This window comes from Elaeis guineensis, chromosome 16 (assembly GCF_000442705.2).
Source record: "Elaeis guineensis isolate ETL-2024a chromosome 16, EG11, whole genome shotgun sequence".
Lineage (NCBI taxonomy): Eukaryota > Viridiplantae > Streptophyta > Magnoliopsida > Arecales > Arecaceae > Elaeis > Elaeis guineensis.
Window position 1 is genome coordinate 7,788,307 of NC_026008.2, and position 144,179 is coordinate 7,932,485.

Below are 144,179 nucleotides of genomic sequence, written 5' to 3' on the forward strand. Positions count from 1 at the left end.
TCGAGATCTATGAATCGAAAGACCTCGGTCCAGGTCTGATCTGGTTGGGTACCAGATCTTGGAATTTTTAGAGGTGGTTTCAAAGGCGTTCTTCATCTGGAACGAAAGGCTGACGAAGAAGACAACAACCAGACAGATTTCGTCAAGGGCCTTGGATCGTGTCCAGAAGTCTCCAGATCTGTTCGTTGCTGGTTCTACTGCACCCAAAGTCTGTGGGAAGAGCCGGGATCATACTCTAACAGTTGGTATCAGAGCCACAGTGGTGAGGAAGCGGTTCCAAGCATGAAAAGTTGAAGATCCCAAGTGTTGAAAATTTTCAGCAAGGTACCATCAAGGTATATTCTACACTTCTTGATTTTATATTGCTTGTTTGGTTTGGATCTAGTCATGGGCAGTAATATGAAGGTCGAGTTCGAGAAGTTTGATGGCAAGGAGAATTTTTTCATGTGGAAAATTCGGGTGGAGGATTTTCTGGTGCAAGCAGATCTGGATCAGGCTTTGGATGAGAAGCCTGAGGGAATGACAGATAGACAGTGGGCATCGTTAGAGAAGAAAGCATGCTCGGTGATCAGAGGATGTTTGGCGGATGCGGCGTTGTATTCGGTGCTGGAAGAAAAGACCCCGAAGGGCCTTTGGTCGAAGTTGCACGCCATATATATGGGAAAGAATATGTGCAACAAGCTGATGCTGAAGAAGAGGTTGTACAGTCTTCGGATGCAGGAGGGATCTGATGTGATTGGCCACATTCAGAGGTTTAACCAGTTGTGCACGGAGTTGATGAATATCGGGGTGAAGCTGGATGAGGAGGATAAGTCCCTGTTGCTTTTGTGTTCACTACCAGGATCGTATGACTCTTTGGTGACTACACTGCTCTATGGCAAGGAGACTCTGGAATATGAGGACATGGTCTCGGTGCTGAGGTCTAATGAGCAGAGAAAAAAGTTGACCAGAGATCGGACTCCCCAGGAGGGTTTGGCAGTAGGGGAGAGGACGGTAGAGGCAGAGGCAGAAGCGAGTCCAGAGGGCGGTCCAAGTCCAGGAAGGGAAAGAAGGAGATGAAATGCTTCAAGTGCAATGAGTTCGGGCACTTCAAGCGAGAATGTCCACTATGGAAGAGCAAGAAGGGAGAAAGAAGTGGCTCAGAATTAGTGAGTGCAGCTGCTGGGCAGCAGGTGGAGGATGATCTACTTGTGGTATCAGATGGTCACAGGCATTACACAGAGGAGTGGACACTAGACTTTGCGTGCTCACATCACTACACACGACACAGGTCTTGGTTTGCGACATACACTAAGACAGATGGGGGATCAGTGACTCTAGGCGACAATCATCCTTGCAAGGTGGCTGGGATAGGGACAGTCAGGGTGAGGATGTTTGATGGGATTGTGAGGACATTGATAAATGTAAAGCACATCCCGGAGCTAGAAAAGAATCTGGTGTCACTAGGCTACTTGGAGCGCAGTGGATACAACTTCAGCAGTAGGGCTAGAAGCGGAGTACTAAACATCTCCAATGGAGCTATGGTGGTGATGAGAGGCAGGAGGTTGGACAATAACCTCTATCGCATGGAGGGATCTGTGGTGACCGGAGAGTCTGATGCAGCAGCTGCAGCATAGGACCAGGAGGAGACTTACAGGATGTGGCACTATTGCCTAGGCCACATGGGTGACAGGGGGGCTGAGGGAGTTGAGCAGGAGAGGACTCATCTCTGATCTGGAGGATGGTGCTACAGGGGAGATCTGTGAGTCTTGTCAGATGGAAAAGCAGAGGAGAGTTCAGTTCACCATCAGTACAGCCCGCAGTGCAGCCCCTCTGGAGTTAGTACACATGGATGTGTGGGGACCAGCCCCAGTTTTAGCTAAGAATGGGGCCAGATACTTCATGACCCTGATTGATGATTTCTCAAGGAAGCTCTGGATTTACTTCATGAGAGAGAAGTCAGAGGTCTTCACCAAGTTCAAGATCTGGAGAGCGGAGGTGGAGAAGGAGCAGGGGAGAAGCGTGAAGTGTCTGAGGTCAGACAATGGCGGGAAGTACACCAGCAGAGAGTTCCAGGACTACTGTGAGGAGTGTGGGATCAGGAGACACTTCTCAGTTAAGGAAACTCCACAGCAGAATGGGGTGGCCGAAAGGATGAACAGAACACTTTTGAAAAAGGCACGGTGCATGAGGCCGCAAGCAGGGCTTCCAAAAAAGTTTTGGGTTGACACAGTTGACGCAGCCGGTTACTTGGTCAATCGGTCACCTCACACCAGGTTGGATGGCAGGCTTCCAGAGGAGGTGTGGTCTGGGAGGACAGTTGGGCTGGGCCATCTACGGGTATTTGGGTGCATGGCCTATGTGCACATTGGAGCTGGTGAGCAGAGCAAGCTAGACGCCAGATCATGCAAGACAGTGTTTCTAGGCTATCCGCGAGGAGTCAAGGGATACAGGCTGTGGGATCCCTTGGAAAAGAAGGTCATCATTAGTCGAGATGTGACTTTTAATGAGGAGTCAGTCCTATGGAGGTGAGCAGGCTGGAGGAGCAGCAGGAGCAGGAGGAGGTCCAGCAGGACGCTGCTGGACAGCTTACCTCTTTTATTTTACCTCTTGCAGGTACTACGGGAGGACAGGACATTCAGGTGGAGAACCTACCTAAAGTGTCTCCACAGGTGGAGAGGACTCAGACGGATGATCGAGGCGGAGAGGTCCAACAGGAGCGAGCTGGACCGAGGACTGATATCGGTGTTGCCCTACACAAGCCCAAGAGGACCATCAGGCAACCGGACCGATATGGCTTCGAGGAGATGCTGTCATATGCCCTGATGACAGCGAATGGAGACCATATATGTATCAGGAGGCTATTGAGAGCCAAGACAGAGAGCGGTGGGTCCAGGCGATGTCCGAGGAGATGCAGTTTCTCCACCAGAACCAGACGTGGCGATTGGTGCAGTTGCCACAGGGGAAGAGGCCCATTGGCTGCAAATGGGTCTCAGTCGCAAGAACAGAGTGAAGTTGGTTGAGGCCTTGGGACACCAAGGTGGAGATTGTTATGATCCAGGTGGTGTGCCCAAGGCCCAGGGGACCAAGGCTAAGGCCAAGGTCCATTATTCATGAGGGCTTCATGGAGGATCTAGGGCTAGTTGGGCCCTAAGTTGAAAGGCTGTGGGCCTTTCGGGTTCTTGAGGTCTAGGTTATGTGGGCCTCAAGGGACCAACTCTTTATGGGCCAGGTCTGGGCCCAGGAGAGGTGAGATTAGATCGAGTCATGGGTGTACATGGGCTTGGGTTAACCTAATCTCCCATAGAGTTGGTCAAGGGAGTTTTGGGTTTGGGTCACTTGACCCGATGTTTATATATACATGTACTTGTATAGGTTTAATGAAGCCAAGAAAATAGACAACTCTTTCTCTCAAATCTCTCTCTTTCTTTTTCCTCTCTCTCCAGCAATCTTCCATGCACCAGGAGCAAGAAACCCTAGGGTTTCTTGCCGCCAGTCCATAAAAGGAAAGAAAGGAAGGGAGGCGCTAGCCCCTTCCCCCATTGCAGCCGCCAGCCATTTCTTCTCTCCCCTCTCTTGCAGGCACCCAAACACTAGGTCCAGGACCTGAAATCTCTTGAGAAGAGGTTGGTACAAGTCCCTCTCAGATCTGGAGTTGATCTGAGGTCGTTTGAGGCATGGGTGAGATCTCTATCAACAGATCTACAAAAAGACTGCAACAGGACAGATCTGCGAGGTCTGTCTCCATCTATCTTCTTTTCCATCTAGAATATCCCGATTCGAGATCTATGAATCGGAGGATCTTGATCCAGGTCTGATCTGGTTGGGTACCAGATCTTGAAATTTTTAGAGGTGGTTTCAAAGGCGTTCTTCATCTGGAACGAAAGGCTGACGAAGAAGACAACAACCAGGCTGATTTCATCAAGGGCCTTGGATCGTGTCCAGAAGTCTCCAGATCTGTTCGTTGCTGGTTTCGCTGCATCCAAGGTCGGTGGGAGGAGCCGATCGTGCTCCAATAGTGCGCTGGTATTTAGTGGACCTTGCCAGTGGGGTTTGTGTGCTGGTGTTTGTGGACCCTGCCAGTGGGGGTTGTGCACTGGTATTCAGTGAACCCCGCCAATGGAGGTTAAACGTTGGTCATAGTCGAGGCTGTTGAGTTACTAGTATTTTAATTCGAATCGGATTTATGATTATATTATAATATTTGAAAAGATTGGATTTGCATTGAATCAGCATGAAATACATTTTTATGTTTATTTATAGTATTGTTCTTGAAAATTATATAAATATCTGAAATATCTAGTTGAGATATTTGTTACTTACTGGGCTGTCTAGCTCTTTTCTTTTCTTTTTATTTTTCAGATTCAGATAATTAATTGCGAGCATGAAAATTAATATTGGGACAAAGCTTTTAGAGGCGAGATTTAGCATTGTCAATTTTATTGAACTTAGATCTATTATTTTATTTTTAGTGAAACTTTATTGGATGTAAGATATTTGATTTAATTACTTAAATTAAAGTTGAATCATAATTATTTAAATTTATTCCACTGTGATCATTGATATCGTGATGAGATGTCTTGCATGCTTATGGAGAAAGTTCTTCATAAGTATGCGGCGGTTGCTGCACCTCCTGCTCGCGATCTCGGGCTGGGGGCGTGATATATGTATTACTTGATTATGTAGTGCATACTGATGAATATTATATTTCAAAAACTATATATTAATTTATTTAAATATTTGCATTAGATTATGACTAATTTGCTAAGTAGGTATCATCTAGCCATATATTGTATCGATAAATTTCATATTTTAAAAATTATATATTGATTACTTTAAAGATATAACGTGTATCACCTGATGATATACTATGTATTGATTAAAAATGAAAAGGTATATTCAGGAAGAAAAAAATATCATATTTTTTAAAATTATAAATTAATAATTTTATTAATTAAAAAAAAATTAATGAGAAATATTCAATTAAGTTTAACCTTAAAAGTAGCTGTCCACTTAAGTTTTAAGTAAAAAATCTTTCCCATTTGAAGCATAACTTAAAAATAACTATCCAAATGAGATGTAATGACGTAATTGTTCTTGTAGCTACAAAGCAATACTATACTATTATAAAATAATATTGTACTATTATAAAATAATACTGCATTATAATAAAAATAATATTATATTATTATAAAGTAATACTATACTATTATAAAGTTATATGATATTATTATAAAACAATACTGCATTGTTGTAAAGTAATATTATAATAAAAAAATATTACATTATAATAATGTAATACTAATTTATTGTAAAAAATATTATATTAATATAATATAATAAAATAATATTATATTATAATAAAAAAATTATATTAAAGAAATACTGCATCAACATAGAACTTGGGATTTTTCTCTGGTTCGTTATTAAAAAAGGATTTTTGATTTTTAGATTTTTATTTTAAGATAGTTATTAAGAAGAAGCCTGGCAAATTCCGAAGCCTCCAAATGAATTTTGTTCATTTCTTTCTTCGCCCTTGCACACTTCTCCCTCCTCGACTCTACTAGAGCTCGCATGTAAACCACGGCCCCTCAAAAAAAAGAAAAACCGAATCACCAAACAAACTCGAAAAATTTCTCTTCCACAAATCCCCGCCCCCCAGCCAACCACCGTGGAAAAACGCTGGATATCAATCTGGTGGGGAGGAGAGGTTCATGGATTACCCCCTCCATGGCTCTCGCCGCATTCCTCTACCCCCACCGCATCGCCCCCCTCCTTCCTCCCTTCCCCTATCCCCGGCGTCGCCGCCGGGTTCTCTTCCCGCTGGCCGTGGTGAGGGCGACGGCGGAGGTGAGGCAGCGCGAGGCAGTGAGGGAGGCTCGCAATGGGGCCGCGGTGGTGTGGTTCAAGCGTGATCTCCGCACTGACGACCACCCGGGCCTCGTTGCTGCCGTGTCCCAGCACCAGACTGTTGTGCCGCTTTACGTGTTCGATCGCCGGATTTTATCCAGTTAGTTCCTGCTGTCCCTTTGTCGTCCTTCTAGATTCTCAACCTTGATTGCATTCTTTTTTTATTTTATTTTATTTATAGCAATGCACTGAATGAGTATGGTCACTGAGATATTCAAAAACTCCATGTTTGGTTTTGTTTGCTTTTTAATGCTTTTGACTGAAATGGTAAGTTAGTGAGAACACAACAGGTATGCATGTATTGGGTATGAACGGAAGATTGGTTTTTTCCTTGACATTAGACATTGTATGTATTGGAGTTGGGATATTTTTATTTGATCAGCTTGTGGTTTTCTTTGAGTAAAGCTCACAAATGAACTGACTCGTAGACAAATGTCCTAGGGACCCATTATCAGTAAAGCTAGTGTGCCACCGGTATGCAGGTTTATTTCATATGGTGTCGCATATATTTTATTATAGAAATACATCATATGCAGCAGAACTGGCAGGTGGATATACGATCCAGAGTTCTAGGGTTGTAGGTATAGATGTAGAAGGTGAGCGTGCTACTTTATAAATGTCAGGATTCTTTAATATATGTAAAGGATGTACTTTGTAATTTTTTGTATGCCAGAGATTTTTTTAATCTTTTTCATTTTAAGTATTCCTTAGTTTTCATTTTCTTTTTCTTCAGCACAACCTTAGTTACCCTGTGTTCTAAATCAATAGCAAATTGCAAACTGATACAAAACGAGCAATTGAAAATGTTTGAAAGAACAGAACAAGTAATTTAAGAATTATTTGTGAATGTTTACGTAATTGATTTCTACACAACATTTTGAAGTCATAGTCCATGGGAATCTCTTGAGATATTTCTTACTTCTGATTTCTGGTAATTTAACATATTCAAACTCTCACTGGTAAATATGATAAAAATTGAAACATATTTTGATATTGCAATATTGTAGTTAAAGAGAAAAGGATATTTGGTCCTATCCAAAGTAGTTACAACACATTCTGAAAGTGAAAATTAAAATTCGTGGATTTGAATCAACAAAAAAAACTAACTTCCTTGACTAGGACCTCTTTTTATAGTCAACTTTTTGGACCTGGCAAACTACCACCCAGTTTTTCCTTTTGTATGCATCACAACCTGTAGACTTGTTTAGATCATGTTATTTGACAGTTTTCATGCAATCATCCTTGCCTCCACATTGAGTTTGGGAGACATGTCAACCTTCAATCTCTCTGTTGCATATATTCTTTTCTTTGTTTTGGTAATGATATAGTTTTGCATTTGAAGTTAAATCAACCTTTTTTTTCCTGGAATGATGGGGTAGTTCATTAGATCCATTCTAGTGTATCATATTATGCATTTCTTTGATTCGATATACAGCATTCATGTCATTTACTCTTTTCTCATCAGGGAATGGTCTACTTATGAGTTATGACACATGATACTCTTTGCAACTTCTATTGTGGAATCCTTCACTGCATTCTTTGCTGTATCCTTGTGCAATACCTGGATTTTGATTTCTTGCTCTAGTTCTTGCATCTCTTCTTGTATAGGTGTCTTGGTTCTAAGTTACCTGTGGTACATAAGCAATGAAACTACACATCTCCTCTCCGTATCTGTTGCAATCATTGGACAAATGAAATATAAAAGGCAATTGGCATCAAGAATTGCAGGCTCAAGACAAGTTCATCATTATGTTTGCTTGTAAGTACGGCGATGAAAGACCTCTTTGAGTGTGGCTTGCTTATGCGTAGGTGGAAATGATGGGGTATGAGATCATTGAGATGTAGGATGTTGCTCACTTTTGCTGCTTGCTACCTTATCTCAGAAAACAAGGTAGAAGGGAATGGTTTTTTGGATACAAAAGTTTCCTGTGCTTGCACTAGGATTTGGAGAATGAGGTTTGCTGCTAGGCAAGGGTTATGGGAATTCTAAGATTAAAGCAGAAAGTGCAATATTGGCTCAAGATTGAATTTTAGACAGTAGTACACATTTTTCTAGATTAAAGAGAAGATTAGAAGAAGAAAGGGAACCAAAAAGAAAGGATATATAAGAGAAGAGAGAAGAAAAAAGAAGGCACTTGAGAGAGAGAGAGAGCAAAATCTGGCAAAAGAAAATACATTCTTTCTCAGCTACATACTCATACAAATCTGTACTACCCTTTCATCCTGCCTAAAATGATAACTTAATTGCCAAGTTGCCAAATAACTTAAATAACTAGTAACTTGAGGTTTATATGACTTGCAAGCCAAGAAATTTGATGGCCAAGTAACTTAGAGGCAATTAGATTAAGTGGACAAGTAACTTGAAGTCCAACAACTTAAAAACCAAATAACCTAGGACCAAGACTCTAAAACAATGATAGACTTAATGTATGATTGAATCTGGACCATTCATTCTTCAAGGGCTGATACTGACTTGACAAAAACTCCACACATCGGGATAAAAGACTAATATACCTTTTCATACTATCGATCAAGTGATCAGGTTCCTTCATTGCTTTTGAGCCCTTTATCTAAGGTTCACCATCTTGATATGAGACCTCATACTGGTGCCATGCTGGTACAGCATTGGTATGCCTAGTACTGGGGTTAGTTTGGCATATCAAGACTTGATATGCCCCTGTACCGAGTCTCAAATTGGTACTAGCGTGGTATGGTATGCTTGATATCAGGATGTAGGCACCGGTATAGTGAACCATGCCTCTATTGTTGCATCATATGGGTGCTGATAGTATTCTTGGTTTCTGTATGTTTTTTTCCTGTTTTCTTGCAAATCATCCATTTTTAGATGTAGGTATTACTAGTAGCCAATAATTTTTCTAGAAGGCTTATTTCGTCTAATCTGTTGCACAAGTTGGACGATGTCATGTTGACCAATTGTATAATTAAGATGCTTATTAATTTGACTGAAGAAAACTTTATCGTGTTCGGTAGATCACTTATCATCACTGACAATATAATTTTATGTCAACCTTATTCTATTCTTGTTTAATTTATAGAAATTTTTGGTATGCAGATTTTTCAGATGAGATGCTAAAGCTGCTTCTCCTTGCTCTGGAAGATCTTAAACAATTACTGAAGGATCAAGGATCTGATCTGCTTGTTGCTTTTGGAAGTGCAGAAGATGTCATACGGAAACTTGTGAATGAGGTTGCTACCCAAGGCTTATTGTGATTTTATATCTGAAAATGTAAATACATGTCAGATGGCTTTTGGCTTTTCTGTGCATGTGCAGAACATTTATTCAAACCACATAGTTGAACTCATGGTATCAAAGTGTAACAGGTCAAAGCTAGCTACATATTTGCAGAAGAGGAGGTAGAATATAATTCTCGTAGTGTGATGTCTCTTGTTAAATCATCTGTGTCTTCTGTATCATTTGCATGGGGAAGCCCTGAGTTTGTGTTTTGGAGAACTCCATTTTATAATGTTGAGGTATACGTCGCCATGGTTTTACAGTTGCTTCAATCTAAGAAAATATTTGAGAATATAATGTTTCCATTGTCTATATTTTCAGAATCTGGAGGAACTACCTGCATCATATCGTGACTTTCTCCAGCTGCAGTTATCTCAAACCATTCCAGTTGCAGCCCCAACCTTACCTGTATTGGAAATGGAAGTGGACAGAGGTATGCTTTTAAGTTCCTGAGATTTAAGTTATCTTGCTGATTTTGTTTAAAAAATTAATTCATTGTTGATCCATTTTTTAAATATCTTATATCTGTGAGTACATGCATTCTTGTATAATACATGTTTCTTATGATTGTTTTATTCTTCAGGTGCACTACCCACGTTTGACGACATAAAAATGTACCTGCTGGGGGAACCTTGCCAATCAGATAATTGCTGGACTTCTCTTAAGAAAGTATCAGCTGAAACCATTTTAAGAAAGGAGGGCATCAGTCAAGCTGTGATGAAATCTGATCCTAGCGAAAGCCTTAAAAGTAATGAAGGGAAGAATATAATCTCATCAACATTAAACAATGTCAAAAGCACAAAGATTGCAAAATCTGTGTTTGCATCAGGAGAAGGAACTCAAGTGGGAGGTGGAACAAACAATGCATTGAATGCTTTAGCTGCTTATTTGAGATATCTGGAGGGCACTGCACGGGATGATTGGCAAGAGTATGCTGGTTAATAGTATTGTAATTTAATTAGTTTATTTTGGCAAAAATTTGTTAGTTTATTTTAGAGAGAGCTAGGTTCTTTTCTTTAATTCACTCAGTTTGGAAATTGATATTAGGTTTACCTGGTGCTTAATATAATCTTTTAGGAAGTTTGTCAGAACTTGGAAGATCTCTGTCAGCATGATGTTCGTACTTCTTTACCCTTTCTTTTATTGAAAAAACTGAGTACTTTATATTTGGAACCTTAACAGGGCCTTAGAATTTGTTTCTTAATAAGTCTGCCTATGCTCTTAGAAGATCATGATTGGTAAGGGACCACTTAATGGAAAACTAATACTTGCTGTAGGCCTTTGCTATGCATTGGTAAGCAGTATTGAGACTCAATAGTTTCTTGAATAACTTTCGTTGGTAAACATGTATATATTTTTTTAATTTGAATATTGTTACCCACCAAATGTATTTCTATAAAAATTAGCATATGGTTGATAATTCAGTTTCTTGTTCAAAACGTCATTATTTAGATTAAGTTATAAACCTCATCTAGTGAACTTAGTTTTTTGCTTGCTTTATAAATTGTCTTGTGCTTGTTCTTATTGGAGGTTAAATCTCAGGCTATTTTAACCATCTTAAATCTAAGGTTTTCTTAGTTCTCCCTCTTTACTTTAACTAGCCTTTAAATGCATGCTAGCTTTGTTGCATCTTCTATTCTTATGGCTTCCAAACATGCCATCTCAATCATTGCTCTGTCTTGATCCCTGAATTATGAAGTTCTTATGCTTCCTATCATGCACATATTTTTTGCTTTCTACTAGTTTTCTTGTGCATCAATTTGGTATATTTGTTCTTGCCAGTCTAGCGAACCTGGGACCATTTCATTTCCAAATCTTTATGCTACATACATCGTTCGCTGAACCGTCCCGAACCGGATAGTTTAGGCCATGCGAACCGTACCAGTAGGAAGCCAATTTGGTTTCGGCATACAAAACGGCATAGCGGCCCTCTCAGAGAGAGGGAGAAGAAAGAGAGAGAGAGGGGAGAGAAGGAGAGGGCCTCTGACAGCCCTTGGAGACTGGCGGAGGCCATCCGAGCCTGTGCTGAGGGGCATGACGGTGGCTGAGGTCGGAGGAGGGCCTTCGCCCTCCTCCAGTGCGAAACAGGGGTTCACTCCTGTTTTGCATTTTTTTTGGGTTTTATCGCATGAAGCTGGCAACTGAAATGAAAAAAAATAAAATAGGTGAAGTCGGCAACTAGGTTGCTGACTTCACGCGGTAAAACTCCAAAAAAATGCGAAATAAGGGTGAACCCTTGTTTCACATTCAAGGAGGGCGGAGGCCCTCCTTCGGCCTCAACTACCCTCACGCCCCTTGGTGCGGCTTGGATGGCCTCTGGCGGCTGCGGAGGCACTCTCTTCCTTTCCCTATCGTTCTCTTCCCCCTCTCTCATTGCTCTTTCTTCTCCCTCTCCCCTTCTCTGCCTTGTCAGTCGGTCCGGCATGGATCGATATGGACTCGTGCCGAATCGTACCATCGGCTGGCCGATATGGCATCCTGTTCCGGCTCGATGGTCTTTGACTACATATAATTAGAGGTGTAATGAGTTGGGCTTGATTGAGTATGGTCTCATCAATCTTGGCTTGATATATTTTTTTAAGCTTAAAATGTTATCAAGTTTGCCTCATTTATTATATGCTTGTGCCTAATTTTGAGCCAAGTGGAAAATGAGTCTAATTTGAGTAGATTGATGCTCTTAATCCAAGCCGAACTTGGATCGAGCTCAGTTCATTTAGACCATTAAAACCGATGACTGGTCTGTGGAATCGGTACCGGGATCCATGTCGACCGGTGGTAGGAGTTGGTATAGGTTCATACCGTACTGAACTGGATTGGTGCAAACCGACACAAAAGCAAAGAAAGGAATCAGAGAGGAGGAGAAAAGAGAAAGAGGGGAGGGTGGTCGGAGGAGACGTTGGTGGTGGCCCCAGACGGACAGTGGACACACTTGGAGGACTACCAAGGCCTCCGCTTGCTCCAAATTGCATCCGAGAGAGAGATAGAGAGGGGGGATGGAAAGAAAAGGAGAGAGGAAAAGCTGGTGGAGAGGCTGTTAGAGAGCCTCCGATTGGCTACCGTGGCCGTCGGACAGCGGAATCGCGGCCCGCAGCTTTGCAAAAATGAAACAGGGGCGATAGCCCTTGTTTCATGGGATTTTTTTTATAAAAAATCTTAACCATAGTGAAGCCGGCAAACCCATTATTGGCTTCGCTATTGGGTTTGTTGGCTTTATTGTTTTTCGTCGTTTTAGAAAAAAAAGATGATGAATCGGCCCGGTCCCCCTTGTTATGCGGCCGCACTCCATCCGCATCTTTTTCACTGCCCAGTGGCTATGGCGGCCATCTGACGCCCTCCAGTGGCCTCTCTGTCAATTGTGCCTCCCTCTGATGCCCTTGCTTCCCTCTCTTTATATCTCTCTCGATTAAATGTCCTATCAGGCGACGTGGAGCTGTGGAGACGTCTACAACCCTTCAGTGGCCGCGACGGGCCACCACTGGCCCTCTGACAGCATCGTCCCCTTTTTCCCTCCCCTCTCTCTCTTCTTCTCTTTCCCTCTTTCTTGTCTGGTGTTGTAATTCGGAAGGTTGAACCATACTGGTTTGCGGCCGGTACGGTGCGGAACATCCTGAACCACCCAATTCAGGACGGTTCAGCGAATGCTGGATGACTCATTTAATTGTCATATGTTCACAAAACTGTCACATCATGAACTACAATGATCTAGTTAAACCATCATGTTGTTTAAATATGCCATTATATTAAAACTCGATGTTGAATCTTTTTCTATGGTTGGTTATTAATGTGTGTCTATAACTATATATATCATCATTTTGCTATATTAGATATAATTTTACAACATATATTTCTTTCGTATATATTATAATTTAAATACATATTTCTGAGCCATATTGAGCTAAGCCTGATTGAGTGGTGGTTTGCTCAAGCTTGGCTTAAATTCAATCTCAATCCTAAAAGCTGAGATCAAGCATTGCTTGTTGAGATTGAGCTCAAAATGAAACACACACTAGCTACTTGCAAGTGGCTTGAAACAACTGTCAATCATGCATATTATGTTATCGGCCTTAAGGGCATCTCCACAACTGTTTATTGCATGCAATTAATTTTCCCTAAATTATTGCAATAAGAAGATTCCTTTAATTAATGTCCTTCCAAAAAAAAAATGATATATTACTAGAAATGGTTCTTTCGTATATCTCATCATTTTTTCATATTTTGTATAATAATACATCCTTGATCTTATCTTATTGGCTCCTTAGGAACTTCTTTAAGACTGCCTCATTTCTTCGTCCTTGGTATTTTCATCCTTCATGTTTAATTTTTAAGATTTATATTCATACTTTCAGAATTATTGATAAACATGACTCTTTATGTGAAGAATGCTACGAAAGTTTATGAAAGAAAGCTTCCAACTTCTGACTTCCATCTTCAATACTAATGTGGTGAATTGTATCAACCATTGTTCTGCATAAGTCTTTGATTATTGGAGTGTATTTTGTCTTTTATCCATTTTCAGTTACATTTAAGGACTAAAAATTCTGATGGTAATTAGGAGTCAATATTAGATTAATGCTCTTGTAAATGAGGAGTTTAAATATTGGTTGGTTAGAAATGAGTCTTCTTCTTTGGAAACTAGAATTTAATGTTACTATTATTATTGTTATGAGAGGGACGAGGGCTAAGGAGTTCTAGGTTAATTAGGGTCTTGTTAAATGTATGCCTTAGAAGTCAATTAGGTCGATACATTAATTCTTTCTAGAATATAATTTTGTATTTGATCAAATTAATTAGAGTAGTTAATTCCATTCATATAGTGTATGTTCATATAATGTATGTGTCCATGAATCGTCCAGAGAATTAATAAGTTGATGACACATATTCTCAAGAATTGAAAATTTGAGGCATGTGTCATTGATAGTTAAATCTCAAATTGCTCCTGATTGAAGGGTCATCATGGGGACAGTGATTGATCTGGCAAGATTGGTGCATGGTTTGCTTCCCTTAGAATAGACGAGTCTTGAGTCTACATTGTGGGAACACTGGAGCAAGAGTGTAGGTGGTTGTTAGAGAACAACGGTACTGAGCGTGACCAACACGAGAAGTCACTTGGATGTCTACTCACTCGTCAGTGACTTTCTCGATGCTGTAGTGGTGTGACTAGTTCTTAGACCTACGGTGCCTTGATTGTTCACAATGAGGTTGTTGTAGTTTGACTGCACCATAACTCGATCTCCTAGCCATACGGAGCCTTAAGGTGTATGTTGGCTGTAGTAGGTTTATTGTAGGAATAGGATGTGTACCTAGATGGGATCTATCGACCTTAGTAGTAAAGGAGTAGTCCTATGTGATTTATGAGATTGAGTTCGAAAGATCTTGATCAGGGTAGTGTGAACGATGGAAAAGAGTTTCCATTAGGTTTCACAAATGAACTCAAATCGAATAAATCTTACATAGGACAGACGATGGGATTTGATGAGGTTTTATAACCTCCATCTTGTCGGGACTCACGATAGAAGAACTGAATCACACAGTAACTACACCTGGAGATTCATCCTTCTGTTCTGCTGGGTTATCACTACATGCTGTTAGACGTCACTGATGGATTGTGAGACCAACAAAAATTATTTTGATGGTCAATAATTCTCGATTGGTGAGTTGGAATCGTTCGATTCCATTGAAAAGAGTTTCTATGATATTTTGATGGAGATCAAAATATGTCTCATTACCAGACAGAATAGAACTTATGAGGTCACACATAAAAGAGATCTTAATTGATAAAAAAGAGTCCTACTGGATTGGGACTCTAGAGACCCACAGGACTGGGACTCCATCGAATTGCAAAAGGAGTCAATTACCAATTTGATTGATTAAACTTAAATATAAAAGTTGCATTGAGAACTTGCTAAGAGTTATAGGACTAAATTGCAATTGTTGCATATTATTTGATTTAATCAAATATTAGGATTGGATCCTAATTAGATTAAATCAGATTTAATTTGATTAGCTTTGATTTGAGTTTGACTCAAATTAAGTTTCATAAGTCTAATAAGATTATACCTAATGAATACTTGATCCCAAGCTATTTAAATTAGGTTTGACCTAATCATTAGCCATATTTGATTTGGATAAGGTCTTAGTCAATTTAAATCAAATTTAATTTGATTAGATATGATTTTAATTTGACTTGGATTGGGTTTCATTAGTCTAATGGGATTGGACTTAACCTAATCTAAATTGGACGCCACGTGCTCTTTGGATTTCAACTTGACCTTGATCCAATCAAACTAGAAGAACACCCCTTAAGTCCCAATGCCCCCTAAGAAAGAGTGACGCCCCATATGTTTTCACGTTGATTTTCTTTTTGGCGTGGAAAAAAAATTAAAGGTGGCGCCTAGTTTTTAGGAGGTGTGGGCGGCTACAAGGGAGAGAGTCCTAATCCACTACAACTCTCGTCTTAACAAATCCTAACTACCTTGAAAGTTTAAATAGGGGATATTGTGGGCGCCTCCTTTGAAGATGAGATCACATCTAAGGATGCCCTAAAGGATGAAGTTGGCGTGGAGAAGTAAGGAAGGATGGCTAAGGCTCTTTGGCGTGGATTCTTCTACGAGAGGAAAAAGATGGGACGCCCCTCTCATGATCCTTTTTTCTAACAATCAAGTTGTTGGTTGTTGAAGGTAATTCTTTCTCTCTTCCTTGTCCAAAAGTTGGACAAGAAAAGAAGAAGAAAGAGATTTGATCTCTTATCTTCTTTAGTGGGTTTTTGATTTTCTCTTGAGAAAAAAAAATGAAAAAAGAAATTAGATGTGATCTGATTTCATTATCCTCCTATTGATCTAATTGATTCTTTTGAGAAGAGAATCGAAAGATCAATCCAATTCGACAATCCAGGGAGCGATCTCTGCAAGGGAGTTAGCATCCCGGTGAGATCGAGTCCTGATCAAATTAGCCTCGATGGATATCCATAGAGATCAGACGCATGTGCGGCTCTGTAGGAATCTCATCAGATTATTACGGACCATCGGATTGTGGTGTAGATCTACCCATGCAAAGGTAAATGTCTAAATCTGATTTTATTTTTCAACAACTTAATTTTAGCATGTGAACGTTTCTGACATGTGTAGATTAGATTTATATTTTATGCATGTTAGATTTAAAATTGTTTAAATCTAGGTTAGTTTCAATTTTCGTTGGATTTATGATTTTTAAAAGTTAAAAATCTGCATGTTTTGATCTCTGCATGCATATCCTGGAAGTCGAATTTTTTTCAAATGGTATTAGAGCCACGGTTTTGTTTTACATGTATGTTATTAAGATCTAAAAATCAGATCTTTATATTTAATAAATTAGATTAGATCTAATTTAAAATATACATGAGATGTATTAGATCTAGATTATATATGTGATGTATATGCATATTGTTGGATTTTCCATGTCGGAGCATGCATGTATATTTCAAAATTTTTTTTCCTAAACAATGCAGCGGAATAGAAGATTAAAATATTTTTTAACTTACATCATGCATGCATAAAACATAAAACATCAGGATCTACTTCATATGCTGAAATTGAATATGTAATCGAATCATATATCTGTTTCGCAAATTCTTTTTTCAAATCTGGATCTAGAAGAGAATAGGTTCTCTCTTAGCCGCGCAAGCGTCCGACCTCTACGGGTATCCACTCAGGATCAGTCTGGAACAATCATTTTTGGTATTGATTTTTCTTCTCTAAGAAAAATCAGCCTGCAAATCTGAATGAAGCCTGGATTGCAATCAACTTTTTGATCCTTTCCTTGATCTTCTTCTTCTCTTGCTTTTCTTCCTTAGATTATGAAGCAATCAGAGACTAGAAACTAGCAAGCAAAGGGGGACGCCCAAACACCTTTGGGCGTGGAAGATGGAGAACGCCCAATGTTGGGCGTTGGCTCTTCAAGGGAGAAGAGAGAGGGGGCGTGGGCACTTCTATAGAGACGTGGGGCTGCTGGTTCAATTGCCTAGAAGCCTTAGGGAAGGCCCCTTTAAATAGGCATAAGGTTTGAATCCTATTCAAAACCAAATAACCACTTGATACAACTCCTATTTGCATTGGGAATTCTTATTTCTTTAGTTATTTGACTTTTTTTAGGAGATGTTTTATGCACTAACTATTGGAGTCTATGCACCCACAAATATACACGCCATATGGCACCCATGGGACGTCCCATGCTGGTTCCACACGCCCTCTAATGGATGGGCACGCCCAACTCGATCAAATCAAGTGGCGCCCAATCAAAACTATCAAGAAAATTAATCAAGGGCTTGAACCCTTAATTCATTTGATCCAAAATCCTAGGCACCCAACAATTGGAGCCCAATGAATCTAATTTATTTAAGTTATTAACAAGTAATTAAATTTGAATTAATCTTATTAAATAAGAAATTCAAACGTAAAGAGAAAATTGGGTCCAACCATGTGCTAGCAAGATTACCCTGAACCCAATAGGATTTCTCTAAACCCAATTGAGACTTCAAAAACCTAATTGCTTATTCCAGGTCTAATCCCTTTGTTGTGTGACCCCATAGGTTCAATTCTATCTGGTAGTGAGATATAGTATCATTGAAACTCTTTTCAATGGGTCGAAATAATTGCACTCTAACTGATCAAGGATTGTCGATCTTGAGCAATCATAGTGAGCTCTCACAATCTACCAGTGACACCTAGCAGTATGTAGTGGCAACCTAGTAGAACCGAAAAGAATCTCAAGGTGTAGTTCACGTGTGATTCAGTCCTTCTATCGTGAGTCTCAACTAGATGGTAGGTCATGGATAAATCTTCAAACCTCATCATTAGTCGTATGATAGATTCGATCAGCTCAAAAGTCCAATTGTGATCCTTATGGAAACTCTTTTTCATCAATCACACTGCTGTGGCCACAGACTCTCGGACTTAGTCTCTCAAATCCCGTAGGACTTAGTATCTTAATTTCAGTATGTGAATGTTCCTGGCATGTGTAGATTAAATCTATAGTTTATGCACGTTAGATTTAAAATTGTTTAAATCTAGGTCAGTTTCAATTTCCACTGCGTTCATGATTTTTAGAAGTTAAAAATCTGCATGTTCTGATCTCTGCATGCATATCCCAGAAGTCAGACATCCTTCAGGTCTGTGATAGGGTGAGAGTCATAGCATCATTAGAAATAAGTTTTAAAGAAGAGGTATTTGAAATTTTTATTTACATTGCTTTATGGAGATGGAGAGCTATGATCCTATGAGGCCTGACTCATTTGTTGGCCTAGCACTGCATGGGCCTAGTTCATGAATCATGAAGGATGAGGCCCGACCCCTTTTGGCCCGGCTTGATGCTAGAGAATGTCTTGGAGTGCTTGCTCCCAAAATTTGATAGGAAGAGCCCTTCTACTCAAAGGAGGCAGATTTTACCTCCTCGATCACCAATGGGGCTAGGAAACCTTAGCTTCTGTTGGCTATAAGACTCCCACTACCCCTAGTGAGGCTGCATCCTAAGCTTCCTCTCTTCTCCTTATTTTTCTCTCTTCTCGGGTTTTTGCTACTGTCCGCAACCATCATTGTCAAGGTCTACAATCTCGATGCTGAAACCGTATTGGTACATTTTTAGTTTGGTGTGATGTGGGTTGGTATGGTATGGTACATACCTTGCATCGAGACAACTTTCAATCCATTTTCCTAACTTTTTATCACCGTTGTTAAATTAGATAGCATATTATGTTAACATATAAATCATTATGAATATTCCCTGTATAATCTTATTTAGGATATATGTTAAATCTGTATAATCCTAAACAGGATATATATTAAATCTGTATAATCCTAAATAGGAAATATATCAAATCCTGTTTAGGAAATATATCATTAGAAGATCAATAGGTTCATTGTACCTAGATCTTTATTGCTTTATATATAAAGCCTCTTGTAACATGAAAGATAAACAGTTATTTTTATCTTTACCTATCTCTCTCTCTCTCTCCCCTCTCTTCCTAGTGTTTCTAATAAAGGTTCTCTCTAGATCCTATCTTCTACATGGTATCAGAGCCAAAGGAGGAGAAACCCTAGCCGCCATCCTTTGTCCTGCAGCAGTCCTCACTGCCATCCAGTCTCTATCTGGTCGGCCCTTTTGTCTTCTCTGTCCACTGCAACGGTCCTTACTGTCGTCCAGTTTCTGTTCGATCGGCCCTCTTTGTCTTCTTTGTCCGCTACAGCAGTCCTCATCGCTGTTCTTCTTATCCAGATTTTCTTGCCCTTGATTGGATTTCTTTTCAATCCAAAATCTGTCCAATAGTTTCTACTTCGGACGTTACTGCCACATCCACCACACCCATCTTCAGCGTGAATACATCTGTCCTCATCGGATCTGCTATGATCGCTGCTGACAAGTTGAATGGTAAAAATTATTCATTGTGGGCTGCATCTATGGAGTTATGGTGCAAAGGTCTGGGCGTTTCTGACCATCTTACATCCTCTATTGATCAGATCCCTGTTGCTAATTGAGACTAGTGGGAAAGAGTCGATGCTCAGATTCTTGATTTGATTTGGCAGCCATTGACTTTGGCTTGCTCTCTATCTTTAGATTGATCCGTACATGTTATGGTACCTAGGTTCACATCCAAGAATTATACTCGAGCAATTTTACACACTTGTACAATGTGATTGGTTTTCTTTTTCATCTCCGACAGGAAGATTCTGATATGCAGTCTTATCTGGGGCGCTATCAGTCACTCGCTACTGAGTTACATGAGCTATTACCTTTTTCTCTTGATATTCGGGTCTAGCAGGTTCAGTGGGATCGTCTGATTACTATCTTATGTCTCTATGGAATTCGTTCAGAGTTAGAGGGTGTTCGCATCTAGATTCTTTGTTTAGATCTTATACCTCTTATGTAGATTTTTACTCATGTTTACTCTAGACATCCATAGGGGTAAACCGTTCTAATGCAGCTTTATCCTCCGTCACTCCACCTTGTCCACTTTGTCCTCAGGAGATTCAGGTTTTAGAGGTGGCGAGGTGGTCGTCGAGACCGTGGTGGTAGAGGTGGTCGTGGTGGTGGTCGTCCGTGGTGCACCCACTGTAATCGTTATGGGCACACTTGGGACATTTGTTACACTTTTCATGGATTTCCACAGCAGACTGCACATAATGTGCAGACTCAGTCAGCAGAGGATAACTCAACAATGTTTGCCCTGGCTTCTGACAATGTCACGATCTTTGGAGAGGAGTATACATAGTTTCTTCAGTTCTAGACATCACAGCAAGCTTTCTCATCCATCACTGCTCTAGCATAATATGGTAATCTGACTACTGACAATGTCACGATCTTTGGAGAGGAGTATACATCGTTTCTTCAGTTTTAGACATCACAGCAAGCTTTCTCATCCATCACTGCTCTAGTATAATATGGTAATCCGACTACTGACAATGTCACAATCTTTGGAGGGAGTATACATGGTTTTTTCAGTTCTAGACATCACAGCAAGTTTTCTCATCCATCACTGCTCTAGCATAATATGGTAATCCGACTATCTGTCTTAGTCACTCATCAGGTAACCTTGTTTCTTGGATTTTTGATTCTGGTGCCTCTGATCACATGTCTAGACATAAACATTGTTTTGTCCATATTATTGAGTCACAAACTTTATCACATGTTACTTTGGCTAATGGGTCCACTACTTTAGTTCGGGGTAGGAGAAGTGTTTCCCTTCATCCTAATTTGCCCTTATTTTTCTGTTCTATATATTTTTGATTTTTTTGTTATTTAATATCCATTAGCCAATTAACTAAACAATTGCATTGCTCAGTTATCTTTTCTTTTGATTCTGTGGTGGTGCAGGACTTGAAGACAGGAAGGATGATTGGTTTCGATTTTGAGTCTCGTGGTTTGTATCGGCTATCTGAACCATCGTGTGTGCAGTTGCTGCTACGCCTTTTCAAATTTACAGTCGGTTACGTCATCCTCATCTTCAGAATCTCCAAAAGATGGTGTCTAATGTATCTGGTGTCCGTAAGTTAAATTGTGAGTCGTGTCAGTTAGGAAAGCAGAGTCGTAGTATTTTTCCTAGTCGGTCAAATAAACATGCTTCAAGATCCTTTAGTCTTGTTCATTTTGATATTTGAGGACCTAGTAAACTTATTTTTTCGATGAAATTTAACTATTTTGTCACTTTTATTGATAATTATTCTTGCATGACTTGGATGTATTTATTACGTAATTGTTCTGAACTATTTTCAGTTTTACTGCATTTTATGTTGAAATTAAAAATCGGTTTTATACATCCATTAAAATTCTTCGAAGTGATAATGCACATGAGTACTTATCTACTAATTTTCAAAACTTTATGACTACTCATGGGATTCTTCATCAGACATCTTTCGCTTATATGTCTCAACAAAATGGGGTAGTAGAGCGCAAGAATCATCATCTTGTTGACACAACACAGATACTTCTCATATATATGTGTGTCTATTTATTTTTGGGATGTCACTATTCTTACTGTATGTTATCTCATAAATCGTATGCTCTCATCCGTGTTGCATGATCAAATTTTTATTTCGATTTTATTTCCTAGGGACTCCTTGTATGTCTTACCTCCTAGAGTATTTGGGTGTACTTGTTTTGTCCATCAGTCTGATCCTATTCATGATAAGTTGTCTCTGAGATCCATAAAATGTGTTTTTTTTGGATATTCTCGGTCCCAAAAGGGATATAAGTGCTACTCTCATGTTCTTCGTCGTGCCTTTATATCGTCTGATGTTATGTTCTTGGAGTCCATTTTTTATTTTTCTCATGGCTCTAAGTCTATTGTCCCTTATGAGGAGTTTGTATCTATTGGATTGCCTGTATCTGTTCTCACTAGTGACACATCCTCGTCACCTGTGCCCATTCTTTTATTTCCTTCTAGATTTGATCGGCCGAATTTTCAGACATATCAGCGTCGTGCACCACCTGAGATCCTTTCTACTGAGCCCACGGATTCAACACCAGCACCAATTGCTTCTCTTCCAAATAGTCCTACTACACCAGCTCCTTCTGACATGGATGTTTCTATTGCTCTACGCAAAGGTACTTGAACAAAACATCCTATTGATCGTTTTGTTAGTTATCTATCCTTGTCTCTCAGATATTCTGTCTTTATTTCCTCACTTGCTTCAGTCTCTATTCCTCGTACCATTACAGAGGCACTTGCTCATTCCGGCTGGAAGCAGGCGATGGATGATGAGATGTCTGCACTGCGTGCTTTGGATATTTAGGATCTTGTTCCACTTCTTTCAGATAAGTCCATTGTTGGTTGTCACTGGGTTTACACTGTTAAGTTTTCTCTTGATGGGTAGGTTGACAGATTGAAGGCTCGGCTAGTTGTAAAGGGTTCACTCAGGTATTTGGTCAAGATTATTTTGATACATTCTCACCTGTGGCTAAACTCATCTGTTCGTCACTTCGTCTTCTCCTGAGTTTAGCTACTATCCTTTGCTGGCCTCTTCATTAGCTAGATATTAAGAATGCATTTCTGCATGATGATCTTCATGAGGAGATTTATATGGAGCAGCCTCCTGGGTATGTTGCTCAGGAGGAGTATGTATGTCGGTCGAAGAAGTCATTATATGGCCTAAAGCAGTCTCCTTAAGCCTGATTTGAGAAGTTCAGCCTTGTTATTCTTTAGTTCAGTCTTTTCAGAAGTATTTCTGATTATTCGATTTTCTATAGGCATTCGGAGTCAAGCAAGTACATTTTTTTGATTGTCTATGTAGTTGACATTGTTATTACTGACGATGATAGTGATGGCATTACTGTTTTGAAGGATTATTTACATCAGCAATTTCAAACTAAAGATCTGGGAGAGTTACGATACTTTCTTGGTATTGAGATTGCTCGATCTCGTAAGGATATAGTTATGAATCAGAGGAAGTATATCCTTGACATATTGGAGGAGATAGGTATGTTAGGGTCTCATCTTGTTGATACTCCTATGGACCTTAATATACATCTTGTTCCTAATCAGGGAGAGCCTTTGTCAGATCCTGAAAGATATCAGAGATTAGTCGGAAAACTGAATTATCTTACAGCCACCAAGCCAAATATATCTATTGTTGTTAGTGTCGCCAACTAGTTTCTTGACTCTCCTATTGTTTGTCATTGGGAGGCTGTTGTTCACATTCTTAGATATCTAAATAGTGCATCAGGCAAAGGGTTATTTTACCAGGATCGTGGTTATAGCCAGGTAGTTGGCTATACATATGTAGATTGGGCAGGATGTCCTTCAGATAGACAATCTGCCTTTGGGTATTGTGTCTTTTTTGGTGGTAATCTAATCTCATGGAAGAGTAAGAAGCAGGGAGTTGTTGCTCGTTCCAGTGTTGAGGCGGAATATCGTACTATGGCTTTAACCACATGTGAGTTGGTATGGTTAAAGTCTCTTTTAGGGGAGCTTGGGGTTATTTAGCCTGAGTCTATGAAGTTATTTTGTGATAACTAGGTTGCTCTTCATATTGCCTCGAATCCTGTGTTTCATGAGCGTACAAAGCACATTGAGATAGATTGTCATTTTGTTCCAAAAACGCTACAATTTGATATTATTTTTACGAACTTTGTGAGCTCTAACGATCAGCTAGCTGATATGTTTACTAAGTCATGGAGGGAACCGAGGATGAATTATATTTGTAACATGCTGGGGCTTCATAATATTTACGTTTTAGCTTAAGGGGGAGTGTTAAATTAGATAGCATATTATGTTAACATATAAATCATTGTAAATATTCCCTGTATGATCCTATTTAGGATATATATCAAATCTGTATAATTCTAAATAGGATATATATCAAATTTATATAATCTTAAATGGAAAATATATCAAATCCTGTTTAAGAAATATATCATTAGAAGATCAATAGGTTTATTGTACCTAGACCTTCATTGCTCTATATATAGAGCCTCTTGCAACATGAAAGATAAATGATCATTTTTATCTTTACCTCTTTCTCTCTCTCCTCTCTTCCTAATGTTTCTAACAAGGGTTCTCTCTGGATCCGATCTTGTAGAACCGTATTGCTTGAATTAGGTATTATGGGTTGGTACAAGTCAGTACATACCCTATTCATCGCGGTACATCTCAGTACACCTCTATATGGGTCGGTATGAGTGGCGAAGGTAAGGTATTAGCATCTCACTATTTTCTCTCTCTTCCTATTCCTGTTGAGAAGAGCCATTGCCAGCCTAGGTTCTAGCAAAGGATCTTGGAAATCAACTCGAAGTCACCTCCCTTTTTTGGCTATCCACTCGCCTTATCCTTCAATTTGTTGATGAATATGGCCATGCTGAATCTTTGACCAAGGCCTCTTGGACTCCAAGTGGTCAACTGGTGGATTGTCGGTCCCCAACGAATGAGTTTCGAAACGACGTTGCAAGTTCGACCTTTCTTTTAGCCTTTTTGCATTTTTTTTCTTCCTTTTCTGCCATCAGTTTGTCACCCGCATCACCCTAGTCCTTGATGAACACTATTGGAACTCTATTGTCATCAATGCTTATTGATTTATCTATACCCTATTCGAATTCTTCGTCCGTAATTTGATCAGTTGGATTAAAATGATTGGGCCAATCTAGGCTGATGGTTACCTTTGCTTAGAGTAAAGTTGTCTAGATAAGATGTCCAATAATGAGATACTTCGATATGGTTTTTAAATTGAGGATCATAGAAAGGAATTTTTGGAAATATTTTGAATTATCAAAGTACTTGTGAGATAAGCAATGCTTCACTTTTTCTGGATTATCTACAAATTATAAGATTATTATATTAATAAATTCTAAATATTATTATTGTATGATGCATGAATTTGATGAATGGTGTTTTATTATTTAATCTGCTTTATTTTGGAATATTATGATGATGCATCATCGAAAGTATTGATCTTAAGGTTTGCAGAATCAGTATCGAGATCTGTGCCAATCGGTTGGTGGTACGAGTCAGTATGGATCCGTGCTAGATCGGACCGGTGCAAATTGAAATAGAACGAAGAAAGGAAACAGAGAGGAAAAGAGAGAGGAGAGGAGGGTGGCCGGAGGAGACGCTGGTGGTGGCTATAGGCGAGCTGCGGATGCGCTTGGAGGGCCACCAAGGCCTCTGCTTCCTCTACCAAATCGTGGTCGAGAGAGAGAGATAGAGAGGGAAGGAAAAGAAAAGAAGAGAGAGGAAGCTGGTGGAGAGGTCGTCGGAGGGCCTCCGACCGGCTGCTGTGGTCATCAGATGGTGAAATCATGGTATGCGGCTCCACGAGCGTGAAACAGGGGCAATTGTCCCTATTTTATGAGTTTTTTTTTAAAACCTCCGACCACAATGAAGCTGGCAAATCCATTGCCGGCTTCATTATTCATCATCATTTTAAAAAAAATACGATGAGCAGAGGTGGTTGCCCTTGCTTCGTGGTTGCGGCTCCGTCCGCACCTTTTTTGCCATCCGATGGCCATAGCAGCCACTTGGCGCCCTCCGACGGCCTCTTCACCGGCTGCTCCTCCCTCCGTTACTCTTGCTTCCTCTCTCTCTCGATTAAATGTCCTATTGGGCAACACGAAGCTGCGAAGGCCTCCGTGCCTTTTGGCGGTGCGTCCCTTTTTTCCCTTCCCTCCTCTCTCTCTTTCTCTCTCTCTCTCTCGTTCGGTGTTTTGATTGGGAAGGCTAAACCATCTCAATTTGCGGTCGGTACGGCTCGGAATGTTCTAACTGTCTGATTCGGGATTGTTAGGCAAACCATGATTGATCTTATTTGATTGATTTTGATACTATATGATTACATATATTTTTGTTAAATTGAGATATGAAACTGCATGATTATTTTAAACTCTCAGCCTAACTATGTTAAGGACCTGCCAATAGGGGCTAATACATGGGTAGTTGATTAGTCCTGAACGGTTTTTGCCGTAAGAAGATGTACAGCATATATCATAAGCAGATAAACGGTTCTAAAGAACTTTGTTGCAAGATGATGCGCAGCATGCTGAAAGAAGATGCGCGGTATCATGACCTTATCTTGAATTTTGAGGAAGAACTGAATTTAGCATGCATACTGTTTTGATAATACTGCATATCTGGATTTAGATTTGAACTGATGAATTAAATATACTTTTTTCTATAAATGATTATTTAATTTATGGTCTAATTTGAAGGATGTCGGACATCACTGAACATGCATGCAGAAATCAGAATGTACAGATTTTTAACTTCTAAAAATATGAATATTGTGGAATAAAATTTGATCTAGATTAAACACGTTAATCTATCTAATATGCATGAAGTAGATCTAATCTACATGTAACAGGATCGATCACATGCTTTCAAGATGCTGAAAATAAAAATCAGATTTAAATAAAATCATAAATCTGGAGATTCAATCTCTATACCTTTGCGTGGGTCGATGATCTCTACTGCTGATGATCGTGGTAATCCGATGAGGTTTCTGCAGAGCCGCACATGCATCCGGCCTCTACGGATATCTACACGAAGTTCTTGATCCGATCAGAAGCCTGCATCTTCATCGGGGTGCTGGCTCTTTTACAGAAGACACCTGACAGTTGATTCTGATTTCTCCTTCGGATCTCGAAGACTCTCTTAGATCTTGAAGAAGACTTAGAGGAAGATTATGTGGAAGAAAAAAACAAGGAGAACCCTTTCTCTATCTTTTTTTTTTCTTTTCCTTTAAACCCAATGCCTTAGAGGATGAAACCTTAGATGTATCACGCCCAAGAGGAGACCCTCTCCTTTATTTCATGCACACTATGGAGACCCACGCCCTCTTAAATATTTTTCATGGTGAAACTGATTTCTCACAGTGAAAACATTCATCTTCTGTAGCACAAAAGAATAGGGTCTTTTTGGTTGGCGTCCAGGAGAATTTGGATAAGATCAAATCTCATCCTGATAAGAAATTAAATCAACATCAAATTTCAAACCTTTTCTTATCTTCCATTGGCATTGAGAAGGGGCGACAAATAACCATAGGCGTGCGCTATTCTTCATGCAAAAATAGATTTTTGCATGAAGGATTTATGGCTTTCTTAAGGGCGTGCGCAAGGGGTGGCGCTAAGGGAGAAGTCCAATCTAGTTTGGACTCTTGGTTGATCCAGTTAGGTCCTTATCCAAATCCAATTTGGTTAGACCCAAATAGATGAGTGAACCTAATCCAATTAGGATTCTAATCCAATTAGGAAGTAATTGAACTTAAGTTCTGATCAAATTAGAAATTAATCTCCCTTGCATTGAGTTATCTCATAACTCAATTAGGCTTGATCTCATCAAACCCAAATCAAGTCGAGTCGAATTCAATTTAATTAGATTTGATCTAAACCTCATTGCTCAATTATATTGAGCCAATTAGCAATCCAATTGCTAATTAATCCTCCTATAATTCACTAACTCTTAGCGAATTACTTTATTGCAACTCTTGCAATGGATTAATCATCAATCATATTGACAATTAGACCTAATAGCGATCCATAATCGTCAATCAACTATCTGATCGGATAAAGATCTCTTTTGTGTATGACCTCATAGGTTCTATTCTGTCCGATAGTGAGATATACTGTGATCTCCATTACAATATCATTGAAATTTCTTTCGATGGGTTGCAACGATTCCAACACTACCCATCAAGGGTCATTGATCATTAAGATGACACTCGACGAGTCTCACGATTTATCAGTGACACCTAGCGGTATATAATGGCAATCCAGCATAACGGAATATTAAATCTCTAGGTGTAGTTATCGTGCAGTTTGGTTTTTCTGTCGTGAGTCCCGATAAGATGCAGGTCAAGGATCATTCGAGTCCATGTGAAATTTTATGGAAACTCCTTTCCATCATTCACCTACCATGGCTATGGATTTTAGAACTCAATCTCATGAACTGGATAGCACCTCTCCCTATCTACCAAGGTCGATATATCCCATCTTGGTGTGCACCCTACTCCCACAATGGCTCTACTGTAGCCAACATGCACCTCAAGTTTTTGAATGGTTAGGTAACCAAGTGTTGGTGCAGTCAAACTACAGCAACCCCACTATGAGTAGCCGAGGCACCGCAGGTTAAAGAACTATCTACACTACTGCAACTTTGAGCAAGTCACCAATGAGTGGGTAGCCATTCTAGTTATCAGTAGGAATATATTTAGCAATCAGCAGGAATCTAAATATAGCAAAATCTAAGAATACCTTATCAACAAGGATCTAAATATAGCAATCAGTAGGAATATATTTAGCAATCAGCAGGAATCTAAATATAGGCTGTATTACTATCTTTGGGACTGTAGTATATTATTGATTACCCTATTTTATATAGCTGTTTGTATAGACTGTATTATTCTTTTTACTCTATTGAAGATCTATATAAAGAGGCTCCCTGATCCCAAGGGGGACAGTATTTTTTGGCATCCCAAACCTTCTCCCTATTCTTGTGTTCTTGTCATGGTATCAGAGCAAAGGGCTTTTGAAACTACTGCCCTTATCTAGAGGGCTTTCTGGAGTCCGCTGCCCTCATTCAAGGGTTCTTCTGCAGCATCTTGAGATCGCGGGAATCTGAGGTGTGGTATTTTTTTCTAAGAAATTTCTTTCAGGTTCGTTGACTATTCCTGTTTTGATCTCTCTAGCTTTTGAAATCTCTGTTCCTGATGGATACCAATGCCAAAACTGCTGCAATTCCTGTGTGTTTTCATGGGAAAAACTATTTTTTGTGGGAGTTTCATTTAAGATGTTTCATTATGGGTCAAGAACTTTTGGGGTTTTGTTGATGGAAGTGAAGGCCAGCCCAAGGAAGATAAAGGAAATGAAAAAGAAGGGAAACAATGGAGGAAAAACAATGCAAAAGTGATGAGTTGGATTGTGAGTTCTGTTGAACCTCAAATTGGAATAAATTTGCGGGCACACACCACTGTTGCAAGCATGTGGAGTTTTTTGAAGTTATATCATCAACACAATGATTCTAGGAAATACAATCTTGGGATTGAGATTGGTGAATATACTCAGGGAACAAAGACTATTCAGGAATATTATTCTGGTTTTATGAACTTGTGGTTGGGATACAACTCTATCATATATGAAACTGTTCTTACAGAAGCTTTGGTGACGATTCAAACTTTGCAAGCCAAAAATATGAGAGATCATTTCCTCATGAAGTTAAGATCTGATTTTGAGACTGTTAGCGGGAATTTGATGAATCGAAATGCTTTCAGGAGGTTCTTCGTGAAGAACAACGGCTTCTTTGAATTGCCGATAATTCTAAGGCTGCAAACAATTCAGATCTTGCCTTTCTTTCTAGGGAGCAACCTAGAACTAAAGATACCCAACAGTTACAATGCTATTCATGCCAAAAATATGGACACATTGCTCGGGATTGTAAGGAGAAATTCTGCAGGTATTGTAGGAAGGGAGGCCACATCTTGACTGAATGTAGGCGGAGACCTCAGAACAAAGGAGGGAAGGCATACCACACCACACCACGGTTGGTTTAGCTGAAGAATCTTTTTCTCTTGCCACACCTGCTGGTAATCACTCAATCACTACTGAATCAATTCAAGCTATGATTCAATCTGCCTTGTCTGCCATGGGAATTTTAGGTAAAAATACTTAGGTCCTGGTTTTTAGATTCTGGAGCCTCCAATCATATTACATCCTCTTCACAAATGTTTTCTTCAATATCTCCTTACTATGGTCAATCTAAAGTTCACATTGCTGATGGAAAAAGTCAGCCTATTATGGGAATGGGTAGAATTCAATCCAAAAACTTTAATGTTTCTGATGTTTATCTTGTTCTACAATTGTCCACTAACCTACTTTCAGTTGGATAGCTTGTAGACAATCATTGCAATGTAACCTTCTCTCCTTTTGGCTGCATTATTCAGGACCTGAACTTAGGGACAGTGATCGGGAAAAGGAGCAGGCATGGGCGTCTCTTCATTGTGGATCACATATTCCCGCAACCCTCTGGTTTGTCTGCATCTCATGAAGTTGTGTCCAATAAATGGCTACTTTGGCATCGTAGATTAGGACATCCACATTCAAATAAATTGTTGTTAATGTTCAAGAAAGGTTTGATTCATAATAAATCTGAAATTCCAAAGCAATTTCCTTGTTTTAGTTGTTGCCAAGGGAAAAGCAAAACTCTTCTATTTTCTTTAAGCAATCCTGTATCACAATCATCTTTTGAACTTATACATTCTGATGTCTGGGGTTTGGCACCCATTATATCCTCTTCTGGTTTTAAATATTTTGTCACATTCATCAATGACTTTAGTAGGCTCACTTGGATCTATTTCTTGCATGCAAAATCTGATGTGTTGTTTTGTTTCAAAGCCTTTGTGTCGATGGTTGAAACTCATTTTGACAAACGTATAAAGACCCTACGATCAGATTCAGGGGGAGAGTATATATCAAATCAGTTTCAATTATTTCTTCAAGACAAAGGAATAACCTCTCAACAATCTTGCCCCTATACTCAGCAGAATGGTCTTGCTGAGAGAAAACATAGACACATCCTTGATGTCGCTTGCACCCTGCTTCTTGATGCTATAGTACCTCCAACGTTTTGGGATGAGGCTGTGAGGACTGTTTGTTTTTTGATCAATCATCAGATCTCGAAAAAATTAGAGAATGTCAGTCCCTATTTTAAACTTTTTAAAGAACAATCAAATTACAGAAGTCTTCATCCCTTTGGTTGTCTTTGTTTTATTCACCTTCCTCCACTTGAACGTCATAAAATTTCTGCTCAAGCTGCTCGCTGTGTATTCTTAGGTTATGCAGTGAATCAAAAGGGATTTCGATGTTATGATCCTCACAGTCAACGCATTCGAGTGTCCCGGAATGTCGTATTCTTTGATAAACATTTCTTTTATTCCCACCACCTGTCATTATCTTCCCAAGCCTTTTCCTCCATTGTACATTTATTTGACACAACTCATGAGGCAGATTCCTCCTGCGGTGTAGGTCCAAAGTACCGCATTTAACTCCTATGGAGTAGGTCCATAGTGCCAAGTTTCGGAACAATCCATATCAATTGCCAACGTACAACTCCTATGTAGCAGGGTCCAAGATGTAGGTAGACTGAGAGTTCAGTATGAATACACAAGCTTAATTCAAACAATCTTTGCTATAACATATATAAATTGCAATATATATAAAATTTTGAATTAGTACATAAAATTTATAAAGTGACTAATCACCAAATTTTCGATAATTCATATGCAACATAATTCTTCAAATTAATATTTTCATATTTGCTAACATAAAGTCCAAAGATTCATATGAGTATTTTCAAAATTCTATTAATTAGAAATTATTCTAATAATCATATAATCATCAATTTGCAAAATACAATGAATGCTTGATACTTGAAATACTTTTTAAGTTATGTTTCAAATTGGAAGGATTTTTTACTTAAAACTTAAGTGGGCAGCTACTTTTAAGTTTAAACTTAATTGGGTATTTCTCATTAGTTTCCTTTTAACTAACGGAACCATTAATTCTATAAGGGATACACCCACTAAACCAGTTATTCCTAATGTCACAGGTGTTGGTCAAGCTGAACCTCTTAACCTTGCTGTTGATCTTGATTTTGATCCTGATCCTGAACCTACATCGGTCTCTGAATTTCCTTCACTTCCCAATATTAGGAGATCTACTCACCCCACTCGCCTACTTGACCGCTATGGAGATCCACTCACCCCACTCGCCCACCTGACCGCTATGGCTTTCTATCCACTTCTACATAAACATCCTTTCTTTCCACCTTGTCCACAATTCCCATCCCCATTACATACTCTCCGATTGTGAAGCGTGAGTGTTGGCAACAGGCTATGGCAGAGGAGTTAGATGCTTTGGTCAAAACCAACATGTGGGATCTCATTTTCTATCCTTCGGGCATCAAGCCTATAGGATGTAAATGGATTTGCACTGTCAAAATGAAATCCGATGGATTCTTGGAGCGCTACAAGGCTTGATTGGACGCCTTGGAGAATCGTCAAGAATATGGCATTGATTATCAAGATACTTTTGCCCCAGTGGCTAAAATGACAACTGTTCGAACTCTTATTGCATTGGCTGCATCAAAATCTTGGCCTATGTTTCAAATGGATGTCAAGAATGCTTTCTTGAATGGAGATCTACATGAGGAAGATTTTATGAAACCACCAGGATTGCCTTTGCCATCACAAGACTTGATTTGTCGATTGAGGAGATCACTCTATGGGCTTAAACAAGCATCACGAGCATGGTTTACTAAGCTGCAACATACTATTCAGAAGGTGGGATTCAGCAGAGCAGGCAAGATTCATCCCTTTTCTTGCTAAGGTCCCCCCATGGTCTTACTCTTATTGTAGTGTATGTTGATATATTGATCTCAGGTGATGATAATCTTGGAATACAGTACATCAAAGATACGCTGCATCGGTCATTTCAGATGAAAGACCTTGGCTATTTTAATTACTTTTTAGGTGTTGAAGCCCATCGCACCGAAAAGGGCATATATTTGACTCAACAAAAATATCTGCATGATCTAATATCTCTTGTTCAACTTCAGAACAGTCCCACAGTTGCCACATCTATAGAAGTAAATCCCAAACTTCAGAGTGATGATTGCAATCTACTTGATGATCCTGCCTATTATTGCAAACTTGTTGGAAGCCTCATTTATCTTAGTTTTACTTGCCCAGACATTGCCTATGCTGTGAATACTATGAGTCAATTTATGACTGCTCCTAGGCATACACATTTTGCTGCTGTTCATCGTATTCTCTGCTACCTCAAGGGTACTCCTAATCGAGGACTGTTCTTTTCTTCTGGGACCTCTCTGTCCTTGTCTGCATATGCTGATGCCGATTGGGGGCTTGCCCCAACACTAGGAGGTCTATTATTGGTTGGTGTGTCTTTTTAGGACAGTGCTTGATTTCATGGAAATGCAAGAAGCAAAGGTCATCCATTGAAGCTGAATATCGCGCAATGTCTGCTGCATGTTCTGAAGTCAGCTGGTTGAGAGGATTGCTCTTGGAATGGGTTTCCCTTGCAATGAACCCACTCCCCTACATGTTGATAATACTAGTGCCATTCGCATTGCTGAGAATCTAGTCTTACATGAGCACACAAAACATATTGAAAGTGATTGTTACTATATTCGCGATGTTCTTGAGAGGAAAATTATTACTCTTCTCTACTTGCCCTCCAAAGATTAGATTACTGATATTTTCATGAAGGCTCTCTCCTTTGATCGACATAAGTTTATTAGTAGCAAATTAATGCTGCAAGACTCCCCAGCATCAATTTGAGGGGGAGTATCAATAGAAATATATTTAGCAATCAGAAGGAATCTAAATATAACAAAATTCAAGAATACCTTATCAATAGGGATCTAAATATAGCAATCAGTAGGAATATATTTAGCAATCAGTAGGAATCTAAATATAGACTGTATTTGTATAGGTTGTATTACTATCTTTGGAGCTGTAATATATTATTGATTACCCTATTTTGTATAGCTATTTGTATAGGCTGTATTACCGTTTTTACTCTATTGAAGATCTATATAAAGAAGCTCTCTGATCCCAAGGGGGACTGGATATTTTTTGGCATCCCAAACCTTCTCCCTATTCTTGTGTTCTTGTCACTAGTGACTTCTCGTGTTGGTCACGCTCAGTACCCTTGATCTCTAATAAGGACCTGCACTCTCACTCTAGTATCCCTACACTGTCGACTCAAGACTTATCTCCTACGAAGGAAAGCGATCCATGCACCGATCTATCCGAATCAATCACCATCCTCGTGACGATCTATCGATCGGGAGTCTTTAGGAATTAATCACTAATGACACGTGCCTCAAATTCTCAACTCTTGAGAATACGTATTATTATCCGTTAATTCTTTAGACGATTTATGCACACAATTTAAACACAACATGAATGAAAAATAATCCAAATTTTATTTATTTCAAAAATTTCAATTATAAAATTATGCCCTTAGAATGTGTACATGTGTCAGTCAATCTGGCTTCTAGGGCATACATCTAACATGATTAATTTAGTTGAAGTGCTTATTGCTTACTGAGTTGTCTAGCTCATTGTTCTAAATCTTATTATTTTTATAGATCTTAAAACTAAGATAGCATGGAAATATATTTTGGGAGTGATCAGAAGTAGAACTTTGAGATTTTTATTTTAGATTGGAAATTTTACTGAAGTTTGATGTAAAATCTTTTGAACGGCATTGGATTTTGTGAGATATTAAAATTTAGATTTTAGTTAGTTGAATTTTGGATTTAATTTATTGATTAATTATTCCGCTTTTTGTTTTGTGATATCGTGATGAGATGTTTTGCCTGCTTGTGGGAAGAGTTTCCTATGAGTATGCAGTAGTTAATGGAATCCTTGGCTCACGGTCTCAGAGTAGGGGCATGATGATGTGTATAGCCTTGAGCATGCTCCATGGTTAAATAGTCTCTTCTTTAGAGGTTTTCCTATCTGTTTATAGATGCAACCTTTTGGGTGGGTTTTTGCTTTCAAAGACGAAGAAAAAAGTGTGGTGCACCAGCCAATTGTAGTGTATTTATCAAATAAAATAAATAATTAAAAACTTTATTCATTGGCTGATGATATCCATCTGCGATTCTCATTTGCATCATGTGAAAAACACATTGAAAATATAATTGGTCAGTGAGTATCCTTTTTTTCTTCTGATCAAGTTAAATGTTAAAAATTCTAGTTTAATTGCAGATTTAGTTGAGAGACTCTTTATTATTGTGACATCCCAAAAATTCATAGTTTGGAAGTCTTTTCTATGAGTTCTATGGAGATTTGAATTTTATAATAACGGAATATATTCTTAAGGAAGCTCCCTCTCCTGCCCCCAAAAAAATAAAGCCAAAAAACAAAAGGGAGAAAACCCAACCCCTCTCCTCCTGCTTCCCTCCCTATCTCTTTTATCCTTTTTCTTTGTTCATCCCTCTTGTACCTTTTTCTGCTCTTCTTTTCTGTTTTCTTCTATTTCTAGACCTTCTACTAAATGGGCATCTGCAGCATCTTATTTTCTTGCTTCCTTCTCATTCTTCGGCATTGATACAAAAACAATAATACATGAAGCCATCTAATGGGATCTCAAAATGGTGACCTTTTTGACAACTTATTTTGAATCGTATTATTATTTATACCTGAATCTGTCTCCGCTGTTCATTTATCTAGTAAATATGGAATTCAGTGTGATCGGTCTGTGCATAGCATTTATAGAATTTTGAATAGGCTTGACCCAAAGACCTCATTGGAAACAATATAAACTTAGGCTTGTGGCTGGCATCCATGCCTGCAACTTTCCAAAGTGAAGGTAAGACTAGTGTTTGGACACAAGGCATTTCTAGTTTTTTTGTTTAATGTAAACTTTGTTCTTTCCATGTAACACTAGACCAAGGTTTGCCATATTATACTGAACCGGACGGTATAGAACTCACTGTACCGAATCAGATCGTATGGGTCGTACCAGGCTGTACTGGTTCAATACCGGTGTCGGGTATAGGGGACATACTGACACTCGGTATGCTAGACCAGCCCCGTACGAGCATAGTAGTAGGTTGGCGTCAGTACGGGGCTTGGTGTCGAGACAGCAAACCTTGCACTTGACACTTCTATGATGTACCTCTCATCCTAAATGAGTGTGTGACTTGCAATAAATTTTAAACTAAAATAAATTTGAAATGTGTTTCCTGCATGAAGCCCTTGGAGGCTTGCCTTAGCATGCTGGATTGCCAAGCTTTTCCATTATACATAGTGGTAGATGAATGCTGTGCCCTCAAGGGTATATTAGGAAAAAAGATGTGCAACTTCAAATGTAGTAGGCACCTGAAAGCATGCCGAACCATATAGTTGCTTTGGTACTAAGAGCTTAATGGTCTTCAATATTTTGTTGATAGTATCAGTGATTTTAGCAACTCTATCATGCAACTATAAAATGTTGAAGTTGATGGATGATGTTGCAGCAGTCAACGAAGACCTATAAAGGCATCCTAAGGCTGGTTCTAATGCTCAAGCCTTGATTTGGAATGTGTTGGTTGATGGGGGGTTCTCTTGGGACCTTGACAGGGTCAGTTAATCATTATGGAATCTTAATGTTATGTTTCTCAGTAGTGCTATAATGCTGGTTCAGTTTTGTTAACATTTTCTTGAGTTTTTAGTCGGGTATTTTCTAATTTTCTACATTTTCTGCACAGGGGCTGTCATATGGCTTATGAGTTGTACGTTAGGCCTATTTATGTTTTGGGGCTTTATGGTCTTTAGCTGTGTTTTATTAGTGAAAATTATAGATTCCTTATTTGGAGTCCAAGTCCTAGTAGTAGGAGTCTTATCTCATTATTAAAGTAAAAAATTTCAGAGATTTCTCCTAAGCAATAATGCTTTCTTGCAGAGTTGTGTGATGCAACCCTAACCCTAGGTGTGATGCCTATGGGATTCTAAATGTGATGCCTAGAATATCTGTCTTATGGAAAAGGATTTTTTTTTTCATATCTGCAACTTCATGAATATAGTTCTTTAAATAGACTAAAATGGAATAGCTACTATGGTAGCTTTACAATTGTATCCACACACATATGGAAGCTATACAATTGTGTCTAACAATAGGATAAATTTGATCTTGGAATCTATAATAATCACTACCATAATAACTATGATATTTACGATCATAATAGTCATGATATTCTGATCATAATAGCCATGATATCTGATCTTGGAATCCTTGAGGTCATACTTACCATAGTAGTTATGATCAGGATAACTCATTATGATATTCACTCATCTTCCAACACTCTCTCTCAAGTTGGCGCGTAGATGTCAAGTAAGTCCAACTTGCCAATGAGAAAATTGAAAAGATGAGAGGACAGCCCTTTGGTAAGTAATTTGGCCGCTTGTTGCGAAGTGAAAATAAATGGCATGCAAATAACTCTAGCTTCAAGCTTCTTCTTGATACAGTGCTGGTCAACCTCCACATGTTTGGTGCGGTCATGATGAACTAGATTATGGGTAATACTGATTGCAGCCTTATTATCATAGTACAACTTCATAGAAAAATTTACGGGAAGATGTAGTTCACCTAGAATTCGCTGCAGCCAAAGTAACTCACAAACATCATTTGCCATGGCTCTATATTCGGCTTCTGCACTACTAGATACCACATTCTGCTTCTTGCTCCTTCAAGTAATTAGATTCCTCCAAACATAAGTACAGTAGCCAGTGGTGGATTTTCGGTCGTTGAAGAACTTGCCCAATCAGCATTCGTAGAAGCCTCTATATTCTGATAATATTTCTAGAAAAACAAATTCTTTCCAAGGGAACTCTTCAAGTACCGCAAGATCCTATAAACCGCATCAAGATGTGCTTTTCAAGGAGAATGCATAAACTGACTTACTCTACTTATAGCAAATGCAATGTCAGGTCTTGTGTGAAATAAGTAAATCAGCTTCCCCACTAGTCTCTGATATCTTGAAGTGTCAACCACTTCGTCTTTTTCCCTGTCCCCCAATTTGACATTAGAGTCAATGGGAGTATCTGCAGGTCTGCACCCACTCATTCCAGTTTCTTTGAGGAGATCAAGAATATACTTCCTCTGATTCACAATTAACCCCTTCTAAGACTGAGCAATTTTCAGTCCAAAAAAATATTTGACCGGTCCCAAGTCTTTGATTTCAAACTCCTTAGCCAAGCTACTCTTCAATCGTTCTATCTCAGCAACATCACCAGTTAGGATGATATCATCCACAGACACAATGAGAACAGTAATCTTCTTGCTCTCTCCATGCTTATAGAACATAGTATGGTCTAATTGTGCTTGGCAATATCCCTGATTCTTCATCGATCTAGTGAATTTGTCGAACCAGGCACTTGGAGATTGTTTAAGGCCATATAAAGATTTCTTGAGTCTACAAACTCGAGACCCAAACTCTGTAGCAAAGTCAAGAGGTGCAGCCATATAAACTTCCTCTTCCAAATCCCCATTCAAGAATGCATTTTTAATTTCCAGTTACTGTAATGGCCAATCGAGGTTAATAGCTAATGCGAACAACGCCCTAATAGTGTTTAGTTTGGTCACTGGTGCAAAGGTCTTCATGTAGTCAATACCATAGGTTTGTGTAAACCCCTTTGCCACTAATCTCGTCTTGTATCTTTCAAGAGAGCCATCAGATTTGTATTTAATAGTGAACACCCACTTACAACCCACTATCTTCTTCCCTTTAGAAAGATCCACTACTTCCCAAGTCTTGTTCTTCTCAAGTGCCCGCATTTCTTCTAACACGGCTTTCTTCCACTTTGGAATTCGTAGAGCATCTTTCACAGTTGTTGAAATCTCTATAAGAGAAAGGTGACAGGAAAAAAGCTAAAAAAGATGGTGATAGATTAGGATAGGACACATATTTGGATATTGGGTATTTAGTATATGTTCTAATACCCTTACGAACAGTAATGGGAAGATTTAATTCATTGGGTACAATTGGGAAATTGGAATGGAATCAGAATTGGAATTAGAATTACCTGAAGAATCTTGGTCCAGCTCTGGTTCAGACTCATGACTATAAAGAGAAGTCTCGGACTCCTTTCCTTGAAGAACATCCATTCTAGAGTAGATTTTTCCAAAGCGCCTGTCCATGTTTACTTCTCTTTCATTCTGATCATGAATTTGTGGTGGGACCGTAGGTGAACCTTTAAGTTCTTCATTATTTAAAATATTTGAAGGGTTTTTATCAATGTTTTTACAGAATTTTCACTTTTAGCATCATTTTGCTCGTTTGGATTTTCATTTTCAGCAACAATTTCATTCTCGGATGCAAGTATAGGGAATCCACATGATGGGGTACGAAGAAAAAAATGAATTCATATTCAAATATCCTAGAATTTCTCACATCTTTCTCTCTCTCCCCCTCGAAGATGAGAGTTAAAATATGGAGTTTGTTCAAAAAAGGAGACATCCATTGTTATATATATATATATATATATTTGAAATGGGGTCATAGCACTTATATCCTTTTTGAGTAGGTGCATATCCCACAAATACACACTTAAGGGCCCTCGAATTAAGTTTCCCATGATTTTGATCATTATTATGGCATAAACCGTGCAACCAAATAGTCGAATAAGCAGACCTGAGGGTATTCGAGAGTTAGAAATTTTTTTTTGTGAAAATATGCAAGGGAGTTTTAAAATTCAAAATCTTTGAGGGCATGTGATTAATGAGATACGTGGCTGTAAGAATTGTTTCACCCCAAAGATAGTTAGGAACATTAGTTGCAAAAAGAAAGGCTCTAGCAATTTTCTAAAGGTGTTCATTTTTTCTTTCCGCAATCCAATTTTATTGTGGGGTATTAGTACAAGAACCTTGATGAACAATACCCTTTTTTCAGAAAAATTATCCTAAAGTTGAATTAAAAAATTCCCTACCATTGTCACTTTGAAAAATCTGAATTTTTTTGTTAAATTAGATATGAACCATAGAATAAAAATTTTTAAAAATTTTAGCAACTTCAGATTTTTTTTCTTTAATAGGTACACCCAACCAATTCTACTATGGTCATCAATGAAAGGCACAAACCATTTTTTTTTTCTGAAACTGTAGGAATTCTTGAGGGTCCCCACACGTCACTGTGAACTAATGAAAAATGTTGTGTTGGCCTATATGGTTGTGAGCGAAAAACAACCCTATGTAATTTTGTCAAAGTACAAATTTCACATTTAAATAAAGATGGATCTTTATTCAAAAATAAATTTGGATACCAATGTTTTAAATAGTGAAAACTCGGATGGCCTAATCTATAGCACCATAACATTATTTCATGATTAGTAGAAAAAGAAACAGACTCTAAACAGGTACCCTGAATCAGTCTACCAGATCGTGATCCATCTTCAAGGAAATAAAGTCCTCTTTCTTTAGCAATACCAATCGTCCTTCCCATTGTCAGATCCTGAAATTCACAGTGAAAATGGTGAAAATTAGCTCGACAATTCAGATCATAATGAAGTTTACTGATGGATAATAAATTATAGGATAATTTAGGAATATGAAGGACATTATGGAGGGTCATTGTAGGTGAGACCATGATCGAACCCTTTTCGGTAATTGCCGAAAAAGATCCATCAGCAACCTTGATTTTTTGATTGCTTGCACAGGGACTATAAGATGAAAATAACTGAGAGCAACTAGTCATATGATCTGTTGCTCCAGAGTCAATAATCCAAGAATTTTGAACATGAAGAGAGGTATTGAATGACACAACTAAGTTACCTTGGTGGGCTAGAGAACAAAGAGTGGTGGAGAATTATGAAGATTTAAACAACCGATAGAGTTGCTCCAATTGTTCCTTCGTGAAGTTGGCCGAGTCAGATTCGACTGATTGCTCCTGAGTATTATTAGTGGTGGTTTGAAGAGCTCTCCCATTGAGCTTCTTCTTCTGGTTAGGAGGCTTGCCGTGAAGGTGCTAGCAAGTCTTTCGAGTATGTCCTGGATTCCTGTAATGGTCACATCATGGCCGTTTTTTCTTTTCTCCTTCTGCCTCCAGTTTTTGGATTGCAAGGGCTGAACTTTCAGGTTCAGGATTAACACGAGATGAGGATGAATGAAGCATAACCTTCCTTCTGCTCTCTTCTAATCGGATCTCAGAGAACACTTTCCTAATAGCGGGCAGTGGCTTTTGACTCAAGATTCTACCTTTTGCCTCATCAAATTTCTAGTTCATACCAGCCAAGAACATATACACCCTATCAGCATGTTCATCCTTTTTGTGTCTTGCACATTCCTTAGGATCCTTTAACTCAACTGTACGATATAGGTCCAACTCCTGCCACAGTGTTACCATCTCATTGTAGTAGGTGGTAACATCTCGATCTCCTTGTATCGATCGTCATAACTTGGATTTTAACTCAAAGATTTGAAAATAATTTTTTCGATCAGAATATGTCTTCTTAACGGTATCCCAGATTTCCACTGTTGAGAGAAATAGATAAGTCTTTGCAATGGTCGGCTCTATGGAATTGAGGAGCCATGCCATAACCACTGCGTTTTCTATCGTCCAAGTTTGAAAATTGGGATTAGTTTCAGCGGGCTCTTTGACACTATCCATCAGATATCCAAATTTGGCCCGACCTTTTACGGCCAACTTGACCGATTGCGACCATTCCAAGTAATTTGTATTATTCAGTTTTATGTGAATGATAAGTAGAAGAGTAGATTCAGCGGAATATCTGCCCCGAGAGGTGTGCCGGTGACAGTATTACTTCTCTTTGCTATGGCTCCGGATGAGGAGTCTTCTTTGTCTCTGATTGATCTCGTCATCACTGTTTTCACCATCTTAGATCAAGAAACATTGCTGAACCAAGATCTGATTGCAACAGAAAACAGATCGAAGATGATCAGTAGCAGAGTAGGAATCGATATAGGCTGGACAGCGGTTGGCCGGCGGCATGGGAGCCTCTTTCAAGGCTTGTCGGCGGCAGCAGGACCTGTAACAGGTCTGAACGGCGGCAGCAGAGGGTTTTCTAACCCTGGTTGGTGGTGGCTGGTGATGTTCCAGCCTTGGCCGGTGGCTATGGTGGAGCACGGCTAGGGTTGGCCAGCTCTGATACCATATGGAAAAAGATTTTTTTTCATATCTTCAACTTCATGAATACAGTTCTTTAAATAGACTAAAATGGAATAGCTACTATGGTAGCTTTACAATTATATCCATACACATATGGAAGCTATAAAATTGTATCTAACAATAGGATAAATTTGATCTTGGAATCTATAATACTCACTACCATAATAGCTATGATATTTACGACCATAATGACTATGATATTCTGACCATAATAGCCATAATATCTGATCTTGAAATCTTTGAGGTCATGCTTACCATGGTAGTCATGATCATGACAACTCGTTATGATATTCACTCATCTTCCAACATGTCTCTTTTCTTCTTCTTTTTCTTTAACTACAACACCCCAAAACCTCAAAATTCAGATCTGATTCAATCCCCACTAAACCCTACCAACCAAAAGCAACAAAGCCCATAGCCACCCATCCATCAATTAGCCTTCAAATTCACAAAACAAGCAAATTGTGTATTCCCTTTTTCCTAATTCTAGCTCGCTTAAAATCCTCAAAACTACTTTTCACCTCTATTTTGAACCCAGACCACTCCCCATCAATATAGCAACATAAACCATAGCTTCTTGTGCAATTTCCCTACCCGTTCTGCTCAAAACAGCCCATTAAGCAACCCTGAATTTTCCCTAATCAAGGCTGTCCTATGTATACTCTTGTCCAGAAGATGGATGTGTTATCATGTTTACTATTATGCAATCAAAACATATCAGGAGTTTGTCATTTTAGTTTAATTTTTAATGACCAAAAGGAGAAATTATAATACACTGAGTAAAATATCTTTTGTAATTGGTGTCAAAGATGCTATTCACTCTAATTCTCTTGAATTGATGCAAAACAAAGTATTGGGCAGATAATCTTCATGTATGATGGAAAGGCAAGTTAAGACACAATCTGGGCATTCACATTGTAGCAGCAGAGCTATACATGTCACCTTTCTTTAAATGGACTCATAGATTGGTGTCTGATAGATGCAAACTTCTTTTGTCTTGTGTCAAACCCAATCATCATGTCAATTTTTTTTTTGTTTTATTTTGTAATTTGGTTCATGTTATTTACAGTATTCTTATACAGCATTATAGCATTATTCGTTGTTTTTGAGAGGTACTGAACAATCTGATTTATGATATGATTGTCCAACTTGAGTGGGTCACAGATATGTCAATATTGCAATGCTTGGTATCATTCAGCAGGCAGATTATTTCGTGGAAGCAATGCTTCTTTTTGGTGTTCAGAAACCTGAAAAATGCTTTTGCCTGATTGTTGAACAGGTTACATGAGAAGTTACGAAAGGCTGAATGCAGAAAAGGAGCTTCATTTGGTGCTCTGTTCGGTTCTGCTCTTTACCTTGGAACCATATCCAGGAGGAGAGTTTACTATGAAGCTATAAAATATGAGAGAGAACGCAATGCAGGCTATGTATCGCCATTTGGATACTCAACACCTACTGTTGCAGCTGCAGTTGATGCTGTTCATTCAATGGAGGTACGGCTCAAAAGAATGAATTGAGTTGGAAGTTATGTGCACTAAATTGTTTAGTATTGTTGAACACTTTTTAAAGTTTGTTGTCTTGGTTTTCATCATCCTTTCTTGCATGCATCTCAAAGTGCACCTGATGTGTGACAGTGGTATTGGCTCTTGGCTTTGAAATGCCAAAAATGCAATGAAGGAATATATCCCATACGCATTTGGAGTTGGAATGGCTATTTAATTCAGGTATTTGTGGTATTTCTTCATCTACTTTTAGCTTTACTTTTCCTGCTTTATTTCCTTTGATGTTGACCATGCACCAGGTATCGTTAGAATCAAGGTTGGCTGTACCAGTACGGGTTCCCTGGTGGTATAGTATGGTATGATTCCGTGCCACACTGTTTTGGGGCATACCGATGAAGGGAGATCTGAAGAGAGTGGGGGGCGGGGCAGAGTCGGGGAGAGGGAAACTTGAATTGAAGTTGGCTTCAACTTTGGTTCAAGTTGGCAAAATAAAAAAAGAGGCCCTTGTTTTGAAACAAAATAGGGATAACTATTTTCGATGATACCTTTCGGGCCTCCCACCTCTTGGCCTCTCTCTCTCTCTCTTTGCCTCCCTCCCCCCCTCCCCTCTCTCTTTCGCTCTCTCCCTCCCTCCCCCCCTCCTCCCCCCTTCTCTTTCCTGATTTATCGAGCCATGGCCGGAATCATGCTGGTCCACCCTTTGTACAGTTAGGTACACCTTGAACCTAGCAGTACAGTGAATGCTGGTCAGAAGTTTTACAATCATATAAATTAAGAATTGTAGGCTTATATTTGAGGATAATAATGTAAGACAAAGGATGAATATTCATGTTATGCAAATATAGGAAGCTGTTTTCAGGTCCTATTTTCCTTTTTTTGAAACAAAAAAATTCTGAATACATGTTTTACAAAGTGAGCCATGTGGAGAAGTCATCAAGACATTAATTCTTATCCATTTCGTTAAAACGATCCAGTGAGCAGATTTTTGCATTATCAAACTAGTCTGCATTATGAATTCCTTGATATCCTGCAGGAGGATATCCTAAAAAAAGTTCATGATTGATAAAATAGCTTGAGTGTAATTCACACTGTTTCTGTTATATGATATCGATTGGCCCATGCCAGTAAAATGGTCTTAGGTCTGACATGGCATATAAGCTGATACAAAACTGGCTTGGGATTGCATAGTGAGTTTCTGGGATAGGTTGAGTTTTGAAAAAGCTTTATTATTCCTGTAGATTGGCTTCCCACAGTGTTGGGTAGATGCAGCTGTAGATTCTCTGGGCAAATGTTGACATATCTGAGTGCAGCTTAAACATGACCAGTGGACCTGTATTGCATAGGTTTTGCTGCCGGCTTGCTATTTTTTTGCAGGATATTGAATGTGTAGGCACTTAGGTTTTATCTATATGTAGCAACTTTCTTTGGAAACCAAATCTTCAAAATTGTAAATGTTAAAGCTTTCTTATTTCTGCTCAATGTACATACACTTTTTGCAAGACAAATGTTTATATATTTGTCTGTATATTTTTATTTGGTCCTTGAATACGAGGCCTCATGCCAGTGTTGTACCTCTAAATCTGATCCTTTATGCATGCAACATAACCCCTTTTTTTTGGCTTATAATGTGATACCTCCCAACAATGTTCAGCACCACATCTGCATCCTCCTGAATATAGCATTGCCCAAACCATCATTAGTTGGTCTTACGATACGCCCATGCTTGTGTCTTCTCCTACACCTTCTGCATGTAACATAGTGCAAACCATTGCTATTTGGTCACCTTTACTCCTCCTAACCTGTCTGATCAAGGTTATCCTCCAGCCTTTTATCAGAATGATCACATTAGCAAAAGATGCTAAGTTGTCCTTCCACTAAAAAAAAAAAAGAAGATGCTAGGATTGAAAGATACAGATTATTGCTTAAAAAAAGGTTTATTTGGCTGGTCTAAATTTATCTGAAGCCTAGGCACACCTGGTTGTCGAGGCTATCCAAAAAATATTGAAATACTATCCTATTGTTAAATGCTAGTGCCTACCATTGTTTAAGTTGGGACACACCACTGCTTAAAAAAAAGTTTTATTTGGCTGGTCTACATGTTTCTGAAGCCTAGGCACCTGGTTACTATTGTCAAGGCTACCAAAAAAAATATTTAAATACTATCCTATTGTTAAACACTAGAGCCTACCATTGTTTAAGTTGGAACATATCACTGATTCAGCATTTTTGAATCACAATTTAGGAAATTGATCTAGAAATATTGGGATCTTCTCCATAAAATGCTTCATGCAAGGGATCTTTTATTTTAGGAAGCTGTTAATATTTAAGATCCAATTTATCTCACCATATATGTACATATGTGCATCTTTATATATATAGTGCAATACATGTTTCTGCGACCTTGAACAATTACTCTCCATGGCTTGGAACAGATCAATCTTGGTGCATGAAGGCTCTATTATTTCTCATATTGGTCTTGGACTCTGAGTTAAGCTTCGAGAATTTTGCCTTTGTAATTTCTATTGCCTTAGATTTTGCACAACTATGTCACTTGAGAAATTCTCACTCTCCCTCCATGCATGGAAAATTGTTTGTCATATTTTTCCCTTCTTATTCATCTTTTCTTTCTTCTTTAAAGTAGAAGTCAAATGCGGCATGAATGGTGTAGGAAGAGAAGAAAAGGGAATATGGATATATTAGGTAGAGGTATCACTAGTAAGATGGGTTGGCTGAAAAAAGGTTGAGTAAAAGATTCAACAAGTTCAAATGGTCTTGACTGGGAGGCAATGGAATTAGTTCAATAGGTCTTCTAGGCTTACAACTGGTAACTACCTGCAGCATGACATGGGATAACTTATTGAGATGTCATAGGCAAACTTAGCCACGGAGAGGATCTGATTGAGATGCTGTAAGCAAACTTAGCATGCTCACCAACTAAACACATGGGCAAAATGCCTAGGTCTGTCCCCAGGTTTGCCCCTTCCAAGATGTCAAATTATTGGGAACGTAACTAGGTAGTGACCTCTTTTATGGGTTCACAGATGAATCAAGTTCGATCTGATGGTTATGTTTGATATGGGTTTCTGTTGGGCTTGATGTATGTATTCAATAATGTTAATATGTTTATTATGTTATAACTATTTTGCTATTATGTATTAAGTAATAATTACTTGTCATAGTTGTTAATAATATTGCTAGTCTATTGGAAAAATATTACTATTGTAGTTTCTATTTTATTATTTTTAATATATTGTATTTATTTTTAATTAGCAAAATACTAAAAATAATGCCTGAGTGGGCCGCATATCGCATATCCACTACGTGCTTCCTTTGCCTTCTGCGTACTGAAGCTCCTTTCAGAAGATAGACCTCAAGTAACTTATACAGTGGCCAAGTAATTTAATGACTAATACTTAAAAAATTAAACAAATATGGACTCGCTATCTGAAGAAATTTATAGATAGTTTTGATGCTCATAGCTATTTGTTGAGGGCTTCTATCATCATGCTGGAAATTGTGCCTCATGATATAGCAATTTACCTCTAATACCAAATCGATGCAGGACCATTAAGGGGATGGCTTATAGTGATCTAGATTGGCCTAAGAGTGAAAGAAATCAAGGAAACAAACAGCAGAGAAAGATTAGAGAAGAAAGCACTATAGAGGGAGTAGGATAGAGTTTGAGGGAGGGAGGCAACAGAGAGGGGTAGGAGGCCAAACCTTGCCAAAGAAAACCTCTTTCTTATATTAAACTCACATACAAATTATGACTTAAGACTATTCTTTTAGTTTTCTATATCCTGTATGTATAGCTTACCCTGATTTAAGGATTAAGTAACCAAGTAAACAAAAAATAACTTTGGGAGTTGGGACCAAATTACTTACAAGTCAAGAAGTTGATAGCTAAGTAACTTGAAAGAATATGTTACTTAGTGGCTATGTAACCTAATGGTTGATTCTCTATTTAAAGACTGAATAAATACAGACTCATTACTTGAAACAATTTGGACCATCAGATAGTTTTGGTGCCTGAATATTCTCCATTGAAACTCCAGGCAATTATGCCATGCGATCCAAACCCTTGACTTCATCATCCCCTTCTGTTTAGGGTCTATTTGGATGTCTAGGCCCAAAATCCTTTGGGATTTGTGGGTTGGGCCAAGACAACCAGCTAAATTAGGCTGGGCTAGGCCTATATTTGTAAGAACCCGAAGAACTTGTGGGGTGGGCTGGCCCGAATCCTATAGGATAAAAAAAAAGACCTCACTAAGGGCTGGAATCCCATGGGATTTTGGGCCCAATTATCCAAACGGGTCCTTAGTATTAACTATTAAAGCTACTGTGCTAGAAAGTGGGGGAGCGGAATTATCTGCCCTTAATTGTTTATCACTTTCTTTTAGGTAAGGGACTGCTTGGCTTGGGAGCTAAACACCTTAATGACATGTCTAAGGTACTCTTCCAACTCTAGTGCCAACAGGAGGCCTGGCTAACATTATCCACAGGAGGAATCATTTCTTGCTTAATATTAGGCTGCAATCCATTATGGAACCGAGAAATTGTGGTGTAGGACAGCCTTGATTTGGGAAAATTCAAGGGTGTTTAATGGGTTGTTTCAGGCTAGAAAATGTAGGGAATTTGTGTAAGAAGCTAGGATTTATATTGGTATATGGATGGAAAGTGATGTGGGGTGAAAAAGATGAAGTTTTGAGGGTTGAGCTAGAAAAAGAAAACAATGGAAATAAAAAATTTGTTTGTTTTGTGAATCTGAAGGCTGATTGATGGATGGGCGACCACAGATTTGTTGCTTTTGGTTGCTTGGGTTTAGTGGGGATGGAATTAGATCTGAATTTGAGATTTTTGGGGGCTGTAATTAGAAAAAAAGAAGACGAAAATAGACACATCTTGTAGGAATCGCACATAGAATCCTATAGGCATCAGACCTAGGGTTAGAATTGCATCCCACAACTCTAAAAAAAAGCATGATTGCTTTGGAAAAATCTCTGAAATTTTTGATTTCCTTCATAATAAGACATTGCAACCCCATTTATAGAGTTCTAATACCCTTACTCCTATTAGGATTCAGATTCTAAATTACAAATCCATAATTTTTACTAATTAGGCCCCTCTAAAGACCATAAATTAAGCCTCCAAATATAAATAGACCCAAAATACGGCCCATGAGCCCTATGACAGTCCATAAAAATACTCTTGACCGAGGTTCTCAAAATCATGGTACACCCCGTATCGAGCTGTACCGACGGAGAACTGGGATGGTTCTAACATCGAAATCGGTTCTCGGACGGATGGAGAAGAAAGAGAGGGAGATAGAGAGAGGGGGGAGGGAGATAGAGAGAGGGGAGAGGGAGAAAGGGCCTGCGGTGGCCGCTGGAGGCCATCTGACGTCTTGCCGACGTTGGTATGAATGGATGGAGGGAAGGAGAGAGTGGGAGGTCCTTATCGGGCCTCCGAAGGCCGAGGCCTCCAGATGGACGGCGCCTCCACTGCGAGGTCTTCGGTGGTTGGCGAGCCCACGACGACGGGTTGATGGCAGCCGAGATGGAGGAGGGCCTCCGTGGCTCCGCCCCTTCATTTTTGAAACAGGGGTTCGCCCCTGTTTCGGTTTTTTTTTTGATTTTAAAGTATGAAGTCGCCAACCAAGTGCCGACTCCTCGAAGTTTTATTTTTTTAAATTTGATTTGAAGTCGGCAAATCATTTGCCGAATTCATCAGATTTTTCTTTAAAACACTGAAGTTGGCAACATTGTTGCCGACTTCGCACGTTAAACCTCAAAAATAAAAATCAAAACAGGGGTGAACCCTTGTTTCGAAGTGGCGGTGCTCCGCGGCCCTCGAGCGCCCTTCGCTCCCTCTGCCCTGCCTCATCGGCCATCGGAGAGCTCTCCGACGACATCTCTTCCTCTCCCTCTCCCCCCTTCTCTCCCTCTTCCTCTCCTCCTCCGTCTCTCTTCATCTCTTTCTTCTCCCTCTCCCTTCTCTGGCCTGTCGGTTTGTGTCGATACGGTCCGGTACGGACCCATACCGAGTTGTCCCGCCGGCCGATCGGCACAGGCTCCGGTACCGAGTCCGCAAATCTTGCTCCTAACTCTAAAAATTTAAGAAAGGGTTCATAAAAAGGAACGAGCATTATAGTACCATTGAAAAACATAAAGTTAAGATTCTATGACTAGTTGACCCTAAGTAAGGTCTTGAGAAGGCTCCACGTCATCCAACACATTCCAAATCAAGGCTTAAGCATTAGAACCAGCCTTAGGATGCCTTTTATAGGTCTTCAATGGCTGCCACCATTGTCCTCCATCACATTGCCAGCTTGGGGTTTTTGTGGATGTCACATCATATAATAAGCTTGTCAAACTTGTTGTTACAAACTTGTTTGTATAGTCAAAATCTGACTCACTCCCTGATGCGATGTGAGCAATGCAATATAGATCTCTAGAGAGTTAGGAGTTGTTATTCATTTAGTCTTCTTAAATTTTACTCTCAGTACCAAGGTTCGCGGATTCGATATTGGAATCTGTGTCGGTCTACTGGAAGTACAGGTTGGTATAGATCCATGCCGGACCAACCGACGCGAACCAACACAAAGCCAAGGAAACGAACCTAAAGGAGGAAGAGAGAGAGAGAGACAGATAGAGGAGGAAGAAAGAAAATGAGGGGGGGAAGCCATTGGAGAAGCCACCGGACGGCCTTTGGCTGGCCGTTGTAGCCGCCAGATGGTGCACTCGACACCTGTGGTGCCGTGGATGTGAAGCAGGGACGAAATCCAGATTACAGTGGAGTCGATAATAGGTTTACTGGCTTCATTTAAGTGAAGCCGGTAAACTCTTTGTCAACTTTACTATTTGCTTAAAAATGAAGCCGATAAATCTTTTGCCGACTTTACTGTTTTTATTTTTTTAAAAAAATCTTAAAAAAATGAAGCCGACAAACAGATTGCTGTCTTCACTATTTATCGATGTTTTCAAAAAAATACGATGAAGGAACAGGGGTGGTCATCCTTGTTTTACAGTCGTGGCTTCGATTGTGTTTTGCACCGCCCGATGGCCATGGCAGCCGTCCGGCACCCTGTGGCAACCTCTCTATCGATTGCGCGACCCTTTGATACCATTGCTCCCCCTCTCTCTTTCTCTCTTGTTTAAAAGTTCTATCAGTCGACATCGAGCCGCGGAGGCTTCCACGGCCCTCTGGCGTCCGTAGCAGGCCACCGCCGGCCTCCGAAGGTATCGTGATCTCTCTCCCTCTCCTCCGCCTCCGCGGCCCTCTGGCGTCCGTAGCGGGCCACCGCCGGTCTCCGAAGGCATCGTGATCTCTCTCCCTCCCCTCCTCTCTCTTTCTCTCTTTCCCTCTCCCTCGGGTGTACCATTTTTCTCGGTCGAACCATCCCGATTCCCCACTGATCCGGCTCGGTATGGGGTGTACCAGCTGGTTCGGTCCGGTATGGAATTCTATGCTTAGTACTCTACAAGATCCTGGTCACGTGCTGCATTTGCCTCTTAATTTCAAACCAACACAATTTAGCTTGCCCTGCTAACTTTGTCTTGGCAGAAGCACGCATCTATGGAGTCATGCCATATCACTTAATACCGGTCCATATCAAACGCATCTAGTCATGGTCTCATGGAAAACCTTGATTTCAAGTTTCCCACCATATTTTTCTAGAAATGGTGTTGCCTGAACCCATTTGATCATATGGTACACCATCCACCTTTCTGTCAACATAAACTTGCTGGTCTTCATGATATTATTATGGCTCCTTGTGGGTGATGTAATGTATGTGCATCACCTTCATGATGTTCATGCTAAATAACTTTTTGCACATGGAACTCATGAGCTCCTTTTCCCTTCACATTTTGCTCGCCTGATAGAACTCATGAGCTTCATTTCCCTTCACATTTAGGGCTCTAATGTGAGTTTGTTGTCTTAGGTGAACCAATGACATGGGTTTCTTGATCCCTTGATGTGGCCACAAGGCCTGCAATCAGTTTAGCTAATTGATCGTAGGTCATTGTTCCTTATGGGCTGTCTAGTCTCCATCAGGTGCGGGCAAACAAGCCATGTGGGACATGGCCCCACATGACCAGAAATGAACTGAACTCACGTTTTGACTCAAAAATTTTGATGTAGGACAGTAAATAGGGTTTCTAAAGGTTCTAATGTTTGTGGTTTAGGGGCTACAAATGGTTAGGGCAACAGTTATGATTATGGCTTGGAAACAAATATGTCACGCCCTTGACCCTGGGATACATATCGGGAATGTGAGCAGCCGCCGCATATTTACAGGAAACTGTCCCTATACGTATGCAAGGCATCCACCTATTAATGAATCAATACAACTTGCAGGTTATATCATTCACATATAAGAGACAGTAGATATCAAAGTGCCCAACCTATTGATCCATATGTTCATATATATATATATATATATTGCCACACTACCAAATATACTAATCTAGAATTCTTCTTCTGACTTTTACAATTCAAGACTTTAGTAGATAAGTTAAAAACACAACTCCAAAAAACACCACAATATACTTAAGCAAACCAATTTTACTAACTACGAAAGCGGCCTTGCCTCTCACTAATCCCCAAAAAGGCCGGTCCAACTAATCTTTGAACTCTAGATCTGAAACAATAAAGGAAGATTATGAGCTTCCTAGCTCATTAAGTAACAAATACATTTATAAACTGGTTAAAACCATGTTAACATGCAACTCAAAATGCATCAATTTGATTAGTATCAACTTTATGTAATTAATAATATTCAAGATGCAGTCTTATGCCAACTTTTCTATAACATGGAAATCAATAAATATTAAGGGGTAGTATATATATCCAATTGCATAATACTAAGGCATGGATACCATTTCTTTTAGCTCTACAGCCCTTATTGCGGCACCATGATTACCCTAGTGGCGAGAGATCTTAGGTCCATGCTTTCCTCCATGGTGAGGATCTTAAGTCCACGCTTTTCCTCATAGTAGGGATCTCAAGTTCACACTTTCTAATTTGATGGGGATCTCAAGTCCGGACATCAAACACAGTAGGACTGAGAGTCAGATGATACATATATATCAATAACTATATATAATTTATATATTTCTTTTTTTTTCGATACAACTTTAATATAGCTTCGATACAGCTTGATACAACTCTGGTATAGCTATGATACAGTTATGATATATGCATTTCAACAGGCAATAATTACTATTTATCAAGTCTGATTTGATCATAGCATGTAACATCATTAGTTCCAACTTATAACATTCAAATCACTCATCAATCATTCATGATTATAGAGATTCTCTGCAAAATTCCATTCATGACCCAATCTGAATGCAATTAAAGCCATTTGTATCATGTCAAAGAGATGATATAAATGTCTATTTAATTTTGATTAATTATAAAATGTAAATGTTACTTACCTCGCAGATACCAACAACCGACAATCTAAATGCACCTCTAGCATTCCTCAGGACTTAATAATTCAACATCGCATGCATGTATCAAATCAGTAGCATATCAATATTCTTAAAATTAATTTCTAAAATCCTTAAGAATTCTAACATTCTTCCTAAAATTTTAAAAAATTCTAAATTCTATTTTTACACCACTATTACTATAACAAGGAAACTACCAACCTTGTTTGGCTTCCTAACACCAAGGGAAATAAGGGCACGGCTCAAAGAAATCAAAGGAAATGGTAAAGGTGTTAGAGGGAGAGAGAGAGAAACATTCTCCTTTTTCTTCTTTTCTTTCCTCTTGCTGTTTCTTTTTCCTTCTTTTCTCTTTTTTTTTCCTTTTCCCAACCCACACACGGACACACTCGCACACGGAAAGAGGGGGAACAGACACGGAGGGTCTCTCCTCTTTGTCTTTCATTCTCTTTTTCTTTCTTTTTTTCCTTGACAAGAGAGGGAAAACCAGAACCAAGAGGAGAGAAGAAGAAGAAGAGAAGAAGAAGAAGAGAGGGAGGAGGAGAAGAAGAATAAGGGAGAAGAGGCGCATGGAAGAGATGGAGAGGATGTTGGAAAGGGGAAGAACCCAAGGAAGAGGGTGTGAGGGGGAGACGAGGGAGGCGATGATGGATTTGGGAGGTGCCAGGAGGATGAGAGGAGCACAGTGAGCGGGAGAGGCAGAGAAAGAGGTGGTAGGGGGTTTGGGCTTAGGAAAAAATCAGGAAAACATGGGAAATCTCCCCCCTATTCTTGGTTTTAAGGGCCAATAGGGCACCGTCTAAGGGGCGAACGTTGCTGGGGCTTGGGTTTGGGCCTGGATGGGCCTAGGTCATCACATTCTCCGCCCCTTAATTAAATTTCGTCCTCGAAATTAAAATACTTGGGTTCTCAAATGGATATGGATACTTTTGCTTTACTTTTTTCTTTGATTCCCAAGTGGCCTCTTGCATTGAATGATTGCTCCACCGCACCTTAATATATGGGATAACACATCTTTGCAACACTTGATCTTTTCGGTCCACTATTGGCAAAGGATACTCTTTATAGCTTAAATCCTCTTTGAGCTGTAACGGTTCATATTCTATAATATGACTGTGATCTGATATGTATTTCCTTAACATAGAAATATAGAAGACATAGTGCTCCTGTAAGTAGAGGAGGCAAAGCAAGCCTATAAGCCACTGCACCACTCTTACCAATACTTCAAATGGACCAACATATCTAAGGCTCAACTTATCCCAAATTTCAAATCTTACAATTTTCTTTCGCAGGCGATACCTTTAGAAATACATGATCACCAATTTGGAATTCCAATTTTCGCCTCCTATCTGCATAACTCTTCTATCTACTCTGAGCTGTACGAAGATGCTCTCTGATTAAGTGAATCTTTTCTCCTGTTTGCTGTACCAGTCAGGTCATAATCTTTTCTTACCCACATCATGCCATCATATCGGGGATCTACATTTCCTTCCATATAATGCTTCATAAAGTGCTATTTGTATACTAGACTGATAATTGTTATTATAGACAAATTCTACTAAAAGTTGATGTTCTTCCCAAGAGCCTTTAAGATCAATGACACAAGCTCTTAACATATCTTCTAATATCTGAATAATTTTTTCTGACTGTCCATCTGTCTGGGGGTGGAAAGCAGTACTAAAAGTCAATTTAGTTGCCAGGGCTTTAGGCAAACTTTCAGAATTGAGATATAAATATAGTATCTCTATCAAATACAATAGTCACAGGGATATCATGTAGTCTCACAATTTCCTTAATAGAAAGATTAGCAAGCTTTTCAGGAGTGTGACCAACGCTGTATGCCAAGAAATGAGCTGATTTGGTTAATTTATCAACAATTATCCACATTGCATCAATACTATTAGGAGTTTGCGGTAGACCAGTCACAAAATCCATAGTGATATGCTCTCATTTTTATTCAAGAATTGGTAATGACTGTAGTAATCCTCGGATTTCTAATGCTCAGCTTTTACTAACTGATATGTCAGACGTTGGGCAACAAACTGCACAACTCTTTTCATATTATTCCACCAAAAAATTCTTTTCAAATCCCTATACATTTTGGTGCTACCAGGGTGTACAGTATAGCTAGTATTACGAGCCTCTTCTAGGATTTCCCTCTTCAACTCTAGAGCATTAGGTACACATTCTGTTTTTAAATCTCAAGGATCCATCCTCATGAACTTGAAATTCTGGTTGTATCATGGAATTCACCTGTTCTTTAATTTTCTGTAACTTTGAGTCACCATCCTGAGCAGCTTTAATTCTTTCAATCAGATTAGGCTATACTTTGAAATATGCTATCTGTGCTCCATGTTCATGCCCCTGTACTTCAATATCAGATTTCCTTAGATCCACCAGAATATGCTTTTGAGTAGTAATCAATGCTGCCAAATTATCGACGGATTTCTGCTTAATGCATTAGCTACTACATTGGCTTTTCTTGGATGATAATTAATGGATAAGTCATAGTCCTTTATTAATTCCAACCATCTCCTCTGCCACATGTTTAGTTTTTTTTTTGAGTAAAGATATATTTCAGGCTTTTATGATTAGTGAATATTTCACAATGCTCACCACATAAATAGTGCCTCTAAATTTTAAGTACAAAAATTATCGCTGCTAACTACAAGTCATGTGTAGGATAATTTTGTTCATAAGGTCTTAGTTGCCTAGAAGCATATGCTATAACCCTTTCATGCTCCATTAAAACACATCCTAAACCCTTCTTAGAAGCATCGCTGTATATTATGAAACCTCCACTTTCAGAAGGTATAGTGAGAATAGGGGCTGATATCAGTCTTCTTTTTAATTCTTCAAAATTTCTTTCACTCTTCAGACCCTTCAAACTTGACTCCCTTCTAAGTCAAACGGATCCGAGGTATCTCAATTTTAGAAAATCCTTCTACCAATCTTTGATAATGTCCAGCCAGACCCAGAAAACTACGGATTTTGGACACACTGGTTGGCCTGTTCCAGCTCACAATAGCATCTATCTTTTTTAGAATCCATAGAAATACCTTTCTTAGATATTATATGCCCAAGGAATGCGATTCTATCCAGCCAAAACTCACATTTTTTAAACTCGACAAAAAACTTCTTTTCTTTTAAGATTTGAAGGATACATCTTAGATGCTCTTCATGTTCTTCCTTACTCTTAGAATAAATCAAAATGTCATCAACAAATGCCATCACAAACTGATCCAAGAAAGGCTTAAATATTCTGTTCATCAAGTCCATGAATGCAGTTGGGACATTAGTTAATTCGAATGGCATCACCAAAAATTCGTAATATCCATATCGGGTTTGAAAGGCAGTTTTAGGCACATGCTCTGCTTTGATCTTTAATTGATAATATCCTGATCTGAGGTCAATTTTGGAAAACATAGGCTCCTCGCAGCTATCAAACAAATCATTAATCTTGGATAGGGGGTACTATTTTTAACAGTCACCTTATTCAATTCCTTGTAATCAATAAAATGTCGTAGGCTCCCATCCTTCTTTTTCACAAATAGAATTGGAGCTCCCCAAGGTGATATGCTAGGTCTCATAAAATCTTTACTAATAATTCTTGAAGCTGTTCTTTTAATTCATTCAATTCTGTTGGACCATTCAGTACGGAGCTTTAGAAATTGGCTCTATACTAGAAACTAGGTCAATGGAGAATTCGATCTCCCTATCTGATGGTAATCTTGGCAAGTCCTGTGGAAACACATCAGGAAGCCAATGCACAATGGGGATATCTTCCAATTTTTGTTCATCTATTTGCATATCCCTTACATTAGCCAGATATCCTATATAACCCCTCTTTAACATTTGGCTAGCTTGTAAGGCTGATACTATTTGTGGAGGGGTAGTTCTTGTACTTCCCACAAAAACTGAACTCCGACTGATCAGGGATATGGAAATTCACGATCTTTTTATTACAATCAATTGAGGCATAATAGGTAGCTAACCAATTCATTCCTAAATCACATCAAAGCCCCTCATGTCTAGCACTATCAAATCTACCACCAACTCCTTACCTCTTATTTTAACGACACAAGACTCGAAGATATAACCAGTGACTAATACATCTCCCACTAGGGTTTTAACATATACTATTGTCTCTAAAGGTTCAAACAATATACCATGTTTTGCAACAAATGCAGTGGATATGAAGGAATGAATGGCATCAGAATCAAACAAAGCATATGCATGTGTTGAGTACAAGAATAGTACTTGCCACCATTGTGTTAGAAGCTTGGGCATCTTGCTGAGTAATGGCATATACTCGCCCCTGAATTTGAGGTCTTTGACTTTCCACTTTACTCTGTCTAGTAATACTAGCTGATGCTTGAGCTGGCCGAACAACTGAATGTGTCGAAGCAGTTTGACTCTCAGCTGGTATGGGATATGTTGCTATCCTGTGACCCTTTTGGTGACATCTAAAACAAGCACCAACATTCAAAGGACAATCCCTACTAAGGTGATTCCTTCCACACCGAGAACAACGAATTGAACTTGCTTGAGGTTGTCTAACCACTTCCTGTTGAATTGATTGCTTTGATTGCCATATTGAACTTTGCCCACTCTGTCTCATGGCTGATTTAAACCTCTTCCGCTGACCCTCTCTTTCCTTTTATTTTTGCTCAATTTCTCTTTCTACAATTCATGCAGTATTCACCATGTCTGTATAGGTGGTCAACTGCAAGGGTGCTATTGCTTTCCTGATTTCTGCTCTGAAACCCATCTGAAATTTTTGAACTTTAATCCCCTCATCTTCTATCAGTTTAGGTGTAAACATAGCAAGTTCATTAAATTTAGCTTTATACTGTGCCACAGTCATGCCTTTCTATTTTAAAGAGATAAATTCATGCTCTTTTGGGGGCTCTAATGCTGGAAGGAAAATATTTGTCATAAAAAGCTTTACAGAATTTATCCCAAGTGAAAAGCTCTACCTCAGAAGCATGCTTGGTTTATACCATCCTCTACCAATCCGAGGCCTCACCTTGAAGCATATAAGAGGCATAGATTATTTTATTCTCTGAATGTTTTGTAACAGTAAAAGCTTTTTTCATTTCCTATTTACATTGGGACAATAACAAAATTTAACTATAAGGGTATGAATGATCATAATTTAGTGCTAGCACCTACTATAGATAAAAATATTTCTAAATATCAGATAACAACCCCACCTACACTCAATGTGTGTCAAATCCTAGGACCAATGTATCCTACAAATCTAAATCTATGCCTGATACCACTTTAACTGTCATGTCCTCGACTCTGGGTAAAATATCGAGAACATGAGCAGCCACCGCATACTTACAGGGAACCGTTCCTATATGCATGCAAGGCATCCATCTGTCAATAAATCAATATAATCTATAGTTTATATCATTCATATACAGGAGATAGCAGATATCAGAGTGTCCAACCTATTAATCCATATGTTCATATATATATATATATATATATATGTATGTATGTATATATATTGCCACACTACCAAACATTTTAACCTGGAATTCTTCTTCTGATTTAAGACTTTAGTAAATGAGTTAAATATACAATTCCCAAAAACACCATAATATACATATACTTAAGTAAATCAATTTTACTAACTACGAAAATGGCCTTGCCTCTCACTAGTCCCCAAAAATGCCGGTCCAACTAACCTCTGAACCCTAGATCTGAAATAATAAAAGAAGATTATGAGCTTTGTTGCTCAGTAAGTAACAAACACATTTATAAATTGGTTAAAATCATGTTAACATGCAACTCAAATGCATCATATAGTATGTGATATCAATCTGATCAGTATCAACATTATGTAATTAATGATATTCAAGATGCAGTTTTATGCTAATTTTTCTATGACATGGAAATCAGTAAATAATATGAAGGTCTAGTGTATATATCCAATTGCATAATACTACACTTAAGCATGGGTATCCATTTCTTTTAGCTCTACAGCCTTTACTATGGCATCATGATTATCTCCATGGTGAGAGATCTCAGGTCCACACTTTCTCCCATGGTAGGGATCGCAAGTCCACGCTTTCTCTTGTGGTGGGGATCTCAAGTCCATGATTTCCACTGTGGTGGGGATCTCAAGTCTGGATATCAAATACAATAGGCCTGAGAGTCAGATGATACATATATATCAATAACTATATATAATTTATATATTTCTTATCTTTTTGATATAAGTTTAATTCTGCTTTGATATAGCTTGATACAACTCTGGTATAGCTATGATTAGCTATGATATATGTATTTCAACAGGCAATAATCATAATTTATCAAGTCTGATCTGATCGTAGCATATAACATCATTAATTCCAGCTTATAACATTCACATTACCAATCAATCATTCATGATTATGGAGATTCTATGCAAAATCCCGTGCATGACCAAATTTGAATGCTATTAAAGCCATTTGTATCATGTCAAAGAGATGATATAAATGTCTATTTAATTTTGATTAATTATATAATGTAAATGTTATTTACCTTGTAGGTGCCAACAATCGACAATCTAAACACACCCCTGGGGTTCCTCAGGACCTAATAATTCAACATCGCATGCATGTACCAAATCAGTAGCACATCAATATTCTTAAAATTAATTTCTAAAATCCCTAAGAATTCTAACATTCTTTCTCAAATTCTTAAAAATTCTAAATTCTATTTTTACACCACTATTACTATAACAGGGAAACTACAACCTTGTCCAGCTTCCTAACACCAAGCGAAACAAGGGCACAACTCAAAGAAATCAAAGGAAATGTTAAAGGTGTTAGAGGAAAAGAGAGAGGAGAAAAAGAGAGAGAGAGAGAGATTCCCCTTTTTTTTTCCTTTTCTTTTCTCTTGCTGTTTCTTTTTCCTTTCTTTTCTCTTTTTTTTCCTTTTCCCAACCCACTCGCACACACATACACACTCGCACATGGAAAGGGGGAAAGAGATAGAGGGTCTCTCCTCTCTGTCTTTCGTTCTCTTTTTCTTTCTTTTTTTTTCTTGCTTGACAAGAGGGGAAACTGGACGCAGGGAAAGGAGAGCAGAAGAAGAAGAGGGGGAGGAGGAGAAGAAGAAGAAGAGCAAGGGAGAAGAAGCGCGTGGAAGAGAGGGAGAGGACATCGGAAAGGGGAAGAACCCAAGGAAGAGGGTGTGAGGGGGAGATGAGGGAGGCAACGGCATACTAGTGAGGTGTCGAGAGGGTGCCCAGAGGATGAGAGGAGCATGTCATTGTCTTCATGGATTCTATTTCGGACTTCATGGCTTCAAGTTACTTATCAGAGTTGGATCTCTGCATTGTATCCATATAGGTGATCGGATTTTCATTTTCATCTAGTTCAACAGGATCACTATCCCGGATCAAGAAATTGTAGTATCTATCCTGATGATTCGGTGCTCTACTAGATCTCCTTAAAGGTGCCTCTACAATCGGCTCCAGATTTGATTTTCTAATCAAATCCGGTTCTGTATGTCAACTTGGTTGTATCGGTTTTTCTACCTGTCGAACTTCATCAAGCTCAACCTTAGTGGCATTAATTTTTTCATAAGAATTTTTTTTTCTAAAAAGACTGTCCTATTACTTACAAACACCTTTTGTTCATTAGTATGGTAGAAGTAATATCCCCTTGATTCTTTGGGGTACCCTACAAATAAATATTTATCGGATCTTGGTCCAAGCTTATCGGTCTGTAAATATTTGACATAAGCCAGACAACCTCAAATTCTAAGGTGAGAGTGTGTCGGCCTACATCCAGTCTATATCTCATATGGAGTTTTTACGACAGACTTGCTCGGAACATTGTTCAGCACATAACAAGTAGTTTTAAGAGCATATCTCCAGAAAAAATTGACAGACTTGCAAAAATCATCATGAATCGAACTGTCTATTGTGGTGTCTCAGGAGGGGTCAATTATGAGAGAATCCCATTCTCTTCTAGATATGTCAAAAATTCATTGGAAAGGTACTCATCTCGATCTGATCGAAGGATTTTGATACACTTTTCAGTTTGTTTTTCTACTTTATTATGGAATTATTTGAACATTTCAAATGATTCAGACTTATGTTTCATAAGATAGACGTACCCATACCTAGATAGATCGTCAGTGAAAGTAATGAAGTAATTATACCCTCCTCTGGCACTCATGTTCATGGGTTCACATACATTAGTATGTACCAGACTTAGAACATCATTGGCCCATTCATCCTTTCCAATAAAAAGTGACATGATCATCTTTTCAAGAAGACATGATTCACAGGTCGGTAGTGATTCACAATCATTGATATCGAGGATTTCTTTTTTGGTTAATTTGTTTATCCTATTCTTGTTTATATGACCGAACCAATAATGCCAAAGGTAGGCATCGGTGATATTATCTAATTTAGGGCATTTGTTTGATGTGTACATTACACTAATAAGCTGTGATAAAATATAAATGCCATTTCTCAATTGTCGACGTATTATTGTAGTACCATTTATAATGATATCATAAAAATCATCTTTTATTAAAAATTCAAATCCATTCTTGGCCAAAAAGCCTATAGAAATTATATTTAAAAGGAAGGATGGACAATAATGACAATCATCTAGAATGATAAGTTCAGATTCGAATACAAGCTAGACAATTCATAAAGCTAGAACTGGAACAAGATTTTCATCTCCAGCATTCAGGAATCTCTCGTCTGTCTCGAACTTTCTACTAATCTGAAGTCTCGGTAACGAATTACAAATGTTAATCGGACTTCCAGTATCCAATGCCCAAGTAGTAGTATCACATACAGAGAAAGGTGTTATCATATAATTACCTTGACCAACAATCATTTGCTCATTCCTTTTTTTAGGCCTGTTGGGGTCAAGGGAAGTAAGATATTCAGGACAATTTCTCTTCCAATGATCCGGCTTCTTGCAAAAGAAACACTCTGCCTGACTTTGGTCTGCCTTGGACTTCTTGGTCAGTTTGGGCTCACCAGCCCTTGCAAGATTCTTCTGCACCTTCTTTCCTCTCTTAGAGGATCGATGCCCTGCTGTGAGGACTTGCTTACCACATGAACCAGCTCCTTGTGGAGCTGATTGTCCTTCTCAAATATCTGTAGTAAACTTAGCAAACCATGGTAGTTCACTGCAGGCTTGGTCATTCTGTAATGACCAAGAAGGGCAGGTAGGATTTGGAGAGCGAGTTCAGAATAGCATCCTTGGCTAACTGTTCATACAACGAAAGGCCAAGTTTGTTAAGGTGTTTGATCTGCTCAATCATGTACAATATATGATCTAGATCGATGCCCCTTTCGCATCTGAACATTAAACACTGCATAGGAGGTTTTGTGTCTGCATAGGAGGTTTTGTGTCTCTCAATATCGTCAGGGATGCCGAAAGACTCGTTCAACATTTGAAGCATCTCCTCAGGTTGTGCATCCTCGAATTTATGACTAAACTCGTCGTGCATCGCTGCCTTCATTATGCAATGCACCACCGTTCGGTCATTGAGACACTTCTGATAAGTATCTCTAATCGCACGACATGCGTTAGATGCGGGTTCTTCAGGTGCAAGGTCCGTAAGGACAAATAGAATCTTTTCATGCTCCAAAACAATTTTTAACCTCCGATACCAACTATTGAAGTTGGATCTCATAAGTTTGTCACTGTCTAACAGTGAGTGGAGTGACAATGTATTAGCCATTACTGAAAAAGAAAATAAAAGATAATTTAGTAAATGAATCATTTAATCCCAAAGACTTGGACTTTAGTCTAAAGGTTCCTCCTACTATTTTGTACGAATTGATAGCCTCTACCTTTAATTCGAAGAATTATCTTAATCTCTTAGCAGGTACTAGAATCTACACAGATTGCATACGGGCCCGAAGAAGGCTCGGCCAACCCATATGCATCTATGAGTAGGTTCTTAACCACTTGTTTTTTCAAATAATTTCTAGTAAAATTTTGCCCTAGGCTCCTCTTCAACAGGCGTATGGCGCCTCCACTGAAAGTTCTGGTTAGGTCCAACTATTAATATGAACATACTTAGTGCATCTAACTAACGAATGATTAGTCCGAGTAAAGCTCAGCCAACCTGACCATCCATTGGAAAGTCACAACAGAGTCATCATATTATGTATGATAATTTCAAAATCTAGATAAACACCAAGCATATGGCTCTTTTAATGTTTATTTAGACTATTGGACCTATTACCATCCACCTTAATGGGAGGCAATAAACTTGTTATCCTCATAACATTGCCATTTTAAGAACCTAATAATTTAGAGGGTTCGTTATATGTGAATCTCAATTTATTACGTAAGATCCTCCCACTGACTTCCCCAAGTTATTTAAGAAGACAAACGTATTAAGGTTACACCTTAATTAGTCAGTCCATTCACATGACTGACTAACCTAGATAGCATGGGTGAACTCAAATCACTAAGCGATCTAATCAAAATCAGATTGACCACATTGGTCAGGTAAGTGGAGATCAGCGGGAGGGTCCTCGTTTCTTTCCCTGGACACCGACGTAATTGGCCAGGAAAGAAAATAGTTCCAATTAAAAATCTCTTTCAACCACTTGCCTTAGACACCAATTGATTTATCAGTTTTGATTTGGTCAGTCTAAGGACTCAGGTTTGACCACTGAGCTAACAATTAGGTCCATTTGGTCTAATCAAAGATATGGATTTGACCAACTATCACTATTGTGTTTGATCTAATCTTAATCAATTTTTGGTTAGATTTGATCAATTGCTTAATTTAGTCCATTATACATTTGATTTTAAACCCTAGGTCTAACCTAGTCAAATGATCGGATTCAAGTTAGCCCATTCCCAAAACATCATGTTTTATACAGTGACATTAGATTTTAAAATTCTTAATTTTAGATCACTTAATTTCAGATCTTAATTCTTAATAAGTGCATTATGAATATGGATTTGGTTAAGATATTGAAACAATTTCAGATATAAAACTATTTTACAAATTATTTCATGCAAATTTTTTGTCCACAAAAATGAGTCGACTCACCCTGGATTGAGTCAACTCATCACGGTGAGTCGACTCGACTCTGAGACAGAGTTGACTTACTCGTGACGAACAGAAAACAATTTTCTGTCTGCAAAACTGAGTCGGCTCATTTGAAAACTTAGCCGATTCATCAGTCTCGAATCGACTCGAACAAAATCGAGGTGACTCGCTAGGGTCTCGAGTCGGCTCGAACCAAATTCGAGTCGACTTGGCAGGCGTGCCAGCAATAGAAAATTCACAGTATCAGATCATATGAGCCTTCTTTTCGCAGTTCTTTCTCTTAATCCATGCAGGCACCCCTTCCACCATAGTTTTTTATGGCAGGACGGTCTTTACCATGATTTTGAGTACTAGGCTACTCAAAAATAAACTGTACTACACATAACATATATGCATGTAAATAAAATCAGATCTGAAATAGAATTGCATGAAACTACGATAAATAAAATCATAAAATACTCTTAGATCTAATCTAAACATATTTATGATTTTAGATTTCATCATAATGATTAAAACAGTTTTAAAAACTCCTTTTCAAAATAGATTAGCACGTACTAGGACAATCTTTATACTATAAGAGGCAAACCTTACAGCAGGACAACCTTATAACAGTGCGTGCGATCTTTTAATCATCGATTTATGATCTAAACTATCAGATCAGATCTATATATATAAAAATAGATTTCAGATTCATGCATTCATGTTCATATCAACAACCATGCTCTGATACCACTGTAAGTTTGGCTAGGTAGTTTCATGTATGTATTTCAAAAATTTTGAACAAAACGCAACGGAATAGATCTAGATTAAACACTTTAAGCTAGCATGCATTAGATCTGATCTAAAAGCTACCTCAGCAAGGATCTTATGGCACTACATAAAATGTATGATCTGAAATCAAAAACATAGATCGTATCTATGATGCAGATCATATCTACTATGAAATTGAGATCAGATCTCAATACCTGAGTGCAGATCGATGTTCACTATAGCTGATCACCGTGGATTTGCCGGTTCTTCTAGTCGCACGATGTCCGGTCTTTATAGGTATCCACACGAAGCTCCTGATCCGATCGGAGGTTCGACGATCGACGATCTCTCCAGGATGCTAGCTTTCTTGCGGACATCTGCTCCTGATGGCTGATTGATCTCTTTCTTCAGATCCCTCGGACTCTTCCAAGAGAACTTTGGAGGAGATGAGGTGGAGGTAGAAGATGAAGAGGAGAAACCCTATTTCTCTTTCTTTTTCTCTCTTCCAAACCCATATGCCTATGAAAGAACCCACGCCTAAGAGTCTCACGCCCTAACCTTTCTCACGGTGGAAATCTAATCTTTTTCACGGTGAAGCATTGGTTTTTGCGCACAAAAGAGACCCCATCTTATGGTGGGCGACAAAGGATTAGATAAGGATTAGGTTTGAGTTCAAATTCCAATCCAATTTGAATTTAAATTCAAACCAACCCTATCCCAACCAATAAGAGGGCGACAAGGGGCCTTAGGCGTGGAGAAAACTCACACAAAACTCCCTTTTGTGTGATGAAACATTGGCGTGGAGAAGGGATGAGGCACAAGGATAAAGTTCAATCTAGTTTTGATTCAATTTGGTCTTATCCAAATCCAATTTGGTTAGACCCAAATAGACAAGAGTGAACTTAATCCAATTCGCTCCTAATCTCCTCAATTAAATCCTAATCCAATTAGAAATTGATTGAGCCCAAGTCCTGATCAAATCAGGAATTAATCTCCCTTAGCGATTAGGTTATCTTATAACCTAATCAGACCAAATCTAATCGAATTCAATTCAATTAGACTTGATCCGAACCTCATTGCTCAATCAAATTGAGTCAATTAGCAATTTAATTGCTAATTAGTCCTCCTATAATTCACTAATCATTATCAAATTATTTTATTGCAACTCTTGCATAAAGTTAATCATCAATCACATTGACAATTATACCCTTTAACGATTCATAGTCGTTAATCAGTCATCTGATTAGATAGAAATGTCTATTGTGTGTGATCCCATAGGTTCAAACACTAAGTCGGTAGTATAGAAACTAATTCCTATATTAATTGAAGTGACCATCTAGTAATGATATCTGACGTCCGGATAGATTGAATTATTGTAAAGCAACATTCAAGAACCTTAGCATATGGTTATCGTATAATTCATCTCTTTGACCCTCAATGCTCAGGATGACCTCAGAGTTTAAACTGTTAGCTCTTAATCAGTTCATCCGTATTGTATTTCAACCTTACAAATCCTGTGACTCATCATAAAGATCACCCTAGTCAACAAGGTTTTACTCAATTGAAACACATCGAACATCATCTCCAAAAATCTAGAGCGGCCAATTCCATTTTGACTCACACAGATTTCGCAAGTATTTGATTGTATCCAAAAACCTTCCATTATTTTATTAGAAATACAGGTAGTTCGGCACCAAAGCACAGTGAGTTGCTTGCAAGTTACCATGGTGATCTCAGGTCGGAGGGATACTTATATCCATATCCTTTGCGAGCTACTCTTGATAGCAGAGTGCTCTGCACTTGGATCAAGTTCAGTGCAAATGTACTCCTACATTTCACCTACATGCCGTACCAATGTCTCCACATTTCTTGGTTACGAGGACAACCAACTCATATAGCACACAACGACCTATACTTGATAAACGTTATCGTCCTATTAATAACGTATTATTTGGTCGCGAACAAGGTTTAAGAACTATTCGATAAATTCTCCTTTATCGATTGAAAATAGTTCTAAGGACTTCATCATCATCAAAAAAGTTCTATAAGGAAGATGCAAATTACGATGAACTGCCAAATAACTTTTATTAATATAATTCATATACAATATCATTTACCAAGAGCACAATCATCTACATTTAGACAATTGGCTTTAGGACACAATTCTCAATAGGAGGTTAGTGTTTGCTATGGAAACATATGGGTTCAAATCTAAACATCACTTTTGATTGAATTTAATTTTCCCATCTTGAAAAACTATTTTTGCCAATAACTTTTTGTATGTCATCATTAAAATTACAATAAATATTTTTATTGTTTCAATGAATTATTTTTGTAAATAAACTTCTGTTTACTATTTGGATGAATCATTAAGTTATTTTGTGATCTCTAAAATTATTTGTATTTGAGTGAATTTGATTTTTTTTCATTTTCATAATTTTTTGCCATCTCGAGAAAGTATTTATGCCAATAGCTTTCTGCATGTCATCACTAAAGTTGTAATGAAATATTTTGTATCTGAGTTGTTTCTATCTAAAATTATTTTTTTACTATATGGATGAATTATTAAAATTATTTTTATAATCATTATTTCTTTTGGATGAATTTTTAAAATGGTGATGATAGCAATTGTTGTACAGTTAAAGTATTACTTGTTAAATCATGTATATTATTTGATAATCTCATGAATCTGATAATATTAGTAAAGCTCGCATAATTCATAAAAGATATATCATTAAAATTACTTTTGTGGGTTACATGAATGTACTAATTTTTGAACAAAAAATACCAATACATACATAATAATTTAAGGATATATAATTTTTTTTTGTGCAGAAAAATATTTATGTATATTTATATATATTGTGAGGATATAAATATATAATATTTATTATTTTTTTGGGGTGTTTACAAATAATATTGCATATGGTATTCAAACTTGTGTGCACGGTCCTTCCCTTTTACTATTGTAGCAAGGAAGAAGATGTGCCCAGAGGAGACAAAAATTACTTAAGTATTTGGGCGAAATAAGTATTTTAAAAAGGGGACCTTTTCAGCATCTAGGTACAAGACTGGGATGCTGCCCTTTACCATGTGTCTGTACGGCACAGTACAGGATGCACCGGTTGGGTATCAGTGTGGAGATAGACTAGTACCACTTCTAGTGCTAGTGTTTAAAACCTTGTTGTTGAATCTAAAGATTAAAATAAAACAACCAACAACTTAAAATCCAATGTGCTAGAATTAGGAGATACTTAACTCGCCAATTAAAGGCTGAGATAAAGCATTTATATAGTTGTTTAATGGCTGGAAATAATTTACAGGTAAAATGAACATGTAGATACCTAAAATTAATAATATCTGCAACACATGACAATCTAACGAAGAAACCTTCTACAAGCAATGAACTATGAGCGATCTCAGCCAGAACAAATGCTATCAAATAATTGATTGATGATTAAGCTCTTGGATGATGTCTTCTTTTTGCATAAATTCGAAATCTGCCACTAGATCTGCATCAACATTTCCATTTTGTTGTGGTCTCCAATGATTTGGGCACTAGATTCCTTGCTAGTGCAAGATACATGTCTCATTAATTATTTAAGGCAATCTAAATTTGTTTTTGTTAAACCTTGTAAACATTGTGGACCAATTTCCTATCACCTTAAGCTTTTGGGATGCATTGATTAGTTAATATGGGATCAGAGCCAAGTTTGTTGGAGGTCCCGAGTTTGAACTTTGAAGCTTCTCTAGGTCTATTATTTATTTGTTTAAACTGGTTATTATCTTAACTCATTTCGGACATTGTTTGCGCTCATTTATTCCTCCATGTGTGTGGTCCGGGATGCATGAGGGGTTGGGGTGTTAAGCCTAATATGCATTGTTGACCCTATCAGCTTAAGCTGTTGGGGTCAATCAATTAGTTAACAAGGATAATTCATTTCTAGGCAGCTGCTTGGTTGTCTGGTTTCTTATAGTTGGCTTATTCAAGACCTAAAATGGATGACTTTGTGAAATTGCTTGCTCAGTTGCTTTTCATAAAACATAATTTTGGAAGTTCTAACATATCATAGAATCTGAGAAGTTGGTTTTGCTGAGAAACAGATATCACCCAGTTTCTCTTATTACATGTTTTATGCAAAATCAGGCTTTATGATTATCAGCTTTTGTACAACTTGAAGCTTAACTGCAAAATACAATGGTCTATAGATGTCTTAATCTTGATACTAAGAAAAGAAACTTCCAAAACGATCACAGTGATGTTTGTCTCTATTTGCTTCCATGTCATGCTACTTACCTTCCTTGGCCTTGCATGGCCAAGGAGTAACTTCAACTTCTGCTTTTTGTTTCTCAAATCTTTTGCTTTGCAAAGTATGGTGAATATTAGCAATTTCTGTCAAGGATTATTAGACTTACCACACTTATACATCAATTTACATTCTTGTTCTACTGCTTGTATCATATTTTTATGCAAATTCCTTGATTTATTTTCAGTATACAGCTGTTGGGCATGAAGGTCCTGCAGTTCTTTTTGTTCATGGTTTTGGAGCTTTTCTGGAGCATTTCCGTGACAATATATCTAGCATTGCTGATGGTGGACGTCGGGTTTGGGCAATCACACTTCTAGGTTTTGGCAAGTCAGAAAAACCAAATATCTTATACACCAAACTTATGTGGGCAGAATTATTGAGAGATTTTATCATTGATGTTGTGGGTGAACCAGTGCATCTTGTTGGCAACTCGATTGGTGGTATTTCCTAATTCATGATAACAAATGAAACTGTTTTTGAATAGACAGCGTCTTCCTCCAACTTAATGTTGACAGTGTTCTTCATTTTAACTTGTTAATCCTTACCGCCATTTGCTTTCAGGCTATTTTGTATCTATTGTGGCTGGTTTATGGCCTGCCCTTGCAAGGTCTTTGGTTCTTCTGAACACTGCTGGTTCAATTGTTCCAAGCTATTCCTCCATTCCATTAGTTGAAGTAAGGCCATTCAAGCTCTATATCAGCTCTCTATTTGTATTGTTGGTTCACTTATTTAAATGCATCATGTATCATACTCATGTTGGTTAGCTTTTAGCATGGTATATATCATATCATGGTGGCTACAAAATAAGAAAATACTAGGGAAATTTATATTTTTCATAGTATAGAACATTGCGTTGTGACAAATAATGAAATTTGGTATCTCAATTAAGTTTCAAAAACATGCTCGTGTTGATGAGTGTGACATAGATAGACATAAATGCATGATGGCAACATGGTTGGTCACAAATTAATCTAAATAATTTAAGCAAAATGTTACCCTATAACTAACTTATGTAGCTAATAATATCCCAAGGTCACAAGATGGAAAAAGATATAAAAGGTCCATCTTAAATGTTCCTCATGCTCCACTTTGCTTTTAGAGTAAATCAAAATATCATCAATGAATATTACAACAAATCGATCTAGAGAAGACTTGAATTCCCTATTTAGTAAATCCATAAAAGCTATTGGAGCATTTGTAAATCTAAACAGCATCACTAAGAATTAACGAGTTCGGAAGGCAGTCTTAGGTATATTCTCTGCTTTGATTTTCAACTGATGGTACCCCAATTGAAGGTAAATCTTGGAAACAATCTGAGCACCTTATAGTTGATCAAACAAATCTTCTATTTGATATAAAGGATATTTATCAAAGAAGGCTGAACCGGTACCGGCCGGCAAATTGGTCACCATTCAATACAGTACGGTATCGGTTCGTTACCATACCGAGTGTCAGTATGCATGGCGTGTCGGTATGCATGGCGTGCCAATCAAACGGGCATCGGCATGCCCAATTTCTTTTGTTTGGTTTTTTATTTTGACTTCTAAGATATCTAATTATTTTTTTATATTTCTTAAATGATTTTAAGTCCAAATTATTATTTTTTGATTTATTTGATATTTGTATCACTTTGATACACCTACGATTAAGTATGTGACATGGATCTGAACCTAACATAATATTATATTAGAGGGAAACAATCTTAAAGAACTAGATATTACTGAATCTTAAAATACTTAAATCAATTAAAAAATATAAAAAATAAATAATCAATACATATTGAGATTTAGAATCTCATCAAGATTGATGTCATTCATAAATATCTGGATCATTTACATAATGTAGTGGAATATAAATCCATCCTTCTAACTATGCAGCACTATAATCCTCTACGCTCATCCCTCTAGGTATGCGTGCTGGATTGTAACTTGTCTCAGATCTATTGTTGAAACTCTGATTTTGAGAGATCCTCGGGCTGATATTACGATTGCGGAGGAGTCCATCCGAATATACCAGCAACAAAATCTGATCTATAAGATACTTCGGACTGCATAGGATAGTAGCTGTTGGAAGATGATGCCTGGGATGCACATATCCATATCTGTATGGATCATAAGCTGCTTGTGGTTGTGGATAAGAGGATCCAGAATATGATATAGAACCTGATACGTCCATGGATCCAACTCCACGTGCGAGGTCATTTGCAGTTGCATGATATCCTGAATGACCTCGAGGGGCACGTCGTCTATATGGAATCATATCCTTGCAAGCTCTACTAGCTCATGCCCTATGGTCTCTATTCTGTGGTGTGCATAAATTGGGACTCACCAGTGAATCGAAGATTACCTTGTAGTTGTGTCTTATAAACAATGATCTCTAGTCCTTCGCTCCCTCTATGACTACTAGATCCATGACTCTTAAGAGAACTACCATCACCGCTCTGCTTAATCTCTAAATTTGAGTGAACTGGATCAATTGACTGCTCCACCCTCTCCATTGGGGTTGGCACTGACTTTCCTTTTCCTATCTCTACGTTGAAGAGTTGTCATGCCTTATGAGGAAGTCTTCTGTGGCTGATCAGCTAGAAGCTTGCGTGGAATATTACTGGTTGTCCATTGCTCGGCATCCAACCTAACCTCGCAAGTTATGAAACTGATTGGTTGTGGAGGTGATCCTGGCTCATCAAGCTCTGGCTCCTACCACTGACCCACAATCCATCTGATCATCGGATCCTTATCATCAACAAAATCATTCACAGTTGGATCCAAGTATTTTTCAACTCAACTTCCTTTTGAATGCATTTTAGTCCAACTTCAGATTGTAGTAAACATATACAAGATCGTTGAGGCATTTTTGTATCAGACGGTTTTCTACTTGCTATGGATAAAGGTGAAGGTCGACCAATTGTACTCACAACCACTCGAGGAGACCATCTAGGAGAGGATTCGGATGGCAAGTCACTTTACAATAGGTGTTACCAATCCGAAATGGACCCATCATTCGACTCCAAAAACATTAAGATTGAATAAAATTAAAAATAAACTTGTATCATAGTGGACTTATTAGTAGCTACATATATCAATTAAGAATTGTCATTCATATATAATCTATTTGGACTTAACCTTTTTTTTTTACTTGTGACCACCATATTTATTACAAAGCTATCAGTATCCTCAAATATTTTTGTTAGTAAAAAATATATTTGTTGTAATATGTTGTCCGTTGAAGATACAACTAAGTTAGCAAAAGGGAAAAGCCATTCAACCTAGCTTCTTGTGTGCATATAGCCGTGATTTCTAGATCGAGTTCCATCTTGTCTATCACATCTCATAGGGCCGTCAGAAGCTCATCATCCATGCCTATCCCAGGTATCGTGTATTGGAATCTCGGGTTCAAATAGTAAGCTGTAGATAAATTTTAAAATTGATTAAGAATATTTGTACAAATACTAGAGCAATTAAATTTTTAGAGCATTCTTGATTTGTTGCTTACCTGCTAGATGCAAGTCTTTATCCATCTGATAGTCCCACCAATGCTCAATGATTCGAATATAGTAATGAGCATGTTTCGAATCTGCTGACCTAATTTGATCCTTTGCCCTCTCCATCATATGATACAAGAAGCCCATCTGGGGGTACCTTTTGCTGTCCACTACCCGAAGTACTTCATATAAAGGTTTGATAGTCTTAATTATATTCTCAGTCCGTTGCCAAAATGTCTATCTCGTTATTAAATTCTCTATATTGCTCCCCTTAGTACTTGCTCTGGCATATCTACTCTTTTGTCACTCAGGACTGTCAAACATCTGACATAGCTGTACTTTCTTGTCAATCAGGCTATCAAGTGTTATATAATTCATGGCGAACTGTTTGACACTTGGTCTCAATATATCTCCCTATATACCGCTTCATCAATGATAGGACCTATGTGCGATTGTAAATGAATCTAGTAATCGTCTGTGCCGAGTCCACTATCTTCTGTATCCTAGTAAGCTTTCCAATATCCATCAACATCAGGTCGATATAATGTGTAGCACATGGTGTTCAAAATATTTGTAGTCGCTGCTGCATCAAGATCTCCCCTATGGCCTTATATTGTGGCCCATTATCGGTGATAACTTGCATGACATTCTGCTCTCCGACATGATTGATTACCTACATCAATCTGAGGATATATATAGTATTATGTACTTTATTTGAAGCATCAATGAACTTTTGAAAAAATATTTTTTCATCATAATATGTCAAAAAGTTGATGATGCTCCATTTAGTGGGATCAGTCCAATCATCACACATCACCGTAAGTCCATACATCGGCCAATTACTATGATATGATGCAATTCACTTTTGTAGTTCCTTATTGTTGTCAAGAAGCTCACCATCAATGTCCTTGGGTCTTGGAGGATTTACACCTAGATCGGCAACCTGTATAGATGCAATGGTAGAGCGATAATATGTATTCCCTGCCGCATATGCTTGGGTGTGGCTAAAGTAAAATCAGGATCCAATAGCTCGCCACATATCCTTTTTCTTGTCTTTCTTCAACATAGTATCAACCCTCTATTGCTTGGAATTCCTGCTGGGAATGCGTATGGATCTAAGTCATGAATAGTGGCTCAAGTTGGAATTTCTGTAGGGGGTTTCTTTTTGTTTCCAAAAGCTCCCAACATAGAAACAATATAGCTCGTGCCTCTACTAATGGGCTCTCTAATTGAGGAGGTCCTTCTAAATTCTGACTCCACTGTAGTGCTCGCAGAGCCTGACCCCGACTTATAAACTGACGGTCTAAATTAAGTCTTATGCATGACCAACTCCTCAAGCCGCCACTGATCTTCCAAGCTCACATCAATGGTAGTCTGAATCTGTGCCTCATTGTCAAATGGGAAAAAGATGAAGCTTATACATCTATTGCATTGTTTACAAATATATATAATACATCGAGATCCATACAAAATCTCATGATTGTGGGAAACAAATAAAGAAAAGATATAATTCCATGATTGCGGAAAACAAATAAAGAAAAAATTTAAATGACAAAATCCAGGATAGTAGAGTTGATGGAGAAATTGATATATTTCTTATGGTGAAATTGTCATGCTTTCCAAATATATCTTTCCAAATATAATAATATTCCAACACTCCCCCTCAAGTTGGAGTGTAAATATTATGGAGCCCCAGATTGTTACAAATATAATCAATCCTCGGACCTCTCAATGACTTAGTAAACATATCAGCTAGTGATCATTAGAGCTCACAAAAGTCGTAGAAATAATATCAGACTGTAGCTTTTCTCGAACAAAATGACAATCTATCTAAATATTCTTCGTACGCTCATGAAACACATGGTTCGAGATAATATGAAGAGTAGTCTGGTTATCATAGAACAACTTTATTGGCTCAAACTGAATAACCCCAAGCTTCCCTGAGAGAGACTTTAACCATACCAGCTCACATATGGTTAAAGCCATAGCACGATATTTCGCCTCAGCACTGGAATGAGCAACAACTCCCTACTTGCTCTTCCATGAGATAAGATTACCACCAAGAAAGACAATACCCAGAGGTAGATCGTCTATCTGAGGGAGATCCTACCCAATCTGCATCTGTATAGCCAACTATCTGGCTATGATCATGATCTTGGTAAAATAATCCTTTGTCTGGTGCACTCTTTAGATATCTAAAAATGTGAACAATAGCCTCCCAACGACAAATAGTAGGAGAGTTGAGAAACTGGCTGGCGACACTAAAAGATATATCTGTCCTGGTGACTGTAAGATAATTCAGTTTTCCGACTAATCTCCAATATCTTTCAGGATTTGACAAAGGCTCTTCCTGATCAGGAACAAGTCGTACATTAGGATCCATGGGAGTATCAATAGGATGAGATCCTAACATGTCTCCTCTAACATATCAAGGACATACTTTCTCTAATTCACAACTATACTTTGACGAGACTGAGCAATCTCAATACCAAGAAAGTATTGTAACTCTTTTAGATTTTTTGTCTGAAATTGCTGATGTAAATAACCCTTCAGAGTAGTAATGCCATCACTATCATCACCAGTAATAACAATGTCATCTACATAGACAATCAAAAGAATGTGCTTGCCTGACTCCGAATGCTTATAGAAAATAAAATGATCAAAAGTACTTCTGAGAAGGCCAAACTAAAGAATAACAGAGCTGAACTTCTCAAACCAGGCTCGGAGAGACTGCTTCAGGCCATATAATGACTGCTTCAACCGATATACATAATCCTCCTGGGCAACATACCCAGGAGGTTACTCCATATAAACCTCCTCGTGAAGATCACTATGCAGAAATGCATTTTTAATATCCAGCTGATGAAAAGGCCAATAAAGATAGTAGCTAAACTCAGGAGAAGGCGAATAGATGTGAGTTTAGTCACAGGTGAGAACGTATCAAGATAATCTTGATCAAACACCTGAGTGAAACCCTTTGCAACCAGTCGAGCTTTCAATTTGTCAACCTGCCCATCAGAACACTTAATAGTATAAACTTAGCGACAACCAATAATGGACTTACCTGGAGGAAATGGCATAAGATCCCAAGCAAGGTCTGCTGTATCGGTACCGGTGCTCGTACCGGTATCTGATCGATACCGTACCTTATCGACACGGTACGCTCCGGTGTACCGGTTCGGTACCGATACAAATATTTTTTTATTTTGTTTCATTTTTTTGATCTTCAAATTATTAATTCATAATTATAACCTCAAAATTACATTATATTGCACATTATTGACATATTTGGATTCAATTTTTGAGTTCGATATCGGTACAGAGAATCTTGATCCAAAATGCTAAGTATATATTTATTTACATTATATTACAACTCTATCATCTTAAAATTAAAAAAAATATATAAATGTGCATTAAAATGTATGTAAACTTTTAAGATACAAAGCATAAAAAATGATATACTAACCTCAAGATCTGCTCTACATTTAATATCTCGTTGAGTGTCTGTGACACTCATAGATATCTAGATCATTGGCATGATCTGGAGGAACATCAGTCCATCTCTCTAATCAAGAAGCAATGTGCTTCTGAATATTCATCCCATAAGGCATCCTCTGGATTGTAAGACATCTCAGATCTCTCACTCATACTCTAGCTCTGAGAAACATCCTTGGGATGATGATATGGTTGTGAAGGAGTTCATACAAATATGTCGGTAGCAAAATTCGATCCGTAAGATGCTCTAGACTGCATAGGGTAGTAACTACTAGAAGACGATGCCTCAGATGCACCATATCCATATGGATCATAAGGTGGCTGCGGATAATAGGATCTATAATGCGAGGATGATCCAGATACATCCATGGATCTTACTCCACGTGCAAGATCGTGTGCTGGACGACCTCTAAGAGCCCGTCGTCTATATGAAATTGGCTCCTCACGATCTCTGCCGACTCGTCCACCATGGTCTCTATCTTGTGTGGCATGTGTAAATTGGGACTCATCGGTGAATCGAATATCACCCTGCGGCTGTGTATCATAAACAGTGGTCTCCTATCCTCCAGTTCCACCCTGATCATTAGATCCATGACTACTAGTATCATCATTACTCTCCCTGATCTCCAAATTTGAGCCAGATAGCTCCTGTACTCTCGAGAGTGGTGCACGTGCAACTGTCTTTTCTTTTCCCCTCTTGTGCCCCTCTGTGACTGAGTTTCTTGTGATTGGGAGGATGGATGTCTTGTTGCTGACTGCCGACCTCGTCTAAACATTTGTTGCTCAAACCTCTGCAAGGATGTATCGGATATGGAGTCATGTGATGAATGAGTCCTCTGTGTCCCCTCAGGTTGTGGCTGATCAGCTGGAATCTTATGTGGAATATTTTTTTCTGTCTATTGCCCTGGATCTACCATGATCTCCCTAGCTACCACACTGGCTGGTCGTGGAGGAGACCTCAGCTCATCAAGCTCTGGCTCTTGTTGTTGACCTGCAAGCCATCCGATGATCGGATCGTCGTCTTCGTCAGCATAATCATCTAGTGTCAAATCAGTTCAGTTGTACTTCCTTTTGAATACATTTTAGCCTCAACCTCAGATTATAGTGAACATATACAAGATCATTGAGGCACTTTTGTGTCAGATAATTTCTCTATTTGCTGTGGATAAGGACGAAAGTCGATCAATTACGCTCACAACTACTAGCAGAGATCGTTTGGAAAAGAATGCGGACAGCCACACCTCTCAAATATTTTGCGGACATTTCAAAATGAATCCACCATTTAATTGCAAAAGCAAAATTACATATCAAATTTCATGATATTATTATGTATTTGATGTTAATCTATGTTGCTCATTATTGATATGTAATTTATCTGGATTCATCTGCTTTTTGCTTACGACAGCTGATAGGACTCTAAAGCTGTCTGATCCCTCTCTAAATAGTTGTCTGTAAAAAAGTATATTTATTAAATATATAAATATATCGTTGAGTACAGATCGAATTCAGTTGGATAATCACATCTATTTTAAACTAGCATACCTCTTGCAGACACAAAGATGCGATTTCTAGATCAGGCACCATCTTATATATTACATTAGAAGAGCCGCAAGAAGCTTGTTATCCATATCTATCCCAGGAATAATATACTGGAATCTCGGATTTAAATAGTAACCTACAGATAAATTTTATAATTGATTAAGTTACTTTTACAAGTATAAGAAAAAAATATTTTAAAGTATTTTTGAATCCGTGCTTACTGGCTAGATGCAAATCTTTATCCATTTGATAGTCCCAATGATGCTCAATGATGTTAATGAATTCTTGAGCATGCTTTGGATCATTCTCATTGATCTATTTTTTTTGCCCTCTCCATCATGAATATAAGAAGCCTATCTAGGGGTATCTTTTACTATTCATGGTGCGAAGCAGTGTATAATGGCTTAATAGCCTTCATTATCTTTTCAACTTGCTGTCAGAATGGCTGACTCGTCACCAATTTCTCCACATGACTTTCATCAATGCCGGCCGTCGCATATCTGCTCTCCTACTACTCGGCATGACAAACATCTGACGTAAGGCTGCTTTCTTCTGAAGAAGACTATTAAGTGCTGTGTAGTTGGTAGCAAATCGTGTGATACTCGGTCTTAAGATCTCCCCCCAATATACGTCTGCATCAATGAAAGGACCCATGTGTGATTGTAGATGAATCTAGTAATAGTCGGGGCAATCTCTACTACTTGCTGCACCCTACGAATCTTTTCAATATCTATCAATATAAGATCAATGCAATGTGCAGCACATGGGGTCCAGTATATCTGCGGTCGCTGCTCCATCAGCAATTCTCCAGCAGCTTTATATTGTGGCCCATTATCTGTGATGACTTGCACGACATACTGCTCACCCACTGAATCAATCATCTCCTCCATCAGACCAAGGATAAATGCAGCATCGTGCATCTTATCTGAAGCATCAATTGATTTGTGAAAAAATATTTTTTCATCACAGTATGTCAAAAAATTAATGATGCTCCGTCTAGTAGGATCGATCCAACTATAACACATACTGTCAGTCCATATGTAGGATATTTATTCTTGTAAGAAGCAATCCATCTCTGTAGATCCTCTTTGTTACTGTTAAGAAGCTGACCATAAATGTCCTTAGATCCTGGTGGATCTACACCTTGGCCGACAGTCTCTATGGCTGAAATGACAGATCGATAATAAGGATTGCTTGCTGCATTTGCTGGAATATGGTTGAAATGAAATCATGATCTAATAGCTCGTCACATATCCTTCTTATCCTTTTTCAGCATAATGTCAATCCTTTACTGCTTTGAATCCTTGTTGGGAAAAGCATGTGGATCCAAATCATGGATGGTGGCTCCTGCTGGAATATCTCTGGATGACCTCCTACTGCCAAAAGCTCTCAATAAAGATGACATGTGTTTACTCCATCTACCATCGAGCTCTTTGACTGAGGTAGTCCTGAACTCGGATTCTCTCCTACCGATCATTGATCCAGATCCCGATTCATAGCATGATGGTCCAAATCGCTCTCTATACCTAGTCATCTCCTCCTGTCGGTACTGATCATCCAAGCTTGCCTGAATGACAGTCTCAATCTGTGTCTCATCATTTGGAGCGGAAGCTTTTGACTCTCTAGAGTGATAAGAAGGTGGCTCTGCAGCTCGACGGTCCACTTCCGTCCTCTTCTGCTTTACTCTTTTCTTCACTGCTTTCGAATCAGCTTAGTGCTTTTTCATCAACTGTTGGACCTCCTATAGGCATTTCCGACACATGGATACATTAGGATAACCACCAGTAAGGTGCTGCTTCAACCTAGTCACCCCTCCTCTCTTAAACTGTTGCACCATTTGTATTTTCAATAAGTCGAGCTGAGAGCATCTCGCGATGATCCCAACCAATGTCACACTTTGAATCTTTCTTCTTACTCATTTTTGAAAGTATAACAAAACACGATAGTTTAATAATTATTAAAAAATATTATATATAAATTCAAAAAGAATTCAATAATAATTTTAGAACTCATAAATTCAAAAAAATATGTTATATACTTCAAATAATATTTTTGAATTAACTATAATATAATATTAATTTTATATATTCTTATTTATTAATTTTTTTATTATTAAAATAATTATAAAAATATTTTTCAATTTCAAAAATTTTAAAAAAAATTTGAGGTTAGATTTAAGTAGCTTGAATCATTCTAAACATGATTCTGAAACTCTGATTTATATTTTTTTAATTATTTTTTATGAATAAATATATATTAAAAAAAATATATAATTAATGAAAATCAATGAATGTCATGCTCTAAATCTTTTTTCTTATTCATTTCTGTAAGTACAACAAAATATGGCAGTTTAATAATTATTAAAAAATATTATATATAAATTTAAAAAATTTTAATAATAATTTTAAAACATAAATTCAAAAAAATATATTATATGCTTCAAATAATATTTTTTAATTAACTAAAATATAATACTAATTTTACATATTTTTTATTTGATAATATTTTTTATTATTTAAATAATTATAAAAATATTTTTTAATTTTAAAAATTTCAAAAAAAATCTGAGGTTAGATTCAAGTAGCTTAAATCATTCTAAACATGATTCTGAAATTTTAATTTTTTATTTTTTTGAATTTATTTTTTTAATAATTTTTTATAAATAAATATATATATTTAAAAAATATATAATTAATAAAAATAAAAAATTTTAGTGTCACCATGTAAATCTTTTAAAAATCTATCACATATGATTAAATCATACTAAAATCATAAAATTTTGGCACGATTTTCTCTTATTTTCTTCTTTGTTCTTATCTTTTTTAGCCACAAAAATGTAAAAAATAAAATATTTACTAAAAGAATAATACATTATCTTTCGATCAAAAATTAGTGTCTCTTCGAATCAATGCTGCAATTTGATAGAATTTTTTTTTTTTTCTAATTTTTTCCGCGTGTCGTCGAATGCATGAGAGCTCGGGAGTTCTCTGAGAGAGCTCTCGGATTTCTCTTAGAGAAAGATCTGGGCTGTCACTAAATGATAGGCTAGACCCCACTACATCCCCCCACACCCCCCCACGTGGGTATTGTCGGTACGGTTAGGTTTAATGCCGAACTGAACCGAACCAAGCCATACAGCTCGAAATCGGGCGGTATGACCCCAAACCATGTCGAACCGTCTGATTCGGTACGGTTCGGATTTTTTTATAGAAAAAAGGGCCGAACCGGATTGGCAGGCTGCTGGTTCGGTTCGGTACGCTTCGTATCGGGCGGTTCGGCTTGATATGGCATTCTCGATCCTAAGTATCTAAAGCATGCAGTGCGGACATCTCATCATCCATCGCTTGCTTTCAGTCGGAATGAGCAAGTGCCTTTGTAATAGTACGAGGAATAGCGATCGAAGCAAGCGAGAAAATGAAAGCAGAATATCTTGGAGATAAAGATAGATAACTAACAAAACGATCAATGGGATATTTTGTTCAATTACTTTTGCGTAGAGCAATAGGAACATCCAGGTTAGAAGGAGCTGGTATAGTAGGACTATCTAGCAGAGAAGCGACTAGTGCCGGTGTTGAATCCGTGGGCTCAACAGAAGGGATCCCAGGTGGTGCATGATGCTGATATGTCTGAAAATTTGGTCGATCAAATCTAGATGGAAATAGAGGAGGAATTGGCATAGGTGAAGAAGATGTGCCACCAAAGGGAAGAGATACAGGCAACCCAATAAATACAGACTCCTTATAAGAGATGATAGACTTAGACCCAGGAGAAAAATAAGGAATGGACACAAAGAATGTGATGTTAGACGATATAAAGACACAATGAAGAATAGGAGAGTAGCACCTATATCCCTTTTGTTATTGAGAATATCCGAGAAAGTCACATTTTAAGGATCTTGGGAATAATTTATCATGACTAGGACCAGACTGATGGACAAAACAGGTGCACCTAAAGACTAGGAGGTAAGAAATATAGGGAGTCCCTAGAAAATAAAATCGAAAAGGAAATTTGATCTTGCAACACAGATGAGGGCATACAATTTATGGGATAACATGCAATAAGGACAGCGACATCCCAAAAATGAGCAGGCACATGTATATGTATGAGAAGTGTTCATGCTGTGTCAACAAGATGACGATTCTTGCGCTCTGCTATCCCATTTTGTTGAGGTGTATAAGTGCAAGATGTTTGATGAAGAATCCCATCAGTAATAAAGGTTTGAAAATTAATAGATAAGTACTCACGGGCATTATCACTTCGAAGAATTTTAATGGATGTATGAAACTGATTTTTAATTTCAGCATAAAATGCAGTAAAAACTAAAAAAATTCAGAATAATTCTGTAATAAATACACTCAAGTCATACGAGAATAATCATCAATAAAAATAACAAAATAGTTAAATTTCATAGAAATAATTTTATTGGATCCCCAGATATCAGAATGAACAAGACTAAAGGGTGCTGATGCACGTTTATTTGACCGACTAGGAAAAGGACTATGACTCTGCTTTCCTAATTGATACGACTTATAATTTAACTCATGGACACCAGACATACTGGACACCATCTTTTGGAGATTCTGGAGATGAGGATGACCCAACCGACTGTGAATTTGAAGAGGCATAGCAGCAACTGTACACACTGGTGGTCCAGACATCGGATACAAACTACGGGACTCAAAATCGGGACCAATCATCCTCCTTATCTTCAGGTCCTGCACCACCACATAATTAGAAGAAAAGGTAATTGAGCAATGCAATTGTTTAGTTAATTAGCTAATCGATTAACAAGAAAATCAAGAATGTATAAAACCCAAGACAAGGGCAAATTAGGATGAAGGGAAACAATTTCTCTGCCCCTAACTGGAGTAATGGACTCATTAGCCAGAGAACATGTGGTAAGATTTGACTTAATGATATGGGCAAAACTATGTTTGTGCCCAGACATATGATCAGAGGCACCAGCATCAAAAATCCAAAGAACAAGATTACTTGATGAGTGACTAAGGCAGTTGCATTATCATGTCGTGCTAGAGCAGTGATGGATGAGGAAGCTTGCTGTGATGTTTGGAACTGAAGAAATCGTGTATACTCCTCTCCAGAGATTGTAACACTATCAGAAGTCAGGGCAGACACTGTCGAGTTGTCCTCTGCTGAATGAATCTGCACATTATGTGCAGTCCGCTATGGAAATCCATGAAGAGTGTAACATGTATTCCGAGTGTGCCTATGACGATTACAGTGGGTGCACCAGGGACAACCACCACCACGACCACCTTTACCACTACAGCCTCGACGACCACCTCATCCATCTTTAAAACCTAATTCTCCTGAGGACTGAGTGGACAAAGCGGAGTAATCGGAGGATAAAGCTGCATCAGGACGGTTTATCCCTATGGATGTCCGGAGTAAACATTAGTAAACATCTACAGGAGAGGGTATATGATCTGAACTAAGGATCTGGGTGCGAACACCCTCTAACTCTGGACGAATCCCATGGAGACATAAAACAGTAATCAGACGATCCCACTGAACTTGCTAGACTCGAATATCAGGAGAAAATGGTAATAGCTCATGTAATTCAGTGGCAAGTGACTAATGGTGCCCCAGATAAGATTGCATATTAGAATCTCCTTGTCGGAGATGAAAAAGAGAACCAATCACATCGTACAAGTGTGTAAAATTGCTTGAGTACAATTCTCGAGTGCAGATCCAGGTACCAAACATGTACGGATCGGTCTGAAGATAGAAATTAGGTCAGAGTTAATGGTTTGCCAAATCAAATCAAGAATCTGAGCATCGACTCTTTCTCACTGGTCTCGACTAGCAACAGGGATATGATCAATAGAAGATGTAAGATGCTCAGAAACGCTCTGACCTTTACACCATAATTCCACAGATGCAGCCCACGACAAATAATTTTTATCATTCAACTTGTCAGTAGTGATCATAGTAGATCCGGGGAGGACAGGTGTATTCACCCTGAAGATGGATGTGGCTGTAACGTCCGAAGTAGAAGCCATTAGACAATGATTTTGGATTGAAAAGAGATCTAATCAAGGGCAGCAGGAAAATCTGGACAAGAAGAACAGCGGCTATTGCTGCTTAGAACAGATTTTTGCAAAGAAAACAAGATCTGAACAGACTGGAAGGGCCCGTGGGATTGAGACTGGCCGGTGGTAGCTGCAACTGGACACTAGGGCAGTGGTGGCGACAAGCCTCTGCTGATCTATTGGACATGTGATAGAGGAATCGGCGACCTTTTAATCTGTTGCTTGCGACTAGAAAGATAGTAGCGGATAGAAAAGATTAGAAATTTGTGGCTGTTGATCTGAACAAATAGCAGCGTTGAGCAGAAAAGAGCAGGATAAGGACTACTGCAGTGGACAGAGAAGACAAAAGGGCTAACTAAACAAAGGATGGCAGCGAGGATTGCTGCAGGACAAAGGATGGCGGCTAGAGTTTCTCCTCCTTTGGCTCTAATACCCTGTCAAATGGGAAAAAGATGAAGCTTATACACCTATTGCATCGTTTACAAATATATATATAATATACCAAGATCTACACAAAATCTTGTGATTGTGGGAAATGAATAAAGAAAGAATACAATCCCATGATTGCGGGAAACAAATAAAGATTAAATTCAAATGATACAAAATCAAGGAAAGTGGAGTTGATGGAGCAATTGATTTATTTTCTATGAAGGAATTGTCATACTTTCCAAATATATCTTTCCATATATAATAATATTCCAACACTTATCATCTGGGACAGATGTTTCGTCTGACTTCCTAGAGTGATAGGAAGGTGGCTGCGCAGCTCAGTGGTCTATCTCTGCCTTCTTTGAAGTCCTCTCCTTCATTGCTTTGTAATCAGTGAAGTACTTCATTAGTTGACGGACCTCTTGTGGGCACTTTTGACATAGCTATATCGGGATAATCGATAGTCAAGTGTTGCTTCAATCTAATTACCTCTCCTTAAACTCTGTGTTGCATCGATTGCATCTATCCGTGGTCCTAACCAACATCATGCTCCGACTCTTTCTTTTTTCTTGATAGATTCATTTTTGAGAGTTGAACAATCATAGCAGTTCAATAATTATGTAAAAATAGTAAAATTTCATTCTCTTGATTTTTTTAATTAATTTAATTTTTAATTATTTTTAACAAAAAATATTTAAAAAATAAAAAATTATGAAAAAAATTTGGCCTTCGATTCATGTAGAATCTTACTACGGATGCGGCATATATTTTTCTAAGATGGTGGGTATACATAAGGCAATTTTTCCTAAATAATGCTAATTTAAAAAAAATTACGAAAATAATGCTCTATACAAAATATTTATCAAAATACTGTCCAAAATAAAGTCATTCTATCATAGAACGACTTTATGTGCTGACTCATCACAACTCACGTCATGTGGTGGAGTCAGCAACGTAGAGTTGTCCTACAAAAGAGTGACTCTGTAAGTCGCCCTATGATAGAGCAACTTTGAGTAATCATCGAACTTGCACCGAGAGACCACTAGACTCTCCAACCACCAAGAGGGAGGTTGGGGGGAGGGGTGCGGGGAGGGGCGGTGGGGATCAAGAGGATCGAGAGGGAGAGGGGCAGGGTGTTTGTTTTTTTTTTCTAAGTGACGGAGAGAGGGGAGAGAGTGGAGATTTATTTTCTTTTTTCAGTCTCCCTCTCCTAAACACCCCAACCCTCTCCCTCTCGGCCCTCTCAGTCCCTGCCGCCCCTCCCTGCGGCCTCCCAACCTCTCTCTTGGTTGGAGAGTCTAGTGGTCTCTCGATGCAAGTCCAGTGGTTACTCAAAGTCGCTTTATAATAAGGCGATTCTATAAGTCGCCCTACCATAGGACGACTTATAGAGTCGTTCTTTTGTAGGACGACTCTACATTGCTGACTCCATCCACATGGCGTGAGTGGTGGTGAGTTAGCACATAAAGTCGTCCTATGATAGGATGACTTTATTTTGGACAATATTTTGGTAAATATTTTGTAAAGAGCATTATTTTTATTTTTTTTTAAATTAGCATTATTTAGGTAAAATTGTCTGTACATGAAATGCTACTTATTTTTTAATTTCATTGAATATTAGGCCAAGTCCACTATGCATAGGATGCATCAAAACTTTGATAAAAGGACATCAAATTTATGTCGAAAGTAGCTTAAAAGTCCCTAAACAATATTTTAATTTAACAGTTAATTTATGAATTTTATTTTTTAATATTTCTTATTCCAAAAATATATTTTAAATTTAAATAATTGTATATTTAACGAAAATTAATAATTTTGGATCATTGTGTAAATCATCTATAGATCTATAGCATATGATGAAATTATACCAAAATCAAAAATTTTAGCTTGATTTCTCTTTTTTTTCAATTTTCATGGATTTTAAAGTTATTTTTTTAAAAAAAGAGGGAGGAAGAGGAGAAATGGAAGATAAGATTACATACTTCTAATTGATGAGTTCTTGTTTTGCTTGTCGTTTGCATTGTAGAAGGGGAAGGAAAATGAGTTTTGACGAAGAGGAACCCAGGATGCTATTGTCCTTAGGATGCTATTGTCCTTTTCTTATGTTACTTTGATTTCAGTTCTATGTTTATTAGCTTATAATCACTTTCTCTATTGTTAATGGTTCAGTTCTTTATTATTAGTATTGTTTAAAATTATGATTTTGCACTTTAGTTTGCCTCATCCTCCTCAACATTTCCTTCTTTGCCACATTCATCTGATATTGGATGCCACTTTTTTGATGTAGAACTCTGAGTCATGCAACATAGCCAATATTCATTTGTTTTTTTTATTGCTTATTAATATCAAAATACCATATCATGAACAATTTTGCTGTATACAAAATTTGCCTTCCAGTTTTTTTTTTTACTGAGCAAAGATATGGAAAATGAATTCCTTTTAGGGTTTATTTTAATCAAATTTAGTTTGATTGTATCTCCATCTTTAGTAATATCAGAATATGTTTCTTACACTTATCCTTTCTAATACTTATACACTTGTAGGTTCAGCATTGAGTTCTTGTATATCTCATCAACCAATTTAGTGCGGGGTGCTAGTTTAACATTTTATAAGCATTTGATTATTACTCATGTTTGGTCACATTGGAAGGTGTAAGATGATTATGTTTGGAGGTGGAATAATTTACCTAATGGCTAGTTCCGCTTTGCTGATGCAGCACGGCACAGTTCGTGATGTTACTTCTTTATTCTGCCAGTTTTATTCTTCTTTTAGTCTTCAGATTATCCATTAATTTGGTAGTTCCATGTCTCCATCTTGCTTGCAATCGGGATATAACCTTGAACCTAGAGCATCAACATAGTCAGTTCAGAAAAAATGTTCCTTTTCAGCTCTTCACTTATTCTTTCTTGAAAGATTAGGATTCAGGACAACTTTTCAAGTTTTGTCATTCCAATTAATAAAACCTAAGCATTGAATATAATTGGAGAATCATCTGAAAGAATTTTTTCCCCCTAACAAGGTGATGATGAAATGGAGTGGAGGTTGGGCCAATGGAATGAAAAGAGAGTGATTCAGGCTTAAAAGGACAAGTCCTTGTGCTATTTGTTTCGGTTTTCAGTATAATTACAGCCTTAGATTTTTGGGCTGACAACTTGAGATTCAGGAGTTTTAGAATAAATTATATGGGTACCGTGAAATGTATCTTTGACGTATTACATGCATCAAGTGACATGATTTCTTTTTTCCTTAATGTTTAGTCATGAGCCTGATATTAAAGTCTGGATTTTGATTACTTAAATCAGTGACTAAATTTAGTTCTTTTAGAATATTTTTAGGATTTTAAAAGGACCTATTGCTGTGAGACTCTAATCGAGTGCTGATGTGGTTGGAGAGTGCTTTACTTAAATAATTTAAAAAAAAAAATTATTTACAAAAATAATCTAATTTTTAACTTATTTATCAAAGTGATGCAAATCCTATAAAACGCTATTTTGAATGGCGTTTTATGATGTCCACGTCACCACCCCTTTTCCACCCTTTTTCCACGTGGACGACAAAAAAAAAAAAAAATCGTCATTTGAAATGGCGTTTTCAAAAATACCATTTCAAGTGACGAGTTTAATTATTAATTTCCCAAAAAAAGAGAAAAAATAGAAAAAAATAGAAATTATAATTTTAAATTTAAAAAAATAAAAATTATAATTTTGATTCAAATAAAAATCATCATTTCAAATTATTATTTCCATTTCAAATTATCTTTTTAAAAAATATCTGAAAAAAAATAGTATAAAAAAAATAAAAAATACCATAAAAAAGAATTGAAAAAAATAAAAATTATAATTTTAAATTTTAAGAAAATAAAAATTTTAATTTTAATTCAAATAAAAATCATAATTTCAAATACAATCCCCTTTTCAAATTAATTTTTAAAAAAAACCATAAAAGAAGAAAAAAATGAGAAAAAATAAAAATTATAATTTTAAATTTAAAAAATAAAAATTTTAATTTTAATTCAAATAAAAAACATCATTTCAAATTACTTTTTCCATTTCAAATTAATTTTTTTAAAAAAATATCTCAAAAAAATATCTTAAAAAATAAAAAAATAAAAAATATCATAAAAAAATGAAAAAAAATGGGCAAAAAATAAAAATTATAATTTTGTTTTTAAGAAATTAAAAATTTTAATTTTAATTCAAATAAAAAACATCATTTCAAATTACTTTCCCCATTTCAAATTAATTTTTTTAAAAAAGAGATTTTTTTTTAATTTGAATTAAAATTAAAAATTTTAATTTCTTAAAATTAAAATTAAAATTTTTATTTTTTTTCCATTTTTTCTCATTTTTTTCTTTTTTATGGTATTTTTTATTTTTTAAATTTTTTAAGATATTTTTTGAGATATTTTTTTAAAAAAATTAATTTGAAATGGAGAAAGTAATTTGAAATGATGTTTTTTATTTGAATTAAAATTAAAATTTTTATTTTTTCTCATTTTCTTCTCATTTTTTTCTTCTTTTATGGTATTTATTTTAAAAAATTAATTTGAAAAGGGGATTGTAATTTGAAATTATGATTTTTATTTGAATTAAAATTAAAATTTTTATTTTTTTAAAATTTAAAATTATAATTTTTATTTTTTTCAATTCTTTTTTACGGTATTTTTTATTTTTTTACACTAATTTTTTTCAGGTATTTTTTTAAAAAGATAATTTGAAATGGAGATACTAATTTGAAATGACAATTTTTATTTGAATCAAAATTATAATTTTTATTTTTTTAAAAATTTAAAATTACAATTTTTATTTTTTTTATTTTTTTCATTTTTTCTCTCTTTTTGGGGAATTAATAATTAAACTTGCCATTTCAAATGGCATTATCGAAAACGCCATTTCAAATAGCTTTTTCGAAAACGCCATTTGAAATGACGATTTTATTTATTTATTTATTTTTTTCGTCGTCCACGTAGAAAAAGGGTGGAAAAGGGGTGGTGACGTGAACATCATGAAACGCCATTTTGAATGGCGTTTTATAGGGTTTGCATCACTTTGATAAATAAGTTAAAAATTAGATTATTTTTGTAAATAATTTTTTTTTAAAAATTATTTAGGTAAAGCACTCTGTGGTTGGAGCTGGATGCCATTTGGGGATCCGAGATGTCGGAGAGAATTTGCAACGGAAGTCCACACTCACGGAGGGTTTTTCGATGGACCCTCTGATGGCTAAGTTAGTCGGAGCAGTGATGTCAAAGGTGCGCCAAAAGGTGCTCAGGCGAGGCACCAGAAAGGTTCATCAGCCCTTGATGCTTCAGGGGATACCCCTTCACTCAGGCGCATGCCTTTGGCGCCTTTTAGGATTTTTTTCGGTGAGGCGAGGTGCTTGCCTTTGGCGCCTCAGTGAACTCTACGATTATTTTTTTTTTAATGGTTGAATTGTAAAAAATCCTAAAAGGCCACCCATTTAACTCCTTAGCTAGGGCAGAAAATAGATTGGATATCACCATATCCATATCCGTATTTGTTTTATCTGATGAATACAAATATGGATATGGATATTATTCGGATGCAAAATTTTATATCCATATTTGTTTTAAACGAATATGGATACAATTCGAATACTGAAAGTATGGATATAATTATGGATATTACTTAGACAATTAAAGTTTATGACTATAAAATCAAAGATATTACTAAATAAATAATAAATTAAATTAATAATATATTTATATGATTTTATAATTTTTTTAAAATTAATAATTATTATATTAAATTATATAGGATTATATGTAGATAAGGATATTCGAATACGGATCGGTTAGTTGTCTATCTATATCCATATCCATTTTTCTTTAACGGATATAGATACAGATACGGATATTAATTGGATCCTCAAATTTCTGTCCATATCCGGATTGATTCGGATACGAAATGGATCTGGACGGATAATATCCATACTACTTTCACCCCTATTCTTAGCTCTATTACTAACAGGAGATAAAGTGGTCAATTAGTATGGAATTAGTTTTGATTTTAGTGACTTAGGATTTTGTAAACAAAAGAAAATTGAAAGGAAAGGGAGACTGTTAGGGACCAAAGGAGATTGTTGAAGAAAGGGAGGCAGAAGGGGATCACTTTAGAGCTGTTTATGTTTTCTATTTTATTTATGAGTCTGCATTGATGAACTTTAGAGCTTATTATATTTTTTGTTTTATTTATGAATTTAGAGCTGCCTATGACTTGTTATCATATACTTTATCTTGAACTAGTTGAGCATTTTACTGTTTTATATACATTTTATGCTTAAATTGTTAATTATATAGTAATTCATGTTACAATAGTTATCTTTGTATGTTATTTATTTATATATCATGTTTTTTATTTTTTTTTCAATTTTAGTGCCTTCACTCGGACGAGCGCTTTTCTAGCACCTCTCGCCTCAAGGCGCCAGACCACCCAAGCGCCTTAAGGGCGCCAGAGCCCCCAAACGCCTTAAGGGCACCTTAAGTCGGAGCTCAAGAATAGTTGAAAAAATGAAAAGAGCAGAGAGAGAGAAGCAGCTTTCTCTTTTGGAAGTTCTCCCTTATTAGTTGTTCCTTACCTAAGGATCCCCTTCATACCTCTTTTATAAGAAGGTGGAGCTATAGGCTGTTAGCCGGAATCTGTGGCTTATTAAGTCTGATTCTTTAGGCTATAGAGCCACATTCTGACAGTTCGTTGGGGAGGAGAATCCACCCACGAATCTTTAGATCAAGGTTGTTAGTCATGGATGTCATCTGCGGGTTTTACCTGTGTGACTAATTGGGTTGGTGGTCTGAAATGGGCAGAGGGTTGAGGTCTTGGGCCTATGTCTAGCATGATTTTGCTGAGTCGCCCCGGATGTGCCCCAAGGAGATGGGTTGTTCCGATCGGCAAGTTATCTTCATAGCACTTGCCCCCCACTTTCGAGTTCGAAGTAGCTTTATGACTTTGGATGAAGGAAGTAGTCGATCTGGCTGTTGGTTGCCAATCCGGTTCCCCTTAGAAAGTATCCATTTCGTTATAGATGGTGTCGCTTGATGGTCCATGCTGTCATTATGAGGGAAAGGAGTCTAGGGGTCGCAGAGTAACACCTTGGAAAGAAGAGGTCCAGAGATCATCCTGAATTTGCCGAGCCCCACCACGTATTAGATATTGATAAGACTTGAAGCATGTTTCGATTGAAAGAGTAATGCCCCATAAGCTAATCAAAATTTATATTTTGATGGGTTATTTTTTTAATCTTCCTGACTCATGTAATTGACATTTTAAAGATTAATAAAAGGCATTTATGTTTCATCATATGTTGCATCTTATATTTGTTAAGATTATAATGAACTCCATAGTTTAGGACAATGATTTTAGGGCTATGATAAGATCATGCCTGTGAGACCTAAAACCCTAAAACCCTAATTTAGAATATTCCCAATTGCTGGATCATTGAGTCGAGGATCACTATTTCTGGTAAGACTAGCACATTCTATATATACTCGATGGAGAGGGTGATTGATCTCACAATCACTTGTGTGAGACACTAATACTTCATTAGAGAATGAATTCACTGAATTGATCCGACTTGAGAACATCTTATAGAGTCTTAATTATCTATCAGAAGATGTTTCTTTTAGTGGGAGTTGTACAAGTAATCCTCTGACCTAAGACTGTCATAAAATCTTATATGCATGAATCCATGTTTTGGTTCATACTCATTCATAACTTAGTCATATACGGGGTGTTCTAGACATGGTGGATTGTGTATGGAGGTTGTAAGTAGGTCAACATGGAATCGATCACTCCTGGTAAGAGGAGATCGCATCCTACTTACTCTAATCAAGTGATGATTCAAGGAGACTTTGATCAAAGCAGAATAAAAATTAGAAAGAGTTTCTAATGTTTCATTAATCGAATCTTATTATAAGATTGAGAGAGATATGAATATGAAATTGGATTTGACAAGATTCCATGTCCATAGTCATATTTGGGATGCAGTATGATCGTAGGATTCAATTGCACGGTAACTTGCCATTGAAGGATATTTTTGATATTTTCATCAAATTTTTATATCTTTTGGATAGACATGATACATTGCTAGATATCAATCTTGTCTTTTAAATTTGATCGAATTAAAAAATTTAATTCGATCACCAATTAGAAAATATTCTAATTGTTGAAATCGGATTAGCTCGATTGGATCTAAATCGGTTAGATTGGATTCTAATCAAATCAGGTCAACTTGCACTTGAACCTACTGCTGGCTAGATATGGAACCCAATGGATCACACACAAAGAGAATTGATCAAGGATCTAATTGGATTAGATTATGTTTGTAGGATGAACATGCTAGTATATGTTACAAACCCTAGCTCTCATGTTCGAATCGGATTCGAAATTGATTCCTGATTGGGCTAATTAAATCCAATTAACTCAAACTTCTTTTGGGTCTGAATTGGGTTGACCCTTGGCTGGTTGAGCCAAGAGGTTTAGCACCAAATATTTGGCTTCCCATGTGCTAGAGAGTCTCTCTTGGCGTGCGAAGATTTCTTCCTAGTGCAAGAAGCTTTGGCGTCCCATGAGATGAGGCATCCCTTCCAAACCCTTATCCATTTGTTTCCACGCCATTTCTCTCTTGGGCATGGAGTTTTGTTCGGCCATGAGATGGCTGGTTGGATGGATAAGTTTTGATCAAGTTAGACTTGATTTTATCCAAACCCTAGCCGTCCACTTCATCCATGCGCCACTTGGACTTAGAGTCCATGTGGTCACGGAGTTTTAAATATCCTACATGCTTCATATGTCTCCATGCAAATCTGATTGGGCGCCTCCCTTCTTGGCCATTGGATGGCCATCAAATGAAATCCCATCCCTTGGATTATGTAGGCGCACATGTTGAAGTTTCACAACTTTTCGAAAAACATCGAGAAATTTTTCTCCGAAGAGTCCTTTTGCGCGAAGTAACTCTAGGTTCAATTTTCCAATGTTTGCCACTTGTCCCAAACCTTTTGATGGGCATGAGAAAGATGGGGAGGCATGAGATAATCTCTGATGGGCGTGAGAAGATATCCAGATGGGTGCGAGATGGCGCGGTAGGCATCCGGTCTCCAACTATAAAAGGGTTGGCGCATCGAGTATTCATTCCATTGAGAAATTCTAGTCTCTTCTTTCTTACACCATTCTCCGTATTGTCTAATTAGTCTCTTCCTTTCCTTGTTAGGACATGTCCAAAAATAGTGAGGACCAGTCTGACTTTTAGGACAAGAGCTTAGGAAGAGAATTAAGGAAGACAAGGAGACAAGAAAGGTAGAGAAAGGAAAGGCTAGGAGGAGAGGAAGGCCAAGGGTTGTGCTGCTCGAAGGAATTGTTTGGGAAAGAATTCATTGGGAGGAACCAGATTAGGAGTGAGAGTCTTAATTCGAGTCCCGTGTGGATCAATGTTGGAGGGGAACATTTGGGCGTCTAGTGGAAACTCTATCGGAATTTTAGATTAAGCGTGACAGGTATTCTTCTATACCTACTATAGTATTATACAATATATGTATATGATTGTTTATCATCAAGGGGTTCTTGGGTTAGGGTTTGATAGTTTGAAATTTCATTATGCAAAATTTTGAAATCCATATTGCTTCCACTGTGCTCATCGAACCCTACAGTGGTATCAGAGCAGACCTTACTTGGTTCCATCATATGCTTATATGCTGATAGTATTGAAATGATGTATGCTATGATTTATGCTATGTCCATAACCATGTTCTGATTATGTATTCATATGATTTGATATGAATTGATGCATATATGATAGAATCATGGATTTAATTTATATGCAGTTGAATTTTAAATGTTCATATTAGAATGTGCATGAGACCGAAAAAGCTCTCATAAAAATTATATTAAGTTGTAGTGATAGCAACTGTGGGTTAACCAATTCTTAATCAATTGATCAATTGGTGTTTAGAAAAGTATTAAAGGTGGTATTTAATTAGGTCCATTTGCTTATCTGGCCAAATTGCTGGTGTTTAAGGAAAGCTACAGGGAGCCTCTCACCTACTTATCTGGCCAATTTGGTGAAGAAGTCTTGAAATTAAAAAATCCTAATGTTGAAAATATACTAGAGGCCTTCCTTCATGCTAGGTCAATTTATGTCAAGCATAGTAGGTTTGTTATGCACCACAAGGCTTGCTATGGGGATAGATATAATATAGTCTTGGTGCATATAAGATGCTTATGGTATTTTTGGGTGTGCTGCTTTCTTGTGCAACCACAAGGGCAGTAATATTCAAATTTGACTGTATGGAAATGAATGGTCTAACTTAACTAAAATATTATAGTTTGTTATGTGATCACAAGGCTATGAATATTTTAGAGGCCGAGATAAAGTTGAGAATTGCATGAGATGTAATTGAAAAAAGTTTCTTACCTTTGAACTCATAAAGATTTGTTGTGCAACCATAAGGTCTCTATGAGGAATTAGGATCTCAACCCTCTAAAAAAGTTATTTAGAATGTCTCATTCATTATAGTAGAAGGCTATGATTTTCGATAAAATAGTGGAAGATACAATTAGACAAAAGATCTTATTTAATTATGTGTCATCATGAGTTATCTGCTTATGTTATGTTCTTTATTTATGTTGACTAAATTCTACATGGCATCTTGATTATCATTGCATGAAATTTTAGATTTCAACAAATTGATCAGTCCCAATTATGTGGACTGGTTAAGGAATTTAAAAATTATGCTCACTCAAGAGAAGATCTCCTATGTCCTCGATGCCCCTGACCTTAAGCTGGTAGGGGAGGATGTTATAGAGGATGAGGTGGCCACATACAAGATGTGGCAGAATGATAGTCTTATTATCAAGTGCATCATACTGGCCTCTATGAGTAATGAGTTATAGAGGCAGCATGAAGGCATGGATACTCAGTCCATACCGCTCAAATCTTAAAGAGCTATATGGTGAAGAGAGTAGAACTGCTAGATATAAGATATTTAATTAGTTATTTCATGCCAGGATGACTGAAGGCTCATCTGTGCAAGATGATGTTTTTATGGTAATTGATTTGATCACTTGATTAGGTCAATTGGGTTTTGTGATGGATGGAGAGTTGAGTCAGGATCTAATCCTGCAATCACTTTCAGAATTGTTCTCTCAGTTTGTTGTGAACTATTACATGAACAAATTGAATACCTCTTTGTCTGAGCTGTTAAATATGCTTAAAACAGCTAGAGCCATATCAAAAAGGATAAGGCTCCACTTCTTCTTATGGATGGGATCTCCAAGAAGAAGATAGGCAAGAAGGATTCAAAGAAAAGGTTGAACCCTAAAGGTGGCATCATGAAGAAGAAGGGGAAGAAAGTCCCCAGACAAGGTATCTATTTTCATTGTGGCAAGGCAGGTCACTAGATAAGGAATTGCAAGACTTTCCTTGCAACTGTAAAGACTGGTGCAGCCGTGCAGGTGTTGCATCAAAAGGTATGTATGAGACACATACTATTTTGTCATTAAGTTCTTCAATATTAAACTCTTGGGTATTGGATACCGCATGTGGCACTCATGTCTGCAAGTCATTACAGGGGTTGCAGAAAATTAGAGTTTTGAAGAAAGGTGACTTCGAGCTCTATGGCACTGGAGGAGAGTCCATCCAGACTGAAATTGTAGGGACATTTATTGAAGTTATCTTCTGAGAAGATCTTAAAGTTAGAGAATTGTTATTATATGCTTAAGATCGTTAGAAACATAATTTCTGTACTGTTATTACAATGAGGATTTGAAATTAATGGAAAGGGCAAGAGTTGCTTTATATCTTTTTCTAATGAGCATTTTTGTAATGGCATTATTGATAATGGTCTTCTAATTCTATCTCTTAATGATAATGTCTTTCATATTGATGAAAATAAAAAGCGAAAGAGAGAAGAGGTTAATAATACATTTCTTTGGCATTGTCGGCTTGGTCATATAAGTGAGATAAGAATTAACAAGTTATACAAAGAACATTTCTTTGTTTCTTATAATTATGAATCATTAGGAACTTGTGAATCTTATCTTATGGAAAAAATCCAAAATCCAATTAGTTTTACATGGGTTCACCAAACAAAACCTAAACCCTAAGCCAATCCCTGGCTTACAATCCAATTCCAAGGCTTTGATGAGCATTTCTCCTAGCTTCAATTTCTAATTGAAGCTAGTTACAATAGAAAGATTAAGAGGAAAATAGTAAGCAACACAAAGCTCTTTTAATGAGCTGATAAAAGATGATGAAGCTTGAGAAATCTCTTTTAAGGAAGCCTTTTCAGATGTAGAGCTTGTCTTCTTGCTAGAAAGGCACTGATGATTTGATGTTTCAAGTGATTGAGAAATGAATGCACACAACTCAATGCTTTTGGCCTTTTCTCTTGGTTTCTTACTTATCCTTTGATTCTCTTGAGTTCTCTATCTTCTTTAATGAGTTTGGTGAGAGTTTAACATCTTTTGGAAGGCCAAAAAGTCGTTTGTGATCGTTGGATCCGAAAGATAGCCATTAGAACCAATTTTGCATAGTTCTGAAAAATCTACAGAACTAGCCATTAGGCTTCAAATCGACTCGAATACCATTCGAGTCTGTTTAGCCTACGATGGGTCCACTTAAGCCAATTTTTCCAAAAGCATGGCCTTTTGTCTTTCTCTGAGAACTTCAACTTAGATAATTCGAGTCAACTCGAGCTTTCTGCGAGTCCGCTCGAATTTTCTGGTGCTGAAAAATTATTTTCTATCCTTTTCCTATGGAGTTGACTTGGATGGGATTTGAGTTGACTCAAGAGCGTACCTTCTTTTCTTTTGTTCTTCCACTCAAGTCCACTTGAATAGAATTTGAGTCGACTCAAATGCGTGTCATCTGAAATTTTCTAAATATTTTTTTGCATGAGTGGCCTTTTTGATTTCAACTTTTGAGAGCCTCTTCCATCTTGATTTCTATGGTCTTACAGCATGTAGGCTTCCAAAAGTTTCTTATTTGAGTTTCATTTCTGTATTTAGTGCCATTCTTTTAATACTTTAGAATTCTTTTGAAACATTAACTTGATAAATTCATTAGTTCTATTATATACTCAAACATTTTATTATCCATCAAAATCAATCCCTGGGGTCGACAACATGGTGGTTGCATGGTGTTGACCGCTACAGCCAATGCCTGTACCTGGGCGGCCAGCATGTTGAACTAGTCCTGATTTACCACCGTAGCCGATTGGGAGGGTTGTGGAGGCATTTCCGGCTATTGACTCGGGCCATGATTTTCGATCGGCCGACCCACTGGCATTGGAGCATCGTGAGGATGTTCTTCGCGATGGCATTGTTGCAGATCTCATACTCTTTGAAAGTGGGCTTGGCTCTTCCTCTAGCACCAATATGTTGCTACAGATTTTCGGCTTGGGTTGGATTGGTGGGTGTTGGATAGCGATTGGCAAGGTGATGGCGATTGGACCTGCAAAACAAGTTTATGGTCGGGGTTCGCTCCCATAGGAACCCTTCGACACTCAAGTCAGAAATTTACAGAATAGATGGGAAAGAGTGCACGAGAGAGATTGCATATCTTGGAGGTCCTCTGGTTACCTCTATTTATAGATTAAGGTGAGAGCCATAAGAGGGAAGTGTTGTACGAGGCCATCCCGACTCCTTCGAATGCATCATTTTGAGATTTTCGATCTAATTTTTCAGAATTTGGCAGTTATGGTTGCCTTATTCAGCCCATGGCTAGCTCCTTGCAGTAATTGCGTGATTTAAAAGGAGTATGTGAGTGTCCCCCGTCAACCTTTTCGAGTATGGCGATCAAAGCAGAGGTTGGCCGAAGCAGAGATTGACGGTTGAAGCATGGTGGTTATTGGAAATAGGGGTTAGTGGCCGACCCTTGGGTTAATCGCGACCAAGGTTTGCTAGTGTCTTCGATTCGGGCACCAGAGATTTTCTACCCATAGCACATGCCACACCGAACCAAGTGGTATGGAGCATAGTGTACAGTACCGATTTGGTTTAGGTATATGGTACGGGTGGGCATATTGAGTATCGATACATCAAGTTGGCCTCCGTATTGGGCATACCGACATAGTAATAGAGTGGCACTGATATAGGGCCTGGTACCGAGATCACGTACCTTGACCCGGATACGAATGATTTGTGGTATGTTCAAGGATTGCCTCTTCCAAATCCATGAAAACATCTCTTTTTCGAAAGACAGCAATGATGAGCATAGATTGGTTGTCATTGATGAATCATAACTAGAGATAATAAGGCAGCTTTCCCTTTCTTGCAACTTGGGAGTGATTTTTTTCTTAAGATCTTGATTGCCCCTTTTTTCCAATGTATATTAGATTTAAGCTTGAAATGACTTGCTTTGATGCTTTTTTTTTTTCCATTTTTTTCGTTGACTCCCAAGATGATGGTGAAGGACTAGCATCTCTTTTATTTGGACTTTTTAAATAATATACAGACCCTATTTCTTTCTCATGTTTCTTCAAATGCATAGTTAATCAAGATACATATACTACATATTATATCTGAATTTGGTGAATATTAAAAAAACATTTTTTTTTAATGTTCTGTTTGAATTATACAATAAAATTTATATGTTTTTGAATGGTTATGAAAGTAATTGACTTATATGGATGAATGGCAAAGCTGCAGCTTAAAACTGCAACAGATGTGGGCTTTAACCTATTGAATCACATATTTCCTTCTTCCTTCCCTTCCCCTGCCACTAGCCTTTCATCTTTTTCATCTCTTCAAATATTTTTTCTGGACCCTAAAGAGAAAGGAAAGAAAAAGCCTATCAACTCTCTCTGGCTCCATTTTTGCAGTCCAATAGCAAGCAATGATGGCAACCCTATGGGCAACTAGATCATATACTCACAACCAAATCTGTTTGCCTTTCTTGTTTGCAATTTCACTCCTATGTTCCTCTTTTCTCTCAATGGACATGTAGAACTCTTTGAATTTGTTTTCAATATTAACTCTGACTCATGGCCCAAACTACAGAGTAAAGGGATTGTTTTATAGACCAATGAGCACTCATCATGTACGCCCTTCACTATAGTAATTATTTCATACCAACTGGCACTTAGATAAAGCAATAGCTTGAATTTTCTTCTTTGAAGGCTATTACAGAAATTTCTGTGGAAATCCATTATACAATGATGATTTGCATCAGTAGCAAGCTTTATTTGAAGATTGAGTCTTCGGTTTTAGAAAGTGAAGATCACAAACTTCAAACACACTTCAAAAGATGTGAAAACATTCTCAACCCTCACCCCCACCCCAACCCCCCCCCCCCCCGCCCCATTCAAAAAAAAAAAAAAGAGATAAAGAAAAGGGCATACCAATGGAGCTGTTATGGGACTGTATGGCTATATATTGGTCCATGCCAATGGTACAGATCAACAGAAACACCGTAGACTAATTTGCAAGGTGTGGGGGTAGGCACCTTCAACTAGAAGTTGACTGTTATGTTATAGTTACAACCTTCAAATTCACCAACCCAAGGAAGGTTTAATCTAAGTTTGGTGATAGATTCTTCAGGAATATGCCATCGAAGGAAAGGGATGTTCTTATAAATGCTCAGATATTTTTTATTTAATTTGCTAGTTGTTGATCTCCTAGAAGTTTATCCCACAAAATAGAAGTATTGCTATATGAATTGTTTCTTTGTTGAATAATTCGATATCACCATGCTGGTTGAAATAGGTTCTACAAAGCCCATCTTCATCGTAAGGTATGAGAAGGTTATGCAGGCAATTTGCACTATTGAGCACAGTAGAGGCTTGAAATATTATTTGGAACAGTTTCAACCATTTGTTATTGGCTTTTCTCATGAAATGAGAAACACCATCACAAGGACTACGATGGTATTGTGCATTTCACATATTGGCTTTAGGATTAATCTCACACTGCATATATTTTGTTTTTTTTTTGCCTTAATATAGTGTTATTATGTCATATACAGGAAAGAAAGATAATGCTTGATGAAAATTTTCCCGTCCTTTTTACATTTCATTATGAGAAATTTGACCTTAAATCTCTTGATCTCATGAAAATAGGAATCATCAACTAAAATTCTTTGTTTCTGACATTTTCAGGAAGGACAAACATCAGGGCTTGCATGGTTGCAGGCACGCCTCCTGTTGCTGTACCTTAGGTTAAGAGCTGGAAGCATTCTCAAGAAGTGTTATCCAACTGTATATGAACCTAAAAAGTTCCCTCCTTTAACGTCTTTATTACACATCTTGACCCCATTGACTGGTAGGTGTTGTGTTTTCTCATTGCTTTGTGCAGAATGCAGAGAGGGCTGATGATGGGCTCATTGGTGATATACTTAGAGCTGTATCCTCAATATTACTTTTGGCAGACAAGTATTATCTCCAAATTAATAACCAAAGGGCTATCTGCTGCATTGTTGGAATACAATCTGATACTTTGCCAATTGTATTTCATAACTTTGTCTATTTGCAAGGAATCAGGTAATGAATGCGGCTTATAGGTGCCTGATCCTTAATTTATGGGACCATTGTTTCAACTTAAAATTTAATTGTAGATGTAGCCATTAACTATTATTTTAATGGGGTAGACTTTCATTAGTAAGCCCTTGATAATTCTTCTTAAAATGATTTTATATATTCTGTAATTAAAAATTACTATATTCTGTAATTAAGATTGCAAGTGATGGCCCGTGCTTGTTTGTGCTAGTGAGCAACTATGCCATGTTGATGTTGTTACCTGGCATGAGTTGGCACAACAGCCATTGATTCTTCTTTTATAATATTTTTAATTAACCAAATGAAAATACACTACTGAAGGTTTTATTAGTATTGCAATGATACACCTTGAGGTTTGAAATACAGTTTTGTATTGTTTGTACCAAGGTTCGACAAACTGGTACCCAAGGTCGTGCTAGCTGACAATTAGTTTGGTATGGTACAGGTTTGTGCGGTACCATGGTAGGGCATAACAAAAGGGAGGGGGAGAGGGAGAAGTAGAGGAAGGAAGAAAGAAAAGGGGAGGGAGGGGGAGAGAGAGGGATGGAGGGAGTGTGCGAGAGGGAGAGAGGCAATGGGCCTTATTGGGCACCAAGGCTAATCCCCATCTTAGTGGTGAACGTGAAGGTGGAGGGGTGGGTGGAGGTGGTGTGGAAGGCGAGGTGGGCGAGGGAAGGTTGGAGGGGGCGATAGCATGGTAGGAGATGAAGGGGTCATAGAGATGAAGGGGGAGCATTTGCTAGGAAAACAGAGGGAGAGGGAGAGAGAAGACCTTGGAGTGCATTGGAGCAGGTGGGGGGAGAGGAGGGAATCGGGGAGGGGTGCTTAGGAGGCTTTAAAGGAGTTGAATTGACCAATTGCTTGAGCCATTCCGATTCTTGACCTATTTCATTTGGTGCGGCCTGAACCACCTGGTTCGGGTCTGTTAAGCCTTGGTCTATGCCAATAGATACACACTATACCCAACCCTTTGGCAATACAAAAGGGCATCACTTTGGCAAATATTGCCTTAATTGCTAGAACCGGCCTAGATCAAAGCGGTTGAGGGCAATTAAAGGTTGATACACATCTAGCTAGTCTTGAACCAAGCATATTACCTTGTATTACTTGGGATGGCTAAAACAACGTTTTTGCAATTAAACGTTGGAATGAAGTTGGGAGAAGAAAACACTACATAGGGAGATTTGGCTTGTAGGACCTAAGCTCAGTGTTTGATTTTGGGTTTTCGGAAATTATTCAGAGTAGGTTTATATTATGTCCTCTTTTTTCCTTTATTTCAAAAATCCAAGTGGAATCTTATTTCCAGATAATCACATGGAAATTGTTGAATAAGGATTCAGTATCACTTGGTCGTCAGATTCATGAAGAGGGCATGACTCTATGATCAAAATCAATGATATTTAAGGTTGTGTTGAACCCCATAACTTCCACAAAAATTGTGTAAATCTGAAAATAATCCAAAAATGGCTGATCAAGGGTATGCATACCGCTCTTTATGCATATCTATCCATACCATTTGTCAGCACAATCCTCGATATGATGCATCTTGTACCACCCCAAGTGGGCATGCTCCTGTACCTTAGTATTCCAACTCTTGGTTTAAAATTCTAGATATGACTAAACCTATGATGCCATATATTATGAGGTCATGATGATATTGTAGCAAAAATAAGGGAAACATAAATTGTTCGCTGAACTAGTATCAAAGGGTGTAGCAGTCAACAACTGGTTCGGTATGGTATGGTTCTATACCGTGCTATTCTAGAGCATACCAAAACAAGAGTACCAAAGAGGGAGGGGCAGAGGGAGAAGAAGAGGTTAAGAGAGGATGAGAGAGGGAGGGAGGCTTGTATCTAGAGAAGGGGATAGAGAGAGTGACTTACCTAGGTTGCATTGCGTTGTTGTCAATTGGCTGGGGATGTTCTTGTTTAGGGTTCTGAATGGCGAAGGGGGCGAAAGAAATTGGTTGCGACCTTAGTAGAGGATCGCAATCGCATTCCTTTGTTTCAAATCCTTTTTTATTTTTAAAATTTTAAATTGAAGTTGGCAGATGGTTTGTCGACTTCAATTCAATTTTTTTTAAAAAAAATATTTTGAAATAGAGGATCATGGTATTCCATACCGGTCTAAATCGGTCGGTACTGTTAGAAAGCGGTGGTTTCGTACGTGTAGTTTAAAAATTTTGATAAATCAGAATTTATATAATGAAAATAAAATAAATCAAAACTCTTTTAATTTAAATCACGTACTAGATCGGATCTGAAAACCATGCTTAGGATCTTGATACGAACATATCACCATGAATCCGAAATCTAAAATCAAAATAGAAGGTTAGTAAAGTAAATCCGAAGATTTGATCTCCATACCTTCGAATCCTGCAGATACCCAAGGTTTGAGTTGTAGCTGCGCAAGCATCCGACCTCTGTTGGTATCCACACGAAGATGTCTAATTGAAGCATTGAGATCACCGATGTGCTAGCACCTTGCAAGTCTCGCTCCACAGCTTTGGATCTTGCCCCATTACTATTAGAAACAATTGAACAGGGCCTTATACAAACCCTTTATGCTGAATCGTAGGGATTCTTCAAAATCACCAAGAAAAATCAAGAACCCTTCTTGATTTTCTTTGTCTCTCTAAAGTCTCTCTTAGATCTCTATCTGGAGGTGGAAGTAGACAATGGGAACAAGGAGGAAGAAGATGTTGAGGAGAAAACAAGGGGCGGCAGGAAGTTACACTAACTTCCCTAGTGCACGCACACAAATCCCGTCCGCTCTTCACGCCCACTTTTATTTTTTTCATGCAAAATTCCTGATGTTCCATGCCAAAATCAGATAAGAATTAGTTAGGCTTTATCCCTATCTAAATAGGTGTCCTAACTAATCAAGAAACATCAAGAAACAAGGTAACTACCTCTTCCCAAACATCCCATGTGCGCATGCGAAAAAACCAACGAGAAAAATCTCCGCCCCATCCTCTTTTTGGTTGACCAAATGGAGAGAGAAGCTTAGGGATCCTGAGCTCAAAGGGTTAGGTTCAATCTGGTTCAAACTGGATCTAAATCGAGTTCAAATCGAGCCCGAATCGAATCGAATCGAATTCGAAAGGCTGTCAAATCTGATCTAATTAGGATTGAAATCCAAATCTGATTTGGATAATTGAATCCAATTAGCATTAAATTAAATCAAGTCTAATTAAATTAAATCACATTTAAATTAATTAGGACTTGATCCATAATTTAATTGGTCTCAATAGATTACAACATTTACAATTAAGTTTCTGTGCTAACAATTAGTAGTTACTAAATCTGTAACACTTACAAGTTAGTAGTTTCCAAAATTCAAACCATCAATTCAATTGATAATTCGAATGTGATCCAAGCCGTTGATCAGGTCATGCTCCTTTTGTGTGTGATCCCTCAGATTCTATTCTATCTGGTAGTGAGACATACCGTGATCTCCATCACAGTATCATCGAAGCTCCTTTCGATGGGTTAGAATGATTCTAACTCATTCCAACAATGATCGTTGATCCGAAAACGATCCTAGGAAGTTCTCACGATCCACCAGTAACGTCTAGTAGCATGCAGTGGCAACTCAGTAGAATAGAAGAATGAATCTTTAGGTACAGTTATCGTGTGATACAGTCCCTCTATTGTGAGTTCTGACTAGATGGAGGTCATGAAGAACTCGTCAAATTCTATCATCAGTCATATGCTAGATTGGTTCGACTCAAGTTCATTTGTAAATCCTATGAAAACTCTTGTCCAGAATTCACACTTGCTCTGGTCAGAGACTTTAAACTCAATCTTGTGAATCGCATAAGACTACTTTTCTATCAAGATCGATAGATTCTATCTAGTTACATTCTACTCTAAACAACGAACCTGAACCCTATAATAGCCAGCATATACAGCAAGGATCCGAATGGCTAGGGACCAAAGGAACGTGCAGTCAAACTAAGTAGCTTCGCTGTAAATAGCCAACACACCACAGGTCAAAGGACAGTCACACCACTACAGCATCGAGAAAACTGCTGACCAATGAGTAGACATCCAAGTGGTTTCTTGTGTTGATCACGCTCAGTGCAAGTTGTTCTCTAACAACTAGCACTCTCACCCGAGTGTCTCTACACCACAGACTCGAGACTCATCTGTCCAGAAGGAAGGTGATCCGTGTATCAATCTAAATGGATTGATCACTATCCTCCGTGACGATCATATGATCGGGAGCATTTAAAAATTAACCACTAATGATGTATGTTTCAAATTCTCAACATCTTGAGAATATACAAAATTATCTTTGTTAATTTCTAGGATAAATCATGGACACATACAACATGATTGGTAATAAAAAATTATCCGACAAGTACAAAAATATGTCCTAGAAAAATATATGCGTCAGTCAAGATTAGCTTTTAGGACATATATCTAACAAACTTCCACTTGCACTAAAGCCAATTTGCCATGTACCTGAGTCTTATCTTCTGAAGACAGGCTTCGATCTTTAGCTGGCTAAGTAAGTTGGGCCTATCACATTCTATGTGGAGTTTACTCTCTGTATCTCTATATATTTCTACTCGAGATAATCATGTATATCTCTACTCTGTGTTTGGACTTTCGGTGAGACCTTAGTTCCTTAGTGAGGGTTGTGGGCCATTATCTTTGCAGTACAGTGTCATGACATCCAATGGCATGACATCCAGTTCCGCAACTATCATAAGAACCAAAATGCATCCTACACATCTACAACATACTCAGTTTTCTGGTCGGTTGCTTGGAACCCTTCTAACATATCGAACCAACATAGTTCAAGAATACATATTGATGTAGATGCTCTATCATCAGCATCAGTGTATCCTCTTAGTCTCTTACTCTTAGCTCTAACCCTTTTTCCAAAATCAGGAATAATCCTTTAGTTCTTCTCAAATACTTAGTGATGTTTTCACAATAATCCAATGCTCCCAGCCTGGATTCGATAAATATCTGCTCGTTCTCTCATAGCATGATATACCAAGTTGAGTACATAGCATGGCATACACTTATGCCCAAGAGGATAGCAAACCCTTCTGGAAGGTTTCTATACGGAACCCTTTCAGCACCTCTTTTATGTATTTATCTGTGAAAATTTAAACATCCTTTTAGATCTATCTCTATAGACCTTTATTCCCAGAATACAGGATGCTTGCACTAGGTCTTTGATGAGAAAATTCTATATGCAACCACATCTTAATCGATGTTAGCATGGGACACTCCCACTGACCTTCATGCAAACATATGATTCCTCATTTTTGATGAAATCAAATAATTTGATCACATCATCGAAATGATTATTCTAACTCCGAGATACTTACATAAATCAATAAATGGATCCTTACAATATGATCTCTATCATTAGAAGTGTAATCTAAAAGCGCTCTATATAGATATCTTCCCAAGATATCCATTTAGGAGGGTTATATACACATCCATCTCTCAGGGTCGATGTCCAACATCGTCTTATTGTAGGTTTTGGGATCATTTCTATTTTCTCAATCTCCCATGAGAAATATTTTCTCTGAATCCTCTGTAAAAATAGCAAGTACCTTTCAGAAGGATGGGACATCCTACTAGATCTACGAAGTGGAGGTACTACAAGAATTGGCTCATCATGAATAGGTTCTACAGATCCTATGGCTCATTGCTCTTCAGAGACTCTTCGAGTTTGTCCTCCCACTGTTTCCAAGAAAACAACATGATTGCCCACAATCACATTGTGAACCATTAGGAAGAAAAAGTATATCCCAAACTGTTTATGATGCCCATGAAACGAGCTCTCATAGACCTATCCTCTAACTTGTATGCCATGCCATATCTCATGCAGTGTGATAGAACCAACTTTAGAGGGAACCTAATTTAAATTTCAAAAATTAAAGTTTGTCCCTAAAGAAACAAAAGTTAAATCAGTGATGTTCATGATGGTCCGGACCATATCTTATATAGGCCATTTCTCACAGATGCCCCGTTGAGCTGAGGTGTACAAGGATTCCATCATAAAATTATGTCATTTTCTTGAGATAACCGTGAAATTTCTTATTTGGTATTGCATTCTCGATCGGATCAAAGTACCTTAAGATTTTTTTTGGTTTACTTGTTTACTTCACATTTGATTTCTTTGAACCTTTCAAAGGTAATGAAGTGAGATAACTTTATTTGGCTCATCAAATGGGCTGTACACATCAAATGTGTATTAGAACAAGTATCTCAGCATTCTTATCCCTTTGTCCCATATTAGCCGCTTGGTCATTAATCCTCAAAGAGATGATTCACAGACTAGATATGACTCAACAGTCAACGAGCCCTAAGGCCCATTTTTTCTCCAGTCAGTAAATCACTTCTCCAATATGACTTAGCCTAAGGAACCACCTATATACTTCAGGTTTATTTGATTTTTGGATCTCTTAAATCCAATGGTATTCACTGTTTGCTCAAATATGTTCATAGATGCCTCGCCCTCAAAGAGATGATTCACAGACTAGATATGACTCAATAGTCAACGAGCCCTAAGGCTCATTTTTTCTCTAGTCAGTAAATCACTTCTCCAATATGACTTAGCCTAAGGAACCACCTATATACTTCAGGTTTATTTGATTTTTGGATCTCTTAGATCCAATGGTATTCATTGTTTGCTCAAATATGTTCACAGATGCCTCGCCATGCAAATGATAGAGACTGTCTCTAAGAACTAAATCCAAAACGGTAGTCGCAGAGGTTAAGTGCCTATGGCTAAAGTCAACTCTTGCACCATTGCTGACTCAAAAGAGTACCTTACCTTCCTTCAGCACTCTTCCTTAGACCCTATACAGAAGTGCGTAATATGTACTAGAGTCTAATACTCAGCTGGGAGAAGAGAAAATTGTAAGATTAGTTTTGAGCAATTTCGACATACCTTTCAAAAGATGTCCATGTTTCTTCAGGTTTTCTAGACATGTACCTCTGAACTTTTCAAGGTCCCTTAGTTACCAACATATTGGTCAATTCAGTTAAGGTGCTATAATATTTCTTTATATAATAGTTTCACAAACTACCCATATGAATCAGGGATTGCAGGATCAAATCTATTAGCAATTCCTTGTGCATGGTCATGTCAAGCTTCTTAAACTCAATGTCCTTAATCATTGTCAAACAGTGATCATGGACAAATTGCCCATCACACATCTCATGCGCTATGTGACTCTGATCAACTCACAACTATTGCAGATGAGTTAGCATGTCATTGGCAGTCTACATGTCCTTATGCACACATTGGAGCTCATCAAGCATGGACTCCAGTTTATAGCACTTAACCTAATTGTCATTGTCCAGCCATTTGTTAAGTATAGCTTGTTGACTATGGTTTGGATAAGCTAATGACATTGGGATAACCTGGTCAAGAACATGGCTTAATATTCCAAAATTTAAGAATGATTCTTAGGTTTCTAAGCCAGAATATATAATTGGTTTCAGCTAAGTGGTTGATATCTAAGATTCGAGCTAAATGGTTGGAAGCTGACACTATAAATAGCAAAGAGTAAGATTTAATTAGATGATTGTACTTGTAAATGTTTGTTCTAGGGATTTTAAAAACAAATAGAGGCTCTCACTAATTTTTTGAGTCTCTCACATTCGGATGGAGAAATGGAAACCCTAATATGATAATTGGGCTTCTAGTGGGTGCTGCGGTTCTACCGATGTACGGTACCTCATCCAATAGTTATTGATGAAACGTACACCAATGCGTGGATAACTTTGTTCAGATGTTTCTCTAAGCATGTTGCAGCGACTTGATCTCTAAGTCATGTGGGCTCATCTAACAGTTATTGACCATACTCCTTAGGTAAGCCCGACCTATCATTCACCAGCGGACGCAAAGCCGTCGTTGGGCCCCTCACCTAACAATTATTGGGCCCAACCCCATCTTTACCCCAGGGCATCTAATGCCAATAGAGTGGTGGTGCTTTTCTGATGCAATCGAACCACTGTCATCAGTCAAGAATGATCAACGTCAGAAAAAGGCACCCGCATCTCTACAATGATGGAAGATCGGTAGACTTAATATTTAGTAAGGAGATTTAGGTTCAGGTCTCTTCTAATAGTCACATACATCTGATGTAGATGACTAATTTGGTTTAGATCAGCACATCTCATGTTTGACCAACCTAATCAGCATGGGCGAATGCAAATGACCAAGCAACCTTGTTCAATTCTTAATTGACCAAATTGGCCAGATAAGTGAGATTAGTAGGAGGGTCGGTTGATGCTTGCCTTAGACACAATTGAAATGGTCAGGTAAGCATGCTCTCAACTAAAAACCATCGATCGAGCTGTCAAACTTAAGACACCAATTGGTCTATTAGAATCTAATAGGTCAGCCTAGTTACTCAGGTTCGGACCACTCAGCCAAATTCGGTTTTGATTTAATTAATTCACATTATATGTGAATCAATTTGACCAACTACAACTAAACTCAATTTTGAGCCCCTTTGACCTAATTCCAACCAATTTTTGATTAAGTTCGATCAATTGCTCAAAATCAAAAAAGGTTCTAGTCTTATCTAATCAATGATCTTAGTTGTAGTTTAGTCTTTAGATCTAATTTGTTCAACTCATACCCCAAGTTCATGTTTTATGCATTGAAATTTTGGATCTTAAATTCATAATTTTAGATCTTTTAATTTCAATTCTTAATTCTCAGTTAAGTGCATTATGAACATGGGTTTTGAGTTCAGATGTCAAAATAATTTTTAATCTAAACTAATTTAGATTGTGTCTCATACAATTTGGTTGTCTGCAGAATTGAGTCGACTTGCCTTGGAACTTGAGTCGACTCGTCACAGTGAGTTAGCTCAACATTGAGACTGTATCGGCTCACCTGTTACAAACCGAAACTTGTAGACCACGGCCCACAAAATTGAGTCGGCTCGTCCGCAAACAAGCCGACCTGCTAGAATCTCGAGTCGACTCCAACAAAAACAAGTCAACTCGCCAAGCACTTGAGTCGACCCGAACAAGAATCGAGTCGACTCCATAGGTATGCTAGCCACAATTTCAGAGTTTCATGCAAACAGAACCTAGAGTTTTGGATCTAGGGTTTTGCAAAAATTAAGTTTCAGATCATGTGTCAAAAACTGTATATCAAATATATTATTTTTGATTTAAAATGCATGTCTTAATACAGGCATAAATAGATCTAAATCTAAAATATATATTACATATAATTTTTCATTTACTGTTCATCTTCATAGAAAACATCACAAGCGGCACTCCTACACGTCATAAGAGAACTCATCGAATGGGCAAGAAAGGGACTTTAATCCCTTCTTCCTTTTATGACTGGATGGCTATGGTGATTATCCCAATCCGAATACTAAGCTACTAAGAGATCTAATCTAACATATCACATATGTAGAGACTAAATTTCAGATCTAATTATCTTTCACATATCATACATATGAATTATAATTCAGATCTATGCATGCAATCATATATCGCATATATGAAATAATTTCAGCAACCATACTAGATCCAAATTAAATCCTAATTAACGTATTCAGATTTGAAACTAATTTCAGATCTGAACCACTCATGATTTATTTCAGATCTAAAACAATTTCAGATCCGAAATAATCTTGTAATCATATTACATGCATATCAGATCTAAAATTAAAATAATTTGAAAATAATTTTTAAAAATTGGTTCGCATCGTACTAGTCTAGCTTTATATTAGTCCGATGCAAACCTAAATTATTTTAATTTTAGATCTAAACTAATCATGACATATCAGATATATCAATTTTCAGATCTAAACTTTTGGATTTTTTTGTTTCGAAAATAATTTTTAAAATCTATCTATGTAGGGCTAGGACAACCCTTTCAGTATAGAGGGTTAACCCTCTACCAGGACAACCTTATCTTAGCCCCAGATTAAAATTAACTAATCCTAACTTTCAGATTTAAATCAGAAATCAGATCTGAGTGGTTTCGTGTTTGTATTAGAACCTCGCTCAGATACCACTGTTAGAAAGTGGTGGTTTCGTATGTGTAGTTTAAAAATTTTGATAAATCAGAATTTATGCAACAAAAATAAAAAAAATTAAAACTCTTTTAATTTAAATCACATACCAGATCGGATCTGAAAACCATATTTAGGATCGTGATACGAACATGTCACCATGAATCTGAAATCTAAAATCAAAACAGAAGGTTAGTAAAGTAAATCGAAAATCTGATCTCCATACCTTCGGATCCTGCGGATGTCCAGGATTCGAGTCGTAGTTGCACAAGCGTCTGGCCTCTGCTGGTATCCATACGGAGATGCCTGATTGGAGCATTGAGACCATCGGTGTGCTAGCACCTTGCAGGTCTCACTTAGTTTTGGATTTTGTTCCATTGCTATTAGAAATAATTGAACAGGTCCTTGCATAAATCTTTTGTGCTGAATCGTAGGGATTCTTCTAGATCACTAAGAAAAATCAAGAAACCTTCTTGATTTTCTTTCTCTTTCTAAAGCCTCTCTCTCAGATCTCTATCTGGAGGTGGAAGTAGGCAAGGGAACAAGAAGGAAGAAGGCGTTGAGGAAGAGAAAACAAGGGGCGGCAGGAAGTTACACTAACTTCCCTAGCGCACGCACACAAATCCCGTCTGCTCTTCACGCCCACTTTTATTATTTTCATACAAAATTCCTGATGTTCCATGCCAAAATCAAATAAGAATTAGTTAGGCTTTATCCCTATCTAAATAAGTGGCCTAATTAATCAAGAAACATCAAGAAACTAGGTAACTACCTCCCAAACATCCCACGCGCATGCGAAAAAACCAACGAGAAAAGTCACCGTCCCATCCTCTTTTTGGTTGGCCAAATGGAGAGAGAAGCTCAGGAAACCTGGGCTCAAAGGGTTAGGTTCAATCTGGTTCAAACTGGATCCAAATCGAGCTCGAATCGAATTCGAAAGATTATCAAACTTGATCCAATCAGGATCGAAATCCAAATCTGATTTGGATAATTGAATGCAATTAGCATTAAATTAAATCAAGCCCAATTAAATTAAATCAAATTTAAATTAATTAGGATTTGATCCATAATTTATCGGTCCCAATTAAATTACAACATTTGCAATTAAGTTCCTGTGCTAACAATTAGTAGTTACTAAATTTGTAATAATTACAAGTTAGTAATTTTCAAAATTCAAACCATCAATCCAATTGGTAATTCGAATATGATCCAAGCCGTTGATCAGGTCATGCTTCTTTTGTGTGTGACCCCTCAGATTTTATTCTGTCTGATAGTGAGACATACCGTGATCTCCATCACAGTATCATCGAAACTCCTTTCGATGGATTGGAATGATTCCAACTCCAACAATGATCGTTGATCCAAAAATGATCCTAGAGAGTTCTCATGATCCATCAATGACATCTAGCAGCATGTAGTGGCAACCCAGCAGAATAAAAAAATAAACCTCTAGGTGCAGTTATCGTGTGATAGTCTCTCTATCGTGAGTCCCGACTAGGTGGGGGTGATGGAGAACTCGTCAAATTCCATCATCAGTCATACGCTAAATTGGCTCGAGTCGAGTTCATCTGTGAATTTTGTGAAATTTTTTTTTCAACTTTCACATTTGTTTTGGTTAGAGACTTTCTGAACTCGGTCTCGTGAATTGCATAGGACTACTATTTTTCTATCAAGATCGATAGATTCCATTTAGGTGCATCCTATTCCAAACAGCGAATTTGAACCTATAATATCCAACATACACAGTAAGGATCCGAATGGCTAGGGACCAAGGGAATGTGCAGTCAAACTAAGTAGCCTCACTGCAAATAGTCAATACCCTACAGGTCAAAGGACCAGTTACACCACTGCAGCATCAAGAAAATCACTAACGAGTGAATAGACATCCAAGTGGTTTCTCGTGTTGGTCACGCTCAGTACAAGTTGTTCTCTAACAACCACCTGCACCCTTATCCAAGTGTTCCTACACTGCAAACTCGAGACTCATCTGCCCAGAAGGAAGGTGATCCATGTACCGATCTAAATGGATGGATCATTGTCTTTCGTCACGATCCTATGATCTGGAGCATTTAGAAATTAACCACTAATGATGTATGTCTCAAATTCTTAACACCTTGAGAATATACAAAATCATCTTTGTTAATTTCTAAGACGAATCATGGATACATACATGATTGGTAATAAAAAATTATCTGATAAATACAAAAATAGATTCTAGAGAAAGGTATGCATCAGTCAAGATTGGCTTCTAGGGCATACATCTAATAGGTACACCCCGTATCGTACCATAAAGGTGGGAAATCGATTCGATTCAGGTCGATTTTTTGAAAAATAGCCTGAACCGGATCGAATCGGTTGGTTCGGTATGGTATCGGCCCGAACTGCCCAATACATGGTTGTTTGATCTGGTATGATGTGGTACGATACCGGTTTGGTTTGATTTTCTTTCTTTTTTTTTGATTGTTGGGTGGGATTTTTTTTGAATTTTTATTATCGGTACGGTATGGTACCGATTAGAAATCAGTGTAGGCCTCGGTAACGGTTCCTGGAACCATAATTGGTCTATAGAGAACAATACCATTGTTGGTCCTCTTTCTCTTCCACCCTCTCTCTTTCTTTCCCCTTCTCAGCAACAAAAGAGGGCAATTGGCCTTTTCTATATGCTGAACCGAATTGGATGATTGTAGTGTGCCTTTTCAATAATCTGTTTGTAGAGCTATTTCATCTATGCCCACTTCCAATCATTCATCATTACTGTCTTTTGTAGAGTTGAGTAGAACCAAAATGAGATTATGCAATGGCAATCCTTTAATTGGCCAATGAAAATATATTTGAAGAATCCAGGAATATGAAAGATAAAACAGAAAACATCCATTTATGGGTCGACAGTTTGTTGGCAAGGACGGAGCAACCATCCAATAGGATATAGACTTGAAGTGGCAATAGCCAGGACATGTTATGAGAAAAAGGGCAGAACCTCAAGCATGTAGGGCTTAGAGTTGCTTGAGATATGCATAGTAGGATTGCTTGTCATAATAATGATTGCACATATGAGGGCTTCAACTAAGCTAGTAACATCTTGAGAGTTTTAAAGTGGGTAGTGGTGATGACAGAAGCATTGAATAATTGTTGTTGCTTCTCGGCATCGTAGTAAGTGGTATCTAATTAGAAGGCCGAACTCTGACAATAACCATGAAAGATCATGTCAGAAAAGTAGAAGCATTAAATGAGTTGGTTGATGGCTATGAAGAGCATTTAATTTTTGTACAAAAAAGGCGTGACGGTAGGTTTTCGATCAACTGAACAATAGATAAGTCTTCTTAACAAGCAAGTTAAATAGAAATGTGGAAACATTGGTAGAGAGGGTTGTGTTTGGCAATCTTGAAATTGATGCATTAGAAGTCGAAGGTTGAAGTACTAGTATTAGAGCCCATGCTAGTACCTTTTCAAACAACATGATTTTGTATATGCACATTATACCTCACTGGGCGCCTGCATAGTACTAGTGAGGTGATTTACCCACATATTTGTACCTCAGTTGCAGGAACCTTCTACCTAGGTTAACATATCCATTTGTGAAGTCGTCTCGCTGATTGATCTCTATAGACCCGCCTTTGCTCAGGTAGGCTCAAGATCAGTATACTTGAAAAAAATTTTAATGTCGGATGCTTTCTTTTAACTTTTCTATTTGCTTGTTTGGTTTCTTTCTTTTAACTTTTTCTATTCACTTGTTTGGTTCCTTGCTTGCGTGATGCTTGTCAGTTCCACGATTGCCTATGATTGGTTAATCCTCCAACCCTCCAAGTATCCCATAGCCCAACCATTACTCTAAAGAGTAAAACTTGAATCAACACCAATTTCCTATGTGCTTCATTTAAATAAAGTGTATCCTAGTGCATGAGGCTTTGCCATTACAGGGTTTGGGAGGGTCAGATGTACGTAGCCTTATCCACGTGTGTAGAGATGCAGGTTCTATGTTTCGAGCCCATGACCTCCAAGTGACAATGGGGCAACGTTCTTGTTGCACCAAGGCTCTCGGAAAAGTTCTACCTAAGTGCTTCCTTCAAATGCTTTAAAATATTCACTTTCCCGAAGATGCATTAATAGCCACCATCGTACCTGGTCTTAATTTTTGGCAGCTTAGGTTGGTATGGGCTAGTAGTGAAGGGAGTATTTGTAGGATTGCTAGTTGATAGGTGAAGCTCAAGCTCGATTTGACTTAATTGGAGCAAGCCTGAATTTGGTTCACAGGCTTGAAATTAACTTCAAACCAAGCCTGAAATTAGCTTGGCTCAATCAGCCTCACTTGATAAGGCTTGTATATATTATATAATATAGTAATATGTTATATACATGTATGTTGTAGTATATATTTAATATATACTTCCATATAAAAGCTTTGGTTGATGGCTAGGTTAAATTCATGTGTTTTATGGTGTACTAACCAGTTTCATAATAGTGGTAGTAATTTTGTAGATTTTCTTTTTATAATATAATATTATTAATTTTATAAATTTGCTTTGCATCTGTTAAGTGTTTATTTAAGCTTGGCTAAAACTTAATTCAAATTTAAACCCTGCTTCATAAAAACCTGAATTGATTTCAGCTTGATAAGATTTCAGCTAGATTTGCATTATCAAACTGATCAGCTATGCTCATGTTCCTTTTGATTCAAAATTGTGCTGGAATGGGGCTTGATCAAGTAACAAACATGTCAATCTTGTTCTCAAAATTTGAGCTCGAAATTAATTTCAGACATATCCTTAATCAGACCCAAGCTCGATCAAGCTCTCCGCTTTCCCAAACTCGTATCTATACCCACTCTTGCACTTGCCTAATTTTGGCAAGGTTGGCACAAATCGATAGTGGTAGTGTATGTGTATTTGGTACCTTACCAATATGATGCATTATGATTGGTATAGTGTTGCCTAGCTAGACAACCCAAAAAGGGAGGTGGATTGGGTTTTCAAAAATTAAAACCAATATGTCCAGGTTTTTCAAATAAATTAAGTGAGATGCAGTGAATGCAAGTTAGTAAAGGAATGCAATCAGAGACAAGTAGGCGCACACACAAATAAAAAGATTTTTATAGTGGTTCGGTATACTCCAAGCATCTATGTTCACTCCTCAAGCTACATTTGAGAATTTTTACTATAATCCTCTGATTGCAGTGCGATTGTTTTAGTCGGACTCACAATCAAATCTAGTTGATTTTCGAGATCACCAACCATAATTTTTACAAGTCTCTCCCTAAGCTCACAATCTAATTTTCAGGCTTGGATTAAGCCTTTCCCCAAGTTTCTGACCCTCTAAAACTTGTTACAATAAATTTCACAAAATAAGAATTTTATAATAGAAAAAGCTCCTTAGTGAGTTGATGGAAGTCATTGATGCTTGCTTGAAGAATGCTTGGATGCTTTGCTCTTAATGCATAGACTTCTCTGCTTGATTGCCTTCGCAAAATCAAGATCTTTCTAATGTGGAGCTGATGAACACTCTTGAATGCACTCAAAGCTGAGAACAAGCTTCTTTTTCTTTAGATAGGCTTTCTTTACTGTTCACTTGGGTTCTCTTTCATTTTCAAACAATTCTCTAGCCTTTTAATGTTGTTTGAATTGAAAACTAGCCATTTTTACCCGTTGGAGATTGAATCTAGCCATTGTAAACAAGGTTCGCGAACTCGATATCGAAATCCATGCCAGTCGACTGGCGATACGGGTCGGTATGGATCCATACCGGATCAGATCGGCGCAAACCGACATAGGCAAAAGAAGCAAACCAGGAGGAAAAGACAGAGAAAGAAATAGAGAGGGGGGAAGAAAGAAAAGGAGGGGAAGCCATCGGAGAGGTTGTCGGATAGCCTCCGGCTAACCATCATGGCCATCGGACAGTGCACTCCACTCGTGCGGCTCCACGGGCGTGAAACAAGGGCGATGCCCTTATTTTATGGATATTTTTTTTAAAAATCTGAAAAAATGTGAAGCCAACAATGGGTTTGCCGATTTCACTTAAAGCCAGTAATTGATTTACCGACTTCACTAAATCCATTGCCGACTTCATTATTTTTGATTTTTTAAAAAGAAAATTCAAAAAGTGAAGCCAGCAATGGGTTTGCCGGCTAAATGAAGCAGCAAATCCATTGCTGGCTTCACTATTTGTCACCAAAAAAATGTGATGAAGGAACAGGGACTGTCGCCCCTGTTCCATGGCCACAGCTCTGCCGGCGTGGTTTTCACCGCTCGATGGCTATGGCGGCCATCCAACAAAATCCGACGGCCCCTTTGCCAGCTGCACCTCCCTCCGGTATATTGCTCCCCCTCTCTCTCTTTTTCATTCGTTTAGAAGTCCTATCGGGCGACAGTTGAGCTGTGGAGGCTTCCGCGACCCTCCGACGGCCGCTGCGGGCTACCGTCGGACTCCAATGGTGTTTGCTCTCCCTCCCTTTCCTCTGTTTTTCTTTCTTTTTTTCTTCTCTTTCCCTCTCCCTCCTTTGGTGTACTATTTTCTTCGACCAAACCGTCCTGGTTCCCTATCGGTCTGGCTCGATATAGGATGTACCGATTGGTTCGGGCTGGTATAGAATTTTGTTAACAAATTCTGGACGTTTTGTAACTTCTGCTGAGCAGTTTGTTATGACTGTCAGAAGCTCAAAAGTCAAGTTGCAGACCTCGAGAGTTGACTCATGAAGGCCAAGAGTCGACTTACATAGTCTATGAGTCGGTTGCAAGGTGTGCTAGAAATTAATTCTCTGTTCTTACAAGATAGTCGACTTGCAGGTTCCAAGAGTCAACTCGCAGAGCATGCCAATCCTGTGTACCAGAGTCGACTCGTTTGAAGCAAGAGTAAACTCACCTTTCTCAAGTTGGCTTTTTTCAATAAATATATCTCCAAACTTGATTTTTAAGGTCCCAAATCATCCTAAGTGACTTCAAAGTTTACCAAAAGTGTTAGCTTCCTACAAAAACATTCTCAACTAAGCTTCAAAGATATTAATTTCCTTTTATACTCCAATGTTGTGTAATCATCAAGATCACTCCTTAGGTTAACATATAGACTAGTACAAACCATACTTAAATCCGCGATAGAAACTAAAATAGCCAGCCACTGGTAGTCATGAAATTGTCTCCATCCAGAAGCACAATATGTGCAAGATGCTCAAATCGTGAAAATTGCAGCTTCAAGCTCGAGCAACGATAGTTACACCAAGAGTTTCTTGTTAGGAGGAAGAAACTGTACTGAATTACTCTAGCTGCTATATGACAATCTTGGTTGCCAAGATTGTAGAAATTTGAAACCATTGAAGATCTGACTATGGAAAAGAAAAGCTTGCAAAAAGTGAAAGAATTGGAAATGCAGAGCAGTCAGCTGGAAAGGGAATGTTCCCAGCCAAATGAAGGAAAAGCATGAAATCAAAAAAGGAGTTTTGAGAGGCTAAGGAGTGGCTGCCAAAGTTATATTGGATTTTAGCAAAACATGGTTGATCTTGGATAGATTGTGCATGAAAGGCCAGTATGTGAGATGGGTCATCCCAAAAGATGAAAACGTATCCAAGAAAAAGATAGGATAAGAGAGGTGGAAAGAAAACCTACATCTCCATCTTGAGCATGAAAGTAATTGGATGAAGAAAAATCACTAGAAACTTATGAAACTAGGATTCTTTGTTGGCAGGAGAATTCTCCAAAAGAAATTCCTCTACTTGGTGATCCACCTATTAATTTGAGATGTTTTTAATGCATGTAATTAAGCCCCACAAGTAATTTCTTGATGATGTAGTATCACACCTATGACTGTCTACAGCCAAATTATTTGATTTTTATGACAACCGCTAACTATATATTGGGTGTAGAGTTTTGGAAATGCTTGTCACATCTAACCATTTGGATATGCGGATGACTTGCCCAATTTACTCAATGATCCATGGATGATGTCACAAAGGGCTTAGGATTAAATTCACTTGAGAGGTAAGGTTAGATTTCATAGCCTATGGTGCATGCACATGGATGTGAAAGTTGGATTCCGACACATCTAATTGTCCAACACAGTATGATAAGGAAAGGACATTGGGAGACATGTAGGAAAAATAATATTGTTAATTGAAATATATTTTTTAAAAATATTATAAATGAAAAATTATATTTATTTAAAATGAGGATAAATGAAAAGATAGAAAATATGATTTGTTGAACTCTTTCAGTATGCATATTTCTCATGCAAACTCGCAAATTAGTTTAAGGATATAAACAAACGTGACATTAGTTTCTTGGCACCTAAATCCTCTAAAAAGAGCAATAGCCCACTTTTAACATCATCATGATGGGTCTAATTTATCATTTGAATATTCCAACTCTGGATCAATCTAAGGCCACAAAAAATCATTTGAATACTCAACTCGCTATCTTGGTGTCTGAGTGTGTCTGACTCAGTATGTATCAGAGACAAATTTTTTGAGCTGGATGCAAGTGCCCAGGTAACACAAGCTATAGCATGAACCTTGGTGGAGGCTTTTGTAAATAGTCAAAACATACAAATGTAAAAGGTCATAGTTACTGTCATGGTGAGAATACCAGGTACAACCCATAGTAAGATAGTAAGATACAATGTAAAACACTACATACACAAAATAGTATGACCTCCATGCATGTAACGTTGGTAATGGTTTTTGGATAAGCTTTAAATGGATTGCAGCTACATGCTTCTACTAGTTTTTGTTATAGAATAGGCCCTCCTAAGTATGAAAACATGGCCTTATTTTATTGTCTGAATTTGGACAAAAGTTTATTTAGTCCATTTCTTTTAACAGAGATCAATTCCATATTTTCATTATTGCAATCTCAAAACTAGACTGTGGAATGGAAATCCATTTTTAAGAAAATTTCCTCCATGCTGTGATGCTAAATGAATTTATTTTTGTGCATATGAAGCATGGTTATGTTGGAGAAAGAATGGAAGGTCCAACCGGAACTATTGAAAGGTTTTTGAAAAATAAAAAATTCACTTTATTTTCACATTTGAACAAAGGGTTCCCTTTATTTCACAGATATAATCCATTTTGGACTTTACAGGACCATCATGCCTCTGCCCTTGGATGAAGGCCCATGTTTATTTTAGTCAATGCAAACAATTGTTAGTGGATGCACCAGTTATACAAGTTGATGTACACTTAAAACCATACCTATAAGTAATAAAAAAGGATGGGGTATAATGGTCCAGTAAAATTCAAAATCTAGCTGTTCCCTCAGAAAAAAAAAAAATGGTTCTTTTCTGTAAATTCAATAATCAAATGGATTCTTTTCTGCAAAATCTTCTTTATGTAATCTGGCTTGTTGGTCATGGAGTACTTTTTGTGTTTTCTTTGGTTGAGATGGATGTTGTTGACTGTAGTACCATAGCATACCATGTGTAGAGAGACCCAACCATGCACTTATTTTCTTTGATAATTTTGTGATAATACAGAATTAGAGATTCTACACAAAGCATAAGAGCTTAATTTTCTCAATCTTAGGAGTGCATTATATGCACTTGTCAAATATGTGATTCTGTTATATTGTACACCTTCCTTGACAAGTATCTCAGTCATACGATCCTGGTGTACCTATAATTCTGGAGAGTATATTAAATTTTGATCTGTCAATTCCCCTAAATTATTTATTTGACTCCTTTGGTGGAAAAATCTTAGTCGTACAAGTAAGTGCATTACTAAGATTTAATTTAGTGAAGCTCACAGTTGATCAATTGATCAGCTAATGATGATTGCTTCATCTAAAGCTAATTTTTTTTCTTGATAAACCAGGGTATGAAAGATCCACTCTCCAAATCCAAGTTATTCTTGTCCATGCTCAGGGAGCATTGCATCAGGGTCACAGTCAGTGAACTGGATGCAGGTAACTGATTCAGGCTTTCTGATGTAAAATATAATGCTATTATTGTTTAGTTCTTGTACATGTTATGCATTTGATCCGGTGCAGATGGTTGATCGCCCATCTGATGTGCTACACTGAAATATGACTTTAAAAAGCTGAAAAATCATTGGAGGTCAAGATATATATTCATGGTTCTTGGCAGGGATGCATGAGTCCTATGTTTATTGCATCATATTTGCTCCCTGTCACCTTATTCATTGTTCATGCTGTTGATGTTCTTTCAGGTCATTGCCCACATGATGAGCTGCCAGTGGAAGTGAATTCAATCCTGAGTGAATGGACAAGTACAGCTGAAAGTTGCACAAATGCAATTAAAGGAGCTAAATCATTTTAATGGAGTTTGAGCTTTTATAGGCCTCGCCTTACATCTCTTTTCCTGCAAAGTTGATGGGCTACTGATAGGAATGTTCACTACATGACACAACTTTAATAATTAATGAAAAAGAAATCAGTTGCAGAAAATTTTGTGCTGCGACTGCTTCCATGGTATGCTGCGCCTCCTTTTTCACTGCTTGGACAATAAATTCTCAGCTGTAGCAACTATCAGGAAATTTAATCTTAATTTATATTCCAATATTTTATTTGGTTAATGATATTTTTTTCTTGTAGTTGTTACTTCTTTGTTTGTTTTGTATCGAGATTATTTACAGCTCCATCTTGAGGTTGGAGGTTATGTATCTTCATAAATGATGGATATAGACTGTAATGCAAGATGCTTTTTTTTTTTGTTTGAGCGGAATAATGCAAGATACTTGAATGAAGTTAGTAGTTACTTAGAGGTTGTTCATTGCTGGAACTTTCTATCTACTTAGGATCTATTTGGATGATTGAGCTGAAAATTTTATAGAATCTACGATCTGAATCAGCACAACCAGCAAAATTATTGGATTACAGTTTGGACTATGCATGTATTCATAAATATCTAAAGTAGTTTTGGCATGGGCTGGCTTGATTCCCACAGGGAAAAAAACCTCAGCAGATATTTATTTATAATAATAGAATAAATCTTCTTTTTCACTTGTGTACTTATTTATAATAATAGAATAATAGAAGATGACTTCTACTTGGGGGGGTCGGATGGCTTATATTGTCTATCAGATCTGACTTTTCAGAAACAGTTTGGTCTTCGAAGGTGAGGTGGTGCCTACTTATCGGATGCTAGAGAGAGCCATCTGCTTGACTGCAGAGTATAGTCAATTTGACACTACTGGCCCATCCCTTGGCACCCCTGATCTCTGAAATTTTTATGCTGCTCTTGTAGTAACCTGGAGGGTTATTTTTATTTTTTGGGTGCCTTTTCTTTTGGGGTTAGTCAAGATAAATTTTGATGGCAATGTCAGGAATGGTAGAGGCGGTGCAGGCTTTGTCATCCGAAGCCCGAATGCCTGATTGTTGGCAGTGGAGGCTCTTATCTTTTTGAGCCTTCAATTTCGAGAGCTAAGTTTCGTGCTATCTGGATGGATATTATCTATACCAAGCAGGTGCGGACAGAGAGAATTTTTATTCAGAGAGATTTTTTTTACCGTCATTGGTTGGATTCGGGACAATACGAAACAGTTGGAAGTCCATTCACTCCGTGATATTTGGATTATTTTTCATCTTTTTGCTACGGTGTCAATCTGGTATATTTATCGGGAGGGGAACAATAGGGCAGATTGGATCGCATCTTATGTGGCAGAGTACTCCGAAGATTGGGCTTGAAGATAGGGTTAGACATGTTGGTCAATCCTATGAAACTTTTTGTACTTTAATTTTATAGATTGCTCTTACATCAGAGTGGTGTGACCGTTCGTACCAAAAAAAAAAAGGCATAACTACGGCAAGTCTCTTTGGCAGGGTTAGTAGAAGACACATGGGAGGAAAGAGCTCCATAAATGTTGGAGATATGGCAAGTCTCTTTGGCAGGGTTAGTAGAAGACACATGGGAGGAAAGAGCTCCATAAATGTTGGAGATATGGTAGATGCGGTGGCATGGAATTTTCAAGAAACTAAGCACTCTAAGATTCATCTTCCAAAATTGCTAGTGGTCATATGTAGGGTTGTTCATAATTTAGTTTCAGACTGAAAATCAGCTCGAACCGAATCAAAAAATCGAATCGAAACCGAATCGAATATAGTTTGATTCGATTTTTGATTTTTATTTTTAAGAATTTCGATTTTCGGTTCGATTCAGTTAAAAATAAAAAATTTGAAAATAAAAATTATAATTAAAATTTATATTCTTTATTATGTGGAAAATTTGTTGGTTATATGAATGGATGATTAGATATTTAGATTTGATCTATTAATATAATTTGCTGCGATGCTTGATTGTTTGTTTGTTTGTTTATATTATAGATGATGTGTTTTTGATATGTTACATTTTGTTTATTATTGATTTATTATTTATTAATTATTAATATATTATTACTTATTAATTATTGATTTTTCATGTAAGAAATTATCAATCAGCAAATTCAATAGATTCTGAATTTAATTAAATATAATATAATAAATTTACAATAAATTTACAATAATTATTTGAATATGTTATATCAAAAATAGATAATTAAAAATTTAAAAAAATTATAAAAAAATTGAATAATCGAATCAAATTGAAATTTTTGATTTCGATTTGGTTCCTCTCTTATTCAAGATGATTTTCAATTTTCAATTTTCTATGTCTGTTACCCTCGTGTCATGGCAGTATCAACTCCTCCATTGGGTCACTGCATGGTAGCCTCCTGTTTCACTGAGCCGATATGGTGGTTCTGTCATCTGTTCAGTTTGAGAGAAGTCGCAACGAAGCACATCTTTGTTTCTAATTAATCTATTCAACATCCACTTAAACTTTTTTTTTCCCTGGATTAAGATAAAAGAATTTGCTAAGTAGTTTCCGAGCACAAGGCTTATGATCAAGTGAATGCTACGGAGCTTCCGTGATGTGCACGCATACGGTTATCTTGCCATATGATAAGAGAACACTGGGTAACTTGTAAGATTTGTTACAATACATGTGCATTGGATGATTATAAAATTACAAAATCTGCAATTATGGGGTTGATGAACTTTCCAAGCTTGCATGATCAAATATTCAACCTTTCATTGTCTCCACCCCTTGTCAACAAATTACTGTTCCTGGACATGCCTGGATTATGGTTATGCCTTTCTCCTAAATTTAGACATTGAACTAACTTGTCTTTTTCATCCAACGAATAATTCCAAGATAAAATGTCAATAATGTCTAAGAAAGAAGTATATATTAAAAATTTATCATGCTTCACTAATTCAGGATTATCTTTGAATATTTGCATGATGCAGGAAACCAAAAGATGTTAGAGATTAACATGACTTGGGAACTATAGAAGATCCTAAACATAGAACAGATGCTAGAGCTTAAAATGTTATCCACAATGGAAACCAAAAGAAACCCTTGATTTAAGAGTTCAGCACCAATGAAAGAGCAAGATGAATGTGGAACTCTGATTGGAATATTCCTATCACTAGAAGTCAACAAGGCCTTTTTCTTAGAAACAAAAAAAGAAAATAGAAAAAAAATAATGGCATTTTAACAGCATATTAATATTTGGAAAACCTTTTAACATTAATTATCACTTCCATATTTTCAAAAACTTCACAAATAAAAAACTTTGGTTCCCAGATTGTTAACAATAACTTATAATGTTAATAGAGTTATTATCATAATCAAAAATTTGTTATAGTTATGTTTATATTTACATTTTGTAAGAACTACTTTGTACATGCAATTGATATTCAAATCAAAATTATAGTGATTTCATTTACTCTTTTTTCTTTTGTTTTAAGATGGCATCACAGTATTGAGCTTTGTTCCTATTTAGGTTCCTCTGTCATTAACGGACCCAAGCTTATATCTTGGGGCGCTTCTCTCATCCGCACATGCATGCAATGTGCGGCCTTCTATCAGCTCCCCTGCTTCTAAGGGATGATACACCAGCATCTTGTGTGCACCTTTTGGTCCCTCTTGCTAAGTTTTATTTTCTTCTTTTATTCGGATGTCTTGATTATTTTGAATATGTGTAAATTTTGTATTGCTTCGCATATTTTAAATTATAAATCGAAAGATCTTATATTATTATCTTAAGTTTTGTGCATATTATGCCTAATTAAATAGTGATAGAGCTGACTTATCGGGTACTTTTTTTCTCACCTTTTTTCAGGTGCCCTCTATAGATGGAATCATAGGCCATGACCGGAAGGTTCAGGACTTAAAAGTATTTTTCTTTTTATCTAAAAAATATTATATAATTAACATGAAATGATTTTGGAAATAATGCCGGAACTGTTTATCAAAATTAAAAATTTTAAGTATCCTAGTTTATTGCTTGGATGTTAAATAAATTCTTCTTTTAGGCCTTGCAAAATTTACGGGTGAAATCCTGGAAGATATGTGGTCGTCTATCACGTGCTAGTTTGTACTAATGAGATAGAGCGTGATTGTTAGACTCTTTATATTTTGATCTTCATCTCCTCTTTCCCCTGCTATCACCTGATTGCCAATATGCTTTTTGGATTCAATCGCTTGATAACTAGCCAATCAAGCTATAAATCAACAAATCCTCTATTCCACATTTCTTTCGCTGTGGTTGGCTAATGCCATCCTAGTGGCCGCTTGGTGGCCAGTGATTCGTCTTCTTCTCTCTCAGGTGCAAGAGAGGTTGGTGGGGTGAGTCCTCTACCCACCCTATGGCCATCAGAAGATCATAGAGGAGGGGTCGTGGCCACCATCTCCTCTCCATTTCCATGTCTCCCTCTTTTCCTCTGTCTTTCTCTCCCTCTCTCTCCTCCCTTGATTCCATCTTCACCGTTCGATTTTCCTTTGACGATTTCCTTATTGACCAATCCCCATTTGACCTCAACAAATCCAGCCATGACCATGATGTTGTTTCTTTAGATTGGATTGTTGTCCCTAATCTTGTTGATTGTCCTTCAAATCTGATTAGATTTGGGATGTCGGGTGCCAGTACCTATTAAGGGCACACAAGGATTGGTAGGTGCGTTATTGGGATTATTTTGGCTGAGGTAAATATCTCCCAATCTGGAAGGATCTGGAGTTTTGGAGCCTCGAATGAGCCCCATAAGCCAGGGACATTCATAGTTCTAAGATTTTAAAATGATATTTGTATTTAGTTTAAAGAAACCTAATTATTAATACATTTTATCTAGGTGAGACCTAACCTGGTTGGGGAGTTTTCTTATGCTCGCAAGTTGAGTGTTAAGTACCTCTATCCTAGTATTTTGTTATGCATATGAATTGATTTATAATACTTGATTCTATTCCTGCATTCAAATAGTAATCCAAGTACTCAAAATTTAATTATAAATATTATTTATATGTATTTATATTAGATATTTTATATAGTTTATATAAACATGAATTTTAAAATATTGGATTAAGCATGAAGTGATTTATTTGGGCATGAACTAAATTATTTGCTAAATCAAAACACGTGTTGATTTAATCAATTATGATATTTTGCTCGCTAATCTAACTATGATTATATAGGTTTGGGAACTAGTGTCTCCTTCCAAGCCACACTAGGAGGGTGATTACTAGCACATGTAGTTACAAATATATTTCCTATATGAGGCCACAGCTAGTTTCTTTCAAGATCTTCGGTGGGTGATTACTAGCATATATTGATTGATGGCATATTATATGTAGGAGCTAGTCTCACCTAGGACTTACTACAGGTTAATCATAGAAGAGAGATTAGATGATTTATTTTTAGGGATTTGGGAACTTATTTCTTGAACAAATGAATTAAATATTTTGAAATTTATATTAATGTACATACTTTGCTCTATGGTTTATGCTTATTCTTTTTTTGAAAGAGTCCCTCTTCACAAGGACTTTCTCTCCTCTCTTGCACTAACTTTTTCCAAGCCTATCCTATCATTTTGTCACCCCTTTTAAGCATCTTATCCTGATCTCCATGAAATTTATAAGAGAGGGGGCGTCCAAGAGTTGGATGCCCCATGGACTCCTTGTTAATTAGGTCTTTTGACCTAATCTGCCATATAAAAAGTTGCCGCCCCATATGCTATCAAATAAGAGTAAAAAAATTCATGGCTTTAAGATAGAAATAGCAGAGGAGAAAGAGGATGGCATGGGTGGTTTGAGGCGCCATTATCCTTGGAGGAGAGTCTTCAATCAAGAGATCAAAGGTTGATATCTTGTAGAGAGAAAGGTAAGAGAAAAGATTGTCTTCTCTCATTATTTTTCTTTCATATTATTCTCTCTTTATTTTTTATGTTTTTTATGTGATAAAATATGAGAGAGAAAGAGGATGAATGGGTGGTTTGAGGCATCAAATTCCTTGGAGAAGAGTCTTCTATCAAGAGATCAAAAGTTGATGTCTTGTAGAAACAAAAGGTAAGAGAGAAGATGTTTTTCTCTTATTATTTTTCTTTTCAGTTTATTTCCTCTTTATTTTATATTTTTATGTGATAAAAATTTGAGAGAGAGAGAGGGATGGTGTGGTGGATCCATGCTCCAATGAGTTGGAGCATGGTGATCTAATTTTGGACATGATCTGATCATGTTCTGATAAGAGAAGAAGAAGAAAAGAAGGTCTTCTCTTAAGGTTTCTTTTAGAACCCTTCTTCTCCATAAATCATGAGATTTTTCTATAAGAAAAATTAGACATCATAAGATCTGGAAGTTAGAAAAATATCTAGAGAAGAAGGTCTTCTCATGTCCTAGCATAGAGATGTTCTCAGGACATCAATCATTGATGTACTGAAAGAGAAGATCTGTCTTCTCTTATGATCCTTTTCTTTTACATATTATTTCTGATTTTAGAGAGGTCAAAAGGTTTGACTTCTCTCTTGTTCCTCCTTATATTCTTCATCTTTTGGAATGTTCAAGAGATCCGAAGAATATTTTTTAGATTAACCATCCGGAGGGATCTGCAAAAAGCTAGCACTTCGAGCGGATCTTCGTTCGACGAACCTCCAATTTTGTTACAGCCTTGTGTGGATCACCTGTAGAGGTCAGACGCATGTGCGGCTTCAAAGGTAAAAAAAAAAATCAACCATAGAGTTCTCAACCCGCATGAAGGTAAGAGATCTGATCTCTTCTCTTATCTAGATGTGATCTAGGTTTTAGATCTAAAACTGTTTCAGATCTAGGATATTGATTTGATCAATACTAAAGCTTTTATTTTCTGATTTATAAATATAATATGACATGTTATAGGTCTTAATTGTAGGGTTTATTAATCTGATTACATGTATTTGTATATTAAATTATTTAATTTATATTTCGCTGCGTTATATTTCAAAATTATTTTGAAATTCATGCATGAAACCCTGCACCTTTTCTAATAGTAGTATCAGAGCATCTAGGTTCTTTTATAACATGTTCATAATTATATTAAAATAAATTTAAAAAATAAAATAATGATTGCACAGACTATAGGTTGTCCTGCTGTAAGGTTTACCCCTTACAATGCAAAAGTTGTCCTAGTACATTGCGATCTAGAAAGTTTAAAAGAGTTTAAATAAATCTTGTCATGAATGTTTTAGATTAGGTAATGTACATAGATTAAAATTTCATAAAATTTTATGTAATGTACATAGATTAAAATCAGCCAAGAATAGGATCTTACGAAGGTTTTGTTTGCTTATCGGGCCAGCTCGACCAGCATGCCAGCTCTACTGAAAAGTTGACCGAATTATATTTCTGATCGATTTTAATTATTTTAACCTACAATTAATATTTGTTAGTGAAATAAATCGATCCATTTTTGAAATAAGTCGACCTATTTAGTGAAACAACACTAGATTGTATTAAATCTTTCAAAAGTTGAAAATGGATTTCGAAATGCCGAACCCCAACCCTCAGCCATGAACTTAATTAAAAGAATTAAGTGATTGTTTAGGATCTAGGTTTGTGATTTAAAGATCCTAAGATAATTTCATAAAACATGGGTTAAAGGGTAATGGGTTAGCTTTGATCAGGTCATTAACTGGGTTAGACCTAGGGTTAGATTAAATATGGACTAAGTTAAGAAATTGATCAAACCTAATTAGAAGTTAATTAGGATAGGTCATTTCTATAGATCACTTTAATAGTTGTAGTTGATCAAAGTCCATATATCTAACAAATGGACACTGATCGTGGCTCAGCGGCTGAGCCCGAGTCTTTAGGCAGACCAAATCAAAACTGATAAACCAGTTGGTGTCTAAGGTAAACCTGATCAGTGATTTTTAATTGGGAGCCCGCTTATCTGGCCATTTCTTATGGTGTCTAAGGCAAGCTTTGGTAGACCCTCCCATCGATCATATTTATCTGGCCAATGTGGTTAATCAGGTCTTGATTAGGTTGCTCATTGATTCATGCTAACCCATGTCACATAGAAAATCAGTGAGTCTGATTTCATTCAGTGAGACTGATCGTGATGCCCATGGATCAAATTTGATCCTAGTCCTTGTTAATGACTTGAGGAGTCAGTGGGAGGACTTGACTTGATGAAGTCAGTGGGAGCAAATTGGTCCATATCCTTTCTATCCTTAAATTACTAATAATTTTAAATCTTTTAAAATTATTAGGTCCTTAAAATGATAAAGTTATGGAGATAACTGAGTCATAGCCTCCCATTAAGATGTTTGATAATGAGTCCATTAACTCAATAATCATTGCAGACCCAAAGGCCTGGTGCTTGTTGACTAATGGAATTATCACTCATCATATGATGACTTGGAAGTGTCTCTCTAATGGTGGTTAGGTTAGCCAATCAAAGTTGGACTTAATCATTCGTTGGTTAGATGCACCAAGTATGGTCATGTTAAAGGTTGGACCTAATCGGATCCTTACAGTGGAGGCCAAAGCCTACTGATTAGGTTTCTGGGATAAAATTAAATTACTAGAAGTTGTTTGGAGAAATAATTAGTTAATAAACCTACCCGTAGATGCAGATGGGTTGGCCGACCAAAGTCTGACTTATCTGTAGTCTATGTGGATTCTAGTACCTACTAGAAAATTAAAGTAATTTTTCAAATTAGAGGTAGAGGCTACCAATTTGAACAAAATAGTGGGAGAACCTTGAGACTAAAGTCCAAGTCTCTAAGCTTAAAATAATTCATATACATTAGGTCATTGTTCTCTTTTCTCAAAATAAGGCTAAACCTTAATTGCTCCAATCGCTATTAGACAGTGATGACTTATGGGACCCAACTTCATTAATTAGTATCGAAAGTTGAATTTGGTTCAGCAGTATGAATAGATACGTATTGGGGCTCTTTAGTCTAGTCAAAATAATTAGTCCAAAATTGATCCAAATCAGGCATGTTGCTTTTATTAGAAGCAGGGTCATAGGAAGAAGAATTGTCTTGCTTCTCTTGACCATAATAGGCTGAACAAGAGAAAGGAGTAAGAGTTGCTCATCAAGGATGTTATATAATAACACCTTAAAGTTTCTCTATGTAATTCTACTACCTAGGTATTAGATACTGATGGTCTTATGCAATTTATTGTTAGGACTATAAGTAAGCAGAATGTTTGAAAATAGTGAGAAATTTTTGAATGTTACGGATGGAAGTCTTATTCCAATACTAACATTAAGAATTGTAGAGCTTATTTTCAAATATTATCATTTAGAGTAATTGTTACTATTGTCCATTATTTATGATGAATGTAATCTTTGTTGGCCTTTTGGCCAAAGATGATCATCATTCATTAATAAAGGAAGATTATTGTGATATTATTATGAATAATGTTACAATAATACATAGACAAGAAGGAAATGACATTTAAACATTTACACAGTCTATTAAGTGTAATGTACACATCCAAGTTAGATAATGTCATGGATGTCTATCTTTGGCTTAGTCACCTTGACAAGAATAGGATAAATAGATTAGGTTGAGAGAAAAATCTCAGATCAATGATTGTGAATCATTGATAGCCTGTGAGTCTTGTCTTCTTGAAAAGATGATAAAGTCACCTTTTAATGGAAAAGATGAAGGAGTTGATAAAGTTCTAAGTCTCATATATAGTGATGTATGTGGACCTATGAATTTTAGTGCCAGAGGAAGATATTAATATTTCATTACAGACGACCTATCTGGGCATGGGTGCGTCTGGCCTAATCATTTGAAATGTTCAAATGATTCAATAATGAAAGATTGAAATAAACTGGATAAGGTGTTAGAACTCTTCGATCAAATCAAGGAGGCGAATACTTATCCAGTAAGTTTGTGACATATCTAGGAGAGAATTGGATTCTCTCTCAGTGGATTCTTTTTCAGAACAAAGTATATCTGAAAGGAGAGACATGGTTCAATCCACAATAGGGTTCACTTCTCTGCTTATTTCAGGATTGTGCTCTTGTGTGATTACCTATTTTACTCTGAAAATATACTGAGTAAGTCTATTGTGCAGATTCCATATGAGATATGGATCGGGCATAGACCTAGACTCTCTCACCTTTGGGTTTGGAGTTGATCGGCCTATGTCAAAGGTTTGCATACAAATAAACTTGATTCTTGATCCAATAGTTGTTTAAGGGTTACTAATTCTGTCATACTGAAGAACATAAGATGCTCATCAGCAGTAGGGCATTCCTTTTGGAAAGAAGTTCCTTAAAGAAGGAACTGATGCCTATCAAGTTGAACTTGAAAGTTTGACTGGTAGAAAATGAACTGACATAATCTAGTAAACCTGCAGAACCGGATTTGATTAGATCAAACTCGGAGCCTATTAAAGTAACACCTTTAAGAAGATCTGGTAGAGTACCGCGTTAGCCAGATAGACACTTCAGTGTCTAGGTCTGGGACGGCGATCCTGTTGATCTCGATGAGATTAACAAGGATCCGATCACCTATAGGGATGCAATGCAGTGGTCTAACTCTGAGAAGTGGCTTGGAGCCATTAAATTCACATTGAAGTCTATGAAAATCAGTAGTGTATGGACACTAGATGATTCACCTGAAGGGATAAAATCCATTGGGTGTGAATAGATTTTTCAAAAGGTTCAGAGTAGCACAGATGGGAAGGTGGAGACCTATAAAGCCCATTTCGCTATCATCCTATAGTTGGAACATACGTTTTGAACATATTTCTTTATTATGAACAAAGAGGAATCCTGTATTTATAAGTGGGCAAAATATTCTGTAGTGTTATTCTTTGTGTTGTCTGTGGATGAAATTCTCTTAATCGAAAATGACATTCTAGCATTGCAAGAAATAAAGGTTTGGGTGTCATCTAATTTCTCCATGTTCAAGATCAGATATGGTATACTCACTAATTGTAGTGAGCAGATATCAGTCTGATCTAAGTAAGAACCACTAGAAGATTATATGGACAATCCTTAAGTATTTGAAAAATACTAAAGTTCAGTGACTCAAATATGAAAATACTGACTTTAAACATGTGGATGTTTCGATTTCAGTCAGATTAAGATGACAACAAAAAAGTATCGGATCATATCCTAATTGTAGGAGCAATTTGCTAGAAAGGTTTCAAGTAGGATACTTTAGCCTACTAAGTTAGTGATGTAGAATACATTGTAGCATATGATGCTGCCATGTAAGCTGTGTAGTTGCTGAGCTTCATTAGCAGGTTGGGAGTGTCACTCTTCACTGATGGTCCAGTCCTATTGTAGCACTGGAGCCATAAATCTGGCTAAAGAATCAAAGGACCAGCATACTCTGTATTGCTATCACTTTTGATTTTAGATCAGGTTGACATCGATCTTTGGAAGATCGATGAAAAAGGAGAACTTGACCAACCCATTTGCTAAGGCCTCGGAACAAAGAAGTTCTACGAATTCAAGTGGAAGATAGGATATTTGATATCATTTTGATTGGCTTTAGTACAAGTGAGAGTTGTTGAAAAATGTGTCCTAAAGTCAATCATCTAAGTGGTAGATGATTGGAATTAGTATATGAATTATCTAATAATAATAGTTATTTGGCAAGTTCATCATAAAAGTTCTATCTTCCTTAAATGAACTCTTAAATTATGATGAAGTCCTTAGAACCATAATCAATCGATAAAGGAAGATTTATCGGATGGTTCTTAAATTATTCATGATCAAATAATAAGTTATTAACAAGGATGATAACTTATCAAGTGTAGGTCGCTGTATGCCATATGCATTGGTTGTCCTCGTAACCAAGTAGTATGCAGACACTGATATAGCATCCAGGTGAGATGTAGGAGTACATCTGTATTGAACGTGACCAATGTAACACTCTACTGTCAAGAGTAGTTTGCTAAGGCCAATGGGTATAAGTGTCCCTCCGATCTGAGATCACCATGGTGACTTGCAAGCAACTCACTGTGCTTTGATGCTGGACTGCCTGTATTTTTTATATAGGTTCGAAAGATTTTTGGATACAGTCAAGTACTTATGAAGTCGGTGTGTGAGTCAAGATGGGATTGACCACTCCTGATTACTTCAAGAAGAGAATATCTCGCTATATTTTAATTTAGCAAAATCTAGGCCTAGGTAATCCGCATGAGGAGTCATGAGATTTATAAAATTTTGACACACAATAGAGATGACTTATATTAGTGTTGACAGCATACTCGAAGTCGTCTTGAGCATTATTGGTCAAAAAGATGAATTATATGGTAACCATGGGTCAGGGTTCTTAGAATATTGCTTTGCATACATTCGACCTATCTAGACATCGGGAATCATTGCTAGATGGTTACTTCGATTGGTACAGAAATTGGTTTCTATGCTACTGACTTAGGTTCAAACCTATAGGGTCACATACATAAGAGGTTGTAACCTAATCAGATGGTTAATCGACGATTAAGAATCATTCTAAGGTTAAACGATGAATGTGATTGATGTTTGACCTAATGCAAGTGTTGTAGGAGGATCAATTAGCAATTGGATTGCTAATAGGCTCAATTTGATTGAGCAATTGGGCTGAGATTAAATCTAATTGAATTTGATTCAATTAGAATTGGTTTGGATTTAATTGGATTAAGTCTAATTGGTTTATTGGATAAGCTAGTTGCAAGGGAGAATAAGTCCTTGTTCGACTAGGACTTGTATGTACCTAATTCCTAATTAAGTTAGGATTTAAATCAAAATTAAATATAATTTAATCTGATTTAATTGGATTTTTAGTTAGACTACAATCATCATTAATTAGGTTGCAATTAATTTGGATTGGGTTCAAAGTGTTTGACCTAATCTACATAAGAATCCTAGTTAGACTAGGATTCCATATCATCTCTTGCGCCACCTAAGAAATCTTAAGCCCACGCCCACTAATTAATTTTTAGATATTATTCTATGATATCCACATCCAAGAAATGTTATCTCACACCACTTGTTCCAGAGATTTGAATTAGATTTGATTTGATTCAATATGGAAAGTGATTTGGTTCAAATATGAAAAGTGGTTTAGGCTTATTCTTTTTTTGAAAGAGTCCCTCTTCACAAAGACTCTTCTCTCCTCTCTTGCGCCAAATTTTCTCAAGCCTATCCTATCATTTTGTCACCCCTTTTAAGCATCTTATCCTGATCTCCATGAAATTTATAAGGGAGGGGGCGTCCAAGAGTTAGACACCCCATGGACTCCTTGTTGATTAGGTCTTTTGACCTAATCTGCCATATAAAAAGTTGCCGCCTCATATGCTATCAAATAAGAGTCAAAAAATTCATGGCTTTAAGATTGAAATAGCAGAGGAAAAAGAGGATGGTATGGGTGGTTTGAGGTACCATTATCCTTGGAGGAGAGTCTTCAATCAAGAGATCAAAGGTTGATATCTTGTAGAGAAAAAGGTAAGAGAAAGATTGTCTTCTCTCATTATTTTTCTTTCATATTATTCTCTCTTTATTTTTTATATTTTTTATGTGATAAAATTTGAGAGAGAAAGAGGATGGAATGGGTGGTCTGAGACATCAAATTCCTTAGAGAAAAGTCTTCTATCAAGAGATCAAAAGTTGATGTCTTGTAGAAACAAAAGGTAAGAGAGAAGTTGTTTTTCTTTTATTGTTTTTCTTTTCAGTTTATTTTCTCTTTATTTTATATTTTTATGTGATAAAAATTTGAGAGAGAGAGGGATGGCATGGTGGATCCATGCTCCAATGAGTTGGAGCATGGTGATCTAATTTGGACATGATCTGATCATGTTCTGATGAGAGAAGAAGAAGAAAAGAAGGTCTTCTCTTAAGGTTTCTTTTAGAACCCTTCTTCTCCATAAATCATTAGATTTTTCTATGAAAAAAATCAGACATCATAAGATCTAGAAGTTAGAAAAATATCTAGAGAAGAAGGTCTTCTCACGTCCTAGCGTAGAGATGTTCTCAGGACATCAATCGTTGATGTACTGAAAGAGAAGATCTATGTTCTCTTAGGACCCTTTTCTTTTACATATTATTTTTGATTTTAGGGAGGTCAAAAAGTTTGACTTATCTCTTGTTCCTCCTCATATTCTTCATCTCTTGGAATGTTCAAGAGATCCAAAGAATATTTTTTAGATTAACCATTTGGAGGGATCTGCAAGAAGCTAGCACTTTGAGCGGATCTTCATTCGACGAATCTCTAATTTTGTTGCAGCCTCGTGTGGATCATTTGTAGAGGTCGAACATGTGTGCGGCTCCAAAGACAACAAAGAAAATCAATTGTAGAGTTCTCGACCCGCATGATGGTAAGAGATCTGATCTCTTCTCTTATCTAGATGTGATCTAGGTTTTAGATCTAAAACTGTTTCAGATCTAGGATATTGATTTGATCAATACCAAAGCTTTTATTTTTTGATTTATAAATACAATATGATATGTTATAGGTCCTAATTGTAGGATTTAGTAATCTAATTACATGTATTTGTATATTAAATTATTTAATTTATATATTCTGCTGTGTTATATTTCAAAATTATTTTGAAATTCATGCATGAAATTCTGCACCTTTTCCAACACTATTTTCTAACAAGATGGTGTCTCTGAGCCTCGAAATGCTATCATCAATATGAGGTCTCAGCTCGACTTCGGACCATCGGTTCATTTATCCAGATGGGCAAAACCCACAATGGCCTAACAACTTTGATTCATAGGCATGTGGGAAGATTCTCTATCCTAATAAATATGTCAGAATGTGGCCTAGTAGCCTAAAGGATTAGGCCTAATGGTCTATGGACTTTGGCTAATGGCTTATGGTTTATGGCTCTACCTCAATATAAAGGGGTATCAAGGGAATCCTCAGATAAGCCTAATCTGGAGGGAGAATACTGCACCTCTCTTGCTCTTACACTCATCATTCTTCCTCTTTCTTCTACTATTCTCCAGCTCTAACTAACTTAACTATTGAAGGGCCTCTCGTCAAAGAACCCTCGGTATGGTGGACTTCTCTTGTAGATTCTCTTTTGACATCTTCACCCTCGATCGACGTCCATCCGCGGCTGCATCCATCTTAAACTTGAGTCTTATTATTATAGATTGGTACTAAAGAAAGGGCCATGCTATTTTAAAGAGAAAAGAGAGCATGGTGTGAATAAGAGCATGCAATTCCACTTCTTCTCATCGACGATCCATCCGCCACAACCAAAGTAGCACTGCTCGAGGGTCCATCGCCAAACAACCCCCTGTGGTGATGGATCCACTACCATTCGATGCTTTAGTTCACTAAATCGAGGTTTTGACTGGTGCCATACAATGGCTCTAGTAGGTGGCAGAGCAGCAACAATGTCTGGAGTTGATTCCTCAAATGACTCCCTCCCGATGTAGCCGATGGTCTCACCCACAGAATCCAGAGCCCGCCCCGCAATAGCACCTCCACTCTGCTCCTACTTTTGTACCCCGATCATCCTCCCATTAGAGCTTGAGGGAGGAGGATCGGCAACGACGCTCTTCTTTCGATCGAGATTTGACCTTGGGCTATCCCCAAGCCCAAGAGATTGTGTTGGGAGAAAGAGCTCAAAAAGAAAGTCCAAGATATTGAGCACCACCTCAATGAGGTCCAAAGTTGGGCTCGCTGAAGCAATAACTGTCTCAACTTCAACTCTCAACCTCCCTTCTCCTAAGCTATCCTAAGGGAACTAATTTTGAGTTTGTTCAAAATGCCTCAGGTGGCTTTATATGATAGCTCCTTAGATTTCCTCGATCATCTAGAGGGTTACAGGACCCTTATGATGTTGTAGGGCACCTTGAACGCCCTCCTCTAGCTCACCTTCTCAACCACTCTCAACAAGTTGGCACGGATGTGGTATTCGACACTCTAGCTGAAGTCCATCTATTCCTTTGAATAGCTTGGAAGGCTATTTATTGCTTACTTTGATAGCAACTGAGCTTAATCGAAGAATATCGATAGCCTCTTCTCCATCCAGCAAGAAGAGGATCAATTGTTGCATAGCTATGTGGTGCATTCAAATGCCACCATATCGGACTTATGCAACCTTGATGAGTCGGTAGTGATGTCGGTGCTCAAGCAAGGACTATGGAACAAGCACCTCATCTTCTCCCTTGATAAGAATTTTTCAAGGGAATACATAGACCTGCTAGCCTGAGCTCGAAAGTACATACAGAAGGAAGAAGTCTAGATAGTGCAAAAACAGGCAAAAGGAAAGATGACCGTAGCAAGAAGTGGGGTTGAGAAGATTCTCAAACAACGACCCAGATGGAAGGAGAATCCTCTCGACCATCGAAGAGTCATCGATCGAGGAGCCCACCTCAGTGATTCAATAGCTATACCCCTTTATCTGCTCCTCGACCCAAATCCTAATGGAAATCAAAAGCCAGAAGTATCTTTGACGATCTAAACCAATGAAGGTCCCTCCTAATACAAGAAGCAAGAAAAAGTACTATCACTTTTGTCGTGACCATGGTCATGATATCAATGAATGCCTCCAACTCAAAGATGAAATCGAAGCTCTAATTCGAAGAAGTTACCTCGACAAGTATCTTTGGAAGCAGTGAAACTGAGCATCCGAAGAGCTATAGCGGTGCCAGCCTGATGAGGAGAATTAATAGCAACTGATCCATGGTTGGTGTCATCAACGTGATTTCTAAACTCACGTATGACAAAGAGGTAGACGATCAGGCTGAAGGGGCGAAGAGGCAGCATACAAAGAATGCTGTTTCCTTCTCTGATGATGACTTCCAAGGGTGCAAGCCCCTCATGATGATGCTATCATCATATCAATGACGATAGCGATCTATGATGTAAAAAAAATTTTAGTTGATTATAAAAAATTTGCTGATGTTTTATTTTATGATGCTTTCTAAAGAATGAAACTACCTATTGACTGACTAAGAAAAGTCAATACTCCACTGGTCAAATTCTTTAGGGACTCTATGATCATGGAAAACAAGATAACCCTTCTCATGACTACCAAGCAGGAGCCTTGGAGTCGGACCATGTAGTTAACTAACCTAATTGTTTGGGTCCCCTCTGCTTACAACACAATCCTTGGGCAACCTAGATTAAATGCTGTATGGGCTATCATCTCCATATACCATGTATTTGTGAAGTTATCGATAAAAAATGGGGTCAGTGAGATATGAGGAGCTCAAGTGTTGCCCGTCAGTACTTTCTAACGATAATAAAAGGAAAACATCTGGTGGAAGCTCTACCAAATGAAGACCACAAGGAATCAAAGGAAGCTCGAGGTGAACCAGCTGAGCACCTTATTGTAGTTCTGCTTGGCGATGATCCGAGCAGGACCATTCAGCTTGAAGCTCAATTGTCCTTGGATCTCAGGGATCGGCTAATGGTATTGCTACATGCCCATGAGGATATCTTTGCTTGGTCAGCATCATACATGCAAGTTATATCTTCTGATGTCATTGTTTACAAATTGAACATGGATCCAGACCACCATCCTATTTGATAGAAAAAGAGGAGCTTCACCCCAAGTGGCAATGAATAATTAAGGAGGTCAATAAGCTCCTGATGGCAAGATTTATTTGAGAGGCCCATTATCCAAAGTGGATCTTCAACATCATCATGGTGAAGAAAACAAATAGCAAATGGTGAATTCGTATCAACTATATCGACCTCAATAAAGCTTGCCCAAAGAATAGCTTCTCCTTCCAAGGATCGATCAATTTATAGATGCCACCTCAGGACATCAACTCTTGAGCTTCATGGATGCCTTCTATGACTACAACCATATCTAGATGACCCCTAAAGATGAGGAAAAGATGGCATTTATAATCGATCAATGTCTGTATTATTACAAAATGATTCCTTTTGGATTGAAAAATATAGCTACATATCAGTGTCTCATCAACTAAGTATTCAAACATCAGATTGGATACAACATGGAGATTTATGTCGATGACATTGTTGGTCAAGAGTACTGAAGCTAATTAGCACATTACTAACCTAGAGGAGGTATTTGCGGAGTTGAGGTGAAACCAAATGAAGCTCAACCTTAGTAAATATACCTTTGGCATGACCTCAATAAAGTTTCTAGAGTTCATGGTGACCCAGCGAGGGATTGAGATAAATCTAGAGAAGATCTAAACATTGCTGGAAATGAAACATCCAAAGGTGAAGAGAGATGTGTAGTAGCTAACGGGATGAGTGGTCACTCTCAATCGATTCATCTTAAGATTGATCGAAAGTACCTTCCATTTTTCAAAATTCTTAGGCAAATGAAGAGCTTTGAGTAGTCAGAGGAATGCCAAACTGTATTCAAAAAGCTCAAACGATACCTTAGATCACCCCCATTGCTTTCCAAACTAGAAATAGATGAGGATTTATACTTATACGTATCAGTCTCACCTATTGCTGTCAGCTTTATGTTGGTTTGAGAAGATGCAGGAAACCAAAGACCTATTTATTACACTAACAAGCCCCTCCAAGATGTGGAAATAAGGTACTCAAAGGTTGAGAAGGTGATCTATGCACTGGTTACTACCACACGATGGCTCCAACCATATTTTCAAGGTCATTTAGTGATCTTCTTGACCGATCAACCCTTTAAACCCATTCTACAGAGGCTTGACACTTCGAGGCAATGGCAAAAGGGCTATTCAGCTTGAGGAATATTTTTTTCATTACCGACCTCGATCAATAATGAAGGCTTAGGTTCTGACTGATTTTCTCATAGAATGTACCATACCTAATGAGGAATCAATGTCGGAGTCATCCGAGGAAATGAAGGTCCCATGTTGGGTCCTTCATGTGGATAGAGCCTCAAATTTTGAGGATGTCAGGCTGGACTAATCCTCACAAGCCCGAAAGAGGCTGTGATAGAATATGCACTTCAGTTCAACTTCAGCATCTCTAACAATGAAGCCGAATACGAAGCATTGCTTATGAGCCTTGATATTGCCAAAGAACTTGGGATAAAGGACCTAAGGGTCTTTACTGACTCGCAACTCATTGTCGGTCAAATCCAAGGATAATATGAGCCCTAAAGATGCAAGATGATTCAATATTTGTAGAACTCAAAGAACTTTTGGAAGCTTTCCAAAATTTGGTGGGACAACAGATATCGAGAATGGAGAATGCTCAAGCTGACACTTTGTCTCATCTAGCAACCTGCAGATGTCTTGACCTCAACAAACCAATCTTCATTGAGCACTTGCAAAAGTCGAGCATTGAAGAAGAACCAGTTGTCTAATAGATCGACCATGAAGCGAGTTGAATGGACCATCTGGTCGATTACCTTCTCAATGGTGTCCTGCTAATCGATCCTACTAAAGCTTGGAGGATTAAGTGTCAGGCTCCTAAATATATCTACTTGGAAGGGAGATTCTATAAAAAAGTCATTCTCACTACCTCTACTTCAATGCTTGTGACCAACCGACATGGATTATGTACTTCAAAAAATTTATGAAGAAATCTACAGTAATTACTTGGGGGTAGATCATTGGCTTACAATAATTTGATAAGACTACTACTGGCCTACTCTACAATCAACCTTGTTAGAAAGTATGAGCAATGCTAGAACTATACCAATATTCAATGAGGTCGGTGATCGAGCTTACCCCAATTATTATCTCATGGCCTCTCACCATGTGGGGAATCAATATCCTTGGACTATTCTTAATGATGACTGATTAGAAAAAAATTTTGATTGTTGCGGTCCACTATTTCACCAAGTGGATAGAAGTCGAGCCCTTAGATAAAAGCATTGAGAAGAAGGCCTAGGACTTCATCTTGAAATCCATCATCTGCCACTTCAGACTATCGTGAGTCATCATTACAGACAATGGGCGACAGTTCAATGATTAGAAGTTAAAAAAGTTCTATTTCAAGCTGCATATTGGCCATAGGCTCATTTCGACTGGTCATCCTCAGTCAAATGAGGAAGCTAACATGACAAATCGAATGATACTACAAGGATTGAAGTTGAAACTTAGCCAAACCAAAGGGGTCTAGACCAAGGAACTCTACAATATGCTCTGGGCTTATCAGACGACTCGTTGGACCCCCATCAGAGAGAACCCATTCAACCTTGCCTTCAATGCTAAAGCAGTCATTCTAGTTGAAATCAGAATGCCAAAAATCAGGATGGAAAACTATGATGAACAGGAGAACCTGGATGACTTCGAATGAGCTTGGACCTACTCGAAGAAACTAAAAATGAGCTTGGATCCAAATGGTATCATACTGACAATAAGTGGCCTATTACTATAATACATGGGTCTAGATGAAGATATTTTGACTCAGAGACCTTATCCTCTATCGAGTCGAAGTATCGAAGCCTATAGAGTAGGGCAAACTGGCTCCAAATTGGTTGGACCCTTACAAGATCACTAAAATCATCAAGCCCAGGGTGTACAAGATTGAAAGTTTTGATGGAGGCCCCATTCCTCGGATATGGAACACTAAGAATTTAAGAATATACTACCAGTAAGTTGTATGTTTATATCAATAAAATCTTTTTTCTTGAGCTTCAATGCAGATTTTTCATTAAAATGGAAATGTTTGACTAACATCAGCATCGACCAACCACAAACGATGTCATCAAAGTCAACTGACCATGACGACACTAAGGAGCTACCCCTTCGGGGATCCCGTATGGCCATCTGGTGCTCTTTATCCTTAGACAAGTCGAGCGAAGGTCACGAAGGTCGATGATGATACTAAGAGGTTAATCCTTTGGAGACCCTGCATGGCCATCTGGCACACTTGGTACTCAAACGAGTCGGGCGGAGACTGATGATACTAAAGGGCTAACCCTCTAGAGACTCCATATGGCTATGTGGCGCTCTGCATTCCTGGATGAGTCAAGTGGAGGCCAATGACAATGGCTTAGAGAAAATTTTCATGAATCAACTTTGGGTCGACTTCGAACGACACGTCATCAAGATTCTTCCGAACACCTCCCGAGTGATCGGGTTAAGAAGATGATGCCTTAACAAAAATAACTTCATCAAACGACTTTGTACCGATCACCAGTAACATGACTCTGGATCAACCCTGAATACCAAGATCATAGAATGTGGCTCAGGCCAAGGACCCTTGCCTTGCAAGCAATCAACAATGTTACAATCGAGATAGAGTCATTCAATACGAACATCAAAAGATAAGTCCATTTCATTAAAAGAGATATAAGGTAACAAAGAAATCCATTTCCTTAAAAGAAGTTCATTACAAAAGTTCACCAAACAAAAAGTACCAAAGGTACAGAAAACTGTCCTCAGTAAGGGCGGCCACGGCAGTCTCCTTGACAGTATCGACCATGGCATCCTCAGGAGTAGGGCTGGGAATTGGGACCTCGATTGGAGTAGGATTTGGAACCTCAACTAGGATGGGCTCGCTCTCGATTGGGTAGGCTCATCCTCATCCAACGAGTACACCCCATCCTTATCATCGCTATCTTCAAGGCGAAGGCAACTCAAGTTTAGCTTAGGAACCAGCCAACCTAAGCATCTATTGCGAGCCTCGAGGCTATATATGGAGACAACCGAGAAGCCCTTGGCAACTTTGTTCTCAAACTCTGTTGAAGTCTTGAACTCCTCGATGCCCTTCAGTTTAGGCTCAGCAAAACCTTTTCCTTATTCTCTTCAGCCTTGGCCTTGATGAGCTCCACTCTATCTTTGGCATCCTTGACTGCTGCCTCTCCAAGCTCTAAGGCCTCCTTGAGTTCAGCCACTTTTTGGTCAAGCACCTCGGCAACACCGTGCTCTATGGCTATCAAGCCCTCTGGGACCTCGACTTTCTCCGAACAGCCCAGAGCTTGGACTTAGCTCGAGAAGCCTCCTCTTAGGCCACTTTTTTTACCTTCTTGGTGGCCAGCTTTGCCTGCTTCATAGCCCTCGCTCGAGCTTTAGATGCCTTTAATTTTTCTTCTAGTGAGAGCTTTGCCCGATTGAAGTTGACCAAACCCTCACTAAGGATAGTGATATCATATGCCAGCTACATAAAAAAGACAAAAGTTAGAAATCATTATTGAAAAGTTAAAGGCAAAGAATAAGAAATGAAAATTCACCTCTAGAAGATTAGCTAGGAGGCTCCGACCACCTCATCTAGGGGATGAGCCTTCCTCTCCAACCAATCGATCGACAACAAAGTCATCTTCACCAGCTTATGGGTGAGCAGGTGGTTCTGAAGGGTGGACGTGAGTTGGTAGTTCCAAAGGGTGGACTCATTCTTCCACACCCTCTTAGAAATAGTGACGACCATCCTTCACCCTCGGACAAAGAAAGGCCCTCTTCAGACCTTGCTGGCCCACTTGGAGTTGCAAGGGATGGTGGTTGTGGTGCGGCATGAGGTGGGGATGGTGACCTCCTATCTATCATTGGGGGAGGGGAAGATCGATTGGTAGGTGGAGAGGGAACCATGACCAACTCCGAAGTCATCGGCATGGAAGATTGTGGTTGCTCGATTGACATCGAATCATCATCAATCTCCATTGAGTTGGCACTTGACGTCCTCATGGATGGTGTAGGAGCAAGAGTGAGAATCCTCCGATGGGTACTCCTTAGCTTCTTGGATGAGGACTCTCCACCCAAGGAGCCGATCTTCCTCTTCAAAGCCAATTTAATAGAAGAAAGTGTCGGCCTCATTACTGCAAATCACAAAGAAAATGATGAACTCAAATCCTGATTGGGAAATAAAAAAGCTTTACAAACTAAGAAGACACTGATTATACCCTGACAAAATGTCGGGCTAATACCAATGCCATAGAGATTTTGCTCGGATAGTAGTTCCTTTAGCTTAGGCATTTCGATGTTGAGCAGACCCTACAGGTCCTTCTCATCCTCGGGAAGGATGAACTTGTCCCTATTAGGAGACAAGGGTTGTCCCATATCGAGCTAAATCCCTAGGGCCTATCCGAAGAGATGAGGAAGAAATAGTTTTTCTAGCCGTAGACCGAAGAAGGAAGATCGATGATGAACTTGTACGTCAAGTAAGGAGAGAAGTACCACCATCCTAAAGAGGGAACACCTCAGAGTGAGATCGAGCCAATTATAAAGAATAAAGAATATAATGATCATCCAAGTAGAATTCGGAGTGATATGAGTTGGAACAACCATATAAAAATTAAGGACATTACTAATGAAGGGATGGTGCAAAAATCGAAGACCGGCTCGGAGAGATTTCTTGTATAAAGTGCCTTGGCCTCCTAGGGCGTTGGTTGCCTGATCATCCTGACCAACCTAGGACTTTGAGCCAAAAGATTGAGGAGATAGAGAATTGAGAATAGAACCTTTCCAGGTCATCCTTGGAAAGACATGACTCATTACTTGGGCCCCAAAAGTCTCTGAACCCACGCACAGGACTATTTGTGTTGTGGGACATGGAGGTCTAGTTCCTCGATAAGGAGTTGACCATGGTGGTAGCTTGAGAACCATTCTCGAACCCAATCTGGGGAGGCGACAGTCGGTGACTATAGTCATCACAAGGGTTTTCACCCCGAATCTTATTGTTGTCAAAAGACACTGGTGGGAGAAGGAAGATTATAGAAAAAACTAAAGAGAACAAGGGGAGAAGGTGTGAAT

The 144,179-nt window shown here is 37.8% G+C and overlaps 1 protein-coding gene across 5 annotated transcripts; it reads left to right on the forward strand.

Moving 5' to 3' along the window:
• Nucleotides 1-5,503: 5,503 nt before the first annotated feature.
• On the forward strand, nucleotides 5,504-120,881 carry LOC105034519 (uncharacterized). Of its 5 annotated transcripts, XM_073249777.1 has the most exons (15): nucleotides 5,505-5,989; nucleotides 8,963-9,096; nucleotides 9,232-9,381; nucleotides 9,464-9,575; nucleotides 9,726-10,071; nucleotides 43,060-43,273; nucleotides 43,415-43,504; nucleotides 43,582-43,638; nucleotides 69,025-69,280; nucleotides 69,402-69,514; nucleotides 99,946-100,044; nucleotides 100,142-100,189; nucleotides 119,942-120,052; nucleotides 120,159-120,249; nucleotides 120,513-120,881. In XM_073249777.1, the coding sequence occupies exons 1-15, from the start codon at nucleotides 5,710-5,712 to the stop codon at nucleotides 120,620-120,622; spliced, it is 2,211 nt and encodes a 736-aa protein (XP_073105878.1). In that variant the 5' UTR covers nucleotides 5,505-5,709; the 3' UTR covers nucleotides 120,623-120,881. The 5 variants fall into 5 exon arrangements, 3 of the variants coding, with proteins under 3 accessions (XP_073105879.1, XP_073105878.1, XP_010908020.1); XR_012137382.1 differs by lacking the exon at nucleotides 120,513-120,881 and having other exon boundaries at nucleotides 5,504-5,989; nucleotides 99,946-100,004; XM_073249778.1 differs by lacking the exon at nucleotides 9,232-9,381 and having other exon boundaries at nucleotides 5,504-5,989.
• Nucleotides 120,882-144,179: the final 23,298 nt, after the last annotated feature.

What these genes read in the sequence shown, in the direction of transcription:
- LOC105034519 (XM_073249777.1), top strand. Translation starts at nt 5,710, where the DNA reads ATGGCTCTCGCCGCATTCCTCTACCCCCACCGCATCGCCCCCCTCCTT. An exon ending in TACGGAAACTTGTGAATGAG is followed by an intron (nt 9,097 to 9,231) that starts GTTGCTACCCAA and finishes AAAGTGTAACAG; the next exon opens with GTCAAAGCTAGCTACATATT. An exon ending in GGAAATGGAAGTGGACAGAG is followed by an intron (nt 9,576 to 9,725) that starts GTATGCTTTTAA and finishes TTTATTCTTCAG; the next exon opens with GTGCACTACCCACGTTTGAC.